This window comes from Macaca nemestrina, chromosome 9, assembly GCF_043159975.1.
Source record: "Macaca nemestrina isolate mMacNem1 chromosome 9, mMacNem.hap1, whole genome shotgun sequence".
Taxonomy (NCBI): domain Eukaryota; kingdom Metazoa; phylum Chordata; class Mammalia; order Primates; family Cercopithecidae; genus Macaca; species Macaca nemestrina.
Genome location: NC_092133.1, coordinates 17212945 through 17314227, shown reverse-complemented (window position 1 = coordinate 17314227; position 101283 = coordinate 17212945). Strand labels below are relative to the sequence as shown.

The following is a 101283-nucleotide window of genomic DNA, read 5'->3' as shown; positions in this document are numbered from 1 at the left end:
AACTCAGGAATGGAAAACCAAGCACAGTATGTTCTCACTCATAAGTGGGAGCTAAGCTATGAGAATGCAAAGGCATAAGAGTAACACAATGGACTTTGGGGACTCGGGGAAAGAGTAGGAAGGGGGTGAGGGATAAAAGCCTACAAATTGGGTGCAGTGTATACTGCTTAGGTGATGGGTGCACCAAAATCTCACAAATCACCACTGAAGAACTTATAACAAAATACCACCTGTTCCCCAATAACCTCTGGAAATTTTTAAAAATCACAAAAATAAAAGTGTATTGCAACAATTCAACAAGGCCCTAGATTGGAGTAGGTTAGGGAAAGGAAGAAAACTTACTTGGGGATATATTTCAAAATACTGAGGGCTAATGTTAGAACCATGCTTTCTTTTGTGGTTGTAGTTGAATTCATTTATCTATTAATGTTAAGGTAGAATACTTAGATTTATCTAAATCTCAGAGCAGAGCCTCAGCAAGTCTTATTTCAGAGCAAGTCTTATTTAGACATAGCTTTTTTTGTATATGTTAACACCCTCATTTTTCAGAAATTAGCAAAGTTGAAACACTCTCCTTCAGGATATATAGCAATTGCCATGTGTTTAAATAATTTGCAATTTTCAAAGGTAATTTCTAATTTTATTTTTTTAATATTGAAATTAGTAATCAATTATTTTTGCTTAGGAAGAAAAAAATGAATGGTGGCAGAGAATTTGCAATCTATTTTATATGCAAATACAGAGTGGGAAATGGTTATTGGGATTTGTCATGACCTCAGTTCTGTCTTATTTTAGTCTATTTGTCTACCCGCATTCTAAGTCCTGTGAATCTCTATTGTTATATATGTTTAATATGCAGAATTTACACATAAAGCCTTTTCCACTGACCAGTAATTTTTGCCCATTATTGGTTTCGTAGCTAAAATATTAATGCGAACTAGAGATCGGGCACCTATTTGAATTACTAACACAATGGCATATATGCAGAATAAACTGCTACCGATACAACTGTTCTTTCACATGTGTGTCATATAGAATATCTAGATTAAATATTCAGTAACAGAATCAGTATTCAAATGCATTGAATTTGAGAATAAAACTGAAGGTTCAGTACATTTATTATTTTAAAATGCTTAAAATGCATAATTTAAGATTTAAACTCATTTTCGTATAATCAAATAATTATTTTAGCACTGCATAGTAGAGTAATAGAAAGCAGTATCCGTATGATACCAGCCAAAATAACTGAACTATTAGAATCAATGTAATTAAAGGAACAAGTTATCTGAAACAAAGGAAATACAGCAATCGATAGAAATCACAGTGTGTGAAACTAAACTGCACATCAAGATAAAATATTAGGAGTAGATTAAGTCTTTTTTTAGGTTTTTTTTTTAAGAATTAGTCATAAAACTCATAAGTAGGAAAATTAACTGAACTTATCTGGGTAAAAATATGTCTCAGACTGAATTCAGTTACTCTGGAAGTAAGACTTTGGCTATACAGAAAGGCAATTTTTCAACGAATGTCCATTCATTAAGTAAAGTCATTAAATTTTCCGTATGCTTAACTATGATCAAAATGCAAACTAACCCAAAGTAACACTGATACCGCTCTGAGGTTTGTGGCTTACCACCATAGTTCTTTAATGTAACTCAAGTTCTTTGAGAAGCAACTTTATAACTCTCAGTACTCCACTGAGGATAATATTAAAATGTATAGATAGTTTGCTGCAAAATTTTCTGCTGATTAATGGAGCTATTACGCTAAGGGAAAAACAGCGACAAAATCATAGGATGTGGAGCATGACCACTGGCCTAGAAATTCCTTTCTTCCTTCCCTGGCCTAATTATTGAAATGGGAGGAAAAGTAAAGAAAAGCTTTAAGGTATTTACAGTCAGAATGATTTCTATTCTATCATTGTTTTGTCAATAGTAATAGTTTCTTTTTTAAAAGAAACAAACAAACAAACAAAAATTGCCTGCCTGCCTTTTTTTTTCTTGGAACTTGAAAAACCGTGATGAGATTCTGAAAAGGCTAAGGTAAGGTAGAGGTCGTTGTATTATAATGAATTGGAATCTAGAAATGCCTTAAAACAGAATCAATTGGGATTAGTAATTTTTTGCAGAATGGAAATTATGCTGTGAAAAATCCACTGAGTCCATTACCAGAAGGGCAAGCAGTAATTTAGCTGGGTAGCTCCAGATGGACAGACAGCATGCACTGGACAGGCCCTGTTCAAAACTCCTGTGGAGGACAAAGTCCCTTTCTATTTTATACCAATCAATCATACATAACTGTGTCACACTATAATGAATAAATCATTTATTTGCAGCCCAGGAAACAGTAGCAGTTCAGTGACATGATTAGAAATAAATATGAGACTATTTTAATGCCGGGTGTATCAGGGTAAGGTGTTCTGTGATTCAAGTATTTATAGTATAAAATTTGAAATTTAAAAGCTGTTTAATGTACTAAAAAGTATTTTAACATTTGAAGCTGATCTATTTTAGGTGAACTTTTATGTTTCTTTTTTGACCCCTCTTCTCTCCTTTTGTCATCCGGAAAAACTTTAGTAAAGGAAATGTTTGCCTCTCAGAATCTAGTTCAGAACATTTTCTGTCAAGGGAATTTTTTTCAGGATGTGAACTAAAAATAAAAAATATTTTTTGTCATTAGCCCGAAGCAGGGATTACATCTTGGGGTTTTGTGGCTCTTTTATCTTAAGACAATAGATATTTTTAAATGTAAGAATGAAAAGGATGAAGTTATCTTTGAAAACATTTGAGGTTGGAATGTATAGTCAGTTTCTGTTGTGCTTTCTAAACATTATATTTTCAAGTTAAGTAAGTTTCTTCTTGGTTTGCTAATGGTCAAATCATCATAGCAGTAAAGAAGCTTTATTTGTTATTTTACTGACACTTGGCAAAAGACTAATATCCAGACAGCATTGACTGCTACACGACGGAAATCAAGTAATAACTTTCCCCTGCTTTAAAAGGGAGAAACAGGATTTTATCTGTTTGTTGTTAATTATATGTAGATCACATTTATCAAACATGAGGAAAAAAATTTGCAGGGCAATGCTTATTGTAGAACATATACTTTGATTAGAGGAAACAAACAAAAAAAAGCCATGACTGATGGTAAAGTGCTCTCCCAGCTGCTGCTATGAAAAGTATCAAGAGCAAAGCAGTCAGAATTGAATGCTGATTTAAACAACTGCTTTTGATACAGAGTGAATTTGTCTTTAAAAGGCCTTTATGAAATAAACAGCACTAGAATTCAAATGTCTGGGAAAATAAAGAGTAGGTGAATATGTGAAATTAATAACAATGTCTGATATAAGTACCTGTTCCAAACAAGGCCCATTGATTGAGTGGGAGAATGATTTTATTTTTATCTTACAACCAGAAGAACTGCACTACTTGAATAATTCTAAGTTAATTATTTTCATACTTGTAATAAATTGTCATTCTAATTAGTTGGTAAATAAAACCTTGTTAAAATAAAATCCTCTTAATCTACATTTAATAGATGCAAATACAGCTACTAATGATATTTCTGGATATGGCTTTGTGATTACTGAGAGAAAGTATTTACAAATTTAAGCCACCATTAAGTGATGCGGTTGTTGAAACAGTTTTGTAGACAAAGAAGCTCCTGATTGGGAATGGGTGACCTGAGGGTAGTCCTAGGGTCAGCATAATGTCAGCTCTACAATCTGGAGCCAATTAACATTAGTAAAATATCAAGATTATATTTATAGAAGTCTTTTATTCAATAAAATCCAAGCTCTTTGTCAAGATTCTAGTTGTAGACCAATCAGATATGCCATTTTTAGAGGGGGAACTGAGGTTTTGATTGATGATCTGATTTGTGTGAGGTCACATAGAGCAGAGGGCCTCTTAATTTACAGTTTAATTGCTTGGGTTTCATTTCTAACATAGCTTAAATATGTATTGCTTTTGAAAACTTGCTTACAATAAAATCTTACACAACAGGTAAATATTAGAAGATAAGAGAAATTTAAGAATTATTTAAATCACCCTTTGGTACCAGAAAACATTGATTAATCAGAATCAGCAAATATGAATCTTTAATTAACTAAGAATATCTTTTTACACTCCTTGAGAATAAAGGGGCACATCAGAATAAAACAGACTCAAATCAAGTGTTATTGAAAATTCACCTTCTGGCTATCTCTTGAAAGTAACACCTATTCATCCTGCTTTATTACACTTTCTACAGATGTGTTTGTTTGTTTGTTTCCAGCACTACCCTGTGGTCATTGATATTTAAAGTGATAATCTGAGGAATGGCACCTTTTTACAATATCAAATAATAAAGGTTATATTCATTCTTCAGTACTTGCTAAGGCAGGTACTGAAGACTAATAGAAAACATCCAGAAAGATCAACATGTAAAAGAATCTCTGATTAACCTGAACTTAGCGCTCTTGCTCATTTCCTTTCTCCTTGTATTCTTCTTTCTATCCATTCTTTCATCCGTCTCTCCATCCATCCTGGCTCATGCCTACCTCTCGACACTCATGCCATACCCGCTCTCCTCCTTGTAGACTCATCTCCAGTCATACAGATCTTTCTGCCCCCCAAATAGGCCCGACTTGTTCTGGTCTTAAGATCATTTCATGAGCTATGTTCCCTCTGCCTTGATCGCTCCACCCCCTGATCGCTGTATGGTTATCAGCTTCTGTCATTCAAATGTCAAGTGAAATGTCACCTCCTCAGAGAGGCTTTCCTTTAAACAATCAATGTAAAGTAGTCATGCAGTCACACTATCACATATCCTAGTTATAAATTCTCTTCATACTTCTTATAATTTCGGACACCTTTCTTGTTTTTCTTTTCTACTCATCACCACTAACACAAGTTCCATGAGAGCAGGATATTCTTTATCTTACACATCGCTTATCCCTTAGAGCCTGGAACAGTGTGTGGTATATGGGAAGTGTCCAATAAATATGTGTTGAAATATGACTTGAATTAACTTGTTCATTTAACCTATATTTATTGCTTAAGGATTTAAGTATAAATTATTGATTCTCTAGTTAAAGAAACTGGATTCATTTATCGTTGTTTATCTTTCTTGGGCGAATTACCCTGTCTTATTTCTTACTCTTTCTGAGCGTGTTTACTTAGTTGAAAAATGGTAGTTATGTTTGCTAATTTCGGAACCTCTCTATGTTGAACAAACAATAAAAACATTGGAAATAAACCAGAAGCAAGTAATGATCCCACATCCCATCATAGAAAAGTCTGTAGGTCTCTCAATGGTCACTTACAGCTTTCTATTATCAAACTGTTGATTGGCAGATAATGGTTATGAATGCTAACTTTCCACCACCTGCTAGAATAGGAAGTGAAAATTGTAAGTTACTTGCAAGCTATGAATGTGCGTTAGAGTACCTTAAAAGCATTATCTCTCCATGGTAACAGAAAATTTTGAAATGTGTTTTCTTCTGTGATTTATTCAGTCTTTCTGGTCTGAAATACAAAGTGTAAGCAATCCTGTTTTTAATTCAGCATCATAGGTAGAAAAATATATGAGTGCCATCTTGTGGATTTCTCTGGTACCACACTGAAGAGATTGACAAATCCTTATAAAAATGTGACCCACCCTTCCTTCCTTCCTCCCTTCCTTCCTCCCTTCCTTCCTTCCTTCCTTCCCTCCTTCCTTCCCTCCTTCCTTCCTTTCTCTCTCCCTCCCTCCTTCCCTTCTTCTGTCCTTCCTCCCTCCCTTTCTTCCTTCATTTATGTAAATATAAAATTTAAATAATTGTATATAGTTTTCAATTGTTCAAATATATGTACATATATAATTTTTAAATATGTATATGATGCTAATTTTCAAATTAATATCACATGCATCCTAGAGAAATATAGTGTAAGGGATCTAAAAATGAAATTTGTGTAATATTACAGTAGTTTCCTCTTTTGATAACCTTAAAGGAGCCTAATTGATTTAATCAATACCTTTCCTTTATTTTTGAATAAAAACTATAAGTAATAGACTTTCAGTTTGTTTTTAAGTGTTAGTCTTCAATTTTCAAAGATTCATTCGTGAGCTATTGGTCCATCAAATGAAGTGAAGTCACTCTACTTAGGATCTTTGATAGGTGATTTGCCACTCAGCTTTATCACAAGATATTTGTTCCCTTTAAAACTGTATTTTAAAATTTCCATCTCTTTATCACTTAACATCTGCGGAATTCATATTGTTTCATGAGTTAAGTGGCTGAATTATTTCCTAGGGCAATTACGTTGATGAAGGGAAATTGGGACTCTGTTTACTCTAAGAATTCCTAGTCATTGAATAATTGACAGTACTTCATATGTTCAACCCATCGGCAAATCCTGTTGTTTCTGCTTTCAAAATAGGTGCAGAATCTGGGACTTCTCATCGTGTCGTGAACCACCACCCTGGGGTAGGCCCTCTGATACTTCCTGTCTTCCTTCTCTGCTTTTTCTTCTTAGTACTTATTACTTTCATCTTATTTATCAGTTTTGTCATATTTACTGTCTGTCTTTCAGACTAGAATGTAAGCTTCACGAGGGCAGGGATTTTTGTATCTTTTTCATTGCCGTATCCCTAGTGCCTAGAACAGTGCCTTACCCATAGTATGTGCTCAAAGAGTTCATTTCTTAAATGAATAGTTTATCTTTGAGTGATTTTCCTCTTTCTCAAATAAAATATTTTAAACTATATTAGTAAGAACATACTCTTGGTGCTTTTATGAACTCTATGTCCAAATAAGTAAAATCTTTTTATATTTACCCTGTTTGATTATGGCCCGCTATATTTTAAGGTGAAAAATGAGCATCTACTAAACAGGATATCAAGATAATTGTGATATGGGACCAAAGGTGACTAAGACATGGTTCTTGTGCTTATGGAACATTCCGTTATTCTTCCTGAAGACTGTTAAGAAATTGCAAAATGACAGAACAATTCAGACACAGAGTACTAGATTTATTCTTCAGTGAAGCCAGAGGTGGGATTAGTTTTGTTGCATTTGGCTTCATTTTTCCAAAGGGCATCAGTTAAACTTGGCAGTGATTCTGGAGAAGTTGTGTGTGTTTTCTGACATGTGAACACTATGTACCTATTAGTACATGTATGTTTGTAACTAGACAGTCCAAATTCAGAATTCCATCCTTTTTTTTTTTTTTTTTTTTTTTTGAGACGGAGTCTCGCTCTGTCGCCCAGGCTGGAGTGCAGTGGCCGGATCTCAGCTCACTGCAAGCTCTGCCTCCCAGGTTCACGCCATTCTCCTGCCTCAGCCTCCCGAGTAGCTGGGACTACAGGCGCCCGCCACCTCGCCCGGCTAGTTTTTTGTATTTTTTTTTTTTTTTTAGTAAAGACGGGGTTTCACCGTGCTAGCCAGGATGGTCTCGATCTCCTGACCTCGTGATCCACCCGTCTCGGCCTCCCAAAGTGCTGGGATTACAGGCTTGAGCCACCGCGCCCGGCCCTAGAATTCCATCCTTGAGTCTCTCATGCTAGGTGCTGTATATAAATCATCTCGTATGTTCATCCTTAACCTAAAAGATGGGAATATTGATGACTACTTTGTAGCCAAGGAAATAGAGGTCGTAAGGCTAAGAAACTACCAAGATAATACACTGTCAGTTTCAAAGTAGATTTGAAACTAGGATTATCTGAACTCAGTACTCTCTAATATATGCTATATTTCCCAATTCAGAATACCTAGGGACTGATTTCTCTGGGTTTAGAAATGCAATGAAAGTTCATTTCTTTCACAGATGTAAAGAAAAGTTTGCTAGGTACCAGGGATGTTTAATCTCCATTCTTCCCAAGTGAAGGCCACTGCTTACTCCTTCCTATCAGGAAGGTGTAAATAATTGGAATGGGAATATCCATCTTTCCTATTTTACACACATAGTGCCAAGTGTCTCCTGGTACCACCAGGCAAATTCATCATGCCTTCTGTGCCCCGCAGAACTGTTTCAGAATGTGCATTGTAGTATTATCCAGCGGTGGTACAATTATTAATCTCCTCTGGATTGTGAACTATAGGGAGTAAGAATTCTCATTTATCTTTGCATTTCTAGTCTATATCAAAATGCCTTGTACATAGCAGGTACCCAATAAATGTAGAAGACTTCATGAATATGATTCCCTTACACATCATATACTTAATGGGTTGAACAGGTTTTCTAGACTGGCCTGGAACCTAATTATTTTCAATACCTCTGGTGAGAGGAGGTATATTCTAAGATTTAAATAACCTAACTCCCATTAACTTTTGAAGACCAAGGGCCTGCCTTTATTTCTTCTTCAAATGCTTGTTCTGGCGATTTCCACTCCCGTCTTAAATTCAAATTTGCACTCAATACAACCATTTGCTATTTGAGATTCACAGTAGCATCTTGATAGTGTTAAAAGGGGAAATGGAAATACTAGTGTGAGAACATTTCAACAGGAACGGAAGAAGAGTCTAGAAAGAATAGCTGATGACAGACAGCCAGAATGAAATAATTAATACACACATTTAGGTCATCTTATGGAAGGATGCTTTGGTTAACTCCACCCTGCAACTGCAGAAAGAAGCTGACTTGGCTAAAACAACACTATGGTGATGTGTGCTAAATGGATTATATCCTTGTTTAATTCAGTTTTAATTTCTGTTTTCTAAAACCTCATTAAATTCAACTGAGAATATGAGACTATACTTATTTGAAATAGTAGAAAACTGAATCAGTTTTTGTTCTAAGAAAAAAGTGTGATGACTTTATTTTTATTTGAACTCTTAAGTGAATAGGCTCAACTATTCACTTAGTTTAGTGAATAACTTGCTTTAAAGAGTAAGATAAGACCAACAATAAATTTATGAATACATACGTTTGGCTGAGGGTATTAGTTTCCTATTGCTGCTATGACAAGTTATCACAAACCTAGTGGCTTAAAACAACACATGTTATCTTACACTTCTGAAGGCTAGAAGTCTGAGGTAGGTCTCACTGGGCTACAAGCAAGGTGTTCTCAGGGCTGGATTCCTTTTGGAAGCTCTAGGGTAGAATCTGTATCTTGCCTTTCCCAGCTTCTGCAGGCTACAAGCACTCTTTAATGCTCCTTCATGCATTTCCAGAGCTGAGTCTGCCCATGTTTCATCTTTCTGATTCTTTATCTTCTGCCTCCCTCTTCCACTTACAAGGACCCTTGTAATTATCGAGCCCACCCAGCTAATCCAGGACACTCTCTCCATCTCTAGGTCAGCTGATGAGCAACAGTAATTCCACCTGCAACTTTAATTTCTTTGCCATGCAATATAACATATTCGTAGTTTTGGAGATTAGGATGTAGACATCTTTGGAAGAGGCATGAGGAGGGAGGGGGAGGAGGAAGGAGGAGGAAGAGAAGGAGGGAGTGGAGGAGGAAGAAGGAAGAAGGAGAAAGAAGGAGGAGGAGGAAGGAGGAGGAAGAAGAAGGAGGAGGGAGGAGGACAAAGGAGGAGGAGGAGAAGAAGCGAAGAGAAAGGAGAAGAGAGGAGGAAGAGGAAGGAGTAGGAGGAAGGAGAAAGGAAGAGGAGGAGGAAGAGAAAGGAGGAACAAGAAGAAGGAGAAGGGGGAGCAGAAGGAGAAGAGGGAGCAGAAGGAGAAGGAAGGAGAAGAGGAGGAAGAGGAGAAGAAGAGAAGGAAGGAGAAAAGGAGGAGAAGGAAGGAGAAGAGAAGGAGGAGGAGAAGAAGAAGGGGAAGGAGGGAAAAAGAAGGAGGAGGAAAAGAAGAAGGAGAAGAGGAGGAGGAAAGAAGTTGTCCATATCTGTAAAAAGCTTAGATTGTATTATGAAATCCTCTTGAGTTTTGCATTCAAAGTTAATATATTTATTTGCTCTTGCTTCACCTTATTCAAAATGGTCATATGGTGGCTTTCGAATGAGGCAGACATACAATTCTATTCTGGCTCTGCCTTTCCTGTGTGGCCTTGGGCTGGTTACTTAACTCTTGGATTTCAGTTTTCTAATGGCTAACAAAAAAAATAAAATAAAATTACACCCATTGTGTTGGGCTGTAACAGCTGTTGCATAATTCTGAAGGTGTACATATGCTCCGTGAATCATGACCGTTTTAATTATTGTTGGGCAAAGACAGTATGGAATAGATAAAGTACCTTAGCATACTATTAGCTTTTTAGTGTTGCACTTTGTATACAAAATGAACTTACTAGTTCATGTACTTTGATTTCTTGCTTTGAATCACCAGAATTTCATATGCGTGGCTTGTTTCCTAGACCCATGATATATTTGGCTGTGGTGGAGGTGCAGTCTTCAGCTGTGAAACAGAGTTTCCTATGCAAACATAATTGGCATATTTTGCCAAGCATAAAACAACTGAACTGACCAGCCTAGAGGAACTTTTAGAAATGGTTCAATTTTCTTTCAAGACAATCCTATTTGTTTTATATTCTGAGATATAATCAGAATCTGGGAACCTGGGTTCTTGGAAACTAGATGCTCTTCTAAATTCTAGTTGAAGGTGGCAGAAATCTTTACCTCAACTTCTTTCCTCAAAGCCCACTATGGTAGTAAAGTTATTTCATTTTAAAGACCTAGAGTGCAAAGAGAAAATGATATAGAGGAGTTGATAGCGATACAATTTTGAAAGCTGAGTAGTAGAGGGATGAATGGGGAATGACTTAGCAAACTTAAAAAAGTGGATCCCAGGCAGGGCACAGTGACTTACACCTGTAATCGCAGCACTTTGGGAGGCCGAGGTGGGCGGATCACAAGGTCAGGAGATTGAGACCATCCTGGGTAACATGGTGAAACCCTGTCTCTACTAAAAATATAAAAAATAAGCCAGGCATGGTGGCGGGCGCCTGTAGTCCCAGCTACTTGGGAGGCTGAGGCAGAAGAATGGCATGAACATGGGAGGCGGAGTTTGCAGTGAGCCGAGATTGCACCTCTGCATTCCAGCCTGGGCGACAGAGTGAGATTCTGTCTCAAAAAAAAAAAAAAATGTGGATCCCAAACTGGCAGAGGGAAAAAGAAAAAAAATTTTGATTTGCCCCTGTAGAACCCTGAAAATTACAGGAATTGGCAGTACTAGAACCTCTAGAAGTAAAGATGAAGATGGGAATGAAGACTAAGGGACTGGTTGGATGTGAATTTAAGAAACATTCAGGCCAGGCAAGATGGCTCACACCTGTAATCCCAGCACTTTGGGAGGCCGAGGCAGGTGGATAACGAGGTCAGGAGTTCAAGACCAACTGGCCAAGATGGTGAAACCCCGTCTCTACTAAATATACAAAAAATTAGCCGGGCATGGTGGCACGCACCTGTAATCCCAGCTACTCCGGAGGCTGAGGCAGAGAATTGCTTAAACCTGGAGGTGCGAAGGTTGCAGTGAGCCAAGATCGTGCCACTGCACTCCAGCCTGGGCGACAGAGCGAGACTGTCTCGAAAAAATAAAAATAAACATTCAGATCCTCAGGCCCTATTCCCCACTCCAGCTGGGGAACAGCCTCTTCCTAACCTTGGCAGAAGATTTTATGTTTATTTTCCATAGAATATAAAACAGAAGGTCTCTGGACAGAGAACAGCAGGTACTGCTGAGGATGGTAAGAAAATAGAGAAATTAAGAAAAATTTATATTCTGAATGTTGCAATCCCAACTGTACTCAGGTCTCATTTGGGGCAATCACATTTATATCCTCAAGGCCTCTCATATTAGTATCATCTAGGAACTAGTTAGAAATGCAAATTTTAGGGCCTTATCCAAGACCTACGGAATCAGAAACTCTATGGGTAGGGCCCAGCAATCTGTTTTAACAAGCCCTCCAGACATACCCTTCTCTGAAGAGGCTCACAAGCTGAAAAGAAACGACTTATGAAAAGGGAGTTTTCAATGAAGCAGTCCAGCCAGAGTGAAGCCCAGAACTGACAAGTATCATCCATGTGGAACTTTTCACTTAGCCTCATTCTTAAATAGAGGCAGTCAACATTGATAAGACATGCCTTTAGCATGAAGAAGACCTATCCAAAAGAAAAGGCGGGGTGGGGGAAGCAACTTAGAAGAAAGACATTTTGCAGGGAAATTAAAACTTTGGAAAAACAATCATTGATGTCCTCAGAAGGATAACAGAAAGTACTTGCCATTATAGGTTGTTAATAAACTAAAATATGTTAGTAGAAGTTTTTTTAAAAATCCGTAAAAGACTTAAAAAGTTGAGGGAATCTCCCACAAAGTAGAGCAAAAAGACAAAGAGTAAAAATCGGAGAAAAAGATAAAAGAATTAGCTCATTCTGCCCAATGTTTGAATAATACTAGTTTAGAAAGAGATAGCAGAAAAAGCAGAGAAGAGAACATTTTCGAGAATTAAAGGACAGAGGTTTTTAGATTCAGAAAAACCATTAAGGACCCAGTGGCACTGATGCATTGGTCCTCTGTCCAAGTGACATCATCACACAATTTTAGAATGTGGAAGACAATGGGAAAAGTTCCTTCGTCCGCCTTTCAGAGCATGTGATGGGGATGTGACTCGCTTCTTCAGTGCCCCACTGCTCAAACCTCTAGAAGAGCATACAGATGGGCAGGCTGTGGGGCTCTGACCCCATGGCATTGTCTGGGGTGAATGTTTACAGCTGAAGCCCCAGTGGGCGTGTGTTACACGTTGCTCTTTTAGTTTAACTGTCCATAGGCAACTTGTGTTAACCAGCTCAATCATACCCTCTACCTTGCCTCAAGGACAGAGGACTTTCCGTATCCCAGGTTCTTGCCTCGGTGTACCAGAAGAATCGGATCACATCGGGGCTTGGAGAATGAGTGCAAGGTTTTATTGAGTGGGATTAGCTCTCAGCAGATGGGGGAGACAGAGGGAGATGGTTTTCCCCTAGAGTCGGGCTGCTCAGCGTCTGGACTCTCTCTGACTGCCCCAGCCAAACTGCATTGCTCTCCTGGTCAGTGGCCTGCAGGAGTCTGTCTGTGTGCTCTTCTGCTGGTGTGCTCCCCTGGACGTCCTCTCCACATCCAGCCGCTTGTGTCTTCTTCAGACGATGTATTCCCCTTGATATCCAGCCACTTGTGTGTCTGCCTGCTAGGATCTCAGGGGCTTTTATGGGCACAGGATGGTGGCGTGGCAGGCCAGTGGAGGTCTTGGGAAATGCAACATTTGGGCAGGAAAACAAAAATGCCTGTCCTCACTTAGGTCCGTGGGCACAGGCTGGGAAGTGGAGCCCTATCCAGGGACCACGCCCTTCCCTTCCCCTTCCGTATCATTTAAGGGACCATGCCCTTCCCAGCACTTCACTTCTGTATCAATAAGATCCTATAAGCTTCTGAAAGTAGGTCACCTCTAAAGGATCAGGAATCAGAATAGCTTTGGTCTTTCCAATAGCAGTACTTGGATGAGCAGTCCAACAATTGGTTTACCAATTCACAAGGGAGGTGATGAGAATCTCCTAGATATGGGGCAGATAAATCCCAGGATCATAGCTTGGCACCAGGCCTAGAGAGCAACCAATCCAAACAAGAGCAGCTTCAAGGGAGACGTTTTTGAGAAGGTAAAATAGCTAGAATACATGATATGTTTGAACTATTGAGAGGAATTTTGAACAATTGGGATAGCGTTTTGGTATGACTCTGTTATAAGTACATAGCAAACTAAGGAAATGAAAAATAAATAATATCAACTCCAGAGGAAACAAAAAGTTGTGCAAGGAAAGAAAAGTAATCCTAATATTAGGATGGCTCAGCTGCTAATTTTTTTGATACCGAACCAGGTTCTTCCTTCCTGTGCACAGTAAGTCAATCACTGTGATGACAGGTTTGCAAAAGAAAGTATTTTAATCACAAGGCTGCCGAGCAAGGAGATAGAAGAACAAATTTCAAATCTGCCTCCCTGAAAATAGGGCTTGGGGGGACTTATGGGATAAAGGAGTGGTGTAAAGCGTTGGGAAAGGTGCTTAACGTGTAGGAAAGGTAAGGTAGTCGGGGTTCTGCACAAGTGTAATCTAGCTACATGGCTCTTTATAATGGCACATCAGCATGATCAGAGGGAGGAGTTTCTGGCATCAAAAGGTCACTCTTCTTTAGGCATCCTCGCAGGTCCAGTTGGAGGGTTGGTAGTCGCAACTGGTTTGAACCGGACAAGAGCTGCCCCCTAGTTCCTGAAAACAACTTTAAGCAACCATTACTATAGTGACCCACAGTCAGAGCTGTTATCTGTGAGGAAGCTAGTGGGAGATTAGTTAGGTTTTACTTGGCTACATGACTTTTAGCTATCTAGGTTTTAAGATCAACTAGAAGTAAGCACTTAAAAGCAAGCAAGGCAGGTTAAGTTTGGCGGACTTAATCAGGTTAGCCCCCGATTTCATTTTCATCATCATAATATTGCACACTGACTATGGATTTAACTAAAAGCATAACACTATATTAGAAAGATAGAGTTGCATGAGAGGTGTGTGTGATGGTGGCATATGTTTTATGGGAAAGGAAACTAAATTCTTATCTTTCATAATGGGAAATTAGTAGATAATGCCAAAACTGAAAAAAATAAGTAGTAGCGTGAGCATGCTATTTAGTAACATGAAGACAAATTTAAATATAAACAGGTAAAGGGTTGAAATTATTGCTTGGGAGTAGGGGTGATGGAGAGAAAAGGGGAGTAGAAAAGGAGGTACTGATAGTGTTCATTAATACAAATAATCTGTGTAGAACTCTTTTTGGAATGTTTGCTGGTTTATTAGCAATAACTTTAAACATGACATAAAAAGCAGGTCCTCATTTTAATGTAAATCCAGTGGTATGTTAGTAAACCATCTCTTGGAGCAAGGAGTCAGGGGAAGTCGTTATTTGTAATGTGTTACAAAGACTCCTGCCATGGCCAGTTTCAAGCTAACAGTGGTTTAACAGCTGGATCGCAAGGTTCCAAGAGACATGAGTATGGAACTTTAGTGGTGTCCCTACTCCCATGCCTGGAGGAAATAATTTAAAGTCATTTTTTTCCTGACTAGTTGCTATACCTATTATCTTCATGTTCCTGGAATTTGTGATACAAAGAATAAGATAAAGGGGAGGGTGTGTACGAATAGGGTGTGGGTCACAGAGATCACATACTTCACAAGGTAATAAAATATCACAAAGCAAATGGAGGCAAGGCAAGATCACAGGACCACAGGATGGGGCGAAATTAAAATTGCTAATGAAGTTTCGGGCACGCATTGTCATTGATAACATCTTATCAGGAGACAGGGTTTGCCAGCACATAACCTGTCTGACCAAAATTTATTAGGTGGGAATTTCCTTGTCCTAATAAGCCTGGGAGTGCTACAGGAGACCGGGGCTTATTTCTTCCCTTTGGCTAAGACTATAAAAGACAGCCACCCGCAGGGGGGCCATTCATAGGCCTACCCTCAGGGGCACATTCCCTTTCTCAGGGATGTCCCTTGCTGAGAAAAAGAATTCAGCGATGTTTCTCCTATTTGCTTTTGAAAGAAGAGAAATATGGCCCTGTACCACCCAGCTCCCGGCAGTCAGAGTTTAAGGTTATCTGCCTTTTTCCTTGAACATTGCTGTTATCTTGTTCTTTTTTCAAGGTGCCCAGATTTCATATTGTTCAAACACATATGCTCTACAAACAATTTGTGCAGTTAACACAATCATCACAGGGTCCAGAGGTGACATATATCCTCCTCAGCTTACAAAGATGATGGGATTAAGAGATTAAAGTAAAGACAGGCATAGGAAATCACAAGGGTATTGATTGGGGAAGTGATAAGTGTCCATGAAATCTTCACAATTTATGTCCAGAGATTGCAGTAAAGACGGGTGTAAGAAATTATAAAAGTATTAATTTGGGGAACTAATAAATGTCCATGAAATCTTCACAATTTATGTTCTTCTGCCATGGATTCAGCTGGTCCCTCCGTTTGGGGTCCCTGACTTCCTGCAACAAAAGGGCCTTTGTGAAACCCCTGAGGCAAGAGATGATACCAAGAGTTTTCAAGGAACTGAATCTCATATAGTGCAGAAACAGTAAATATAGGCCAGACCTTGGAATCCACTATAAACTGTGTAGGCTGTTTGGATTTTACCTTAAGGACAATGAACAAAGGGTTTTAAATAAGGGAATAACATGATCATATTTATATTTGGATTATCCTGGGTACAGTATGGGAAGGAAATGGAAGAGGAGCAAGATTAAAGGCAGGGACACCAGAGGATACTACAGTAGTAAGAAGTGAGAATCGGTAGTGGCTTGGACCAAGGTTCTATGGAGAGGATAGGGAAAAAAAGACAGATTTGGGAAAACATAAGCCCTAAAAGTAAGAGAAATTCATGATGGATTGGAAGGGAGAAAGTGGAAGAGGGAAATGAAAGAGACTGAGGAATAAAACATGACTCCTGGGTTTCTAGCTTGAACACTAGATTGATAGCACTAGATTGCACAGCAGAATGATTTCTTGAGATCAGGTACTGTGAAGCAGTGGCAGGTCAAAGGGAAGTGAAGGTGGGGAAGCAATGAGCTCTAATTTCATTATGATGAATATGAGGTATCTGCAAGACAGACAAATGGAGAAACCCAACGGTAATTGGATATATGATCTGTCATTCAAGATGAAGCCCTGAGTTGGAAATAAGGATTTTTTTTTATCCACTTGTAGACATTAATTAAAGACTTGGATATGAAATGGCCTGGAGAGAACGAAGAAGGCCTACGACATACTCCAGAGGAACAACCAAAAACAAAGAGTCAAGTAGAGGAGAAAGGGCCAGCAAAGGCTGGGCATAGTGGCTCACGCCCGTAATCCCAGCACTTTGGGAGGCCAAGGTGGGCAGATCACAATGTCAGGAGATCGAGACCATCCTGGCTAACACAGTGAAACCCCATCTCTACTAAAAATACAAAAAACTAGCCAGGTGTGGTGGTGGGCGCCTGTAGTCCCAGCTACTTGGAAGGCTGAGGCAGGAGAACAGAATGGCGTGAACCCAGGAGGCGGAGCTTGCAGTGAGCTGAGATGGTGCCATTGCACTCCAGCCTGGGTGACAGAGTGAAACTCTGTCTTGGAAAAAAAAAAAAAGAAAAAGAAAAAAAAAAAGCCATCAAAGAACTGTGAAGATTGCCCAAAGAGATTAGAAGAAAAAACAGGTGAGCATGACACTGAGGAATAATTCTGGGAATACAGCTTTTAAGAAGGAAGGAATGGACAAACTCTTTAAAATGCCATCAAGAAATGTGAGGACTAACACATGTCCATACTCCCCAGCACAGAAGCTGACTGCATTCATATATTCATTTGTCAAATGAGTCTTTATTAAACATCTTTATTTCTTGTCCACGGTTCATTATTTCTCATCTTGGGAGCATGAGACAATGACTACAAGGCTGACTGGCACCTGTTATACCGGAGTTCCATTGGCTGAGGAAGTTTTGTTCTCAAGGATGGGTCATTATATTATTTTCTGCTGCTTGTCATGAAAAATGGTATAATGTTTTATTGTGAATTACTTTAATTAAAACTCAACTTCATTTAGAAGGCTTAAATTTGACTGTTTTGTTCACAGAATATAGGACTAAGAAGTAGCTCTCCAGGACTAGTGGGGGTAGTGGGAGTGAGGGTCTCATATAAATCAGAAATCTATCAAAAAATGAGGCTGGACACTGTGGCTCAGGCCTGTAGTCCCAGTACATTGGGATGTCAAGGTGGGAGGATTGCTTGAGCCCAGCAGTTCAAGACCAGCCTAGGCAATACGGCAAACCCCATCTCTACAAAGCAATTTAAAAATTAGCTGAGTGTGGTGCCATGCACCTGTAGTCCCAGCTACTGAGGAGACTGAGGTGGGAGGATGGCTTGAACCTAGGAGGTTGAGGATGCAGTGAGCCATGATTGCACCACTGCACTCCAGCCTGGATGACAGAACAAGATCCTGTCTTAAAAAAAAAAAAAAAAAAAAAAAAAAAAGCATTTTATTTTCTTTTCCCTAAACAACCTCATAGGTACAGGCAGATGAGCCTGCCCAGAGTATCAACCACCTCCTTTATCCACAGGACAGGACTGATAACAATGACTTCAGGCATTGGATGCCTACTAGGGGCTGCACACTGTGTCAGATATTTTACAAACATTCATCTAATTCTAATACAACAAAATTCATCCAGCACCACACATGGAAAACTGAGAAAATGTATTTGCAACAAGTGATAAATGAAAGGTTAACACTAATAATGTAAAGAAAACCTTAAAAACAATAAAAACAGGAAATAAAAAAATGGGCAAGGGATATCAATAATTAATAGAAAAAGGTACAAAGGCTAATATTCATATAAAGAGATGCTCTTACTCATTTATAATTTAAAAATGCAAATAAAAACAAGATACAATCTTTCCTATAAATTGACAAAAATTAAACAGAAGGATTATGCCAGCATTGGTGACATTAGGGCAAGAGGGCACACTTATGTTACAACATTTTGAGAGATTCTACCAACATTTTAAACATTTTAAACATAAACTCTATAAACATTTTAAATTCTATCAACATTATAACCTGATAGGTACTACTAGGTACCAGCATAGGTTGTATGAATGTTTGTGAACAAGAACGTACCGTTATTTGTAGTTTTTTTAAAAATTGGAAATGGCCTAAATATGGAACCAGGAGCATATAATGCAACTATTAAAAATTAAGGGTGGGCACAGTGGCTCATGCCTGTAGTCCCAGTTACTTGAGAGATTGAAGCAGAATGATTGTTTGAGCCCAGGAGTTCAAGGCTTCAATGAGCTATGATTGCACCACTGCACTCCAGTGTGGGTGACAGAGTGAGATCCTGTCTCAAAAACAAAACAAAACATTGAGAAGTATCTATTACCCATTTTGGGAGATGGCTGTGATATATTGTTATGTGAAAAAGTAATTTAGAAAATATATTAACATTTTAAATAATAACATTTTTTAAAACCTGTAATTTGATACAAAAAATTAGCTGGGTGTGGTGGCGGGCACCTGTAGTCCCAGCTACTTGGGAGGATGGGGCAGGAGAATGGCATGAACCTGGGAGGTGGAGCTTGCAGTGAGCCGAGATCACACCACTGCACTGCAGCCTGGGCAACAGAGTGAGACTCCCTCTCAAAAAAAAAAAAAAAAAAAAAAAAAACCTGTAATTTGAAAGTTGAGGCTGGGCGCGGTGGCTCAAGCCTGTAATCCCAGCACTTTGGGAGGCCGAGACGGGCGGATCACGAGGTCAGGAGATCGAGACCATCCTGGCTAACACGGTGAAACCCCGTCTCTACTAAAAAATACAAAAATCTAGCCGGGCGAGGTGGCGGGCGCCTGTAGTCCCAGCTGCTCGGGAGGCTGAGGAAGGAGAATGGCGTAAACCCGGGAGGCGGAGCTTACAGTGAGCTGAGATCCGGCCACTGCAGTCCAGCCTGGGCAACAGAGCAAGACTCCGTCTCAAAAAAAAAAAAAAAAAAAAAAAGAAAGTTGTATATGTGTGCATATATATTACATATAGATGGCCAGATAATGATATATTAGTTTTCTATTGCTATTATGACAAATTACCACAAACTTAATAGCTTAGAGCAACACACATATACACGCATATATTACAGTTCTACAGGCAGAAGTAAGAAATAGTCCTCAGTGGGTTAAAATCCAGGTGCTGGTAGGGCTGTGCCCCTCCTGGAGGCTCCAAGGGAGAATCCATTTCCTGGCCTTTCCCAGCTTCTAAAGGCTGCGTGCATGTCTTGGCTAGTGTCCCATTTCTCCATCTGCAAAGCCTGTAATGTCAGGCTGAGTCCTCATGCTCCATCTTTTTGGTTCTCCCTCTCTTGCCTCCCTCTTCTATTTGCAAGGACCCTTGCAATTACACTGAGCCCACATGGAAACCCAGGATAATCTTGTTATCTCAAGATTAACTGATCAGCAAATTGAATTCCATCTGCAACCTGAGTTCCCCTTGGCGATGTAACAAGAGATTGACTGGTTCTGGGAATTAGGATGTAGATACCTTTTGGTGGGGAGAGCATTGCTCTTCCTATCACACATATGCACATATCTATATTTGTGCAAGTATCCAAAAAAGTCTGGATGTATATACATTGAAAAGTGATTTCCTCTGAGAGGCTGTATTTGAATGCAGCTTGAAAATTATATACCATATATGTGTTAAGTATTAATAATTATTCAATATATAAGTAATGTAATATTGTAAATTAAACTTGTCACTTAGTGGCAGTATATCCATCGAAGAATAATATCAGAGGAATTAAAAACAAATGTGTCTGTTCTGATTTATGACACTAAAGAAGGAAATAGATAAATCTACAATCATAGTTGAAGATTTTAACATCTCAGTGATTGACAGAACAAGGAGACAAAAATCAGTTAGGAAATAGATTATTTGATCAACACTTTCAACCAACTTCATCTGGTTAAAAATGTGTAGAACTATGCACCCAACCACATCAGAGTACACTTTATTTTCAAATGCAGAGGGAATAGAACATTTGATGGGACATAAAAGCAAATTGCAATGAGTTATCAAAGAATTGAAATCATACAAAGTATGTTCTCTAACCACAAGGGTATTGAATTAGAATCAAGTAACAATAAAATATCGAGATAATCCCCCAAATACTTAAACAATACACTTTTAAATAACCCATGGGTCAAAGAAATACCTGTGGCTGGGTAATTTATTTTTTAAAAAGTGGTTTATTTTGGTTCATGTTTCTGCAGGCTGTATGGGAAGCATGATATCAGCATCTACTTCTGGCGAGGGTGTTTGGAAGCTTACAATCATGGTGGACGATGAAGGCAGAACCAGTATGTCACATGGTTAGAGAAGAAGTGAGAGAGGCAGGAAGTGCCAGGTTCTTTAAATAACCAGATCTCTTGTGAACTCAGAGCGAGAGCTTACTCATTAACATGAGGATGGCACCAAGCCATTCATGAGGAACCTGTCTCCATGACCCCAACACCTCCCACCATGCTCCAGCTCCAATATTGGGAATCACTTTTCAACATGAGATTTGGAGGGACAAACATCCAAACTATATCAAGGTCTATAATCCATCTAAAATTAATTTTTGTGTATGTAGTAAGAAAGGGGTTTATTATTTTTTTCATGTGAATATCCAATTTTTTGAGCGATTTTTTTTTTTTTTTTAGAAAGACTTTCCTGTTCTCCATTAGATTGCTTTGGTCAAAAATCAGTCAGCAAACCTCACTCTCCCAAGTTGAAACAACTTATGGACAAGAAGTTATTGAAATTAAAGGGTGGCAGACATGTCAAAGGAATATTGCAGGGATTTGATCACTTTACGAATCTTGTGATAGATGAATGTGTGGAGATGGCAACTAGTGGTCAACAGAACAAAATTGGAAAGGTAGTGATATGGAAATAGTATCATCATGTTAGAAGCCTTGTGATGAGTATAAACAATGGCTGTTCAGCAGGGAAATCCATGCCCCCTCTCCAAGGGGCCTGTTTTATTTTTATGTAAAAACTGGGTCATGTATGTTTTTATATTAAGCTTTTTTGTTAAATATAGTTTTGTAATAGTAAAACAAATCAGTTAGTCATATATATTCCCTGCCTCTTTCTTCTGTTCCAGTGATCTATATGTCTGTCTTTTTTTTTTTTTTTTTTTGAGATGGAGTCTCGCTTTTGTCACCCAGGCTGGAGTGCAGTGGCACAATCTCAGCTCACTGCAACCTCCATCTCCCAGGTTCAAGCAATTCTCCTGCCTCAGCCTCCTGAGCAGCTGGGATTACAGGCGCCCACCATCACGCCCGGCTACTTTTTGTACTTTTAGTAGAGACGGGGTTTCGCCATGGCTTGTCTTGAACTTCTGACCTCAGGTGATCTGCCCATCTCGGCCTCCCGAAGTGCTGGGATTACAGGCATGAGCCACAGTGCCCGGCCTCTATATGTCTGTCTTTGTGTCAATACCTTGGTGTTTTGATTACTGTAGCTTTAAGGAGTAAGCCTTGAAATCAGGCAGTGCAATTCTACCAACTCTGCCTATCTTTCAAAACCGTTTTGGCTATTCTGAATCCTTTGCATTTTCATATAAATTTTAGAATCTGCGTGTGTATTTCTTCACAAAAAGCCCTGATAGTATTTTAATAGGAGTTTCATTGAGTATATAGATTAAGCTAGAGAAAAATCAACATTCATTACTGGACATTCCAATCTATGAACATAATACATATCTGCATTTATTTAGATGTTTTTTTAATTTTAGTAACATTTTGTACTTTTCATTGTAGAAGTCTTATAGATCTTTTTTGTAAGATATTTTCTAAAATATTTTGTGATTTTGGTGACTTTATACTTAGTATCACTTTAAATTTAATTTTATAATTGTTCATTGCCAGTGTATACAAATACATTTAATTTTTAATATTGCTTGTGTACCTTGTGATCTTGCTAAATTCTAATAGAAATCTAATTCTACTAGATTTTTATAAAGATTCCATAGGATTTTTTTTTACATACTCACTGACGTCATCTGTAAATAGTGACAAATTTGCAACTTCTTTTCCAATTTAGATGCCATTTGTTTCTTCTTGCCTAAATGGGCTGGCAAGAGCTTCTAGTTCACTGTCGAACCCAAGTGGTGAGAGCAAACATCCTTTCCCTGTTTCCAGGGAAAGGATTTAATGTTTCACCATTAAGGATGATGCTAACTGTAGCTTGTTTTGTAATGCCTTTTATCAAATTGAGGAAGCTCCCGTCTATTTCTAGTTAGGCGAATGTTAGCATTCTAAGGATCTGAATCCTTATATATTTTATTCCATCTTCAAACATCTTCATGTACATTTTTAACTTAAGCTAAAATGAAACAAAACAAACAAGCAACCAAAAACTGCTGCCAAAGCACTGAAGCTCCCCAAGTAATTCCAGAAGTCAGCTAAAGCTGAGAAATACTCTTAATGGTTCTGGTATTATTGAGTTCCTTGGGAAAGACATTTTTGAATTGGCCATTTCAGAGCTGTTGCCCATCTGCACATGGTATTGTGTTTTTCAGAGTGGAATTCCTCGATATTTGTTGCAGAAAACAAAAAGCCCTGGTAGTATTTTAAAAGGAGTTTCATTGAGTATATAGTCTCAATCCAGGAGTTTCATTGAGTATATAGTCTCAATCCAGGCTTCTTTTCAAAGACCAACTTGTTAAAAATGAGTGAAGGGTAGCTACAGGCAAAGCAGCCTTCAGAATGTCTTGTGAATTCTCTAAGTTTGTTTGGAGCTGAAGTAGGAATGAAGCATCATTCCACTTGCCTTTACTGGACAGATTGTGATGCTTAATATGGAACGCATGTGCCCGTGGAGTGACGAGAAAGCTGGTGTCAATGCCAGTGTTCTTCCACGTGATAATCTTTGTTGTCTGCATCATCCTTTGAGCTTGACCATCTGCTGGAGGCAATTGCGAGGGCAATTCAGATAACCTGTTAGTTCACTGACTGCCGAATATCAAGTGAGAAAAACTGATTCTTTCATTAGCACACAGCATCAGAAACTATTTTATCTAGTGATCTGTCAATTGCAAGCAAGTATGATTGTGCCATAAAGATCTATTTTGTTGCTGATTACTCAGAGCCAGAGAAAATTATTTTATTTTTCACACCTTTGGATTGCACTCTTGTAGGAAGGTATGGATTACACTGCTATATCTCTGTTTGATGTTTTTTAAATGTTTTTCCCCGTAAATCTCTCGAGTTTGGTTCTCTTGCCTCTCCCTTGTCACCTCTCTAGTTGAGGGGAGGGAGGACACTGGGTTCTGTCCTGAAATCCAGGCCACTAAGGGATGTATCCCTGAACTTGGACATTCTCTTCTGGATCCCTCCTTTCCAGTAAGGCACTGGCGTCTGATTCCATGTGAATAAGACTGAGGTTCTCCTTGCCATTCCTGTCAGAAAGGTCAAGTCCTATCTATCCAGTCACCCTTTTCTTACTTCCCATCAGGCTCAACCATTCAGACTAAACCTCTCACATAACTTCACTCTGTCCATAAGTCCAAAACATGTATATCCTTCTTATAGTCCAGAAAGAAGATTGTAATCAATATAAATTATACAGACATAATTATAGACACACATCTACAATTTCTTGACTCTGAGATAGACTCAAGGGCTTCCTTTGGGGTTGCATGTTTTGTAGACGACATTGTCCTTTAAGGATAAGTATTTGCTTTCTCAGCACTGATTTCTTAGTGTGAAGCAGAAGAAAGTGTGGTTTGTGTTTTTAATGTTCTGGCACGAATTCAGAACTCAGTACCTGCTTGATATTCCAGAAGGCATCTCTGTGATGGTGAATTTAAAATCATGGAACAAATTTTTTCTAGTGAGCTATAAAATAATTCAGCAGTAGTTCACATTTATTGGACAAAAATATAGTAAAAACTGAGTAGCTTGTAAGCAGTAAATATGGGTGCTTAGGTTCTTATTTGACGGGTCACTGGTGGCCTCTCCACATGTTCCTGCAGTTTTAGGTTTGGAACCTTTTTGAAGGGAGTTGGCATAGCTGTTGGCACAACTGGGGTTGTCCCACTAGTGTGAGGCCCTCATTTGTTTATTACTTTGGTTGGTTTTCAGTTTTTTCTCCTTATAACTAGACATACACTTTCTAGCTTTCAAGTAAACTGTGTAACGTCTGAATCCAGGTAAAATTAGACTGACTTCTACGTATAAACTCCTAGTTTCTCAGATTATGTTTTAGAAAATTTGTTGACAACTTGCTTATTGAACTTGCATTATTACCAGTTTATTGGATCTGGATTCTTAATAGTATGAGTCACTTTTTTCCCAAGATACTTTTCTAAGCTGTCCCTCTGACTAGGTTGCTATTGTTCTCTACACCATTTCTAACAATATCAGCTATGGTGTTGATCATTGCAATAGACCATGTGAGGAAGTGTTCACTGTTGACTGACTCTCAATGACTGTAGTATTCCTAGCTCAGGCATGACCATCTCTGAGGACTACTGCAATGTTCCGCTACCCTGAAGCCTAGACCCCTTGAGTAAGATAATTTTATAGGCAAGATCACATGAATATTCACATCCAGTCAGGGACATTATAATATTGCTGAGTCCTCACCCTAATGGCAGCTTCACTTAAAGTAGCAGTTCCTGAGAAAATGTACACATTGTACACTTATTTATAGATAAAACTTTAGATACCACACAGCCAGAGCCAGATTTGGTTCATCTCCTTGTATTCTGATGCATACATTTTCTGCAGTCTGCTGACTGTTGGCAACAGCCGTCTGCCGGTGTAACATGGACAAAATCAGTATGAGAATTCTCTTTGTTATTGTGATGTATTAGTTATTGTGCAGTTTCACTGGCTGGGGATACTACTTCAGTCAGGAAGATTTTATTGGTAATTTCACGTCAGACTTTGCCCTGTGTCATCTAAGAAATGGAAAAAAAAAATGAAATGCTGAAAGAGATATACAGGTCTTTAACATAAGCAACACAGCTCTTGGTTCCATTTTTGAAGAAACATGCTCTCAGCAATGTCTGATATTATGGCTGTGATAGTCAGTGATGACTGATGATGTCATCAGTCATCACTGATGATGAAAGGCCTACTTATTAAAATATATGAGTGGGTTTTGTAAACTGCTCAGGGCCGCCATTTCTTTTGCACAAAGGAAAGTCGTCAGGGAAATCCTGGGACATATACTGATCAACATCAAACTCATCAGTGTGTCACAGCACTCACTGAAGTGCTCATTTTAAACCAAAGGATCTATGTGAGCACCAGCACGAAGGTCAGGAGTACTGAAAATGAGTTTATCCGCCCTTTCTGGCCCACTTTTCTTTTCAGTACAATCCCACCTTTGGCTCTGGAAAACAGATGGAAGATAAGCCTATGCTTCCATGTAGCCCTTCACCAGAGAGAAAACAATTCTAACCCTAACGTGTTCCAAAATATTGAATATCCATATACACAACACAGGAATTCAAAAGGAAGAAAAATTCCAAACATTGATCAAAATGGTCCTTGACATGCAAAATTCTTTTTAGTTTCTAATCTCATGGTATTTCTTTCATCCTATCCTGTAGTCAGTCATACATACCCAACATGTGAGATCTCAATAGATGGATGAACATTTTAGCTTTTAGGGTGATTTTTACTACTTATTTTCTGTATTTAAAATAATTGGTAACAATGTTTCCTCTTATGTTTTCCTTAGGGGTTACACTGCAGTCCTAGCTGATGAGATGGTGTCTGTATTTACCTTCTCAGAGGATTTCTGTCCTTTTCTACAAATAGAATCTTAACCACTGGCCTTTCATCATCCATTAATTCCTTTGACAATCTTACTGAGCTCCTCCTCCTCATTCTCAAGTACTGTGCTAGGTGCTGCAGGTAACAGAATGAGCAAAACAAGGCCCTGCCCTTGAAGAACTCATAGTGTAATAGCGGAGTTAGCCTTGTGCACAACCTTGTTTTCTAACACTTAGGAGCCAACAACTGAGAGGTGACCAGAACACATTATTGTTTTTTTAAATAAGTGGAGGAAAATCATTTTCTTTTACAGTAATAGAGTTGAGGAAAGACTGTTCCATTTTAGGTCCACACTTGATTTTGAAGAATCAGAAGAAGATAATGGGGAAAGCTATTACAGTTCTGTATTTTTTAAATAATGGGATATATTTTCATCATGTGTTTTTAAAATAATGGAATATATTTTCATCATGTATTTCTTAAATGATGAAATCACCTTTGCTTAGCCTTTGGTATTTCATGTTTTACTTATACATTTTATAAATAGCCATAAATGCAAAAGTGGAGAGGATAACTGAATACTATGGGCTATAAACCCAAACTTTTCATTTGTGAGAATTTGAAACATAATGTAAACATTTGAATCAATTTAAATTCTAACCACTTTCATATATAATTCTTTATTTAAAATAAAAATATATATGTGTAGATTCTTAGATTTATATAGACAGAACAGAAGTTAAGATAGGGAAAGAGAAACCCAAAGATTATATGATACAATATTCCTTTTCAAGAAAAATAAAATAGAAAAATACTTGGCAATGGTAGCTAAGCAACATATTACAGAGCACACTGATATTGAGAAAAACAGACCTGTTCATTGTTGTATGAAAGACTTAAAAATTTTAGAATACTATTATTTAAGATAAGTGTGTTATATATTGATGATACATCACTGTTTTATTCATTTGGTACTTATTTTACCTAAAAGTCTAAGTTTATCCTTGAGGTTAATGAAAGGGAAAAAGATCCTATTAGAAAAAAAGATCATTTTAAAAGATGTTCAGAAATCAAAAATACTCCTGTTTCTCTAGAGCGGAACATACTGAAAGTGTAAATTTTCATATTTTTTTAGCTTAGATTGAATAAGTACCTTTGTCTTCACACAATGAACATTTATATGTTATCATTTTTCATTTTCACGCATTAATTGTTTAAAATTAGTTCACTATGAGGCTATCAATTAAGAAAATATATAGTATAAACATTATCGTGGTTTTAGTTGTTTTTTTTCCCCTAGAAATCCTTTAAGCTAGTTTATTTTTAAGATGATAAATTCTATTACAGTGATTACTCTTCTAAAACAAATTTGGCCTATTTTGTTAAGTAGACTAATGTCTTCCAAACATTGATCATTGTAAGAACTACTAAAAGCTTTATTAATCATGTGTTAAATTTGTTAAGGAATTTTAAGAGCTTATGTACCCTACATATTCACTATTTCATGTGATACTTCAAAAAATGTGAAATTGGTTTGATAGGTAATGTTTTCTCCATTTTATGTGTGAAAAAAAATGAGCGGTTCAATGAGTTGCCTGAGACTACTCACTGAGAATGTCAATAATAGAACTGGACGAGTTGGTCACCCAACCTGTAGAGCAGAACCCTCTGTGCTTCTGAATACAGTAGCCACTCCCTTATCTGCAAGGATATATTCTAAGACCACCACTGGATGCCTGAAACCTTGGCTAGTAGTGAACTTTATGCATACTATGATTTTTCCTATACAAACACACCTAAGATAGTTTAATCCACAAATTAAGAATAGTATCTTGTGATGTGGGGTCATTATTAAGTACACTAAAGGTTACTCAAACACAAGTGCTGTGATACCATGACAGCAGACCTGATCATCTAGGTGGCTATTACATGACTAATGGGCAGGCAGCCTCAGCCAAAAAGAAAATATATTGGTTTATGTAACAAGGAAGATCAAGGAAAATTCTGGCTTTAGAAATGTCTGGATTGTGCAGCTTGAATGTTACTATGACCTTTTTCTCTGGTTTTTGGCTTTGCTCTCTTCCTCCATGTTGGCACCATTTTAAGGTAAATTCTTCCCGTGTGTTGGCGAAAATGACTATGAACAATTCTAGACTTCATTGTACTTTCAGGTAGTGAGTCTTAAGACAGTGTCCCTCAAGTGTTTAAACAAAAACCTGAGGAGGATTCTGACTGGCCTGACCTAGGTCATATGCCCATCCATACGTCCCAGATCTGCGGCAAGGCAGCATCCACATAACATCATCTCTATGATAGTGGATGTAGGGTTATGCCACTGACATCTCTACCAGTAGGGAGAGCCTGTTGGGATAATAAAAATAAGAAATTTATGTTATGCCTTCTATAAAAATTTTTGCAAATATTTGAAGTGTTGGGCAATACATAGATTGGCATAATTTTAGAAAAGTAAAATTCTATGAAATTTTGGAATTTTTTAATACAGAGAGTGCATACTGATTGCCTAATAAGGCTAATCTAACTTGCCGACCTGTTCAATCTGTCCTATTGATCTGTAGTGTTTTCTGTTTGCTTGTTTTCTTTTGTTTTTGTTTTTTGATGGAGTTTTGCTCTTTTTGCCCAGGCTGGAGTGCAATGGCACCATCTCAGTTCACTTCAACCTCCGCCTCCCGGGTTCAAGTGACTCTCGAACTTCTGACCTCAGGTGATCTGCCTGCCTTGGCCTTTCAAAGTGCTGGGATTACAGGTGTGAGCCACTGCACCTGACCTATCACTTTTTTTAATTGAACTACTTTTTATCTTCTCTTTTTAAAAAAATCAATTCTGACAGTACTGAAACTACATTCCTGCATGGAAACTATCAGCCATCTCTTTTATGTGGAGCAGCAGCAGCTATTCCCTTCGATGGTTCATTTGCTCTCTCTTTAGCCACAAGCACCATCACTCCCTATTGTCTCTAATGCTGAGGCTGATTTCACTTGCCCCTTGCACTTCTTTCTCCTAGAATAGAGAATTGTTTCTGTATACTCATATATCTACTGGATGTGGAAAAAAGAAGCTTGATTCAGGCACAGTGGAAAAGGGCATCTTTCTTGGATGAAGTAAAGAATATTCCTCCATGTGTAATATGCAAATAAAAGATGACTGTACTGAAAGAACCACAGTTTAAGAGGCCAGTGTGATTAAACCATAATAATATGTCTAGGATATGGAGAAAATGAGGGAATGAAGAACTTAGACTGAAAAAAGGACTGAAATTTCAGCAAGCAATTGTTTTTAACTATGAATGAAATATCTGATGCTAATATAAATTAGGTTATATGTTAAGTGAAAAAAATCCTCAGATATCAAAAGCACATAGCAAGTTTATGAAAGAGCATCATAGAATACACCAGAAATCGTGTGTCTTACACTGAGATAAGCATTTGTAAATTTCAGTCTTACTGGAAATACTGTTGACAAGTACATTGAAGTTATGTCTGAACACTTACAGACAAGTCATATGAAAACAATTAAATTGGTTGCAGCATTTCCATGGCAGATGATGAAAGCACAGATATAAATAATATCACCTAGTCAGCAATATGTAATTGGTGACATTGACCAGAATTTTTGTGTGTCAGAAAGTGAGAGGCCCTAACCTGAACTCAGCAAATGACTTATCTCTGTTGCTAGAAACATTTTGCAAAATGCAACATAAATTGGTCAAAACCGGTCGCTGTGACTCACCTCCTGCAATGAACAGTGTTAATGTGAAAACCTAAATTCAAGAAGCCTCCATTATCCAAGAGACATTGAATTTAGGTCTCCTAATTATGCCATTTTCCAGGACGTGCCTTGTGCCAAAGAATTTAAGAGGTAATATACTATGAATGTGTAGTAATTGACTATGTGAACAGAATAAAATCCCATGGCTGAAATCCAGATACTCCAGGACTTCTTTTTATGAATTACATGTATGGTTGCCCTGTTATAGTACATGAACTTCTGTGGCTGAATGCTGTGGGATGTTTCTGGGCACTTTTATATCATTCAAGAGAAAATCCCTAAGCTATCCCTAACAATGAAAAGTGAATCAAAGTATTTGATTTTTTGCAGATATTAGAACCTATGCACTTTGAATTCACAAACAGATAATGCCTTTTGATACGGTTTGGCTGTGTCCCCACCCAAATCTCATCTTGAATTGTAAGCCCCATAATCCCCACGTGTCATGCGAGGGACCCAGTGGGAGGCAATTGGATCATGAGGGCAGTTCCCCCTTACTGTTCTCATGATAGTGACTGAGTTCTCAGGAGATCTGACAGTTTTACAAGCATCTGCCTTTTCCACTGCTGGCACTCATTCTCTCTCCTGCTGCCCTGTGAAGAGGTGCCTTCTACCATGATCGTAAGTTTCCTGAGGCTTCCCCGCCATTTGGAACTGTGAGTCAATTAAACCTCTTTTCTTTATAAATTACCTAGTCTCGGGTGAGAGCAGACTAATACACCTTTAGAGAAACTAATTTGGCAAGAAATAACTTGGCCCACTAGCCTATACTACAATCATTTTCCTGAAATGAAAGTCATAGCCTGAACTACATTACCAAAACTGTAGAGATTAAAACAAAATTCCAAAAGGTTTCTCTGACTTTCAGCTTTACGAAAATACATTAACGTTGCTTAAGTTTACCTTTCTAGTTTGTTACTGATACTATGAACAAATGGGCTACAAACTGAACTTTTTAAACTGCAAAGCAATGAATAACTAAAAACTAAATACACTGATGTTGAAATGCCAGAATTGAACATATATCTCTAGTTAATGATGATTGTACAGAGTCTATACATGTTCTCTAGATAATGATGATTGTACAAACAGAGTCTATACATGTTAAATAGCATCAATGTTAGTCTACTTTGTTTTTGCACATGAAATTAGGCCAATCAAATTATTCCTCCAAGCTGAATAATTTGTGGTTTAGGTTTCATGGCCTGACCTTGATGTCTAATGATAGATTACAATAATAAGGAGTAACAAATTGTGAAAGAAAACTTCAATAATGAAATACTTCTATTTTTTCAATATTGTTTTTACTTTAACATTTCCAATATCTCTGTCATATATGTTTGTTTGTGCTATGTTACATGCGTGTATCATTATTCAAAAAACATACAGTATTTTAAAAAATTTCAATAGCTTTTGGGGTATAAGTGGTTTTGAGTTGCATGAATTATATAATGGTGCATTCGGAGATTTTAGTGTACCTGTCACCTGGATTGTGTATATTGTACCCAATATCTAGTACTTTTATCCCATACTCCCTTCCTACCCTCCCACTTCTGAGGCTCCAAGGGCCATTATACCACTCTGTATGTCTTCACATATTCATAGCTTAGCTGCCATTTATAAATGAGAACATACAGATCATAAAGTAATTTCGGTTGTTTTCTGGCACTTGACTAGACTGACATCTAATCTGCCCCACTCATTTACATGACTGGCTGGCTTCTGTAGGCATTTGAATGAATGACCTCTGCCTTGACCTAAGCCTCTATATGGTGCTCTGTCATCCTGTGATGAAGGACTATATTAAAGAGAATAATCTATATGATTTTTATAAATAGAGAGTCCAAAGAGCAAGAATTTGTCAGAGTGTCTCCAGCACTGTCTAGAGGAAAAATGTACCCAGACCAAGGGCCTCAAGGATATTGTTACTGTGGAGAGAGATGCATTGTCTTTTCCTAGACTGATAGCATTGACCATAAATATCATTCAACTAGCTGTCCTTGATCAGATGAGACACTCACCAAGCAACAGGAACATTAGTGATCTGGCCTTAGGAGAGACCATAATTACCAGGCACCAGAGTATCTTGTCTCTTCAGAAGTGAAATTTTTCCTTACACATTGTTACATTTTCTTTCTGCCTTATGTAGCAGCTTCTTATCAGTTTGGGTAACTAAATCAGTTGCTGGAGCCTTATCACTCTTGGGCATCCTAACAAAGTATCTTGACCTCTAAACAATGGACGAAATCTTGCTATTTGTTTATATTTATAACTCAGTGTTCTAAAGACAGTTAGACCATACCCACTACTGTTCAACTGAAATGATGTATGAGTATTTGGGAATAATAGTGAGAGGCTCCCTTACTACAATAATTTAGAAATAAAATTACTCTTACTTTTACTTTGGAAGTAAAAAATATTTTTTATGTGAATAAAATAAGTTAACTTAAGCAATGGTGATTATATTTGGAGAAATTTGGGGACTCTTCAAAGTGCTCATCAAAGTTGCTAGTAGGTAATTCAAGGAAAAGATAGTTTCTACTGATGAATTTTTTTTCTTTTATTTTAATCGAATCCAGCGGCATCCCATCTTGAAAAATTTACCCAGTAGGCTAGCTGAATATTTAATAGGCATCTACATGAGAGCAGATTAGGCCAAGCCTGGAGTGCTCATGCTTTCAACCTCGGCCTTTGGCTGCTAGGGCTTTGCTAGATAAGGCAAAGACAAAGTGGTTAATGGCCCTGATAGACTTTTTCACAATAAATTAATTAATGTGGGTTTACATTCTTCTCAGAGGTGAATAGGCATTCGCTGACACGCACCCATTAATATAAGTTATGAGACAAAGTATTTTAATTATATACCATGCCACATAAGGCTTTATAACTTGTACCAAGTCCGTCAATATTGAAGTCAATAAAAGTTGAGTGACTGTGAAATAAGATTCTGAAAAATTAATCTTAAGGCTAAAACAGTGTGAAGAGTGAATAGAAATTATAGATGTATGTAAGTTTATTATATTCATCTAATAATTCAAATTTCCTTTAAAAAAGTCCATCATGATTATATTGAAAAAAATGTTTGTGTCTGCCTTTTAGAAATAATTTTAAATATACTCTAGTGGCTTTTTCTAACTGATTGAATCCACAGACATGTTTTAAGCAAATTAATTAAGAGTGTTTGTTCTAAGAACTACTGTTGGGAAATGATAGTATATAATAGAGATACATTTCTGCAAGAAAAAACAAACATTAAACTGAGATGTCAATGAATGAGAAAATCAGACAGTCTTTTTAAAAAATCCTTACTGTAGTGGTAGTCTTAATAAAACCACAAAGCATTTGTTGGGAAGAATTGAATCTTGAAGGTCATGTAGTTTAGCTTTCTACCTGATGAATAAATCTCTCTTACATCATCCCAAATAGTCATACACCCTCTCCTTGAACATTGCCTATGACATTGGATTTATTACCTTTCTACTTGGTTTGTAAATTTTACCTTCTATCTGGCTTTAGAGTTCTTTATTTATTAATATGTGCCATACAACTTCTACTAGACTGTAGTCTCCCTGAGGGAGGAATCTATATTTAAATCCCTAAAGCCCTGTTTATAACCAGTGATGTCCCTATGATACTATTACTGAAATAATAAGCTCTAGTTCGGGAACATTCTTGCTATTAGAAGATTTCTTTTTAAATTGAGCCCTTTATCTTCTGTCAGCGGATCCAATTCCATTCTTAGGAGTCTCTCAGCCCAAGGGTGGGACTTCCTCCTTTAAGGTGAAGCTTACAATCTTTGGCTCCTTGGTATTGCTTTCATTATCCCTTTCACAGTGTGGGAAGGAGGTGATCTGCTTCCATCATTTCAGAATAACTGATGTTCATGACACGGCAAGGTCTTAGATTTTACTGAACATAAATCATCCCTTTACTCAGCAAGACACACTGATTCTTTAGTTAATTTAGTTGCAATTCAAGTCAGTCTCTATTCCTAAAATTGCCTGAGGATATCCTACTCCGAGAGAGGAACTTCTTTCTGGGTGGTTCCAAGAGTCGCCACCTGACTATGATGAGCACTGAGACAGCACAGGTTGCAGGAAATAATCCCACTTTCGGGTAGTTTTATGGTTATGGCATCAGCCTCATTGTGAGGTAGGAAGCCAAAATGGCCAATTTCTTTTTCTCAGAAAAGCTTACTCGAATATCTATGAAAGATATCGTTAAAATTTAAAGCATAGACTGTTTGACAACCACGAAAGACTATATACCACCAATTTCCACTTCCTCACTTTGTAGACAAGGGAGTCAAAACTCAGAGTGTTTGTTCTAAGCCAGGCATGGTGGCATGCACCTGTAGTCTCAGCTACTCAGGAGGCTGAGGCGGGAGGACCTGTGAACATCTGTGATGCCTCATTGGGAAGAGAGAAGCCTGGGCCAGCAATGATGTTTCAGGCAGAAGAGGAAGTTCTGAGTGTGGATGTTGACAGTGAGTCTGACAGGAGGGAATGAATGAGGGAGACACCATTGAGGGAGGATCAACAGGGCCTGGCTCGACTCATAGAATGAGGGCGGCAGGGACCTTAAGGGTGTCAACAATGATGCGAATGTTTCCAGTTCGTGACTCAAATAATAGCAGTTCTAATAACAGGAACAGAGAAGGCATGAAGAAGAAGAGCTCTTTGGAGTTCAGGAGTTCAGGTCCAGACTAGGCAACATAGTGAGACTCTGTCTGTTAAAGATAAACTTTAAAAAATAGTGTATTGTCCTAGATCATGGGAGTACTGGAAGTATCAGAAATGGAGCCCAAGACCCTTTATTTCTCTTTATCTCTATCTCCAAAGGGCTCTTTTCTCACACCACTCTTCTCAGATGTCAAATTGGATTGTGTTTTCTATGTCATGTCCTGTCATGTAAAATGTAAATATAAAAATCTGCCAGAGGGAAATAAGTGCTTTCAAAGGTATTTTGTGATTTATCATGTAAAGAACTTAAGGATATGTATTAAATAAACCTGCAATAACTTGTCATTCTATTACAGCCCTCTCTCATGAAAAGAGAAAACCTAGTTGTCTTCAAATTACCCTGTGTTAGTCCATTCCCACACTGCTATAAAGAACTACCCGAGACTGGGTAATTAATGAAGAAACTAGGTTTAATTGACTCACAGTTCCACAGGCTGTACAGGAAACATGACTGGGGAGGCCTCAGGAAACTTAAAATCATGTCAGGAGGACGACGTGGAAACAAGCACATACATATTCACATGCAACAAGAGAGAGAAAGCAAAGGAGGAAGTGCTACACACTTTAAACAGCTAGATCTCGTGAGAACTCACTCACTATCAGAGTGAGCAAGGGGGAAATCTATCCTCATGATCCAATCACCTCCCACCAGGTGCCTCCTCCAACACTGAGGATCATACTTCAACATGAGATTTGAATGGGGACACATAGCTAAAGCATATCATACCCTCAAGTCTTTTCTTCAGAAAATTTAAATTCTTTTAAATTGAACTGGCCATTTTGGAAATACAGAAGCATAAATAAACACTACTGAACTAGCTGATGAGATAATCCAATATTTGGCCTGATTAAAGGTAAATATTTGTCAGTTCCAACATTAAATACTTGGCATTATTTGTTATGGGAATATTTATTTATTATATTGGGATATAATAAATTTTAATGTGTTATATACTAAACACATAATATATACTTAACATAATTAAATATGTAATGCAATATGTATATTATATTACATTATAATATATTATAGTTGAATATAATATATAATGCAAAGTATATTATATATTTATTATATATTAATATTTTAATATATCAGAGAGAACAATACATAGTAATCCTTGGAGTTCAGAAAAAGGGACCAGGACTGAAGTTAATTTTTTAAAAGGTGCCTAGATATACTAGAAACATGAAGAATGAAATGAATAAACTCGTAGGATGACTTCTTCCTTTCCCATGAATCGTTAAGGGTTGTATTATAGAAATTTGGACTCACAGACAAGTACTTTTATATTTTGAAATGTTTCACCAAATCAGTATGTTTATTTATTAATATTTATTTAGGTTTCTTTCCTTTTCTCTCTCCCACTCATTTACTTGTTACAGTATTTGTTCAAAAAGTACTAAAATGTCCATGTGACAGGCCCCTTACCTGGTACTAAGTAATATAAACATGACTATGAAGCATTACCTGGTACTAAGTAATATAAACATGACTATGAGATCCTTAATCTCAAGGAGGCAAATCCTCCTTGGAACAGTCCATCATGTGACTGATTATCTTGCGATAGGGTCAGAGTGAGACATATGTCTTAAGTGTGGGTGAGCCAAGAGTAAGTGATAATTTCCAGTTTAGGAGTTGGGGATGATGATTTGATGGAGTAGGTAATAAATGAACGCAAGCTTCGTTTGTACTAGCGGTACTGGTCTGTAGCCTGTTAGGAACTGGGCTGCATAGCAGGAGGTGGACAGCAGGGGAGCGAGCAAAGCTTCATCTTTATTTACAGATGCTCCCCATCGCTTGCATTACTGCCCGATCTCCGCCTCCTGTCAGATCACCGGCCGCGTTAGGTTTTCACAGGAGCACAAACCCTACCGTGAACTGCGCATGTGAGGGATCTAGGTTGCCTATCCTATGAGAATCTAATGTCAGATGATCTGTCACTGTTTCCCGTTACCCCTAGATGGGGCCTCTAGTTGCAAGAAAACAAGCTCAGGGCTCCCACTGATTCTAAATTAATGCGAGTTGTAGAATTATTCCATTATGCCCAGGCGCAGTGGCTCACACCTGTAATCCCAGCACTTTGGGAGGCCAATGCAGGTGGATCACGAGGTCAGGAGATCGAGACCCTCCTGGCTAACACGGTGAAACCCCATCTCTACTTAAAAAGTAACAAAAAAAAAAAAAAAAAAAAAAGCTGGGCATGGTGGCGGGCGCCTGTAGTCCCAGCTACTCAGCAGGGTGAGGCAGGAGAATAGCGTGAACCCGAGAGGCGGAGCTTGCAGTGAGCCGAGATTGCACCACCACGCTCCAGCCTGGCGACACAGTGAGACTCCATCTCAAATAAATAAATAAATAAATAAATAAATAATTTCATTATATATTACAATGTAATAATAATATAAATAAAGTACACAATAAATGTAATGTGCTTGAATCATCCCAAAGCCATCCTCCTACCCCATCCCTTGGAAAAACTGCCTTCCATAAAACTAATCCCTGGTGCCAAAATGGTTGGGGACTGCTGTTCTACGTGGTTCAGCTTGAAGGGTGCTTAAAGTGGGGAAGTGGTAAAAGCAGCGCGTGGGGGCAGTTTCCTAAAGGCCATGCAGGAATGCTAAGGAGTTTAGATTTTATCTCCTAGAAAAATGATCCGATCTGTGTTTTAGAAAAAAACCTGTACTAACAAGCATACAAATGTGTACTCTTGGCTTTCAAGCTTACAATTTAATAAAGGGGATAAAAAAATAAGTAACGTAACATTGTTTAAGTTACAAAACATTAAAAATAAACAAAATGCAGTGAGTGTTCAGAAACTAGAGAAATCTTATCAGACTGAGGATGATCAGAAAAAAATATTTAAGAAAGAGATTGTTCACATTTGAACTGGGGCTTGAAATTTATGAGGGGGGTGTAGATACATAGAGAAAGGTGTGGAAGGACCATCAAAGTAGAAGAAACAGCATGCCCAATGCTCAGCAGGTGGACAGGAGCAACATGGGTGAAGAGCATGGACTTTACAGCTCAGATGGTAGACCAAGGAGAAGACAAACAGTCCTTGATCTAAGTTAAGTACTTTGAGCTTTATTCAATAGGGACATTCGAGGAGAGTGTGATCAGAGATACGATTCCAGATGGTTTACCTGGGAACAATGTCTGTGATGCCTCATCAGGAAGAGAGAAGCCTGGACCAGCAACAATGTTTCAGGCAAAAGAGGAAGTTCTGAGTATGGATGTTGACACTGAGCCTGACAGGAGGGAATGAATGAAGGAGACACCATTGAGGGAGGATCAACAGGGCCTGGCTTGACTCATGGAATGAGGGAGGCAGGGACCTTAAGGGTGTCAAAGATGATGTGAATGTTTCCAGCTTGTGACTCAAATAATAGCAGTTCTAATAACAGGAACAGGGAAGGCATGAAGAAAAGCTCTTTGGAGAGAAAAGCATTTCTTAAGATTTGGATATGATTACTTTATGCTTTGGATAAAGTATCTGAAAGGCCCGGAAGATATTGGCAATGCTGGGCTAGGAGCTTTGGAAAGAGAATGGATTTTGTGATGAACTTTTAAAAGCTATTGTTAACTCCGGTATGTGACATTTTTCAGGCAGAACTACAATGATTGCAGCAAGCATTTATGGATTCACTAGTATCTGATCCTCGTTAAATACAATGGTTAAAGTATGGGTCTTCATCTCCCAGAATGATAATCTCTCTAGGGTAAGAATTTCCTTAGATGATATGAGATCAATGAAATCTAATGCTATTTTTTTCTTTCAACAAGTATTGACCAAGTGCCTGCTACGATAGCCCTATTGCTATGTGCTGGTGGCCCAGAGATGAACAAAACCCAGTTTGTCTCAGAGTAGTTCGATCTGGGAGAGGAGAGTAAAATGTAAATACCTAACGATTCTATAAAATATCCTAAGTGTTACAAGAGATTCATTACAAATTGCTGTAAAAACACAGAAAAAGGGCATGCTTTTAAAAAATAGCCTATATTATCATTGTAGGTCTTTGTACTTTTTAATTTAAAAATGCTTATTAAGTACCTACTAAGTCCCAGACATTGTGCTTGTCACTTGGGATGCAGATATAAATAACATGTAGTTTTCTGAGAGCTCCTACTCATGAATGTATTAAATGTTATTCATACTTATCTCTTACAGGTATGGCTGAAAACATTGATTCTTAAAGTGTTGCTTGGAAAAAAAAAAAAACAACCAGTTGTAACTAGTGAAGCTTTTAGAGGGTGATTTTTCCATGGTATGGGCACCCACAGCGTGCCCAGCACACTGCTTGGTGCTGTTGAACAGTTAATTCTCTAATTACTGCAGGTCCACATGCCAGTGTGGACTGGCTGCCATGAATACCAGGAAATGTTTCAACCAAATAAAGCATCCAGGACTTGGAGGTACTCTTGTTCATAATCTTTTATTTGTCTAATTCTTGCATAATGTAACAAAGTTTGTATGAAAAGACTGTGCCTCATAAATCTTTGAAACTCTAATATTATTACAGTGAGAAAGAAAAAGGAAAAACTAAGAAATATGTTAGTTATTTTCTATGAGCATTTAAAAATTGAGAAACTGACTAAGAATATCTGTAGACTGAATTGCTCATCACTTTAAGTTAACATAGTAGCCAAAATGGCAAGTTTCTATTACATTAAAGTATATCATGAAGCCTATGTGCAATCATGTAAGGGTGGATTTAGCTGTATGTGAACATCAATTTGCCCATATACCCATTAACAGAGTTGAACGATGATGGTGCCTAAAATTAACATGTAATATAGTACTTATTATGTACCAGGTGCTATTCAGACAATAAATAATTCAATCATCTTGTTTAGCATATGAGCTAGGAACCATGATCATTCCCATTTTACAGGTAAGGAAAGGAATAGTGAGGCTTACTAGCCCAAGGTCACACTGCTAATAAGTGGCAGAGGCAGAATTTGGACCCAGGATTCGGGGTCTGAAGACAATAATAATAACTTCCATATTATACTGCCACACAGGTAAGAGGAAAAGATTAGCTATGTGTGTTATTGAACTTGGAACATCTTGTAGCAGGGTCTGTTTGTATTAAGTGGGATGCTTACACACAGAAATGTGTTAGGAAAAAAAATTCTGAAAGTGTCTAATCCTGGTTTAGAAAAAAATATTAACTTCTAAATGCTTATTATCTAGTATCTTATAACCTTAAAGTAACTTTCAAGAGTGACTCAGTTTGTGCTTAACCAAAATATTACTAATAATGAAACAGCAAAACCTTGGAAGTTTCCATTACCAATCACAAGATGTAAGGCACACCCCGATAATTTTATTTACTTTGCAGAGCATAAGGTGGAATAACATGTTCTTCTAAATGTAGAGTTTAAACATTGAGTTGCATCATTGTGAAGAAAACTACTTAGTATTTTTATAGTGAGGTGACTTTACAAGTAAAGATCTTCAAGAAGATTCTTATGTGATTTTAAAAATCAGCTTAGATGCTTGGAATTTGGATTGTTGCATTCTTGTTCTTTGGCACATCAAGAGGTAAGATTCATAATTTATAATAAGTTCTTTAAAAATAATGAGTATACTTACATCTGAAATGTAATTGACATGAACTTATTATTTAGAAATCACTATTGCTAACTTCATTCCTAAGTAGTTTATTGTTTTTATGAATATGTTTAAAAATTGGCTGTTTATATTTCTTCGTATGTATTCATTTGTTCATTTATCATAAAATTATCATTGGACAAGTGCATCACTTAATACTGAATGAGTCTTATGAACATAAAGAAGCATCTATTTCCAACAACATAAAAGAGTTGCTGGACAGTCTTGTAGTGGGCTCCTAGCTCTGCCACTTACTAGTCTTATGGGCTTAGACATTAAAGTCTCAATTTCTTCATTTCTAAGATGAGTACATAGCAATAAATGAGAAAATATACACAAATTTCCAAATTCAGTAGCTGACTCATAGTAGATACTCAATAATTGAATGAATTAACTAATTATTAGTGTCAATTGGAATGTTCTTTTTTTCCACTTGAGTCACAGTTTTCTGGAAGGATATTAGTCTGTGGACATTTCTTAAACATTAACTCAATATTCATTGACATGTTTGCTCTTTATATATGGACTCCTTAGACATTACTGTGTAAGGAGTTAGTGGTTTGGGCTACTTTTACCATCCATGTTTAATATTGTGCCTATAAACAAACACTAAAATTAGTTGATTTATTTTAATCAAACTAGAATCAAATAATTTCAATGTTGAATGACACCCACCCCTTTGTTGTAAAGTATCATGTAGTTGGTTGAAATAGTATGGTGGTAAGAAGACAGTCATCCCATCTAACATTCAGTTCAACCACCGGTTTGAATTATGAATCTTCTTGGGTTTTAGTCCTCGTTCTGCTGCTTGGCAGTTACTTAACTTTAAACAAATACTTAACCTTTCTAAGCCTCAGTTGATTCATCTGTAAAAACAGGACAGTAACCAAAATAACATTATAGGGTTGTGCAAATTAAATAAGATGCAAGTTGACCATCTCTAACCCAAAAATCTGAAATCTAAACTTCTCCAAACTCTGAAACATTTTGAGCACTAATATGATGCCACAAGTAGAATATTTCACATATAAATACTTAACACAAACTTTGTTTCATGCACAAAATTATTAAAATACTGTATAAAATTACTTTTAGCCTATGTGTATAAGGTATATATGAAACAGAAATGAATTTTGTGTTAAGACTTGAGCCCTGTCCCCAATATATCTTATTGTGCATATGCAAACATTCCAAAACCTGAAATCTGAAACACTTCTGGTCTCAAACATTTTGGATAAGGGATACTCAACCTGTAATTCATGTAAAATGCTTGGCATGGGATTTGGGACATATTAGTAGTGAGCAATCAATAAGTGTCCGTTCTTATTTACACAGGTGAAGAAAACAAAACAGAGAGATTCATTGTGTAACATCTTGGCGCTAGCTGGTGGAATTGGCCAATCTTGACTTTCAGTTCAGTGTTTTTTAGTCTCTGACCTCCAGCTTTTCTCTATTGGCTAAAAAATGAAGGAGATAGGACTAGCGTTAGTTTTCATATTTCAAGGACTATATTCTATTTTGCATGATTCTCCTGCCCCAGGACAGTCCTAATTGAATGTTGAAAGCAGTTAGACTGGTGAAGGCAGAATTAAGCAATAGGCGGCTTACCCTGATCTGCTGAGGTGATGTTTAAAGCCATGAATACAGACAAGATCATCAAGGGAGTGACTGCAGGTAGAGAAGGAAGATGGAATTACTGAGTCCTAGGACACTTCCTCATTGAGAAATCAGGAAGATGAGGGCAAACTAGCAAAGAAGACTGCCAAGAAGTACTCAGTGAAGTGTTAGAAAACTAGGAGAGTTAGCCTCCTAGAAGTCAATTTAAGATGAAAGAAATAATAGCATGTTCGTGTGAGGCTAGGAATGATCCAGTAGAGAGGAGGAAAGTTGGTAAAGCAGGAGAAAGAGAAGGGAGTAATGTTGAGCCTTACCCCTCAGTAGGTGAGAGAAGATGGAGTCCTAATAGGATGAAGGTTTGCCTTTGTGAGGGACAAAGACAGTTCATCTCTTGTGAACAGAGTGAAGGCAGAATAGAAGGGCAGGTATCTGCAGGTAGCTGGATAGACATGCTGGGAGCTTGTAAAAGGTCCCTTCTCTTTGTTTCTGGTTTCCTATTGAAATAGGAAACAGGGTCATCAGCCAAGAGGGTTGGTGGGCATGAAAATGTTAGAGGTTTGAGAGGGGAGAAGAATGAAATAACCCAGGAGCCTGGGAAAACGAAGGGCCTAGGAAAATATGATATGATGGCTGGGCAGCTTTAGGATCTGCTTTAATTTCATAACCACAAATTAAAAGTGAGATAGTCAGTACGGTATGTGATTTCCTCCAGGCATATTCAGCTGCACAGGTGTAGGCAGGAAATAGGTGAAGTGTTGGGCTTAACCAGAGTTGTGGTTAAGCCAAGTGAAGCAAGAACAGGAGAGAAGTTCAAGGAGAGTACAGGAGTGTGGTTTTAATTGACTGTAGGATTTACACTGGGTAGGAAGGGAATTGAGGAGAGGAATCGCTGCCTAATAAGAAGTTATTTTAACAAAGCACATAGTTATGTAAAATTTAGATAATATATATATTTCTCCTACACACCACATATCTATTACACAGCTGCCATAAATTTAGCAATTGAGTCTACATTCATTTGTATTATTACCTATATCTCATCTGTTAAATCTGTAGCAGAGTCCATTGCCGTCAATCTTGACTTCCAAGTGTAATATCTCCAGCTGAACTTCTCCCTGGAATCCCAGTCTCATATACACAACTGCCTCTGAGACAGCTCCACTTAGGTATCTAATTCATATCGAATCTACATATCCAAAACTGAACTCTCAATATCTACCCCCAAATCTGTTCATCTCAAAGTTTTCACAACTAATGGACTTCCAGGTGCTCTGGCCAAAACACCTCGCATCATCCTTGACGTTTCTGTCATACCTCACCGCCAGTTAGTCAGCACATCTCTTTGGATCCTCCTTCAAAACCTATGCAGAACCTGACCACTTCTAACCACCTCCACTGCTACCACCCTAGTCTTAGCCACCATTGTCTCTTATCTGATAGTTTGTTATAATAATCTCCTAGCTGACCTCTTCCTCTACCCTTGCCCTGCTTCAATCTCTTCTCAGAATCCACTGAACAGAAGCTAACTCAAGTCAGTCCATGTCACTTTTCTGCTCCGAGTCCTCCAGTGGCTTCCCATCTCACTTCAGAGTAAAAGCCAAAGTCCTCCCAGTGACCTACCAAGTACTACATGCTTCAGCCCTCTGTTACCGCCTAGCAGTGTCCCCTGCTACTCATCCACCTACCCTTTTCAAACTCCAGGGGACCAGATGCATTCCAAATGTTAGCTTTTTTGATTATTATTTTAGAAACATGATATGGTAAACATACTGTATATAATACATAATTTCCAGAAAAATCTAGGACAGCACCCCATATTTAATCACATGAATATTTATGTGGTAAAATACATGCCTATTATCCCACATAATTTAATCTCACATTAAATGGGATAAAGACTATAAATAGCTTTAGGTCTGTTATTGCTGCCAAATTAGTTACTGCAAACTAGAAAACAAATAAAGAAACCCAAAAGCAACTATGTTTCCCCAGAGACTTTTAGATTTTGAAATTGCAGAATAAGACATTGTGGAGCGGTGTCTTCTCCCTGTCTCCATTCCCTGCGTCCTAGTCTGGGTGCCTCCTAATTCCTCAATCACAATAGGCTCTCTGCTTCCTTGCAGAGTCTTGTACTTTCCTTCCCTCTGTCTGGAATGCTGTCCCGCATATCTGCACGTGGTTTGCTCCTCTCCCCCTCAGGTCTTGATGCAAATGCTACCCTGGACACCCTATTTAAACTGCAAACCACTCCTCACCTAAACACACAAACACCCTCATCCCTTCCCTGCTTTAGGTTCCTCCCAGCACCTGTCACTGTTTTAACGTAGCCATTTTTTAAAAACTTATTCTTATTTACTGTCTGTCTCTACATCCCCTACTAGACTATATACTCAATGAGGGCTAGACTTGTTTCTTCCAATGCTGAATTCCAGTGCTAATAGCATCTGGCAAATAAGAGGCACTCAAACAAGCAAATATTTCTTGAATAGAAATTATTGAACCTACTTTCCAGCTTTTTTACGTCTTTGGAAAAGCCTCCTCACAGTAAGACAGAGAAGTGGCTCCTTTAGAAAGGGGAAATTAGGAAATGAACTAATATGCCAATTTACATGATTTCTTAACCAGTTAACACTAACTTCTTGTAATGTGCTGTTTTTCAAATGTTTCTTTAAAGAATTATAAGGCCAAAGGGGAAATAAAGCATTTCAACTAGAGAATATATTAAAATATAAGGACTCAAGAACTGAAGAAACTGGAAACAAATCAATAAAGGTGAAGAAAGCATTTAAGTAATAAAAATAAAAATAAAGGCCGGGCACAGTGGCTCACGCCTGTAATCCCAGCACTTTGGGAGGCTGAGGCACGCGGATCACGAGATCAGAAGATCAAGACCATCCTGGCTAACACAGTGAAACCCCGTCTCTACTAAAAATACAAAACACTAGACGGGCGCAGTGGCGGGCGCCTGTAGTCGCAGCTACTCAGGAGGCTGAGGCAAGAGAATGGCGTGAACCCGGGAGGCGGAGCTTGCAGTGAGCCGAGATCGCGCCGCTGCACTCCAGCCTGGGCGATGGAGGGCGACTCCGTCTCAAAAAAATTAAATTAAATTAAATTAAATGCCAGGCGTAGTGGCTCACGCCTATAATCCCAGCACTCTGGGGGGCCGAGGTGGGCAGATCATGAGGTCAGGAGATGGAGACCTTCCTGGCTAACACATTGAAACCTACTAAAAATACAAAACATTAGCCGCGCGTGGGGGCAGGCGCCTGTAGTCCCAGCTACTCGGGAGGCTGAGGCAGGAGAATGGCGTGAACCCAGGAGGTGGAGCTTGCAGTGAGCCGAGATCGTGCCACTGCACTCCAGCCTGGGCAACAGAGCGAGACTCCATCTCAAAAAACAAAAGAAAAGAAAAATATGCATAGTACACAAATATCTCATCCGCAGAAGAGGTACAAATTGTCAGAAATGCACAAAAGGATATTCAAAGTTTCTGATAAATAAATGCAAATTAAAATAACAACAAATTTTCATTCTTGTAGAACATGTGAGGTTGTCATACTGGTGGTACTTACAGAAACTGAAATCTACATACCCTTCCATAGTATGTAGATTGTATTGTTGTTCCCCATATTGACTCTCCATCCCTGTAAGACCCTTATACACATTTACCTTTGGCCACATGACATAGAAGAGAGCATTCTAAGTCTAGACACCTTTGAGAGGCTTTGCATGGTTCCACAGTTGCATCCTTTCCCTCCACCCCAAGAGACAGATGCTCAAAACAGAGCTTGCTCATTTAGCTTGGGTCCTGCAATGCAGAAGATTGGATAATCAGAGCTAGGCCCAATCTAAGACCACTGCAGCCAGAGGATAACATGAGTAACAAATAAACCTTAATTTTTGTAAGCCAATGAGATGTGGGGGGCTGTTTATTACCACAACATAAGCTAGCAAAAGCTAGGCTATACCTCCCAGTTCCACTTAGTGATAGAGTAACCGGCATAAGGGTTCAGTTATTTTCCTGCCACAAATAGCAATAGATTTCACTTAGATCATCACTTTTTCTAAGTCTTCATTTTGTCATTTTTTCATATGTATGACACATAAGGCTAAATCTGTTTTTGGTATTTTTTATTAGCAGTAGTAAGACAAAAAGGAAAAACCAGACTGGGCATCATTTGGTAAAGAAATACTCTTTCTGTCCTTTTGTGACTTTTTCATTATTATAAAGGTAGTTCATATTTATTACTGAAAATTTTATAGCATAGACAAGTATAAATAAGAAAATAAAAACCACTGGGATTCACCATTAATATTTTGGTACAGTTTCTTTTAATTTTGTTTTTTTCCATTACAGATATTATTACAAATTCTCTATAAATGTTTATAATGGCTGTGTAATATTCCTCAATACCATAATTTTAAAACTGTATCCTTTATTATTGGCCACTGAAGTTATTGATCCAATTTCAATATATTAATTTTAGAGCAAACATTATTTTTACAGAACTATTAATCTTTCAATTTTTTCTTAAGTAGCTTTAATACCTTATAATGTTGCTCAGTCTGCTTTATCACATCTATTTGCCTTTAACTTTACACTCTCTGTGAGTATTTCCTTATGGAAAAAAGAGCACAGTGGCAGATAACCCTGGTAAGCGATAAACACAGAAAATAAGGACTAGTTTTAAAAATCTTCATTTTAAAATCCATAGACTGAATAATGTAGTTGAGAACCTGGAGAAAAAAAGCAACAGAATGCAAAAAATAAAAGCAGCTGGGCATTCTAGGGAAGACAGAAGGCTGTTTTAGAAAGCCATGATCCAACTATGTAGTCACTGGTTCAAATTAGAAAAGGATCAGAATAGATTCCAGGCAGGAGAAATATTAAGAAGCTGCAATATAATAGGAATATATTGAAGAAGGCACATGTTCATTCTTCCAGGAAGAGAAAAAAAGGCAACCAGAGAATACAGGAAAACACAAACAGTACAAGAAAGGCATAATCCAAATATGGAGTAAACTACAATGACACTGATCCTCAGTAATTCAAATATTAGGAAAGACAATTCATTTGCATTGTCTCCTTTGAAGGGAATGAGTGTCTGAACCACGGAAGTGCAGAAAAGGAAATGTAATTATAGCATGTGAGTTGACTGAAGGCAAAAATATTTATCTAGTCATAATAATATAAATTCTGTTCATTGATTCTCAACTTTTTGGAGTCAGCCTGTAGACAAAACATGGAAGGATTAATTATGCTTATAGAGCAAAGTCTGGATATTATCCATCTTGATAGCATGAAAGCAACATTACGAAGTTCACAGACCTTGGAAGCTGGAAGGGAGGCAGAGAGGGAGAGGCAGTACCACTAAAATCTTCCTCTTAGGAAACTGGGAGTCAAGTTCTAACAAATATGATGTATGGATCAAAAAATAGAAAGTTACTATTTACATTTATAATAGAAGTCAATAAATGAGCAAACAAACAAACAAACAAAAACAAAACAGTGTTATTGACCATGTTGGAGGAAGAGGTGAGACAAAGTGAAGAGTGGCATGTGCTGGGTTATTGAGCTGTTATCTCTTGGCTTCAAGCCTGCCCTTCTGGCTGAGCTTTGCTGGGGCTGGAATGTGGCCAGTACCATCCTAACAAGTGTGGGATGATATCTCATTAAGGTTTTGATTTACATTTTCATAATGATTCACAATGTTGAGCATCTTTTCATATGGCTGTTGGCCATTTGTGTGCTTCTTAAGGAAAATGTCTGTTCAGGTCCTTGCCTATTTTTAAATTTAGTTATTTTATTTTTTGCTATTGAGTTGTGTGAGTTCCTGAGGTATTAACGTGGAACCACAAAAGACCCCAAATAACAAAGCAATCTTAAGAAAGAAGAACAAAGCTGGAAGCAGCACACTTCCTGATTCAAAACTACACTTACTACAAAACTATATTAATCAAGACAGTGTGATACTGACATAAAAACAGACACACAAACAAAGGAACAGAGTAGAGGGTCCAGAAATACACCCATGTGTATATGGTCAACTAGTCTTTGACAAGGGTGCCAAGAATATACAATGAGGAAATGATTGGCTTCTTCACCAAATGGTGTTGGGAAAATTGGATATCCACATACAAAAGAATAAAATTGAACCCTTATGCCATATACAAAATTATAAACCCATGTGTATATGGTCAGCTAGTCTTTGACAAGGGTGCCAAGGATATACAATGAGGAAATGATAGGCTTGTTCAACAAATGGTGTTGGGAGCATTGGATATCCACACACAAAAGAATGAAATTGAACTCTTATCTTATGCCATATACAAAATTAACTTGGAATAAAGACTTAAGTGTAAGACTTGAAATTATATAACTCCTAGGAGAAAACATAGGAAAAATCTCCTTGTTGCTGGCTTTAGCAATGATTTTTTTTTTAATATGACAACAAAAGCATAGACAACAAAAGTAAAATAAATAAATGAGTGGGACTGCATTAAACAAAAATCTTCTGCACAGTAAAGGAACTAATCAACAAAATGAAAAGGCAACCCTGTAGAATGAGAGAAAATATTTTCAAGCCATAAATCCAATAAGGGGTTAATTTCCAAAATTAAAGCCTACTTTAGCTCATAGTGAGAAACACAGCCTCTCTGTAAGCCTGGTTCCTCTATTACTGACACTCCGCCTTTCTGCTGCAGGAAAAGAAGTTTGCTATGAAAGGTTAGGGTGTTTCAAAGATGGTTTACCATGGACCAGGACTTTCTCAACAGAGTTGGTAGGTTTACCCTGGTCTCCAGAGAAGATAAACACTCGTTTCCTGCTCTACACTATACACAATCCCAATGTCTATCAGGTAAGCTAACCTGCAGCCTTCACACATGGATTATTCTAAAATATAAGATTTGCCTATAGATACAGAAGACATAGATACAGTAACATTTCTTTTCAGTATTATGAGTCAGATTGTTTTGTATGTTGTCTGTTCTATATTATCTGTTTTGATATATCTGATTTAAATATGAAGATTGCTCTTATGTTGTTATTTCATAAGAGGTAAAAGACATTATGTTCAGTCAATGTACTGAGAACCTTCCATCTGTAAGACTGTGGATAAGCAACAATGCCTATTATCGATTGAATTGTATAAACAGAACAGTCTTGAGTTTATTACAGTGGAAGAAATGGCATATATAAACAAATACCTTTCTTGCAACACAAATTATGATCTGTGATGTAAGATGCAACTGAAAGACTCTGGGAACAAAGTGAAGAAGAGCTCACGTTGAGGTCAGGGATGGAACCAGGTAACATTTTGAGGAGGACATGTGTTTGAGGTGTATCCTGCAGGATGGGCAAGATGCTCACAAGCAGAGGTAAGCAGGGTAATGGCAAAGGAAGTGGCATGAACATAAAGAAGAGAAACCACAGGCGCATCTGATGGATGATGTGTTGGGTTAGTCTAGGGGCACAGAAGGAGTCTTCAAAAGTAAGGTTAGTTAGAAAAGTAGTTGAGGAACAAATTGTATAGTTCCTTCCTGTGGAGTTTGTACTTCCTCCTGTAAGTCATGAGGCCCCACTGAGAGCTTTTCAGAGCTGCTTTAGGGCATTTACTGTGGCTGCAGTTGCTCTCTTGTCTGAAGCTGGAAGAGATCAGAGGTGACTATGAGACCACTAGCCACTGGCCACATGTGACTATTAAAATTACAATTAAATCAAATTAAAAACTCAGTTCATCAGCCACACCAGCCACATTTCAAGTGCTCAATAGCCACATGTGGCTAGTGGCTACCATACTGGACAGTACAGATATAGAATATTTCCATCATCACAGAAAGTTCCATTTGACAGTGTGAAATAGAAAGCTATAGTGCAGTTTGGATCACACATGGGAAACAGCCTGAACTGCAGTAATGAAAGTGAGTATGATAATAGAAAATCAACATGATAAACATCATAAACTAGTCTGAGATTTCACACGTAAATGATTGGGAAAATGATAACCCTTTTCTCAAAAAAATTGAGGATAAAAGAGGAGTTAGATTCTGGACAGGTGAGGCTTGAGCAACCTATTGGAGATGTTAGTCTGACAGCCAAGCAGGCAGCCCAGAACTGGAGAAAAAGATTCAAAAGTCTTCTGGCTGGAGTTGAAAATTGAAACCAAAAGAATACATGAAATCTCAGAAGCAGAGAAACGAGGGCGGGACTAGGAGTGGGTGGAGGATCTATATTTAGGGAGCAGGGAAAAAGGGGGACCAGAGAAGATCATTTCCAGTCTTTACCTGAATCTGTAACCTTGGGGGCTTACTTTCCATCAGGCCCATCACATACTGCTGGGCCTTGCCAGCCAAGACAGCCTTCTCCTGTGCCTTCCTACCATACAAATATGGTCTGATTTGTAGCTGTCTACTCACCAGACACACATACATATGTACATACTACTCTTTACTGAAATTTGCCATCTGTAGATGAGTATTTCCCTAAATAATGTCCTTCACACCTTCTCCACTTCCCTCCATTTGGAAAGAATCATGTGTAATTAAACCAGATCTGTACCTGAATTTTGTAATGGATACAAGCCCGATTGTTTGCTGTTAAAGTGTTTTTCAACAACTAAGATATAGGATACATCAAGTTATGTAGTTAAAACAAGGATTTCCCCAGGCCTGACCCATATACTATATGAATTTGACCAATTCTGTAGATGTGGCTCTCTCTAGAACAAGGAAAAAAAGTTCTTACTATGGGTATAGAGACCTTATAAAGAAATATTCCTCAAAAGTTTGAGTTTTATAATTATCAAGAAGTAAAGAGAGGAATATTACTTAGCTTTAAAAAGAAGTGAAATGCTAATACATAATACAACATGGATGACTCTTCAAAACATTTTGCTAATAAGCGAGACACAAAAGGACAAATAATCTATGGTTTCATTTATAGGAGATACCTAGAGTAGGTAATGGAGAGTTCCTGTTTAATGGGTACAGAATTTTAGTTTGGGGTGATGAAACAGTTCTGGAGAAAGATGGTAGTGATAGCTGCATGACAACATGAATGACTTAATGCCACTGAGTTTACCCTTTAAAATGGTTAAAATGTTGATTTTAATGCTATGTATATCTTAACTTTCTTTGCATTTTCATTTTTAAAATGTTTGGAAATATGTACAACTTTCATACAGTTTCAGGGTGCTCCAGACACCTGTGGCCACTTCATGTAAACCACTGACTATTTCTAGAGCACTTTCAGAGACTACAATATGATCATGATCAAACTTTGTAATTAAACCTAATGAGGGCAACAGACACTTCTCAAATAAGAAATGTATCAGTTACAGAGCTCGCCTACTCTAAGTATTCACAAGGAGACAGATAAACAGTTTCTTTATTCCTCCTCCCCCTCCTCCTCCTCTTCCTCTCCATCTTCTTCATCTTCCTCTTCCGTCTTTTCCCGGGCAACTTTAGCAGGACACTATGTGCCATCAAACTTTACTTTCGACTTAGAGTTAGCAACATCTTTCTCATACTTCTCTTTCAGCTTTGCCGCCTTAGTGATGCAAGGCTGCTTTTTTGCTGTCATTTAAGTTATTCCACATCTCATCCAGCTTTTTTGCCACGTCTCCAATAGAGATACCAGGGTTTGTGGATTTGATCTTGGCGCAGAATTCTGAATAGAACAGGAAGAATCCAGACGGTGGCCTTTTGGGGGCATTAGGATCCTTCTTCTTGCCTCCCTTAACTGGTCTATAATCCTTCATTTCCCGATCATAGTGCACTTTAATCACCTTTGCCATTTCATCAAATTTAGATTTCTCTTTCCTGGACATTGTCTTCCACCTCTCAGAGCACTTCTTGAAAAATTCTGCAAAATTGACAGGGACCTCTGGGTTTTTCTTCTTATGTTCTTCTCTGCACATATAATAAGGCATAAACAGACATCTTGCCCTTTGGTTTCTTGGGGTCACCTTCAGCCATCCTGACTGTATTGTTCACTAGAAGATTAGCTTTTTTTTAAGTGAAGAGAATCTATGCTGAATACAAGTATTTTGGGGCAGCCTCTCTGCCTTTTAGGATGGTCAGGGCATATTTATCCACTTAGGACTAACTCTATTCCCTGATCTTCACTCTTAGGGTTAATCAGGCTCATGGTTCCTTTTATCCTTTTATATAAGTGGCCATGCACTTGAATTCTGTGGAGCATGGTCAGTAAAACAGAAGGTGATGAAGACAGTGTTTAGGTGAAGCTGGGTCCTCTTGCCAATGAAAAGAAAATTGGAAAACTAAATACTTCCCTAAATAATGTTCTTTACACCTTACCTACTTCCCTCCATTTGGAAAGAATCCTGTGTAATTAAACCAGATATGTATCTGAATTTTGTAATGGATGGAAGCCTATTGTTTGCTGTTAAAGTGTTTTTCTAACAACTGTGATATAGGATGAGTCAAGGTGTGTAATTAAAATAAGGATTTCCACAGGCCTGACTCATATGTTATATGAATTGGACTCATTTATAAACAAATCAGAAATTAACTCTACACAGTTAACATACTCCCTTCTCCAAGTGAGGAATTGTCAAAGGTAAACGTGGTGTGGTACAATAAACTTGGTGTCCTGGAAGTCACAGGTCTTTACAGTTACCTTTTCACCTTTCTGTAAGAATAAAACCAACCTACTTCACCCATGAATCCATGACACCTTAACCTATAGTGACTTATGCAGTCACTGGTGGTGATGGACATGTTGCACACTTCCAGTAGTTTCTGTGTCTGCAGCTTTAGTCAGGGTTAGAACATACCTAACTGGTAACTATTTTTTACTTGCTAGAGATGATACCACTGGAAATGTAGTCTTCAGAATAGATTGATCTCATACCTATTATGCTTCATGTCTACTCAGTCAAAGAATGCTAAAAGGCCCAGATAAACCTTGATACTTTAATTCACTCTTCCTCTCGATAACCTATTGTGTACGATATTGGCATCATTTCCTGGTTTCTATCCTTGTGGCAGCAGAATCTAAGCTGTCTTCTTTTGATCCCATGATGCTGTATGGAGTTTCCCACGCTTATGTTGAAAAGCTACTTTAGAGGGTTGTGCCAGAGTGAATGTGAAATGAACCAAAGTGTTTTCTCCACCTATGCTACTTGATGAAACTCCTCAGCGATCTCAGACAAGATCACCCATATCAGCATACCTGCATGGAAACCAGATGGCAGATGGCAGACAGACACGTGCAATGCATGATGTGAATGAGCTCCTCTTTACACTAGCATGACAACAGATACTCAGACCTCACAATACCTGTTAGAATGCCACTTGGAGATTTGCTTGAGGTCTCACCTATTCAAACTATTCTCATGTTGAGAAAAGAATAAACAATTTTTTTCGGATTAAATTCCCTCCAAAAGGTTTTTCTGATGTAGAAACAGGACTACAGTAGGTGTTTGAGGTGCTCCAGCTGGGCCTAAGAGAGTTGAAATGAGTGAGCATCTGGATTCTCTTAGATACATAGATGGAATCATGTTTTTGTACTTGGATTGGATTATTTAGCAGAAAAATGCTTCCTAGAAGGCAACTGATTTTATTGCCCACTTCAGCAAATCCCACATCTGGTTTGGGCCCTATCAGTAGAGAAAACCATAATCAGAACATGACTCGAGAGCCCAGTGGTGAAGCACCTAACTTCAAAGGCCATGTGGATTTGAACCCTGGCTCCAGCATTCATTAGCTGCAGTACTTTTTGGCAAGTACTTGGCCCCTCAGTGCCCCCTTTTCTAATTTTTAAAATTAGTAGCTACCTCACAGTGTTGGGAGAGTTAAATGAGCTACTCCATAAAGTGCTTAGAACAATGCCTGGCAAATAGACAGATAGGAGTGTTAGCTATTATAATTACTGAGCAAGCCAGCTTATGACTCTCATAACCATTAGCTTACAGTCTTGGAGACACTTTACCTAGCCAGCAAATTGTATGATTAATTGCATTACTATTAAACACAGGTAGCCAGAAATAGGCTCTTTGTTTGAATTTCATAAATATCTAAATGTATTGCTTCCAGGTTATAGGATTCACCACAGTCAGAGTTGCTATTTGCTGATTTAAGTATTCATTTTTTCCAATAGAATCGCTTATACTTGTGCCTTTTATTGTTTTAAATAACAAAATCACTTAAATGTATAGTCTCCTAAAGTCTTTGAGAGTTTTGTTGTTAAGGCAATCCAACAAAATACAAGCAATACAAAAGAATATTTGACATAGTCATATAAAATTGTCTTCAATATGCTGGTATATTTCATGCGATGAGATTCTAACCTCAATTCCTTACTCATAAAGTGGGGTGGACAGCCTCCATTTTTGCCATGTTTTTGGCATGCTTCTAGGCATGTTTTAATTCTCATGAATTACACTGATCACTGAGAAATGTTATACAAAAGTAAGATTTATTGAAATTCTGATTTAAACTTCCCTACATTGTCTTGCAAACATTACTTTAAAAATCAAAGATTTTTTCTCTCCTTGTGTTGAATTTGTATACTGCATTGTATGATGCATTAATTTTTTGAGCTAGATGTGGTGGCTCATGCCTATAATCCCAGCGACTCAGGAGGCTGAGGTAGGAAGATCACTTGAGGCCATGAGTTCAAGATCAGCCTAGGCAACATAGTGAGACCCAGTCTCTAAAAAAAAATGTTTATAATTAGCCATGTGTGGTGGCATGTGTCTGTAGTCCAACTACTGAGGAGGCTGAGGAGGTCAGATGGCTTGAGCCCAGGAGTTTGCAACTGCAGTGAGTTATGATGGAGTCATTGCACTTCAGCCTGGGCAACACAGTGAGACCTTGTCTCTAAATAATAATAAAAATAATTTATGGTACTTTTATAGTATGTAGCAGTAACTATTTAGTAAAAATATATTAAAGAAAGTTGTTAAAAATCAAATGTAGTGAAACACTTTTGAGCAGCTTTGGAATAGATCTACTAACTATTAAATAATTTTTAATTACTATTTTTCCTTAATCTCTTTCTGCTTGAAACAGGAGATCAGTGCGGTTAATTCTTCAACTATCCAAGCCTCATATTTTGGAACAGACAAGATCACCCGTATCAACATAGCTGGATGGAAAACAGATGGCAAATGGCAGAGAGACATGTGCAATGTATGACATGAATAAACTCCTTTTTACACTAGCATGTGAGCTTTATGTTTAACATGAATGTACTTTGCAAGGTATTGATGTATATTCATGGAGATCTTCCATTCAGTTATCCACAATTATCCGTGTTACAGGGCCTCAAATGAGTTATCCATTTCCCATTTATTTTTATTATAAATTGCACAGATTACAAGGGGAGCAAATTTGTATAATCACTCTTGAATAAATTCTTCTCTTGACAGAAGATTAAATGGTAAGATCAATTTCTCAATTAATTTAAGAAAAACAATTTCCAAGTTAACTCGACAAAATTAATCTTTCTCTGCTATACTTAAGATTAATAGACTGCTAACATCATAAGCAATTAAATATTTATAAGGCCATATAGTGAAGATAACATTAGTACCTATCTCACTGAGTGAGAATTAAATTTATGTGTATGTATTTTATATATACTGAATATATGTGTTTATATATATAAATTTAATTCTCACTCAATGACATAGGTACTAATGTATAAGTGCTAATTACTAATATGTGTGTATGTGTACATATATATATATATATGGGTTAGGACAGAGCCTAGCCTGTAGTAGGTTCTCTATTAATACCTATGTATTAGTCCATTTTCATACTGCTATAAAGAACTGCACTAGACTGGGTGATTTATAAAGGAAAGAGGTTTAATTGACTCACAGTTCAGCATGGCTGGGGAGCCCTCAGGGAACTTACAATCATGGCGGAAGGCACTGCTTCACAAGGCAGCAGGAAGGAGAAATGCCAAGTGAAGGCGGAAGAGTCCCTTATAAAACCATCAGATCTCATATGAGAACTCACTAGCCGGAACACAGCATAGGGGAAATCGCCCCCATCATTCAATTACCTCCACCTGGTCTCTCCTTTGACACGTGGAGATTATGGCGATTATGGGGATTACAATTCAAGATGAGATTTGGGTGGGGACGCAAAGCCTAACCACATCAACCTACTAGTATAATTTCTTATTATGGAATCAAGTGTTAAGACACGTCGGTTTCCTTGAACACTTATTTCTTTAATATTTATGTGAATCTTTGTGCCAGGTGTTGCTACAGCTGGAAGATATAAACTGCATTAATTTAGATTGGATCAACGGTTCACGGGAATACATCCATGCTGTAAACAATCTCCGTGTTGTTGGTGCTGAGGTGGCTTATTTTATTGATGTTCTCGTGGTAAGAAGACTTGATTTTTTAAAAATTGTATTGAATTGGTTTTGGATATTAGCACTCAGAAGTTGGGACAATTGAATGTCTTTTTTTATTAGCTTAGACAAGTACTGACCACGTGAAATAATAAGCATTTGTACATGGTAGACAGAAAAGGAAAAGTTTCTTCGTAGTAGAGTCTGTGGTTATTTGAATCATCACTAGGTGGCAGTGTGTCTACACAGGCTCATCACTAAAAACTACCCCCGCAAGGTCAGTGCCCTGGTCAGCATGTTAGACCATCTCAATCAGTTTCATCACATTGTAAATCTATCCTTAAAATTATACATTGTTACCATCTTACAAATATTTTTTGTTTAGAATATGACACGTATTTTCACACAAAAAGAGGGCTCTGTGCCTGTGAATTAGTTAGGTCTGTAAGCCAGTTTAGACACAACTATTTAACCCACATATTCTCTAAAAGAATAAAATAGATCTTGCTATTTATTAGGCCTATACTCCGGGACATTTACGAATCTCCAAATGCTTTCCAAAAAGTAATTTCCCACCCTAAAATGCAGGGTAGTAAAATCTGAAGATGCATAATCCGTTCAGATTTTTAAGGAGGGTTCATTCATTCATTCAACAAATATATATTTCACTCTGCACTTACTGTGGGCTGGGCATGGAAGATATGACTTGTAAGTAAGACAGCGTTTCTGCTCTGACAAAATGTACACTCTAGTAGGCAATGGAGGCACACACAGAAACCAATGAACAAGAAAATGTCAGTTGGTGACAAGTAGTGGGTGAAGAAAATGCAAGGCAGTAGAATGGAAAGTGGCAGGAGCAGAAACAAATTGGATGAGCAACCAGGTTGGGTGATATTTGAACATCACGACTGTCAGTAAACATCCTGAAGAAGAAATTAGGGATCCAAAGACTCATTTATGCCCCGGCACTTCTCTATCTTCTCTTCCCACTCTGTCAGGGAAGACTAGGGTACAAGATCTTTAGAGACAGTCTTTGTGTACAAAGGATGAAATCAGATTCATCTTCATCTTCTCTTTAGAAAAAAAAAAAAAGCTTTTGTGAATTTCTTCATTGATCTTAGGGCCTGAGCTGTGGGTTTTCCTATGTCCAGTAAATAAGTAATATTGGTTCATAGGAAGCTGACAGGAGATGTTTGCAGAACTGAGGGGGAAAATGTTTGTGGAATTAAATGTTGATTGAATTGAATAGGCCACCTTGGAGTGGGAAAAGGGTTTAGGGTGAGTGGGCTCCGGGGCCTCTGGGGATAATTCAGGATTCAAGTTTAAAGAAGGAGCAGCTAAAAGAACAGCTGACACTCTTCTTCACCTCTCTTTCTGTCATCTCATCACAAGTTACTAGGCCACCACAATTCACCACCTGGATTGGTTCTGGGGCAAGCAGGTGCCTGGGAATGGGGTAGGAAGATGGGGAAGAAGGAGAACAATGAAGGGGATAAGGGCTGAGAATGATCTCAAATACCAACCTACATAAGGAGATAGGAAAGAAAATAGACATTTAAAATAGTGGCGACAGTCGGCCAGGCGTGGTGGCTCACACCTGTAATCCCAGCACTTTAGGAGGCCAAGGTGGGTGGATCACAAGGTCAGGAGATGGAGACCATCCTGGCTAACATGGTGAAAACCTATCTCTACTGAAAATACAAAAAATTAGCCGGGAGTGGTGGCAGGCGCCTGTAGTCCCAGCTACTCGGGAGGCTGAGGCAGAAGAATGGTGTGAACCGGGGAGGCGGAACTTGCAGTAAGCCGAGACAGCGCCACTGCACTCCCGCCTGGGCGAGAGTGTGAGACTCTGTCTCAAAAACAAACAAACAAACAAACAAATAGTGGCAACAGTAGAGAAAGGGATGTCCTAATGACCATGTAGCATTCATTGGCAGTTATTCACATATGTAAATGAGAAAGAAAATATTCTTTATTCTGTGACTTATAAAACTGTCATAACTGGTGGAAAAAATGGAACATTTGATCAAATGAAAAATGTATGCAAGTAAAATCAATTGTTTGATTTTTGTGATAATTATGAGAGCCTGAAACTTAGGTGAAACTAAAATATGCTTTCTCAGGAGTGAAATTATTAAGATAATAGAATAGGAAGATCTAGATCCTTCTTTCTCCAACAAGCACACTGATTCAACAACAACACACAGACAAATTTTCTTCGTGAGAAATTCAGAAACTAGTTGAAAGGCTCTTACATCCTGGGTAAATATAAAACCAGCTACAATGAAGGCAGGAGGAAAATTTGAGATACCTTCTTGTCTTAACTTCTACCCCTGACCCAGCACCATATGATCTGAAGGAAACTCCTAGCTTCCCGCTTCACCTTGTGGATGGAAAAAGTGGGACTTCATACCCAATGTTTCAGTTTTTCTGGGGGCTGCTCAGGGTAATCACTTCAATATCACATGTCTTGGAGCATTGATAGAACCCAGAATACTTTAGTACCTAGGGGCCAATGAGTACAAAGATAGGAAGAAAGATGGCATTAAAGCAGTCACTATAGCCCCTTCCCCTAGCTCAGTGCAGACAAAGTGATTGGGTAGAATACCCTCGATCCCATGTTTTCCTTGGGAGGAAAAGAGTTAGACTGCAAATCAAAAGTTCCAACTTTTCCACGGGCTGCCTGAGAGACTGATTTCTGTCTTGACTCTCTTGGAAGTGCTGATGGCACTCAGCTTACTCCAGATGCTGAAGGCTGCTAAGAATAAAGATAGTGGTTTGAACCAGCACAAAGGTTTGACAGGTGCCCAGAACTATTGGCTAGGCTGATTGGTGAGAGTCTTCTCCCACAAAGAACAATCCATGAACACTCTGGCAGAGGTGGTTGCTTTTTCTAATGTGCAAATACCAACATAAGGAGTCAAGGAAAATGAAGAAACAATATATACCAAAGAAACAGATTCATCTGCAGAAACAAACCCTAACGAAACAGAGATGTATGTTTAACTGACAGAGAATTCAAACTAACCATCATAAAAATGTTAAATGAGGTCAGGAGAATATTGCATGAACAAAGTGACAATTTCAACAAGAAGATTAAACAAATATAAAAAGTACCAAACAAATCTTGGAGCAAAAGAATATAATAATTGAAGGCCGGGTGTGGTGACCCATGCCTGTAATCACAGCACTTTAGGAGGCCAAGGCAGGCAGATCACTTGACGTCAGGAAGCCGAGAGAAGCCTGGCCAACATGGTGAAACCACATCTCTACTAAAAATACAAAAACTTACCCGGTCATGGTGGCGCACCTGTAATCCCAGCTACATGGGAGGCTAAGACACAAGAATCGCTTGGACCTGGGAGGTGGAGGTTGCAATGAGCTGAGATGGTGCCACTGCACTCCAGCCTAGGTAACAGACTGAATTCCAGCCTAGGCAGCAGAGTAAGCAGCACTATACACACACAAAAAAACCCATCAATTTGAAGTAGATTAAAGACAATCACAACACCTAAAACTATAAAACTCCTAGAAGAAAACATAGAAGAAAAGCTTTATGATATTGGACTTGACAATGATTTCCTGGATATTTCACCAAAATCACAGGCAGCAAAAGCAAAAATAGACAAACATGTATTAAACTTGCATTAAACATGTATTAAACTCTCTAATCATCTCTAATCAAAAGATATAGAGTGATTGAATAAATAGTTTTGAAAAGATTTAACTACATGCTGTCTACAAGAGATTCATTTTATATTTTAGAGACACACATAGGTTTAAAGTGAAGAGATGGAAAAGAATAATCAACACAAATGGTAACCATAAGAAAACAAATGACTGTACTTGTATCTGACAAAAAATAGACTTTAAGTCGGAAAGTATCACAAGTGACAAAGGTCATTATATAATGATAAAAGAATCGAATCACCAGGAAGATATAATAATTATAAATATATATGCACCCAACACCAGAGTACCTAAATATACAAGCAACCATTAACAGAATGGAAGGGAGAAATACATAGCAGTCAAATAATGGTAGTTTTCATTATCTGCTTTTCAATAATGGATATATCACCCAGATGGAAAACAAATAAGAAGAAAACTTATTTGAACAGCAACTTGAACAACACTATAGACCAAATGGACCTAAAACATGGGCATAGAATATTTCCCCCAACAACAGCAGAATACACTTTCTTCTCAAGTACACACAGAACCTTCTCCAAGATAGATCACAAATTAGGTTAGAACAAAATCTTAGCCAACTCAAGAAGACTGCAATAGTACCAAGTATCTTTCTTGACCACAGTAGAATGAAAATAGAATTCGATAGCAAAAGGAAAACTGGAAAATACACAAATATGTGCAAATTAAACAGAAAACTTTTAAACAACCAATGGGTCAAATAATGAATCAAAAGAGAAATTATAAAATACCATGAGACAGATGAAAACAAAAACACAACATACCAAAACTTTTGGGATTCAGCAAAAGCAGACTAAGAAGGAAGTTTATAGTGACAAACACCTAAATTTAAAGAGACAAAAGGTCTCCATTCAACAACCTAACTTTACACATAAAAGAACTAGATCAAGCTTACCCAACCCACAACCCAGAACTGCTTTGAATGTGGCCCAACACAAATTTGTAAACTTTCTGAAAACATTATGAGATTTATGCATTGACCTTTTTTTAAAACTCATCAGATATCATTAGTGTTAATTTATTTTATGTGTGGCCCACGACAATTCTTCTTCCACTGTGGCATAGGGAAACCAAAAAATTGGATACCCCTGAACTAGATAAAGGAGAATAAACTTATTCTAAAGTCAGCAGAAGAATGGAAATAATAAAAATTACAGCAGAAATGAACAAAATAGTGAATACAAAAACAATGTTAAGAAATGAACAAAACTGCAAGTTCGTTTGTTGAAAAGATGAACAACACTTACAAACCTTTAGCTAGACTAAAAAAAAACTTGAGAAGACCAACATTTGAAAAACTAAGAAATAAAAAGGAGACATGATTATTGAGGCCACAGAAATAAAAGGAACATGAGACTAGTATAAATAATTACACAACAAGATTTAAGATAACCTAGAAGTAATAGATAAATTCCTAGAAACATACAGCCTACCAAGGTTGAATCATGAAGAAATAGAAAATATGAACAGACTTGTATTAAAGAAGACACAAATCAATGGAAATACATCCTGTGTTCGTGAATCAAGAGTCAATATTATCAAAATGTTCATACTATCCAAAGCTATCTACAGATTCAATGTAATACCTATCAAAATTCCAATGGCATTTTTTAACGGAAATAGTAAAAACAATTGTGAAATGTATACGGAATCACAAAGGACCCTGAATAGTCAAAACAATCTTGAGAAAGAAGAACTAAGCTGGAATCATCACAGTTCCTGTTTTCAAAATTTATTACGAAATTACAGTAATTAAAGTAGTGTGGCACTGGCATAAAGACAGAATAGAAATCTCAGAAGGAAACTCATGCATGTATGGTCAACTGATCTTCCACAGGAGTGCCAAGAATATACAATGAAGAAAGGATAGGCTCTTCCTACAACTGGCATTGGGAAAGCTGGATATCCACATAAAAAGGAATTAAATTGGACCTTTATCTTACACAATACATACACACAAAAAAATCAATTTGAAATAGATTAAAGACAATCATAACACCTAAAACTATAAAACTCCTAGAAGAAAACATAGAAGAAAAGCTTTATGACATTGGACCTGACAATGATTTCCTGGATATTTCACCAAAATCACAGGCAGCAAAAGCAAAAATAGACAAGGAAGAAGATGTGGTTTGGATGCATGTCCCCTCCAAATCTTATGTTGAAATGTGGTCATAAATTTGGAGGTGGGCATAGTGGGAGGTATTGAATCATAGCGGTGGATCTCCCATGAATGGCTTAGTGCCATCCTCTTGATGATGAGTGAGTTCTTGCTCAGTTAGTTCACATACTATCTGTTTATTTAAAAGAGCATGGAACCTCCCCGCTTACTCTCTTGCTCCTGCTCTTGCCATGTGATAGCCCAGCCCCACCTTTGCCTTCCACCATAATCATAAGCTTCCAGACATAAGCAGATGTTGGCACTATGCCTTATGCATAGCCTACAAAACGATGAGCCAATTAAACCTCTTTTCTTTATGAATTACCCAACCTTAGATATTTCTTCATAGCAACACAAGAATGAACTAATACACACACAAAAAAAATATATAGTAAAAAGGAGCAGGGCATTGCTGTAAAGATACTTCAGAATGTGGAAGTGACTTTGGAGCTGGGAAATTAGCAGATGTTGGGAGAGTTTGTGGGGCTCAGAATAATACAGGAAGATGAGGGAAAGTTTTAAACTTCTTAGAGACTTGTTAAATGGTTGTGACCAAAATGTTGATAGAGATATGGATAGTGAAATCCAGGCTGATGAGGTCTCAGAAATGACAAAGTTATTGGGAACTGGAGTAAGGGTCACCCATGTTACACCCTTCCGAAGTGCTTAGCTGCATTGTGTCCACACCGTGGGAATCTGCAGTATGTTGAACTTAAGAGTAATGACTTCAGGTATCTAGCAGAAGAAGTTTCTAAGCAGCAAAGCATTCAATATATGATCTGACTGCTTCTAACAATCTACAATCAGATATGGGAGCAAATAAATGACTTGAAGTTGGAACTTATATTTCAAAGGGAAGCAGAACATTGAAGTTTGGAAAATTTGCAGCCTGGCCTAGCCATGTGGCAGACAAAGAAAAAGCTTTTTCAGAAGAATGTAAGTGGGCTGTGGAGCAACCACTTGCTAGAGAGATTAGCATGACTAAAAAGGAGTCGGGTGCTACTATCCAAGACAATGGGGAAAAGGCCTGAAAGGCATTTCAGAGATCTTTGAGGCAGCCCCTCCCATCGCAGGCCCAGATGCCTAAAAGGAAAGAACGATTTCAGAACCCAGGCCTAGGGTGCCACTGCCCTGCTCAGCCTTCAGAACACTGCTCCCTGCATCCCAGCTACTCAGGCTCCACCCTCAGCTCCAAGGGTCCCAGGTACAGCTTAGAACACAGCTCTGGAGGGTGCAAGCCATGAGCCTTGTTAGTTTTCAAATGGTGTTAAATCTGCAGATGCTCAGAATGCAAGTGTGAAGGAAGCTTGGCAGCTTCCAACTAGATTTCAGAGGATGTATAGATAAGTCTGTGTGCCCAGGCAGAAGCCTGCTGCAGGGGCCGAGCCCCCACAGAGAAACTCTACTAAGGAAATGCCAAGAAGAAATGTGAGATTGAACCCCTACACAGAGTCTCCACTGAGGAACTGCCTAGTGGATCTGTGGGAAGGGGCTCCTGCCCTCCAGACCCCAGAATGTTAGATCCGCTGGAAGATCCATGATTATAAAAACTGGCAGGCACTCATCTCCAACCCCAGAGAGCAGTATGTGGGTCACACCCAGAGAAGCTACAGGAGCAGGGCTGCCCAAGGTCTTGGGAGCCCACTCCTCACACCAGGATGTGGGACATGGAGTCAAGGATTATGTTGGAGCTTTAAGATTTAATGCCTGACCTGCTGGGTTTCAGATTTGCATGGGGCCTATTACCTCTTTCTTTTGGTCAATTTTTCTTTTTTGGAATTGAACTGTTTACCCAATTCCTGTACCACCATTATATCTTGGCCTTGGGTCTCAGATGAGACTTTTGACTTTGAACTTTGAGTTGATGCTAGAATGATTAACATTTTGGGGGAATAGTAAGAAGGGATGATTGAATTTTGCAATGTGAAAAGGACATGAGGTGTAGGGGGGTGGGGTGGAATGATATGGTTTGGATGTGTGTCGCCTCCAAATCTCATATTGAAATGTCATCCCCAGTTTGGAGATGGGGTTTAGTGGAAGGTATTAATTAATTCAGGGGGATGAATCCCTCATGAATGGTTTAGTGCCACCACCTTGCTGATGAGTGAGTTCTCACTCAGTTCACACAAGATCTGATTGTAAAGAGCATGGTCCCTCCCCACTTGCCTCTTACTGCTGCTCTCACTCTACGATACACTAACTCCTCCTTTGCCTTCCCTGATGATTCTAAGCTCCCTGAGGCCTCACCAGAAGCAGATGCCAGCACTGTGCTATATATATAGCCTATGGAACCATAAGTCAATTAAACCTCTTTCTATAAATTACTCAGCCTTAGGTATTTCCTTATAGTAATGCAAGAATGAACACAGGGGACTACATCCAACTAAAAAGCTTCTTCCCAGGAAAGGAAACAATTAACACAGTGAAAAGGCAACCTATGGAATGGAAGAAAATATTTGCAAACTATATATGTTATCATATATCTGATAAGGGCTTAAATCCAAAATATATAAGGAACTCCAACAACTTAATAACAAAAAGACAAATAACCTGGTTTTAAAATGGGCAAAGGACTTAAATAGTCTTTTTTTTTTTTTTTTTTTTGAGACGGAGTCTTGCACAGTCACCCAGGCTGGAGTGCAGTGGCATGATCTTGGCTCACTACAAGCTCTGCCTCCTGGGTTCATGCCGTTCTCCTGCCTCAGCCTTCCGAGTAGGTGGGACTACAGGCGACTGCCACCACACCCAGCTAATTTTTTTTTTTTTTTGGATTTTTAGTAGAGATGAGGTTTCACCGTGTTAGCTAGGATGGTCTCAATCTCCTGACCTCGTGATCTGCCCACCTCTGCCTCCCAAAGTGCTGGGATTACAGGCATGAGCCACCGTGCCCGACCTAAATAGTCATTTTTTAAAAGAAGACACACAAATAACCAACCGGTTTATGAAAAACTATTGAACATTACTAATCATCAGGGAAAAGCAAATCAAATTCATGGTGAGATACCATCTTACGTCTTTTAGAATGGCTATTATAAAAAAAAAGCTTATAAGTGTTGAGAATTGGGAGAAATTGAAACCCTTGTACACTGTTGGTGGGAATGTAAAATGGTACAGCCATTATGTAAAACACTATGAAGATTCCTCAAAAAATTAAAAATAAAACTACCATATGATCCAGCAATCACACTTCTAGGTACTTATCCAAAAGACTGAGATTAAGATCTAGAATAGGTATCTCCACTTCCATGTCCATTGAAGCATTATTTACAATAATCAAGACATGGAAACAACATACATGTCCATGAACAAAAGAACGGATGAAGAAAATGTATATATACACAATGGAATATTATTCAACTTTAGGAAAGAAGAAAATCCTGTTATATGCAACAAAACAGATGAACCTGTAGGACATTATGCTAAGTGAAATGAGCCCGTCACAGAAGGACAAATATTATATGATTCCACTTACATAAGGTATCTAAAATAGCCAAACTCATAGCAGCAAAGAATGGAATGCTTCTTTCCAGGAGGTGGGCAAAAGAAAAGAGAAATAGAGTTGCTATTCAATGGGTATAAAGTTTCAATCATGCAAGATGAGTAAATTCTAGAGATCTTCTGAACAACATCATGCCTGTAATTAGCAAAACTGGGTCATACAATTAAGATTTTGTTAAGATGGTAGATTTCACATTAAATTTAGTCTGATATTTAAAAACATTTTTAAATGCTTGCTCCTTTGTTCCCTATCACACTTTTGTTTAAACTCTAGATGTATAATCTATTTTGTGAATATTCTTTTTTATTTAAGATTTTGTTTTTAATTGACAAATAATAATTGTACATACTTATGGGGTACATTGTGATGGTTTGATATATGTATACGTGTATACATGGTGGAATGAGTACATAAATCTAAACATATCTGTCACTTCACATCTTCACAGAGCATTTTTTTTTTTTTTTTTGAGATGGAGTCTCACTGTTTCACCCAGGCTGGAGTGCAGGGGCGCTATCTCATCTCACTGCAACCTCCGCCTCCTGGGTTCAAGCGATTCTCCTGCCTCAGCCTCCCGAGTAGCTGGGATTACAGGCACATACTACCACGCCTGGCTAATGTTTCTATTTTTTTTAGTAGAGACGGGGTTTCACTATGTTGGTCAGGCTGTTTTTGAACTCCTGACCTCATGATCCGCCTGTCTTGACCTCCCAAAGTGCTGGGATTACAGACATGAGCCACTGCACCCGGCCGACATAACATTTTTTAATAATGAGAATGTTTTAAATCTACTCTTAGCAGTTTTGAAATATATAATGCATTATTATTAATGCTAAGCAATACATCTCAGAAACTTACTCCTCCTGTGTAACTGAAGCTTTATACCCACTAATCAATATCTCCCTATTCCCAACACCCCAGTCTCAGCCCCTGATAACTACTATTATCCTCTACTTATGTAGTTTGACTTTTTAAAATTCCACATATTAAGTGAGGTTATGCAGTGTTTGTCTTTCTTTTTTTTGAGACAGAGTCTAGCTCTGTCGCCCAGGCTGGAGTGCAGTGGCACGACCTCTGCTCACTGCAAGCTCCGCCTCCAGGGTTCATGCCATTCTCCTGCCCCAGCCTCCCAAGTAGCTGGGACTATAGGCACTTGCCACCACATCCGGCTAATTTTTTGTGTTTTTCTTTTAGTAGAGACGGGGTTCACCGTGTTGGCCAGGATGGTCTCAATCTCCTGACCTCATGATCCACCCTCCTCTGCCTCCCAAAGTGCTGGGATTTTCAGGCGTGAGCCACCATGTCCAGTCCAGTGTTTGTCCTTCTATGCCTGGCTTCTTTCACTTAGCATGTCTTCCCGGTTCATCCATGTTGTCACAAATGACATAATTTCCTTTTTCATCATGTAGGTATAACATATTTTCTTTATCCATTAATTCATTGATGGACACAGGTTGATTCCATATTTTGGCTATTATGTATAATGCTGCAATGAAATGGAAGTGCAAATATCTCTTCTTCAGCATAATGATTTTGATATCTTTGCATGTATTCCCAGAAGTTAGATTGATAGATCATATAGTAATTCTATTTTTAGTTTTTCGAGGAACCTCCATATTATTTTCCATAATGGCTCTACCTATTTATATTCCCTCCACCAGTGTACAAGTTTTCCCTTTTCTCCAAATCTTTGACAGCTCTTGTTATCTTTTATTTATAATAGCCATTCTAACAGATGTGAGGTGATATCTCATTGTGATGCTGTTTTGCATTTCCCTAATGATTAGGGATGTTCAACATTTTTTCATAAATCTGTTGGCCATTTGTATGTCTTCTATTGAGAACTATTCGAATCCTTTGCCCATTTTCAATTGGATCATTTGCTTTCTTGATATTGCGTTATTTGAGTTTGTGAATATTCTTAAAAGCTCCTGTTTTAAAACCAAAGTTATCCCATACATTTTCTAGTGTTGCCTTAACCTGAAGGATACAGACACAGGCAAGGTGGATAACAGTGTAGGAATGAGCTGCCTTTGATGCATGTTGTGAGCATGCTGAAAGGATTGGGCCTCAGGAAGGATCAGCATGGAGCTAGAAGCCACAGATATAGTTGCTGGGGCTGTTCTCCTGTTTCCAAGGACCACAGGCCAGCCCCTTAGCACAGGCAGAAGAGCTCCTACAGAAGGCATTCTTCCAAGCCCATCTGTTCTCCTGTAGTTGGATAAGGATGTAGGCAGAGGTGTCACTTTGTGACTTTACCAGTCCCCATCTTACGTGCAAAAGGGAGAACCATGTTCATCCTTTTTTTTTTTTCTATTTTTAAAGCATATTTAAGCTATTCCACTGCTGTTTTAAAAATACTTATTCTGTTAAACAATACTTTCAGAAAAAATTTGGATATTCCCCTTCTAAAGTGCACTTGATTGGCCACAGCTTGGGAGCACACCTGGCTGGGGAAGCTGGGTCAAGGATACCAGGCCTTGGAAGAATAACTGGTAAGCATGCCCTGCAGTTGGGCCTTGAGTATGTTTAAATATTATTTACACACAGTATCAAGTATCTGAACACCAAGTAATACTGCAGAAGAAAATGTAAGATGCTACAAAATGTGATTCCGATGAAATAAAACAGGAAAGTGTTTTCAAAGCAAAAATGTGCAGATTCACTTCAAGGGTGTTCATCGCAGCATTGTCTTTGGTGACAAAGTAAGAGAAACTACGTGATCCCTCGCCCGCAACTGAATGGTTGAATGAATTATAACACATTCCATCCGTTGGGATTTCATACTGGTAATGCAAAGTGTGAGGTTTACGTAGAGGTAAAGAGTAGAAGGGTGGTTATGAGAGGCGGGGAAGGGAAGAAGAGAGGGGAGGCTAAAGAGAAGTTGGTTAATGGGTACAAAAAATCCATAGCTAGAAGGAGTACATTCTAGTATATGATACAGAAATTATAGTTAACAATAATTTATTACATGTTTCAAAATAGCTAGAAGAGAAGGACTGTAATGTTCCCAACACAAAGAAAAGATGAATGATTGTGGCGATGGATTTCCCAATTACCCTGATTTGCTCATTACACATTATATACATGTCTCAAAATACCACGTGTACTCGCACAGTATGGACAACTATTATATATCAATTTTTAAAAGTTATTTTTAAGAAAGAATGAGTTTGAGTCCCACTGATTGTCCTGGACGTTCCTGACACACCTGAACTGCAGCTTACTCAGTTGTTACCGTTTCTAATATTACCCCTGGATATACTGTTAAGTCTAAAAATAAGTTGCAGAGTAAAGTATATAGCATGCATTGGGTTTGGGGGGTATAATAATTAATCATGTCTCCTCCCCACATTCTGTTTTCCAAACCAACTGTGTGAGGTGGATGAAGGTCAAAGCATCAGCTCCTTTACCGACAGGCGGGGCTGGCCTCTCCCTCTGCATCCCCCACCAACAGCCAGTAAGCAAGCCTCACGTCTCCTTCGTCTGCCTTTTCCCTGTCCATCCCCTGGTCATTGTCCTCACTCAGTCCCTCATCTCTTGCCTGCATTTTGGCCTTAGTCCCTGCTGGTGTCCCAGCCTAGTCTTCTACAAGTACCGCCAGGCTTATCTTTCCAGGTGCAGGCCATGCCACTCCACTGCTCCGAACCTCTCAGGATGTCTCCTTGCCTAAAGCCTCTTAGCTTGTCACATAAACTTGTCATGTTTCATCACAGTTTTTCATGCTCTGTGCCTTTGCACATGCTGTTGTCCCTCTTCCTGAGCGTTCACTGTCCACTTGTCAAGATTCATCTCAAATGTTTCCTCCTAAGGCAGGAATTAATTCTCTGTGCTTCTCATACCCTTGGACGGGTGCCTCTTTTGTATTTGAAAACACAAATATTATATTACCTGGTCTTATAACTATGGATGAGCCTGTTATTTTTAACAGAAAGCCTCCCTTACTGCATTGACTCCAGGCTTGGCCACAGTAGCATATTTTCTTTTTGTTAAACTACTGTGCTCTCTGTGCATGTGTGTGTACATGTGCTCTCTCTCTCACACACACACGCGCACACACATACATGCACACTTTAAATTCAAATCTCAATTTAGAACAGAGTTTTAAAAAAATATCTAGGAAGTCCAAATTGAGATTCAAGTATTTTGTCTCTGCAATCTGTTGCTATAACAGGCTTATTCCTGCTATACGTCATCTCTCTTCTCCTAGCTCTCTGCTCCTAACTCCTCCTCACTCACCTCCACCACCACCACCATTCTTATTTAGAATAATAAAAATTGAACTTTTTTTCTGAAGTCATTATGTGACCCTTTGTGGTCAATTTTCAAGCCCAGAAAAAAAGAAAAAATGAGTTCCTCTTTTGAAGATGGAAACTCATGGGGCCTCACAGCCTCATGCGGGCTGTGAGATGACCTGGCCCAAGTGAAGTAGAACACGTACCTGCATTTACAATTCATACTGGGTTATGATCAATTCAAAGAGACTTTGTTTTTAGTAAGTTTTTTCAAAAATCAGATACTGTTTAACTCTAGTTTTTCCCATCAGATGAATTATCCTGCTGGGTAAATAGAAAAGAGATTTTGAAAGGCTTTCTGAATGTCCAAGGAATTAATATCATGTGCATGTTGTAATCTGTATTCCTCTGAGAAACTAGTTTTGGGGTAATCATGTTCCTTGAGTAATAGAAGAACTGAGACCTCAAAAACAGATTTTAGCTATATAATAAACCAGTTAAAAACAAAATTAATATGATAAACACATTAAGGACATACGTAAGTTTCTATGTCTTTGGTATTTATGTATAAGTGATAAGTAGTTTTCATTATAACTATTGTTAGGGGGTTACTCAGCTGATTCTGCTTTTATTTATTTTTATTTATAAACAGTATCAACGCTTTTCTTATTTGAGGAAAAATTACCCTTATTATGCTGACACACACACGTACCCAAATACACATACATACTACACACTCAGATCTTAAACGATTAGTTCTCACTCATATAGTAAGAGGTCATGTCTCTCTCCCTAAGGTTAATTAATAGGTCGAACCTAATAGTTCTCTTCCCTTCTGTAGATTTTTCTCCTGAGATATCCTAGAACAACAAATCCAATGTTCCCTCTTCCCTACGTCTTGAAAAGACTGTCTTTTTTTTTTTTTTTTTTTTTTTTAATCTGATTGCCTTGTCCTCCAACCTATCTTAGGATGTTTCTCTCTAGGAATCCTGACTTTATTAGAAAGTTGTGTGAAGTCACACTGGTAAAATAAAAATTCTTCCAAGAGTTGAAGATTAATTGTGAGATAAATACTTTTTCCTCTTTCTTTGTTAAGCGCGAATGGTTCATTCATATGCATGTTGCTTTACTTCATTCATCTCTTTGTCTAATTATCTTTCCACCTGTGCTCTGAGTTCCACCGCCTTTGTGGACTTAAGTCATTTGTTTACTTTTTCTCACATCTTGTCAACAGAAGCGCTGTACTGAAACTCACCTCTTCCTTCCTGGCCTCCCATTTCCCTCTAAATGATGCCCTAGCCTGTTGCATTCCTCTAGACCCAAGCTCCACAAAAGTTGAAAGTGGAGTGATTGCATTTCCTTAGTTCATTCTCTCCTTGACCCACTGCTACCTAGCTTCTTTCCCCAAAACCACTGTTACCAGATCACTAGTGGCTTTTTGTGGAACTCTACCAGACCTTTTGACTCTGTGTTTTACTTGACCCCTCTGCAGAATGTGTCCCAGTGGGCCCCTCCCACCTTGCTGAAGTGCTCCCTCATCTTAGCTTCTGTGATTCCACTCTTCTTGGTTGTCTTTGTTTTTTGACTCCCTCTCTCCAGGCTACTTCATGAGTTTCTTTTCGTTTGCCTTTGCCTATATGTTGATGCTCTTCAAGGTTCTAGTCTAGACCCCCTCTTCTCTCCTCCTCTTTTTCTATAATTGCTCTTTTAGTGATTATATTAGTCAGAAAGATAAAAATTAAAAACACACACACACACACAAATCCTATGACAAGCTAAGTGTGCTGAGCACATACCCCAGAGCTGTGACACAGACATTCCTTCTTTGCTCATGCCACATTCCCAGAGGGGTCAACGCCAGTGCTGCTCTACATCCTCCCCACTCCGGGATCCAGCCACTATATCACAGCAAAGGGATTTTGCTAAAATGTAACTCTGATCATAGATCTCCCCTGCTTGCAAGCTTGCAACAGCTTCCCGTTGATGACCACGTCATGTCCAAGCTCCTTGACATGGCTCAGCTGACATCTGGCTCCTGCTAGCAATACTGCCTTCATCTTCCAACAAATCCTAGAAATGTACACACCAGCCTTAGCAAACTAGTTACAGTTTCCCAAATGTGCTGCTCTTTCATCTGGAGGCCATGTACTTCTCTGTCCTCCCCTGAGTTGCTGGCCACCTTACCTTTGCCCTGGCCAATTCTTCTGGTCCCTCAAATCTCTACTAGCGTTTCTTTTTCTTTTTTCTTTTTCTTTTTTTTTTTTTGTTTTGAGACGGAGTCTTGCTCTGTCACCCAGGCTAGAGTGCAGTGGCACAATCTCGGCTCACTGCAACCTCCGCCTCCCGGATTCAAGCGATTCTCCTGCCTCAGCCTCCCGAGTAGCTAGGGTTATAGGTGTGTTCCACCACTGTGCCTAGCTAATTTTTGTACTTTTAGTAGAGATGGAGTTTCACCATCTTGGCCAGGCTGGTGTCGAACTCCTGACCTCGTGATCCACCCGCCTTGGCCTCCAAAGGTGCTGGGATTACAGGTATGAGCCACCATACCAGGCCGTGTTTCTTATCTCTTGCAGAAGCACGTCCTAGTTTCCCAAGACTGGGTTATATGCGGCTTCTCTGTGCTTGGATAACACTTATGATCACCACTGCCTCTGCACAGAGGACACTGATTGGGGTGCCTTTCCCACCAAATGGAAAATCCCTTGAGGACAAAGCAAGGTCTTATTCCTCATATCTGAATGCTGAACTTAGTTCCTGGCACATACCAGTTTCTTGACAAATAATTGTCAAATACAGAAATGATTATATATGTGAAAGATCATAATGTTTTAAAGACATCCAGCTATCTTGTCCTTATTTTATGAAACATTTGAACATGACACAATGGGATGAGAGTCTGGACACCTGGCCTCTTAGTCCAGTTTGCCTCTAACATATGATAATCTTGTCCAGTCACTTCACTTCCCTGGGCTTACGGTTTTTCATTTGTATTACTATTAATGAAAAGTAGAACAAAGTGAGCCATAGTTCAGGACAAAGATTCTGCTGTTTTTATTGTGTTGCTTTGTAGATTCATCTTTACATATTGAAGAGTGTTTTTTTAAATTTAATTTAATTTTTTGCCTACAGATGTTGCTTTTCAGGAACGTTTGTAATTCATAACCTTATTGTATATATGGTACCATATACAGACCCTAGAATAGCCACTGTAATTTTTTTTTTAGTTTATTAGCTGTTTTGGCATTGTCTCAACATAGCATTATTTATCTGTAGAAACTTGACATTGCAATATATAGAGACCCTACATTTATAGATTTAGACTATGTATCTGTACGTTTTGCTGAGTGATCTTTGATTGATAGAAATAATGTAGGAAAGGGCACATGTTTCCAAAGTGACAACAATATTAATGTGCACTTCCACACAACATGTCTTGGTTGTGCTTTCTCTAGGGTTGGACCCAGCTGGGCCATTTTTCCACAACACTCCAAAGGAAGTCAGGCTAGACCCCTCAGATGCCAACTTTGTTGATGTTATTCATACAAATGCAGCTCGCATCCTCTTTGAGCTTGGTAGGTTTTTAACAGAATCAGAAACTTCATTGAAGTGTAGAGGAGATTTGTAGAGGCATTTACCCCGTTTTTATTTATTTCAGGTGTTGGAACCATTGATGCTTGTGGTCATCTTGACTTTTACCCAAATGGAGGGAAGCACATGCCAGGATGTGAAGACTTAATTACACCTTTACTGAAATTTAATTTCAATACTTACAAAAAAGGTAAATAGTTTCTAAACTATGAATGCTGCTGATATATATTCACTGAGCTCTCTCCTTAGACAGGATCCACATACTTTTATGTATAATATACATATAAAATGTATTTTCTCCCAAAACACAGTTGCATATAAGAAGCTCTCCCACCAGTTGTAAGAACCGCAAGATCAGGTACTGTGTCTTAGTTAACTTTGTATCCCTGGTGCCTTATCAATGTCTAGCATATTACAGTCACTCAATATAAACAAGGAAGGTGTGTTATTCACTCAGCAAATTGAGTGTTTACTATGTGCTAGGCATTATTCTAGGAACAGCAAATATGGAAATGAATACAAAAGACAAAGGTCTCTCCCTGATGGAGTTAATTTTCTAACTTGTTAGGAAACCAATAGATAGTATAAGAGCTACGGAGACAAAATAAAGCATGGAAAAGGAATATGATGTGTTGATGACAGAGAAGGTAAAGTAGAGGAAGAAAATTGTTGATAGGATGGTAAGGGAGTCCTTACTGAAGAGATGACCTAAAGGAGTAAGCCTCATAGACACCGGGGGAAGAGGCATTCCAGGCCAACAGGGGGAAGCAAGTGTAAGGGCTGAAAACAGGAATCAGCCTGCCAAGTTCATGACAGTGAGGAGCCTGTTGTGGCTGAAACTAGGTAAAAGGAGAGAAGCAGGGCATAAGGTTAGAGAGGGAACCAGGCAGAGGGCAATAACACAGGAGTTTGTGGATGGTAGAAAAGACTTCAGCTTTCACTCAAATGAGATAGGAGCCATGAGTGGGTTTTGAGCAGAGAAGAGACGTGGTTTTAGTTACTTATAAAATAATCACTCTGGATGCTGTAATCACAAATTAAACAAGTAGTATTTAACTTTTTATAGTAGTTTCCAATAATAATAATTGTAATATCTATATGGCATTAAGTTATAAGGCACCAAAAGGTTATTATTTGGGAAATTTATTCTTCCCTGTCTCTACATTTCATCATATAAATAATGAAATATACTATCCATAATATGCAATAATACATAATAATATATATGTATGATGATATGATAATGGATACCTGGATGATTCTAAATATCTCACAGCCCAATTCCATGTAGTCAAGATATCAAGGGCTTGAAATTACTTGCTTTTTTCATTTGGCTGTTGTGCAGGAAAGATACACAGATCATAGTATTGAGTGTAACTTAGGTATCTACTTCACTAGAAATAATATTTGCTCTGAAAGAGTAAATGTGATCAGAAGTATATATTTGTAATGACTACATTTTAAAAACCCACACAACTGTCTAATCTACAGGGGCAACAAATAAGAAATAAAGCCAATTTCACCTAGTTCAGATAAGCAAAATTCATACAAAAAAGGCATATTATAAAATTGATTTTCCTCATTATTTTCTATATTATGACTATGAATCCTTTCTATTAGGACAAAATATAGATCTGAAGACTTCATTACATAATTAATTGTTATACATAGATCATATGAAATTCTATAAAAGATTAATTCAACTAAAATATACATTTATCATAAGCTATCATTTTGAGACATTTTAAGATTTCATATAACTTTATTGGATTAAAAGAACATTTATCATTCATGTTAAACCTTTGGATGAGTTTTAAGACTTCAAGGTGTTCTATTTTACTTAAATTTATTACTAAGAAACCATTACTTTTAAAATTAATAGTTTGCTATATTCTAACGAACCGTCTTGTCTAAATCACAATTAATTGTGAATATAAATCTATAGATATACAGAGACCTAATATAAAAGAAGTCTTTGTTTAATAAAAATGGATGATGCCAATTATTAATTTGTGCTGACGATATTACATTATTTCTGAAACTATGCTGTCTCAGTTCTCTATTGTGTAACAAACCACAGTGAACAATTACAAGAAAAATTATGTTATTGCCAGCTTTCTGAGGGTCAGAATTCAGGCAGAGTTCTGCTGAGACTCTGCTTTGTGTGGTGTTGGCTGGAGTAACTCAGGTGACTGCATCCAGTTGGGGGCTGAGCTGAGCTAAGCTGGATGAGGAGGTCTGAGATCACCCTCCATGTCGGGAACCCTGGGACTTGTTCTCCTCTGTTAGGTGGTCTGTCATCCTTCAGGACCTCTCTCCCCAGCCAGGTAGCCTGGATTTCATAATATTGCAACTGGGTTCCAAGACAGTAAGAGTGGCTGCTGGAAGGTCTTTTAAAGCCTTAGAACTTAACCAGTGTGAGTTTCTCCACAGAACTGATCTTGGTTCTTAGCTACTGGGCAAAGCAAGTCACAAGATCAGCCTGTAATGGGGCAGGGGTATGAAAACATGGCCTCCATATTGAGAGAAGGAATGGTTACATAATACTGCAAATGGGTGAGGACCTAGGAAGGAGTCATTTGTTGGAAGCAATTATTACATAATAATTATACTGCATATGCTAAAATCAAAATCTAGTTTCTCAAAGATTGGCTAAGCTGTGTAGGTCATTGAAAGAATAGTCCATGCCATTCAGTAAAAATATTGTTACGTAAAATAAAAGAAAGCATAAATGGCTGGGCACAGTGGCTTACACCTGTAATCCCAGCACTTTAAGAGGCTGAGCCAGGAGGATCGCTTGAGACTTGAGGCCAGGAGTTCAAGACCAGCCTGGGCCCAACAAGATAGTGAGGCCTCATCTCTAAAATAAAAAAGAAGAAGAAGAAAGAAAAGAAAGAAGAAATGACTACAATGTTATGAAAATTTTAGAATATGCAGATGTATTTAGATCTTAGCTATTGATGGCAATAATATCATGCTTGATAATGGCAAAACTAATTCATCTTTAGCATTCTTTATAAAACCCCCTACCTGTTACATCTTTAACTCAGCACTGGTTAACAGTGCTGAATATTTTGTGGTTGAATAGGAGGGAGTTCAGTTATTCTTGCAGAACAGAGAGGCAGACTCTTAATTGGTCTACAGTGGAGATACTGTATGCACAGGGATACTGTGTCAGAGATCCTAGTGATACAGGATTTTTTCCATACTGCTTCACCAGCCAGAGACCTCCACAGCCTGCAGTGCCTCTGCTTGAGTTTCACTTTCACCTGCAGGGCTCACCACTGGACTTGTCTCACCCACTTGGCCTGGCAGCCTGTGCTCAGCTCACTCTGCTGATCTGGATCTCACACCTGCCAAGGGTGAGCCAGGCATGCCCGCTGCTGTGGTAGGGTGGGTGACTTCAGGCCAGTAACGGCACTGGTTCCACGTGAGGCTGTGACTGGACCAGGCATACTGCAAGCAGCTTCCACCTTGGACGCCAACTTCTGAATGAGGGAAATGTGGTGGTGCCCAAAAAACTCAGAGATGCCAGGAACCACGGAGCCCCAAAGGGGATGTTACATACAGCATGTTACCAAGGCTTGGGGAGCCTTCAGGTCTGAGCCCCCAGGAAACATTACGGCTCATTTGTGTTACAGCTCATTTGTTCCCACCCTCTGCATAGTTCAGCAAACAGGGATGTGTCCCAGATTGTTTGATCCCATTGCCATACTCCAGCCCACAGCTCTTGGGCTGTCCCAGCCCCACCACTGCTTCCTGATGCATGGGGTGGGAGGGCTACAGTGTTTCAGCAGCTCCTTTGGCACCTGCCATTTGGTAGGTCTCAGGTTCTTGTCCCACATCCAGGAAGAATGAGGTTACACAGACAAATGAAGAGTGAGCAAGGCAGAGAACAGTTTTATCCAGTGACAAAACAACTCTTGGCTGAGAGGGGAACCCAAAGTGGGTAGCCCCTACCTGAAGGCAGGTAGTTTCCACCCAAAGGCAGGTAGTCCCCAAAGTGTGGCTTAGTCTGGGTTTTTTATAGACTCAGAATGAGGGAGGTGTGGGCTGTAGGTAGCCTTGGAAAAAGCAACATTTAACTGGTTAAAAATCCTTGTTCAGGAAGAACCAAAAACGTTGTTCAGGAAAGACCAGGCAAACAGGAATAGAAGTTCTCACTCTGGTCAGGGACTTTACCCAGAACTGGCAGCTTGGTTTTCAGGCTTCACATTGTTTTTGGCTTGAAGGGTGGGTTTCACTGGTACACCCTCCTATCTGCCTAGGAAATTGCCTGCCTCCTGCCACTGTCACTAGGAAGTGACTCAGTATATTAGTGTCAAAGCACAAAGTCATCCACATTTGCTTGTGTTTATTTCCACTTCTTGAATGTCCCTTTTGAGTCACATAATTCTTTGGTACAAATAAAATTATATGTAACTTTGATAAATGTTGTACAATATCCAAGCCTAGACAAAAGGTCTGGCCCTCGCAACCCAAGAGACTGCCACTTACAGTTACTCTAAGAAATGGTTTATGCTACCAGTTATCAGTTAATTGCTATCAGTTAATTGGGAATTGTTTTCACAGAAATGGCTTCCTTCTTTGACTGTAACCATGCCCGAAGTCATCAATTTTATGCTGAAAGCATTCTTAATCCTGATGCATTTATTGCTTATCCTTGTAGATCCTACACATCTTTTAAAACAGTAAGTAAATCATCTTACTTGGAATTTAATTATAAAGTAATTTTTTGAAACACAATCGTCCAGCTGAACATTAGGGTTTTGAGTAGGTAGCAAAAAAAATACACCTGCCATTTTGAGAAATAATGGATTGTTTCTGTGCTGAGTACTGAACAGTAGCTGGGATTGCTGGAGGGTTGAAATAACTCAACCAACTGTTTATATTATGGTTGTTTCAGCTCTTTTGAAGATTATATACAATTTTGCTCTTTTGGCCATTTGTTGTGCAGTAATTAGGTGCTACTGTGTAACAGGCATAAGTCTAGGGCAAAAATATTTCTGCATATATATTTTAAATGTCATCTTCAAAGATGCCTTAAGAAGGCTGAACTAATCAATAGCTACAACGAAACATATTACTATTTACTTGGAATATGAATATTATTTTATTAAAATGTAATTATTTATACAGAGCAGAACTAAGGCATAGATAGCTCAGAGGAGTTTCACACAGATCAATATGTGACAAACTACCAAATCTGATTTTACTTGAGTAAAAGAAAGAAAATCTATTTTATAGTGGGAAATGGAAAAGATCTTCATTCTTGTGCTTTAGAGACCTAATCCCCTGTTTTATCACGGTAGAAAATGTGGGTGTTCAGCCGAAGTTTATGGTAAATAATAGTACTTTGCAAATAAGCGCTGTGTTGTGACATGATGACGCATTTCCCTCTTGCTGCAGAACTTGGCAGATGGATGAGTTTAGGCCATGCTCTCAGTTTCCTGCCATTCTCAGAAAGCTTGACAGCCAAACATTAGCATTTCCCACGTATCCTCCTTCTCCCCTCTCTTCTTCCTGCTGTGGCTGCTGCTCTGAGCACCCAAGGGATCCTAGCATTTACTTCTAGTGGAAGCAGGCCCTTGGAGTCATTGTATATTTGGAGATAAGAGTTAATCTGCCAAATTGGAGAACACTTAGAAGCTAGCTCATGCCACATGGATGCTACATGTGGTTACAAACTGTTAGAATGAATCAATTTCCTCAACATATTTTATTGTACTGTACCCAAACAGTCATACAATCAAAGTAAGTCAGAGCCAGCAGTGGCATGCACCTGTAGTCTCAGCTACTTGGGAGGCTAAGGCAGGAGATCTCTTAAGCCCAGACATTCAAGGCTACAGTGCGCTATGATCATGCCTCTGAATAACAACTGCATTCCAGCCTAGGTGACAAATTGAGACCCCATCTCAAAAAGTAAGTAAATAAATAGGATGTTACTGTAATCCTAGCCTAAATGTCCATGGTTTATTAAATTAAAAGTTCAAAGCCTAAAATAGCAAATATTCAATCACTGCTACCCATGGTTTTTGTTTGTTTGTTTGTTTGTTTGTTTGTTTGTTTTTGAGACGGAGTCTCGCTCTTTCACCCAGGATGGAGTACAGTGGCATGATCTCGGCTCACTGCAAGCTCCGCCTCCTGGGTTCACACCATTCTTCTGCCTCAGCCTCCTGAGTAGCTGGGACTACAGGCACGCACCACCACGCCCGGCTAAGTTTTTTTTTTTTTTTTTTTTGGTATTTTTTAGTAGAGACGGGGTTTCACTGTGGTCTCGATCTCCTGACCTCGTGATCCACTAGCCTCAGCCTCCCAAAGTGCTGGGATTACAGGCATGAGCCACCGCGCCCAGCTGCTACCCATGTTTTTTAAATGTTCACATTCCATTCCTTTTCCTTTAGATTTTTAAAATATACAAATAAAATTAAAGAAGCCAAGGACCTTATATTCCCATCATTCCTTTCCCTAAGGCAGAGTTGAATTTGATATATATCAAATAAATGCTATCATGTTAGAAGTACATTTCTGGATTTGCTGTTTTCATTAAATATCATAAATATAAAATTTGAAATCTACATTGATGTACATAGACCTGATGTATTTATTTTATAGGAATCAGTCGTAATTTATTGATTCGTTCCCCTACTAATGTCAGTTTTGATTGTTTCCAGTTTTTGCTGTTAAAAACAATGTCTACCAACTCTGCCATCTTTGTATGTCTCCTTATGTGCTTGAGTGGAATTCCTTCATGGCATACAACAGAAGTGAAATTATCAAAGCATACATATATTTCCTTCCTTATTAGACATTACCAAATCACTGTTTAAAATGTCTGTTGATTGCTAAAGAAAAATACAAATGAAGGCCACAATTTAGATATAACCCAAGGCCACCCAGAACCACATAGCCAAAACCAAGTCATGCTGATTTCCCAGAAACACCAGCTCTAATCATAAATGAAACAAAAAAACGTGAGCTTTACCAGCTTGTCAGCATGATTCAGGGAAATTAAACCAATCAGCTATAGACAAATCAACATAAATATCTCTACTTGCCCTAGAGAAGAATGTTAATGTAGAATAGCCAATCACATAAAAAGGTCAAAATACTTCCGTCTTTATAAACTATCCTGTGACTGCTGTAAGCGGGGGCTTCTTACCATTTTCAGTTTGAAGTCTCCCAGCTCAAGGACTGTTCTTTTGTGTGCACAGCAAACTTTTAAAAATTTAAAAATTTGATCTGATTATGTTTTTGACGTTTTAAAAATTATATTCCAGACTGGGAATGCAGTGAAGAATAATACAGCTTTCCAGCAAAAGCGAAGGAGAATTCCCCTATTACACGTATTCAGTGTTGCCAATTGCTTTAATGTTTGCAAATCTGTTGAATATGAAATTATACCTTGTTTTAATTAACACATTCCTGACAACTAGTAAGATTGAGTATCTTTTTTATATAGTTATTGACTATTTTGAGTTTCCTCTTCTGTGGATTGTCTATTCATATCATCTACCCATTTTTCTAACAGGGAGTTTCTCTTTTTCCCTCAGTTGCTTTTGTTTTATTTTTGAAAACAGACATGGTGGCCTGTTAGGCACTTTTAAAATGCGTATCTATTTAGATACTTGAGATGTATTATTATTTAATAATATATCACGCGTTTTATTGAAGGGCAATATTTCTAATTATGTAAGTAATCACCTTTCATTTTCTGTCATCAGGGAAATTGCTTCTTTTGTCCCAAAGAAGGTTGCCCAACAATGGGTCATTTTGCTGATAGATTTCACCTCAAAAATATGAAGACTAATGGATTATATTATTTTTTAAACACAGGGTCTCTTTCCCCATTTGCCCGTAAGTATTATAGCTAAGTTTTATTGTAATGCTTTAAGGTACTTATCTTTAAAAATTCAACAGTTTTTACTGAGTGTCTACTAAATAATTGGGCATTGGGCCAGACTGGGAATTCAGTGAAGAACAACACAGTGAGGTCTTTAACTGAGTTTAGGCTAATGGGAAAGACAGCAAGTAAAATCTCAGTTCCAATCCTGAGTAATAAACTTTCTCTTAGGAAACATTCAAGATATGTGCAGAGCATAAAGGTCAGGGAGCCTTTCTAAGCTGACTCCTGTAGGATGAGTAAGAGGGAGAAGGAAAGTAGGAGTATTCTAGGCAGAAGGGACCACATCTGTAAATGCCTGGAAGTCAGAGAGAGCAGAAACTGAAAGAAGCCCCTGCCAGGATTGTAGAGACCGGGAGGACAGTGATAGGAGATGAAGTGGGAGAGACAAATTGGTACAGATAATGAGGGATGGGCCTTGTGTCCCAAGTGGAGAGGTTGGGCTTTGTCTGTGGGTGAATGGAAAGCCATTGAAGGGTATTAAGAATTACCAGATTATTTTTATTTTTAGAAAAATCACTTTAGTTTCTGCATGGATTAGAAGGCCACAAGATGGAAGCAGGGTGCCTGTTAGATAATTATTGCCACAATTCAGGGAGAAAAAAAAAAAGTAGAGAGGTTGCAAAGATAGTTAGAAGGTAGAAGCAAAATGGATCTAGGTGAATGGATTTAAAAATGCAGAAAAGTAAGGCGTCAAGGACAGTTCTGGCTGTGGATGAGGTGTCATTCTCTGAGCTTGACGACACAGGAAGAAAGGCTAGTGTGGAGCAAGATGATGGGCTAGTTTCTCACATGTTACTTTGGAGCTGCCTTTAGAGTTTGAGAGTATGTGTGCCCCATGAGGCAGGTAGAGATAGGGATCTCAGCCTCTGGAAATGGATGTGTTCTACAGAGATTTGGGAGTCACTCAGCCTGTAGTCAGTGTGGTGAAAGTGGATGATGTCCTTACCCAAGAAGAATGTGCCAGATGAGAAGGAAAGAGAGCAGAGAAAGAGGCCCCTGCAAAGGAGACTGAAGAATGGGCAGAGAGAAGGAAGACCAGTGAAGGTTATCGTTAATAGAGCCAAAGAAAGAAAGATGAGGAGGAAGAGAGGAGACATATGCCACAGCAAATTGTTTTTTTTTTTTTTTTTTGAGACGGAATCTCCCTCTGTTGCCCAGGCTGGAGTGCAGTGGTGCGATCTCAGTTCACTGCAAGCTCCGCCTCTCTGGTTCAGACCATTCTCCTGCCTCAGCCTCCTGAGTAGCTGGGACTACAGGTGCACGCCACCACGCGTGGCTAATTTTTTGTACTTTTAGTAGAGACGGGGTTTCACCATGTTAGCCAGGATGGTCTCGATCTCCTGACCTCGTGATCTGCCCGTCTCGGCCTCCCAAAGTGCTAGGATTACAGGCGTGATCCCCTGCTCCTGGCCCACTACAAATATTTTTATGACTTCTAAGAATGGAAGTCCTGTGTCTTCTTTTGTCTATTTCCTTTGTATTGTGGTCAAATGAGACAGGGCCCCACAGAGGCTCATTGGGTGAAGAAACAATTCAACCCTTACTGAGCTTGGCTAGGGTGGTTTCAGTGGAGAGATAGCAGGGGGACCCAGATTCCAGTAGAAAGATAGCAGGGGGACCCAGATTCCAGTAGAATAGGCTGAGAAGAGAAAGAAAATTCTTTGACAATGATTAACTCAGGAATTGAAATTCCTCTCTGGTAGGTTTCTTTCCCTTTTCAATTCTTTTTCAAATAATCATATGAAGAATTGCATTGTTTTAGTTTGTTATTAAGCATACAGTAATTTAAGAATTCAGTAAAAAGATCTGTTTAGCTCTAGATGTAAAAATTTACATTTGACCATTTACAAGGGAATGATCCTACTGACAGATACTATATTGATCTGTATCTATGTGTACTGGGCATTCTTAGCACATATCCCTGCAGGAGAAGAAGAATGACTCGCTTTGCCTCTAAATGATTATAAAAGCACACGTCTTCTTGCCCAATAGGTTTCCTAGGTTTTTCTGGATTAATTGTCACACTACGGCAAATAAAAATTTGGCTATAGAAAGTATACATGCTATATATATGCCACACAATACAAAGGAAATAGACAAAAGAAGACACAGGACTTCCCTTTTTAAAAGTGATAACAATACCTGGAAAAATAAAGAATGTTCTTTTAAAAATATTATTAAACTATTTTTTTCTGGAAAATTAAAATGTGGCCCATAATGTGTATTTTTAAATGTAGTTTTTCACCAAATTCACTGAAACTAAAGTTGTATTTTTGCATGAATATGTGCAGCACTGTTCAAATACAACCCTGAAAATTGTATTTCCATTAAAGGATCCAGGATGTCATACTTCCCATGTGTTTTTAACCCTTTCTCTCCCTTTCTTTCTTGTTTCCTTATATCTAGGTTGGAGGCACAGATTGTCTGTTAAACTCAGAGGAAGCAAAGTCACTCAAGGGACTGTCTTTCTTCGTGTAGGCGGGACAATTGGGAAAACTGGGGAGGTTGCCATTGCCAGGTAGGCACAGTGAGAAACTGATGCTTTGCACCGTGCTGGGGGCTCAGTAACACTCAGTGAGACTGGCTCAGTAAGCTGTTCAGTCTTCTCTTTTCCTGTAATTCCACAGGCTACCATGTTATCTTTGATTCTTCTTTTTACTTCACGTTTTCCAAATATAAAGTAGAAATCATAATATGTATTTTCTCTACAGTTCCAACTAGAAACAGAAAATGTTAGGAAATGATAACATGAAAATACAGATCTAGATAATAGAGCAAGTGGAAAAAAACTGACATAGTATTCAAGGTATATTTTTAATCCCATTCACTTAATATTATACAAATATAAGCATATAGTTTTCTTTGTGTAAGTAACACATGAGACATTTATATAAATTGCTAAATTTCTAATAAGCTGTCTAAGCATTACCCACAGATACAGGACATGTGTTAGAATAGTCAGAGGTTAAAAATAATCTAGTTCAGATGTTCCTTTTGTATCTTTTGCTAAAGCCTCCTTTTATCTTGAAATTTGCTTAATCTTTTATTTACTCAGCCTTAGCATTTTTGTATTATGTTCATGTCCATTATTTTATTCTGTAATTTATGTCAGAATTAACATTATACATACTAATTAGATGCAACCTGTTTTGCAAACAAATGAATGGATTAGGTGTTTTATCTCTGTGATTTCCATCATCCTCAAACACTGGGCACAGGCACGAACGGCAGAGATTTTTTGGTTATTTTGTCAGTTGAGAGATGCATCAGTTTTATCACTGGCAGAGTTTCTGCACGTCATCTTGCCTTGGTCCAACTGTCTGTAAATATAAGCTCAGTGAGTGATGATCTGGATCCTGGTTGGTGCACAGGCTCCAGCCCACCCTTCTTCTAGCCATGTCTCCCACCATTTGGCTTTGTTCCACCTTCAGTTCAGCGAGGCTACACTGTTTGCACTACCCAGCACTGAATAGATCTCACCCTTACCTTTCTTCAGGACTTCACCCATGCTGTTCCTTTGTTGCAGATACTTTTTCCTGTCTGCTATTTTGTTTCTACCTGTTCTTCATGGCTCCATCAAGCCTCCCTCTGAGAGCAGTTCAGCACAATCATGTGCCTGTGGTTTTGAGGCTCACAGGATGCTGGATAAAAGCTGTGTGATTTGTACCCTTCACAGAGGCACCTAACCTGGGGCAGCTGGCGATGAATATGCAGTTTCTGCCTCTTTTAAGATTTGTGAGAGCGTTTCCACATCTCTGTTCTTTTGATAACGGCCGAAGAAGCTGTTTGTAATGCTGTTGCATAGTTACCCAATCCTCTTTTAAGAAAAAGTAAGCATTGAAGGTTCACAGCAGATTTCTCATCTTGAAATGAAGTCAGCTAGCTAAATTTGTATGCTGGTCTAGTTCTATTCTTCAGACAAGTTTTATAAGTCCAGCTTCTCCATGCTCATGGATAGGAAGAATCAATATCATTAAAATGACAATATCAATAACATGAAAAGACAGATCTAGATAATCGAGCAAGTGGAAAAAAATTGATAGCATATAAGGTATATTTTTAATCCCATTCATTTAATACTATACAAATATGAGCATATATTTTTATTTGTGCAACTCACAAATAAATAAGACCGTTATATAAATTGCTAAATTTCTTTTTCTTTTCTTTTTTTTTTTGAGATAGAATCTTGCTCTGTCACCCAGGTTGGAGTGTAGTGGTGTGATCTTGCCTCATTGCAACCTCCCCTTCCCGGGTTCAAGTGATTATCCTGCCTCAGCCTCCTGAGTAACTGGGATTACGCGTGCCCACCACCATGCCTGGCTAATTTTTGTATTTTTAGTAGAGACAGGGTTCACTATGTTTGCCAGGCTGATCTCAACCTCCTAGCCTCAAGTGATCTGAGCACCTCAGCCTCCCAAAATACTGGCATTACAGCTCTGAGCCCACTGCGCCTGGCCAAATTGCTGAATTTCTAATAGGCTATCTACTGCCCAAAGCAATTTATAGATTCAATGCACCATTGAGTTTATTCACAGAACTAAAAAAAACCATTTTAAAATTGATATGGAACCAAAAAAAATAAATAAATAAAAAGAGCCCGAATAGCCAAGACAATCCTAAGCAAAAAGAACAAAGCTAGAGGCATCATGCTACCTGACTTCAAACTACACTACAGGGCCATGGTACTGCTACAAAAACAGACACATAGACCAATTGAATAGAGTAGAGAATCCAGAAATAAGGCCACATACCTATAGTTATCTGATCTTTGACAAATCTGTCAAAAACAAGCAATGGAGAAAGAATCTCCTACTCAATAAATGGTGCTGGTATACCTGGTTAGCCATAAGCCAAAGGTACTGAAACTGGACCTCTTGCTTACACCATATATTACAAGAATTAACTCAAGATAGATTAAAGACTTAAATGTAAAACCCAGAACTATAAAAACTCTGGAAGACAACTTAGGTAATACCACTGAGGACATAGGCCCAGGCAAAGATTTCATGATGAAGATGGCGAAAGCAATTGCAATGAAAGCAAAAATTAACAAACGGAATCTAATTAAACTAAAGAGCTTCTGCACAGCAAAAGAAACTATCAACAGAGTGAACAGACAACCTACAGAATGGGAGAAAACTTTGCCAACCTATCCATCTGACAAATGTCTAATATCCCACATCTATAAGGAACTTAAATAAATTTACAAGGCAAAAACAAACAACTACATTACCAAGTGGGCAAAGGACATCAACAGACACTTTTCAAAAGAAGACATACACATGACCATCAAGCATATGAAAAAAAGCCCAACATCACTGATCATTAGAGAAATGCAAATCAAAATTATAATAAGATACCATCTCACATCAGTCAGAATGGCTATTATTAAAAGTCAAAAAATAACATACTGAGGTTTTGGAGAAAAAGGAACACTTACACACTGCTGGTTGGAATGTAAATTTGTTCAACCATTGTGGAAGGCCTCAAGGACCTAAAGACAGAAATATCGTTTGACCCAGCAATCACGTTTCTGATTATATACCCAAAGGAATAGAAATTGTTCTATTGTAAAGACACATGCATGCCTATGTTAATGCAGCACTATTCATAATAGCAAAGACGTGGAATCAACCCACATGTCCATCAATGACAGACTGGATAAAGAAAATGTGGTACCTATATACCATGGAATACTATGCAGCCATAAAAAAGAATGAGATCATGTCCTTCGCAGGAACATGGATGGAGCTGGAGGCCATTATCCTTAGCAAACTAGTGCAGGAACAGGAAACCAAATACTGAATATTCTCACTTATAAGTGGGAGCTAAATGATGAGAACACACAGACACATACAACGAAACAACACACACTGGGACCTACCAGAGGGTGAAGGGTGGGAGGAGGGCGAGGATCAGGAAAAATAGTTAATGGGTATTAGGCTTAATATGTGGGTGATGAAGTAATCTGTACAACAGACCCCCATGACACATGTTTACCTAGGTACCTGCACATGTACCTCTGACCTTAAGTGTTAATTAAAAAAAAAAAGTCCAGCTTCACCATAGGTTATATCTTAGCTAACTGGACTTCTAAAGACATAAAGGGCTGCATTGTATGGGCACTGAGTGAAGATAGTTCTTGGAATAACAGAAAGATTACCCTTAAGAATTTGGAAGAACAGTTTCCTCTGGTAATTAAATCAATTAATTCCACTAGTAATATAATAAGACAGACCCTAGAAACAGCAATATTCATTCGTTAATTCATTCAGCAAATATGTAGGTGCCTACACTGTGCCAGGAACTGTTCTAATTGCTGGGGATGCAGACACAGTTCCTTCTTTCACAGAGCTAATATTGCAGTTTGAGTAGACAAATGATACATTAACAGAAGAATGGTTTTAAGTTATGTAGAAATAAGGAAAGGTGATACAGTATGGAGCAACATGGGGACAAATTTAGTTATGGTTGTAGCTTAATCATTTACTAACTATAGTTTAATTTATGTTGCCAACACAACAAAAAAGGGACTGTTTCATCAGAAGGAGAATATTAGCAATAGCCATAGGAAATGGGAGTCAGGAAGCTCTTCCGGAGGTAAGAGATGTTGGTTTGGGTGCCACGACCAATTTGGGTCACAGTGGAGAATTTTTGCATGATAGGGAAGAAACATGTCATTGGTTTCACTTTGGCTTGGATGGAACATACCTTATGCCTTGAGATATGGCACCTCTCTCTGCTCTATTGCTGTGATCAACAAAATGTCTTTTGATCACTAATTTGGTTACCCAATTCCTTTTATGTGGTTAAACAAGGTACCAGAAAAAGGGCACGGGAGCTTTCTGGTTAATCAAAGGGAGGGATTTCCACACTGTGAATTGGTGAACAGGCTTCTGGTTTATAGGTAAGTCTCGTGTAAATTTAGTCCACTATTGAGAATTTCTTGATTTCCTGGTGTCAGTATAATCTGGTTTCTGATACTACAAAGCCAAGACCAGATCTTTCACTGTGGAGAAATCACAATAATGCCTCTCTAGGTATTCTCTAAAAATCACCTAGCCAAGCTTTCCATTTACTTCACCCTTCTTTCAAACTTCAGAACCATGCTATTCTGAGATGCTGATCAATACACATGGAAAGAATAAATCTCCTACAAGCAAATGCTAGCAAATACAAGTTTCTCTTCCATAGTGCATGCACAGATGTGTTTTCTTTCATTCAGTGCTGTGAATAGCCAGTGCAAACTTATGAGTCTTATTTTTGTTTATAGTGGAAAACTTGAGCCAGGCATGACTTACACGAAATTAATCGATGCAGATGTTAACGTTGGAAACATTACAAGTGTTCAGTTCATCTGGAAAAAACATTTGTTTGAAGATTCTCAGAATAAGTTGGGAGCAGAAATGGTGATAAATACATCTGGGAAATATGGATATAAGTAAGTATTGCTTTTTCCTTTTCATTTTAGTACTTTACATTTTATAAATGGTGTTTAAGCCCATAGATAATTTGAAATGTGCAGGTAGTATAAAAATTTATAGACTTTGAAATTTTGCAATTAAAGAAAAGGAAAATTTAAGAAACCAATGCTTTATTTGCAGAAGTGTTCAAACATAAGAATGACTCATTAAATCAGGGGATCTACCAATGTCTTTTTCTTCCCTGGCGTCAGGTTAAAATTCCTTTTTTTTTTTTTTTTTTTTTGCCTTAAAAACTTTCAGATCTACCTTCTGTAGCCAAGACATTATGGGACCTAATATTCCCCAGAATCTGAAACCATGCCAACCTCAGATACAGTCTTGATGGATTTCTTTAGTAGGAGCAGTGAAGAAAAGTGTCTCCTTCCGCCTGGCATCCAGACCAAATGTAACCCTTGTAAATGACTCCCAGTCATTTGCAAGGGTCCTACTCAGAGTCAAGTACAGGTTTGGTTTTTTTCTGTGTAGAATGTTCATCTAATTGCACCTTAAAAACACACTGAACCCTGGGACAAAAGATAATTCCTGTGGCCTCTAGGAATCTGGATGTCAGTGACAAAATAGAGCTGTTTTGGAATTTTCCTGAATAAGAAGAGGTGATGCAAATGTACGGTGAGTGTATAAACTCACTGGAAAAAAAGTGAGCCTCTGGTTTGCTGAGTTTTTGAAGTACATTTTCAGATAAAATAATCATTGTTCTAAAATTATATAAAACTATTTGTTATGTTGTTAAATCTTGCTGAGACAAATTATGACTATAGTGCATGATATATAGTAGATTATAACCTTGTGGGTTGATGTGTCTATCTAGTAATAATAAAAGCTAATGAGATTGCACTAGTATTTCCAAGGTGTTCCTTGGTGTTCAGGGTGTGCATAAGAGAGATTTTAGAGCTTATCTCTTGTGTGTTCATCAGTTAGCAATGGGACCTGAAGTTCAACAACCCGGGGTATAGCCCCCTTCCTCCAAAAGTCCCTGCCACAGGAGAATTACTCCTCTCCGTGGGTCTTGAAGGCTCTATGGTGAATTTGTATCTAGCCTCAAGGCAGCATTTCATTTGTAAAGCACTTGGATAACCTTTTGTTCTTGCAATAACAATATTACAATATTTAAATATGTCCATTGTGGTTTTTTTTTCTTTATGTTGCTTCAATTTCTTCCAAGTAAGTTGTCCTTAGCCAGCGAAAGGGAGAAATTTTGTATTTTCATTTGCTCTGCTTTCTATCACTAGGCTCAGTGTTTAGCCTATAGGTCTGTGCTATAAATATTGTTGGAGAGAAACGATGACAGATAACTCTGCAGAGGGTTTCTCGATTCTCCTGGGCGGCTCATTGCCAGCTGAACCTTCAGAAGGACCCGTGGATGTGCATAAATAAATCTGTGCTGTGGCGGAAAGCAGAGAAGCAAGTGGGATACTCTCCCATTTTGCGAGTAAGGGATGGAAGATTACTGGGGAGAAGGAGGAAAATGGGTTCAGGGACATTTGGCATGATCCGGCGGTGTGTACTGCTCTCACTCGTGGGCTGCACATATTCACACCTAGGCCAATCCAGGAGCAGAGTGGCTATGAGTAAGCTCAGTAGAAGGGACTGAGCCGTTCTGAGTAATTGTGTCACAGTCCAGCATTCATTAGCAAGCTGGTGGTGAAGTCAGCACAGGCCCTCGGGGAGAGAAGTCTTCCTGAGAGCAGCTGTCCCGAGCCTGCGCAGGTCCCAAGGTGGAGGAAGAGTTATGGATCCGGCCGTGGCATTAGGCAACATGAGTACTAGCTGCCTCCTCACCCAAGAGGTCTCTAGGCTGGCTCCTTCAAGGCTTGAAAAGACTAATGGTAGTCAATTAACTTCTGAGAACCCTATTTTAATAAAGTATAGACTTACTGTCCTATAGCTCTTAATATCTGTCCTCTTTTTTGCATCATAAGAACGTGTGAGGATGAAAAATAGTGCATGAACTATCTAGACAAAGGAATTCCAAAAGTTCAAGGTGACGCCGTTATTTTCTGTGTGTGCTATTCCCTAAGGAAGCACTAAAAAAATGATTCCCTTTCCCTCTGAGTGCCCTGCATTATTGTAGCATAGCAATTATGGCCTACTACTGTTTGAGCAAGGACTATTACTGAATGTTCTGCTTCCTGAATGAATGCTGAAAATGCAGTCCAATTACCCAATACTCCCTCCACTCTGTGACTATTAACACACTCATGCCTGGTCATCATATCACTCACAAATGCCCACCTCCAACTCGCCAAGCGGAATGTCCTCTTTGACCACAGCTGCCTCCCCTTCCGGCTTGCTGAGTGACATTTTTTTTTTTTTTTTTTCTGTTAGACAAAACCTTAACCTTGAATGCTTTCGGATTTCTTTTCTCCCGGCCGGCACCTGAAGTGCTGTTCGGACAGTGGTACCACAGAGAAGATGTTAATTAGAATGTATATGATATGATGTATATTGTGATCTGTACTGTCCTGAAATGCGTTTGACACCCCCTGCCCCAAACTCTTCTCCTACTTTATATAGAAAACAGATGCCATGATCAGACAGCAATCTCTACTCTTTTTGATCCAAACACATCAACTACTTACAGCTGCATCCATTCTATCCTTTTTCTTTCTAATAGGGAAGCTGCTGCTTCTCTCCCAGGCTAATCCCTGCCTCTGTGTGGTGGACTCCACCCTCTCCTGCTTTCTCGGGAGCACTGCCCTATGGGTTACTTTTTCTTTCTCTTGTATGTTCAACTTCTCATTGCATCCAGTTTTTAAAATCTGAAGTCCTTGCCATTAGAAAATAAAGTAAAATAAAATAAAATAAAATAAAATAAAATAAATCCTTCCCAGTCCTAAATTCCTCTCTGCTCCCATCTGACTTTAGAACAGCTCTCACCCAGATTTCCAATGACTACCAGTCACTAAATCAAATAGGAAATTCTACTCATTTGCTCCCTCCCACGGCAGAGTTCAACACTGCTGTCAACTCCCGCCCACTCTCTCTCTCTTTTTAAAAATTAAAAAAAAAAAAAAAAATTACTATTTTTGGCCAGGCATGGTGGCTCACACCTGTAATCCCAGCACTTCGGGAGGCCAAGGTGGGTGGATCACGAGGTCAGGAGATCGAGACCACAGTGAAACCCCATGTCTACTAAAATATACCAAAAAAAAAAAAAAAAAAAAATTAGCCGGGCATGGTGACATGTGCCTGTAGTCCCAGCTACTCAGGAGGTTGAGGCAGGAGAATGGCGTGAACCCGGGAGCTGGAGCTGGCAGTGAGCCGAGATCATGCCACTGCAGTCCAGGCTGGGCAACAGAGTGAGACTCTGTCTCAAAAAAAAAAAAAAAAAGAAAGAAATTTATTTGTAGAAACTTTTAAATATTCACAACAACAAAGAAAGCAGTAAACTAGCACCCCCAGGTGCCTGTCAACCAGTTTAACAATTTTCATATATTGACAATCCTATTGTGTCTGGAATTGGTGGGTTCTTGGCCTCGCTGACTTCAAGAATGAAGCTGTGGACCTTCATGGTGAGTGTTACAGTTCTTAAAGGTGATGCGTCTGGAGTTGTTCATTCTTCCCGGTGGGTTCGTGGTCTCGCTGGCTTCAGGAGTGAAGCTGCAGACCTTTGCAGTGAGTGTTACAGCTCACAAAGACGGCGTGGACCCAAAGAGTGAGCAGCAGCAAGATTTATTGCAAAGAGCAAATGAACAAAGCTTCCACAGTGTGGAAGGGGACCCAGCGGGTTGCCACTGGCAGGCTCAGGCAGCCTGCTTTTACTCCCTTATCTGGCCCCACTCACATCCTGCTGATTGGTCCATTTTACAGAGAGCTGATTGGTCCATTTTTTCAGAGAGCTGATTGGTCCGTTTTGACAGAGTGTTGATTGGTGCGTTTACAATCCCTGAGCTAGACACAGAGTGCTGATTGGTGCATTTACAATCCTCCAGCTAGACATGAAAGTTCTCCAAGTCCCCACTAGATTAGCTAGACAGAGTCCTGACTGGTGCACTTACAAACCTTGAGCTAGACACAGGGTGCTGATTGGTGTGTTTACAAACCTTGAGCTAGACACAGAGTGCTGATTGATGTATTTACAATCCCTTAGCTAGACATAAAGGTTCTCCAAGTCCCCACCAGATTAGCTAGATACAGAGTGCTGATTGGTGCATTTACAAATCTTGGGCTAGACACAGGGTGCTGATTGGTGTATTTACAATCCCTTAGCTAGACATAAAGATTCTCCAAGTCCCCACTAGACTCAGGAGCCCAGCTGGCTTCACCTAGTGGATCCCATGCCACGGCCGTGGGCAGAGCTGTCCGCCAGTCCCATGCTGCACCTACACTCTTCAGCCCTTGGGTGGTTGGTGGGACCGGGTTCCATGGAGCAGGGGTTGGCACTCATCAGGGAGGCTCGGGCTGCACAGGAGCCCACAGTGGTGGGGAGGCTTGGGCATGGCAGGCTGCAGGTCCTGAGCCCTGCCCCATGAGGAGGCAGCTGAGGCCCAGCAAGAATTCGAGTGCAGCCCCGGCAGGCTGGCACTGCTGGGGGATCTGGCACACCCTCTACAGCTGCTGGCCTGGGTGCTAAGCCCCTCACTGCCCAGGGCCAGCAGCGTCAGCCAGCCGTTCCAAGTGTGGGGGCCCACCGAGCCCACACCAACCCAGAACTCGCACTGGCCCACAAGCACTGCGTGCAGCCTCAGTTCCTGCCCACACCTCTCCCTCCGCACCTCCCCGCAAGCAGAGAGAGCCAGCTGTGGCCTCAGCCAGCCCAGAGAGGGGCTCCCACAGTGCAGCAGCAGGCTGAAGGGCTCCTCAAGTGCAGCCAGAGTGGGCGCTGAGGCCGAGGAGGTGCCGAGAGTGAGCAAGGGCTGCGAGGGCTGCCAGCACGCTGTCACCTCTTAATCCCCCCTCTAAACACGACATCCCAACTGCTGTTGGGAATTTGGCGGATGACCACTGTAGCAACTTCCTGCTGGATAGGGGCAATGAAGGGGCCCTGCAGTTATAGTGCCCTCCAGAGGGGAGCTCTCTAGGCCAGTAAAAGTGCCAGCATGTCAGTCCAGGGGTCCTTGGTAGAAGTTGTTAGTTGAACTCATTTGGGGTTCCATTTGTAAGACCATCTGTAGCTTGATGGCCTCAATTCTAGAGGAAACAAATTTGACAAGAAGGTTGAAAATACAGGACCCAAAGATTAGTAACAGCAAGATGGCTGCCAAGGGACCTAGAAAGGGGAGAAACCATGTTGCCCAACTCCAGAGGTTGGTATAAGAGTTTGAAAGGCGTTGTCTGATTTCAGAAGCCTTTTCATGTAAACGCCAGGTGGCCTCTCCTACTATCCCTGACTGGTTAGTGTAAAAACAACACTCTTCCCCTAAGAAGGTGCAGAATCCTCCTTTCTCAGCAGTGAAGAGGTCTAGACTTCAGTGGTTTTGGAGAGTCACTGCTGCTAAAGAGTCTATTTGTGATTGCAAAGTAAAGATAGATTATGTTATTTCTTGCAAACTGTCTGAGAAATCCTTTAAGAGTGTGTGATAGTAGGACAATGAAGTAGATAAACCAGCTATTCTGGTTCCTATAGCAGTAGCCATTCCTAACCCTATAAGAAGGGGTATTGGTTGTATGGCTCTGCGCTGATGGACTTGAGCTTTGAGGTGTACTAATAAGGTCTGATTTCCTGGGGCAATATTAATGTTGGGACTTAGAAAGACTAAGGTGTAGGTGCCTGTCCAGTTAGTGGGGAGGCAGGTATAGGTGGATGTTCCACATAAGAAGAATATACCTTGGCTGGGCAGACAGAACTGGTTATGTATGTTAAAAAGGTGTGTGAGTTTGTTGTTTTCATTTTCCCATACTCCTAGAGTACTTTCCAAGGTAGCTCCAGTAAGTGGCTGGAAAGCGGTGCTGGGAGCAAACTGACTGACTCCCTGTGTTATATTTTTCCCATTGGAGAAAGAAATGTTTTGTATCTACTAGGAACCATTCGAGAGAGTGATTGAAAGAGGGGATAAGAAGGCATTCACTAGTGGTGGGGGCACTGCTGCAGGGGGGGCCAGGGGTGAATGGTCATGTAGGGAGTGTGTTTGCCATTACAAAACCTGGAATGTTTGTTAAGCAGGGAGGAGGAGATGATTTTGGGGGAACCTGAGAAGCAGACAAGTCATCTGAATGGAGCTGTTTGGGGGACTCGGAAGTTACTATGATCAGTTGGGGCTTGAAGTTGTAGGGTGTAATTACACTGATATGTTAGTAGGTGCCCCAGAGGCAGGCCTGATAACAGGTTGCGTTGGATGCATAAAGGGGCTTGGAAAGTTAAGATAGTATTTGTGGTTACAGGGCCGTGTACGGGCTTTTCATTGCTTGTGTAATAGGTGAGGTTGGAAATTTAAGAACATAAAAGTTGGATTGCGGGTCCTGTTAGGGTATTCTTGGTCCTATTAGAGATGGGGAAGTCAGCTAATGATTGCATATTTAGAAGTTGGAAAGGGTCTTTTCCTTCATAATGAGGGTGGTAGGTTAAGTTGGTAAAGACCCAGTTTTTTGAAGGAATTGGAGTGGCAACGAAGGCAGAGGTTGATGAAGAGATACAAAGTCAACAGTCATTTGCCAGGGAAGGATTGGATTGGTTTAACAGAGAGTGAGTTAAGTTGAGAGTCTTGTAGAGTTAATTAGGAGCTAGTGGAAGGGGAGGGGTGATTGTATGAGGTATCCAAGGAAGCAGGAGGAATAGATAGGCAAAGAGCAAATAGGAAGGTAAAGAGGGTGCTCTGGAAAACGAGATCATTTTATCTAGTCTGAGTTAGAGGTAGAAGTAAGTTGCTGTCAGAAGGAAGGAAGATAGAAAGAAGGTTGATGTGATTAGGATTTTCGTCCTGGCAGGAGCTACAGTATATAGTCCTATCACGAAGAGTATGGTTAGTATGCTGTTTTCACTTATCTTTTTTAAGGAGAAAGGGGTCTTTCCTCAGGATCAGTTGTAGGAGCCTTTTTAGTCTGGGATTTTCCTTCCAAAATAGGAGGTGCAAGTCCTCCAACGGTTCGCAGGTGTATCGAGGCTGGTCTGGCTGATCTTGGGACTCCTGAGCTGATGGTCCTGTAGGTTCCTCAGGGGATGTCCAAAGTTTAACTCGGATGTAGTGAATCCAAGATTCTACTCCTGCCACCTTAACTGCAGTGGGAGCGAGTATGGTCCTTCCCACTAAGAGTCCATAGATGGGGAAGTAGAGGGGAGAGATTTGACCAACACTAGATCTCCTGGTTGAAACAACTCTGTTCCCTTTTCTCTGTGACATCCCTCAGGTAGATTTTTAAGGTTTTGTTGATATTTTGCGAAAGAAGTTATATCTTTGACCAAGTTGGCCGTTTCCTGATCAAGTAGGAGATCATTTGTGAGAAAAGGTCATCCATATAGCATTTCATGTGGACTGGGCCCTATTTTGTGAGGAGAATTTCGGATTCTCAACAGGGCCAAGGGCAAAAGAGCAGGCCATGGGAGATGAGTTTCTCGTGTTAGTTTCCTTAAGTGCCTCTTGAGTATTTCATTTGCCTTCTTGACCTTCCCTGAGGATTGTGGCCTCCAGGAGCATTGAAGGTGATATTGTATCCCTAGCGCCCTGGAAATTCCCTGAGTTATCATGCCTTTAAAAGTCGGACCATTGTCGCTCTGTAAGCTTTGGGGAAGCCCAAATCTAGGAATTATTTCATGAATTATGACTTTAATCACTTCCTGAGCCTTCTCTGTCTTGCAGGGGAAAGCTTCTATCCAATTTGTAAAGGTATCAACTCAGACCAACAAATATTGAAATCCCTTTGACAGGCATATGGGTGAAGTCTCACTTCCAGTTCTCTCCAGGATAGTGACCTATTCTTTGTTCCCCCAAAGGGGCCTTACGATGAGCCAAGGGATTATTCTTTTGGCACACCTCCCAGGCTTTGACTACCTGTTGGATGATCCGGAGGAGATTTGGCCCTGTAAATGGGATTTGGCCATTTGATTAGTGTTTTCAATACCCATATGAAAAGTTTGGTGGAGAGTTTTAAGTATTTTCCACTGGCTGGCTTCAGGTATAAGTATCTTTCCTTCTTCTGTCGCCAACCACCCTAGGGGGAGAAAACTATGCCCCAGTGAAAGTCCCCACTCTGCTTCAGTCAGGGAATACTGGGGCTTAATCTCTTGGAGGGGGTTGTTCCATACCAAGGGTCCTTCTGTAGGTATTTCTAATGGGGGGTTCCACCTGGCAGCAATTTTGGCCTCAGCATCTGCCTGAGGGTTTCCTTCTGCCTTCTCTCCTTCACCTTTCTGATGGCTTTGGCAGTGTAAGACTGCCACCTCCTTGGGTTTTTGCACTGCATGCAATAACTCTATAATTTCCTTGTGGTATTTAATGGGGGTTCCCCCAGAGGTTAGGAACTCCCTTTCTTTCCATATTGCAGCATGGGCATGTAGGATTAGATAAGCATATTTGCTATCTTTATACACATTTATTCTTTTTCCCTTTCCCAGTTCTAAGGCTCAGGTAAGTGCCACTAGTTCTGCTAACTGGCCACTGGTCCATAGGGGAAGAGGCTTACTTTCAAGTATGGTTACATCACTAACTATGGCATAACCTGCCCTTCGTACCCCATTCTCCGCAAATGAACTTTCATCAGTATATAGGTTAAGGTCAGGATTAGCTAAGGGGACTTCTAAGAGATCCTCTCAGGCAGCATAAGTCTGGCATAACAAGAAAGGCATGTGAAAAGAGCAAAGTCTCCCAATTACAACTGAGGAGGTGGGAGAAATACCTGGTTACAGGCTGTCCCAGCATTCCTCGGATGGTAACAGACCTTGAGGGCAGTTGTCCAGGACAGGAGATTAACACTGAGAAGGCTGTGCCAGTGTCCTGGAGGAAGTCAATTTCCTGGCCCTCAATGGTTAAATGTACCCAGGGCTCAGTGAGGGTGATGACATGAGCTGGTACTTGCCCCAGGCACCCTCAGTCCTGTTGTTGGATCATCTGGTTGAAGGCTTCTGACCCAGAGAACCTTTGTCCTCTAGGGCAGTGCACCTTCCAGTGATGGCCTTGGCTTAGTGGACATGGACGAGGGGGCAGCTTGTTTCTCATGGACAATCTTTTCTTTAAAAGTGTCCTTGCAAACCACACTGGTAACAAGCCCTACTGGGTGATTGGCCTGCTCCATTTTCTGTCCTCTCTGAACCACCAAGGTTTGTCTGTCTGAGGGCCATGACTCAGGCTGTGGCCTTTCTCTGATCTCGCTTTTCCTTTTGAGCTTGTTCCTCTTGGTCCCTATTATAGAACACCGAGGTTGCCAGGTTTAACAATGCCTCCAAATTTTGTTCAGGGCCCAGGGCTTGCTTTTGGAGCTTTCTCCTGATATCTGTGGCTGATTGGGTAATAAACTTATCTTTCAGAATCAATTGACCCTCGAGTGAGTCAGGTAACAGGGGAGTGTATTTTCTTAAGGCCTCCCATAGCTGCTCAAGGAAGGCAGAAGGATTTTCTTCTTTTCCCTGAATTGTGGTGGACATCATTGAATAATTCATCGGCTTTTTTCTAATTCTCCTTAGTCCTTCTAGAACACAGGTCAACGGATGTTTACGACTCCAGTCCCCATGATCTGAGTCAAGATCCCAGTGGGGACCCATACTGGGGATGGCTTGCTGACCGGTAGGGAATTTATCCCTTTCTTCAGCTTTCATTGTATCATTTACTTAACTAAGATAGCAAGTATCTCCAAACTCTCGGGCTGCAGCTAAAGCTGCATTCTTTTCATTAAAGGCCAGGGTTTGATCTAACAGTAGCATGACATCTCTCCAAGTGAGGTCAAAGGTTTGCCCTAGACTCTGTAGGACATCTATGTACCTATCAGGATCATCTGAAAACTTCCCCAGGTCTGCCTTGATCTGCTTTAAATCAGAGAGGGAGAAGGGGACATGTACCCGGGTTGGGCCAAATTCCCCTCCCCCTACAGCTTGAAAGGGATATAACCGATAGCCTGGGGGCTTTTGGTGCTTTGGCAATTTCTTTGCTTATTTCCTTCTGGACAGGGGAGATTAGAGGAGGATTATCATTAGTAGGAAGGGGAGCTATAGGAAGGCTAGGATATGGGGGTAAGCTGAGAGGTCCTCCTGTGGGATGTAAATTGCAATCTTTGCATAGTTGTGTATTCTCCCTCAGTGAAAAGAAAGCTTGGACATAAGGTATTTCACTCCATTTGCCTTCCCTCTTACAGAAAAGGTCAAGCTGCAGGATAGTATTGTAATTTGTACTTCCCTCACGTGGCCATTTTTCCCCATCAGAGAGAGAATATTGGGCCCAGGCCATAGTGCAGAAAAAAATGAGCCACCTCTTTTTCAGGGTTTGTGGATCAAATTGGTCCCAAAGGCTTAGGATGCATTTCAAGGGTGAGCCTGTTGATGCCTGAGTGTTTCCCATCTGAAAGGCAAAACCACCTGCGGTTTTTGTTTGTTTTGTTTCTCCCCCTGCCCAAGAACCCGCAAAGGTCCCTGGACCCTGCTGATCGGAATAGTTGCACTCACCGACACAGCAGCAGAAACACTAATTTTCCTCCCAGAGCACAAGGAGGACCGAGGAAGATCGGATTTAGTGGCCCTTCCAACGTATTCTCGAAAACCTGCACCCTTACCTGTCCTCCTAGACTATAAGAAGAACCGACAAAAATTGGATTTAGTGGCCCTTACTGACGCATTCTCAAAAACCTGTTAGAGTCCTAAGCATTCTCCTGTTAGTACTGGGACTTTACCCCTGTCCTATAAAGATGTTATGCCCCAAAAATGAAGTGAAGGGCCATACCCTGAGGGAAGGAAGGGATCTCCGGGGTTGGAATAGTGACACCTTTTGTACTCACTTATATGAATAGGAAGGACACAATTTCTGAGGCTCCCCATATCCTAGCTTCAGCAATAGCTTTTGTTAGGCCTGCTTGGCTGAGGAGGGATCCTAAAATTCCAGATAGTCTCCCCTATGATGGGGCTTTGGGCAAAAATTATGTCTTTCTGATTGGTAAGCCCAGGTGCCTAAAGAAGGTAACGGAGTCCTGGAGCTCATACTAGAAATCATTCTTATAGGAGAAACTAGAAAAGCACCAGAGACAGGTAGTGATTTTTAAAAGCTGGACTAGCTTGGAAAAGAGAGGTGAGAGGAACTTTGTCTGGCAGGCATTAGGACCCAGGGGGCAAGGGTCAGGATAGATAGGATAGATGGGTGAGTGTGGCTTGGGCGACATGCCTTTGAGAGTTCCACTCATGGCCACAGGGTCAACCAACTTGTTGTCAGGACCCCGGAGCTGAATGGCTTTCCTCTCTGTCGACCCTCAGCTCAGCCCAGAAGTACAGGAAAAGCGGAAGCTGGTTCTAGGCAAACCAACGCTCCCAACTCCGAAGAGTTAGGGGTTGTTAGAGAACCCTATCCCAGAAAGCCTGACACCCGTGTCTTTAGCCCAGTGGCCGCACTAGTCACTTTTAACGGGCCAACAGGCACCCGGTATTTAGCCCCCAAATTCTAAGGAAAAATAGGACAGAATAGCAAGTGAAAGGTGTCCAATGGTACTCACTGCTTGGTGATAGGAGATAGTCTCACTGCTTGGCGATACATTATGGTCCCTTCGTGGTCACCAAAATGTGTCCGACTTTGGTGGGTTCTTGGTCTTGCTGATTTCAAGAATGAAGCTGCAGACCGTCACGGTGAGTGTGACAGCTCTTAAAGGCAGCGCATCTGGAGTTGTTCGTTCCTCCCGGTGGGTTTGTGGTCTCGCTGGCTTCAGGAGTGAAACTGCAGACTTTCGTGGTGAGTGTTACAGCTCATGAAGACGGCATGGACCCAAAGAGTGAGTAGCAGCAAGATTTATTGTGAAGAGGGAAAGAACAAAGCTCCCACAGTGTGGAAGGGGACCCGAGCGGGTTGCTGCTGGTTGGCTCGGGCAGCCTGCTTTTACTATTTTATGAGTGTGCCCAAACACACTCCCTATTTTTGTTTTGTTTGTTTTTGATGGAGTATTTTAAACCAAATCCTAGACGTAATGCTGTTTCTCCCATTTATACTTTAGTAGGTATCTGCAAACGATAAACTTGCTTACCGTAACTACAAAATGAATTTTATAAAAATTAACGATAATCATTTTTAAGTGAATTTGAGATTAATGGAAAAATTAATAGTAATTTAAAAATATCATTTTATATTCAAGTTGTATTGAAATTTCCCAGATTATCTCAAAAACGTCTTTTGGCAGTTAGTTTGTTTCAACTGGGACCCAAGCAAGGTCTACACACTGTGTTTGATTGACATGTTCCTAAATCTCTTCCTCTGTAGCAGCTTCCCCTCCCACTTCTTCCACACTAATTATTAAATAAACCAGGTCATTC

The 101283-nt window shown here is 39.2% G+C and overlaps 1 protein-coding gene and 3 pseudogenes across 1 annotated transcript; 2 read left to right on the top strand and 2 right to left on the bottom strand.

Annotated features, from left to right (window-relative positions):
• The first annotated feature begins 21169 nt into the window (after positions 1 to 21169).
• Positions 21170 to 21419, top strand: LOC112424014 (small nuclear ribonucleoprotein G pseudogene; annotated as a pseudogene).
• Positions 21420 to 40089: 18670 nt separating this feature from the next.
• LOC105467314 (pancreatic lipase related protein 3) lies at positions 40090 to 90028 on the top strand. Its single transcript, XM_011716797.2, has 12 exons — positions 40090 to 40305; positions 48697 to 48851; positions 55030 to 55149; positions 56229 to 56360; positions 68087 to 68195; positions 73388 to 73507; positions 73591 to 73713; positions 78096 to 78214; positions 81248 to 81380; positions 83836 to 83947; positions 88706 to 88873; positions 89157 to 90028. Exons 1-12 carry the CDS (start codon positions 40257 to 40259, stop codon positions 89236 to 89238), a joined length of 1422 nt encoding a protein of 473 aa, XP_011715099.1. The 5' UTR covers positions 40090 to 40256; the 3' UTR covers positions 89239 to 90028.
• On the bottom strand, positions 51380 to 51969 carry LOC112424179 (high mobility group protein B3 pseudogene; annotated as a pseudogene).
• An 8102-nt stretch (positions 90029 to 98130) lies between the features above and the next one.
• LOC139355979 (uncharacterized) lies at positions 98131 to 100516 on the bottom strand (annotated as a pseudogene).
• Positions 100517 to 101283: the final 767 nt, after the last annotated feature.

Coding starts and splice junctions, on each gene's coding strand:
- LOC105467314 (XM_011716797.2), top strand. CDS start 40,257: ATGCTTGGAATTTGGATTGTTGCATTCTTGTTCTTTGGCACATCAAGA. Junction 73,508..73,590: donor TCGCATCCTCTTTGAGCTTG/GTAGGTTTTTAA, acceptor TATTTATTTCAG/GTGTTGGAACCATTGATGCT. Junction 88,874..89,156: donor TCTGGGAAATATGGATATAA/GTAAGTATTGCT, acceptor AAAAACTTTCAG/ATCTACCTTCTGTAGCCAAG.